Source organism: Artemia sp. Qi Xiang Cuo, chromosome 10 (genome assembly GCF_049724085.1).
Source record: "Artemia sp. Qi Xiang Cuo chromosome 10, ASM4972408v1, whole genome shotgun sequence".
NCBI lineage: Eukaryota > Metazoa > Arthropoda > Branchiopoda > Anostraca > Artemiidae > Artemia > Artemia sp. Qi Xiang Cuo.
The window spans coordinates 68,469,485-68,596,094 of NC_142803.1; the positions used below are offsets into that span (position 1 = coordinate 68,469,485).

The 126,610-nt window shown below is 34.5% G+C and overlaps 1 protein-coding gene across 2 annotated transcripts; it reads left to right on the forward strand.

The window, feature by feature from the left end:
- Window positions 1–8,044: 8,044 nt before the first annotated feature.
- On the forward strand, window positions 8,045–121,375 carry LOC148948091 (alpha-2-macroglobulin-like protein 1). 2 transcript variants are annotated; one of them, XM_089095693.1, is made up of 21 exons: window positions 8,045–8,185; window positions 11,534–11,757; window positions 17,938–18,120; window positions 23,145–23,321; window positions 30,906–31,010; window positions 35,195–35,356; window positions 40,580–40,835; window positions 46,579–46,661; window positions 52,533–52,792; window positions 60,945–61,173; window positions 66,186–66,391; window positions 71,131–71,213; window positions 73,404–73,519; window positions 79,381–79,531; window positions 86,795–87,033; window positions 97,014–97,133; window positions 108,397–108,541; window positions 112,023–112,186; window positions 113,134–113,346; window positions 117,876–118,095; window positions 121,071–121,375. In XM_089095693.1, exons 2-21 carry the CDS (start codon window positions 11,608–11,610, stop codon window positions 121,262–121,264), a joined length of 3,456 nt encoding a protein of 1,151 aa, XP_088951819.1. In that variant the 5' UTR covers window positions 8,045–8,185; window positions 11,534–11,607; the 3' UTR covers window positions 121,265–121,375. The 2 variants fall into 2 exon arrangements, with proteins under 2 accessions (XP_088951819.1, XP_088951820.1); XM_089095694.1 differs by lacking the exon at window positions 52,533–52,792 and adding an exon at window positions 55,262–55,497.
- Window positions 121,376–126,610: the final 5,235 nt, after the last annotated feature.

A 126,610-nucleotide genomic window follows, 5' to 3' on the forward strand; every position in this document is an offset into this window, starting at 1 on the left:
GTGATCGAAATATCCAGTATATTTTTCTATTATTTTTTTTTGTCTGTCTAATAAAATAATTATCTCTATTCGAACTGTTATTTATCGTCATGGAAAGGGAGTGTAGTCTTCGATATTACCTAAATCGAATGATAATAAAATGATAATAAAATTGGGGTGTTATGTTGAAATTTAAAACCGTACAGCTGCAGAAAAGTAACATGCCACAAAATTGCTCAGGGGACAAAAAACCTTAGCGGGGTTTCAACCATATGGTGATACATGACTCCTTGTGTTTTTTCTGTCATACATATACAAAAGGTGAAATAAACAGTTAAATTTCAAATAAATACTCTGTTGCCATTTGATAGTCATCTATTTCAAAGGTGTGTATTTTTTAAAATCGTTTTTGTGTTCTGACTAGAAAAATAACGTGTGCCTGCACCCAAAGGGAGATTACCCAACTCTCCTTTTGTGTGCAGGGTGCAACATTTTGGGTGCAGGGTGCAACACTGTTTCCAAGGAGATATCTTTTTAATATTTATTGCTGTCATCGTCAATATTTAAAAGGTTCCAAACAGAATTAAACTTCTTAATTTTCTAAGAATATTACAATCTTGTACAGAAATCAATACTCTTTTGATATTTGACAATCATATATTCCAAAAGTGTATTTTATTTGTTTGATTGTCCCACGTCAACATTGATTGGTGAAGGAAGGAGGTTGACCTCTTTTTGGTATATATGTTTGTTAATTAGTTCCTCTTAGGCTTAATATATGTCCGCCTGGTTGGATATGACACTTTGGTCAGTATATTGAGTTATATTTTACGCTCCCTGTTGGTTATTCCCCAACAGCGTTATTGCGCTGTGGTTACTCCCCTTACCAGGTTTGGTTTTGGGAAGAGAGTATTTAGTTTTAACTTTATCATTTAATATATATTGGAGGACCTATCCCCCTCCAAAGGTATATAAGAATTTTATTTTAATTTTTCAGGGTAATTGGCAAATAAAAGTGGAACAAGGCTCGGTACAAACGTACAAGATGTTCTCTGTAAAGGAATTCGTATTACCCAGATTTGAAGTTCAGATTAAAGCACCTGCTAAAATTGGCAAAAATGATTCGGACTTTGAAGTGGAAGTTTGTGCCACGTAAGTTAGTTGTGTTGTTGGAACTTTGGTTTTGTCCCGTTTTTTCCCATTTCATCGATTTTGATGTTTATTGCAAAAATTAATAAGGTAGTAAGGTCTTACTTCTATTCTAAATGGTGATGGTCTAAGCTATCTTTGGAGTGGTAAGAGGTAAAGTTCTAACCTCTATAGTATTTACGGAAAGAGTGGGCATCTGGCTGGATTGATGATTTTACAATAGGTTCTGAAAATGGTTCGTTAAACAGTTAAATTTTGAATATTAAATGGTCTTAATTATTCTCAGTTTGGATGATTAAATTTAGGTCTAGCTGGAAATTTTAAAAACTAGTTTTAAAAACTACTGCTACTAACAACTCACCGGTGCAACAAGTCCTCTGAGGCCAATACAGCTGCGCCTGCACCACCTCCATCCCATTCTATTCAAAGCCTCCCTCTTTATACCCTCCCAGGAAATTCCCATTTCTCTTAAATCTTTCAGTACGACTTCCTCCCACCCCAACCGAGGACGACCTGCTTTCCATTTAGGCCTAGATGGTTGGCCAAAAAGAACAATCTTTTGTAATCTATTATCCTTCATCCACAGAACGTGTTCTAGCCATCTCAACCTTTCTCTAATTACAGCCCTGGAAAGCGGGACTGAAGCATACCATATTTTTTCACAAACCAGAGTCAATGAAATTGAGAAAGAAAACACAAAATTAAGGTACAATGTCTTTTGTCAAAATTTAAATAGGGATAAAACGGTCATCGATGTTGTCTTCTAACCTCCAAAAATAGGGAAATTATAGAGATTTTAAGTGGCGTTCATATGCGTGTTTAGCTAGAATCTTATGTCTAGACACGTGTCTAGCCAGACTTCAATGTCTAGGCAACGACCGTTTACAAGTAAAATCGGTGCTTAGCTAAAACTACAAATTTAGTTTCAAATTAGTTTCAAACTACAAATTTAGATTACAATTGTCATTCTAGCCAATCAAGAGAGCTTATGCGGGCAAAACTTTCAAAATTATAATCTTTATTTTTACTGTCACAAGACAATGGATGAGATATGCAAAACAATTGCCTTAGCGTGCTTCACTATTATGTCTGGTGTTGCATATTTGCCTGAAATGAAAAAAAACAACAATTAATTAGAAAACAAAAATTAAATTTCAGTTTCAAAATGTAAACATAGGTGATGAAAATAGTGGAACTTGACAAATTCTGATTGGCTGTAATCGAAAATCCTAGACATTGAGTCTAGAACTCAAAGTCTAGCCAAGCACCTTATCTAGCATGTACCGAATTTTACTTATGAACGGTCGTTGCCTAGACATTGAAGTCTGAACGCCGCTTTAGCTTAACAACATTTTCTCAGGCTGTATTTTAGGCCATGGATTCATTCATGAAAGTTTAATTTACCCATTTCAGCCACTTTCCAAGATATCAAGAAGCTAGAAGTTAGCTACAGTCAGTGTTAATATATTAATTAGGTAGTAAATAAAAAGACCATTTGATTTTATCTTCAAACATAAAAAACTGGAGACCTATAAACCAGATTTTTTAATTTTTGAGCATAAACAAGGATTAATATAAAATTTATAAATATATAGTTTCTGGCTCTTATTATATAAATGATGAAAATGTTTTTTTGTGCCCGCAAGACATTCTAATTTGATGCTGAAATTTCAACTGCTAAATTTGAGTACAGATTTGCATACCATTTTGTCAAAGTTATGACAGTCGTTGCAATTTTGCGTCCAATCCTAAAAAAAAACTATGAAAATCTTGGATTTTTAAAACTATGTTTTCGTAAAACATTGGTAAGAACAACCTTTTTTGCTGAAAATCTGGGATAGTAGAAGCAATAAATGAACTAAACACAGAGAGAGATACGGCACGTGTCATTCATCCTAGAGATGAATCATCTTCTGTGAATCAAATGTACAATCTAGACATTTATCAAACAGTTCGTGGTAACGAACTGTCATCTTCTGTTAATCATCTTCTGTGGATCAAATGTACAATCTAGACATTTATCAAACAGTTCGTGGTAACGAACTGTATGTAAGGAGCGTCCCGGCTCAATAGTAACCGAAACTCTAAAAAACGGAATTTTGAGACCAATAGATACATCAAAAGATTCGAATTTTAATGTTGATTTCAAATATATTAAATAAAAAAAACAACTTTTTTTAACTGAAAGTAAGGAACGACGTTAAAACTTAAAACGAACAGAAATTATTCCGTATATGAAGGGGCTGTCCCCTCCTCAACGCCTCGCTCTTTACGCTAAAGTTTTTTTATTGTTTAAAAAAATAGAGTTGTGAGAAAGTCAAACTTTAGCGTAAAGAGCGAGGCGTTGAGGAGGGGACAGCCCCCTTCATATACGGAATAATTTCTGTTCGTTTTAAGTTTTAACGTCGTTCCTTACTTTCAGTTAAAAAAACTTGTTTTTTTTATTTAATTTTTGAACGTTTTTGAATTAATGCAGGTTTTGATTTTGGCTCACCGTACATGAATAATTAAAACAAAATTTGCATATTATATTTGGTTAAATGGCTTTCTCGAAACTTGTTTAATTTTATTTACGAACGTTTTTATTAGTAATAAATATACGTAACTTAGAATTAACTTACGTAACGAACTTCTATATTCATAAATTTTTAACACGTATATTAGGGGGTTCGCCCCCTAGTCAATACCCTGCTATTTAAACTATAGTTATAATTTGTTTTCCAGTTATTTAAAAATTACCTCTTAAACAAAATAAGTTTATCAGTTTAAAAACTTTTTTTTTTTTTTATTTAATTCCTGATTTTTTTATTTTATAATGATTGGACATCCGGGGCCCCCGGCATTGCACTGTCCCTTCCCCCATGACGACTTCCTTCCTGGACAGATCGTTCCATATAGCCCCCGTCGCTCGTCGTACCCCCCCTCCCCGCCCACTTCGCCTCGGTAAAAGTCTGTAGACTTAAAAATAACCAAAACAATATGTTAACATTGAGTAAAGTTCATAACTTTCAGCCCTCCCCCTGGGGACTTTGGGGGATCAAGTCATCCTAAAAGACATTTTTATCATATTTTCGACCATGCTGAACAAAATGGCTATCTCAAAATTTTGATCGGGTGACTTTGGGGAAAAAATGAGCGGGGGAGGGGGCCTAGTTGCCCTCCATTTTTTTTGGTCACTTAAAAAGGGAACTAGAACTTTTAATTTCCATTCCAATGAGCCCTCCCACGATATTCTAGGACCACTGGGTCGATACGATCACCCCTGGGAAAAAAAAACAAAAAAACAAAGAAAAAACAAATAAACACGCATCCGTGTCTTTCTGCTGGCAAAAAATGGAAAATTCCAAATTTTTGCAGATAGGAGCTTGAAACCTCTACAGTAGGGTTTTCTGATACGCTTAATATGATGGTGTTATTTTCATTAAGGTTCTATAACTTTTTTAAGGGGTCTTTCCCCCTTTTTTCGAAAATCAGCCAAATTTTCTCAGGCACGTAACTTTTGATGGGTAAGCTTAAACTTAATGAAACTTATATATTTGAAATCAGAATCAAAATTTGATTCTTTTGATGTATCTATTGGTATCAAAATCCCGTTTTTTAGAGTTTCGGTTACCATTGAGCCGGGTCGCTCCTTACTTACAGTTCGTTACCACGAATTGTTTGATAAGTTTTATAAAGTTTTGTCTTACCCATCAAATGTTAGGAGCCTGAAAAAATTTGCCTTATTTTTGAAAAAGAGGGAAACACTTCTTAAAATTTATAGAATCTTAATGAAAATTACACCGTCAGATTCAGCGTATCAGAAAACCCTACTGTAGAGGTTTCAAGCTGCTATCTGCAAAAATGTGGAATTTTGTATGTTTCGCCAGAAGAAAGATCATGGATGTGTGTTTATTGTTTTTTTTTCCCAGGGGTGATCGTATCGATCCAGTAGTGCTAGAATATCGCGATAGGGCTCATTCGAACGTAAACTAGAAGTTCTAGTGCCCTTTTAAGTGACAAAAAACATTGGAAGGCAACTAGGTCCCACGTTCAATTTTTTTTTCAAAGTCACCCAAGCAAAATTTTGAGATAGCCATTTTGTTCAGCATAGTCAAAAATCTAATAACTATGTCTTTGAAGGTGACTTAATCCCCCACTGCCCCCGGGGGAAGGGCTGCAAGTTATGAACTTTGCCCATTGTTTACATATAGTATTGGTTGTTGGGAAGTATACAGACGTTTTCAGGAGTGATTTTTTCTAGTAGGGAGGGGTCGGGGGAGGGGATTACGTGGGAGTATCTTTCCATGGAGGATTTTTTCATGGGGGAAGGGACATATCTATAAAGGGGGTGCCAGATGTCTAAGGATTATTTTAAAAACGATCAGAAATTAAATAAATAAAAACAAGTTTTTTAAACTGAAAGTAAGGAGCAGCATTAAAACTTGAAACGAACAGAAATTATTAAGTATATAAAGGGGTTTGCCCCCTAATCAATACCTCGCTCTTGATGCTAAAGTTTTTTTTTTAGTACTTTTAAAAGAGCTATCTATTCTAATTAAACTGCCTTTGTGATTCAAGGGCCATTCTTAAGGAATTGGAACAAAATTCGAACTTTAGCGTAAAGAATGAGGTATTGACTAGGGGGCAGATCTCCTCATATACGTGATAATTTTTGTTCGTTTTAAGTTTTATATTTGCTCCTTACTTTCAGTTGAAAAACTTGTTTTTTTATATTTAATTTAAGAAAGGAACGAAAGATAAGAAGCAAAAAACCACAAAATACCTTTTCTGGTTATCCGTAGTATCCTTTCAGTTAAATGTCCTTTCGAATAAGATAGTACAAACACACATCAGGGTATACCCCTGATATTTTTTGCAGTAAGTATAAAGGCTAATTAATTGGTGGTGTTTGATGCGTAGATGGACGTTTTACTCCTCTAATTTTTTTCTTCCTTCAATTGCTTAATCTGGAATGGGAGTCTGAATCTCCTTAACAAATTGTTTGTAGCATAATCAAGGCGTAAGCCTTGGCCAACAGTGGCCTATGACCAGGATATTATATGGCCTGGACTAGGGTATTATATGGTCTACGGCTAGGGTCTATGGCCGTTAGGAAACTCGGCCTTTTTGTTAAAATTGTTATGGTTTAGATTCTTTCTTTCTCAACACTAAGTGTTGAGAAACACTTAGTATGCAACACTAAGTAGATAGGCTAAATATTTGTTTGATTGTTCTGTTTTGATTTTCCTAAAGGCTTTAGGTCCGTTGTTTTTCAAGACTTTCTTCTTTGTTTCGTCACAATAGACCAGTCTCGCTTTAGATACTTTATTGTTTTTAACATAGTCAAATGGGTAGTCAAAAGAACTCCTAAAGCTGTGGGTAGTCAGGGTAGTTAAATGGATTATCAGAAGCTAACATCTTCTCCAATTCTGGCTTTACGTGGTGTTAGTGTTGTTGCAGGCATGATTGTTGCGTATATTATTGGTTTTGTGTGTTCTCAATCATCAAATAATAAAACAAATGTAAATAAGTTTTAGATTAATCGTACTAACAAAAAGTTATGCCAGTTCAAGGCCTCTGTGAATAAAGTCAGCGAAAAAATGGGCAAACAGCAAGTCAGAAAAGATACAACACGACAAAAACTACCTTGACAAAAAAGAATTGAGCCAACAATAAAATAGAAGGAAAGGAAGCTGTAAATTTATCAAATTGATTACTAGTTCGTTATTAATTAAAAGCCTTTGTGACTAAAAATTATCAAGTAATTTGGCAAACAATAAATCTGCAGATAATACATTAGACAAAATAACAAAATGTAAGTTGTGAATTAATTAAGTTAATGAACAAGCTATATGATAAATCAAAAGCCTCTGTGACTAAAATTTACAAAATCTGCAAACAATAAAGTCTGCAAAAAAAAAAAAAAAAAAAAAAAAAAAAAAAAAAAAAATGGAAATAAGTAAAGAAAAACTGACAACAGTAACCTGCCCTGTCTTATTTCTATAGGTAAAGGTAAATTTCGTAAAGAGAATTTATAAAATAAATTTGCAGTTTTTACAAATCTGAAATTCCTATGAAATTTTAAGTTGGACAAATTCAATTCTGCAAAAAAATGGAAATTCGGTTCTTGAAGACAGAATGCTAAATAATTGTACAAGAATTCTACAGGATGCTATTCTGAAAATAGAAAATTCTCCACCAAAAATTTCCCAATAAAATGAAATTTCAACAGCTCAGATGGTTAGGACGCACACAGTGTTTAGAAAGCACTCATCTCCCGGATTTGGTTTTTGGTAATTCTCACCCTAGTTGTTGCCCCCAAAGAGGTGAAAAAATCAATTATACATAAATCAACGTACCGCACCTTCTCCACGTCTTAACGTAGGAATTACATCAATATTCTGCAAGGTTCGCAAAATATCAACATTTCAAAATACTGATATATCGGAATATCGGTAAAAAATGTCAGTATATCACCTACCAGAATATCAAAACATCATAAATATCAAAAATAATAAGTAAAAATAAACTACTAAAAATACTAAAGATTACAGTGAGATAAGATAAAATATAGTGTATACTTAATTCAATAAAACAAAAGGATGAACAACAGACAATAGTAACCTGAACCAAAAAAGGAATGTTTAGTTGCTTTGATGAATTCAAATAACCTAAAACGACGAGACGAACAGCGTGAATGTATTTAATAAAAATAATATTACATGTGTCAGAATTAGGAAGCTTTCACAATTCTTTCAAAGCGCTTCAATTCTTGATGTTTCATAAAAATGATCCCCAAGTTTTTTTTTTATTATAGATTTTATTTTTTTTTAAATCTTTTTGCTTCATTTATAATTAGAAAAGATTAGATTTAACTTTTTTAACTTTAGCTTTGTTTGATAATGTTTTTAACAGATATTCGTATGGACAACCCTGTCAAATGGGATACAAGCTTTCTGCAGTCATTGACAAGTCTTGGAGTAGGTTCTGGCAGAGGGACTGGACGCGTCTTGTCAGTGAGCCACTTCACAGCGAGGACTCAACGACTAGAAGTATTCTGCACATTTCTGGAAAAGTGAGGACTCTCATTTCAATTAGTAGTTTAAAATAGCATACAGTATATTATTGTAATATAAAATTTGTTATATATTTGCTTATTGTATTTATTGTACATTGTTTGTTTTATATTTATATTTTATATAGGTAGAACGCAGCAGAATACAACATGTACGAAAAACTTTAATAAATAAATAATATTAACATTTTGATTACTAAATATCAGTATATGTACATTAAACTGACAATGCACATTCATTTGTATTTTTTTCAGTAAAGTGCAAATTATGTTCTGGCCTTGGGAAGGCATAGGATTTTGAGCCCTGCTCATGTTAAATTCTGCTCTTTTTGAGTTTGACTTGGTTGTTTATTGTAATTTCTGTTTGTTTTGGGTTTCATTTATTTATCAATGCTGATTTGTGGTAGTTTCAAGCTTGGTAGATTATTCGATTTTATTATCGCTTTACTTTTCTTTGAAAAACTTATTTTGTGGAAAAAGTTTATTTTATTTAATTTCTGTTCGTTTTGTATTTACATAGTGCTTTTCAGAGAAAAAGAAAATAATGCTTTAAATCTTTTCGTTTTTTTAAGATTATAGTTTGGCCTGCTATTTGTATGCTGGAGAAAAAATTTTCAGCAATTTTTAACAACATACACCCTTTTAAAATCTGGATACAAATGGTAGTGTTTAATTTAGTTTCATACCTATTCTAATTGACCTGAAATAGAAAACTTGATACCATTCGCAAGAAATTCTGTTTACTTTCTTTGATAGCTTGGATACACTTACGCTATTTTGATTTGGTTAAATTTTAAGAGCAGAAGCAGTCCCGAAAGTTTGAACATAATACCCTCAGTCATTCTTGGGATACTGCTGAGATGCCTTATTGTGAATTAGCATTAACCCAGTGCATTTTGATTTAATCTTAAGGCGACACTTAGTTCTTAAACATAATGGGCAAATAGGAGGGTGGGCGTGGGAGGGGGATTAGTTGCCCTCCAATAACTTTTACTATTAAAAAGGGCATCAGCCCTTTCTATTTTCAATCGAATGAGCCCTTTTCAAAGTTCCTACGACAACTCCTTCGGTACGAAGTGCCCTGGTCTAAAAAAAAGAATATAATAATACATTGTACCCACATCGATCTTTACTATAAAAATGTCAAGCCTTCCAATCACTTTCGACTATTAAAAAGGGCAGTGGCTATTTCAATTTCCAATGGAATGAGCCCTTTTTGAGTTTCTACGACAACGCTTTCTATAAAAACCTTATGTGCCCCCAGGGCATAAATTGCAGCCCTTGCCATGAGGGCTGTGAGGGGGTTGTCATCCTCAAAGAGCTAATTTCCTGAACTTTCAACTACGTTAAACAAATCGGATGTCTTAAAATTTTGATTGGATGTGTTTGGGGAAAATGGTGGGCGTGAGAGGCGGGTCAGTTGCCTCCAATCACTTCCGACTTTTAAAAAGAGCACTAGCCCTTTCAATTTCCAATTGAATGAGCCCTTAAATATTTTTTAAGTTTCTACGACAACGCTTTGTATGAAAAAAACTTATATGCCCCAGGGCATAACTTAAAACCCTTGCCCTGGGGGGTGTAAGGGGGTTGTCATCCTCAAAGACATAATTTCCGGTCTTTTCAACTACGTTGAACAAAATGGCTATCTCAAAATTTTGATTGGATGTGTTTGGGGAAATGGTGGGCGTGAGAGCCGGGTTACTTGCCGTCCAATCATTTTCGACTATTAAAAAGGGCACTAGCCGTCACAATTTCCAATGGAATGATTCCTTTTTGTATTTTCTACGACAACTCTTTCTATAGAAAAAACCTTATACGCCTCCAGGGCATAACTTACAACCCATGCCCTGAGGGCTCTGGGGGGAGTGTTATCCTTAAAAACATAATTTCCGGACCTTTTACCTACGTCAAACAAAATGGCTATCTCAAAATTTTTATTGGATGTGTTTGGGAAAATGGTGGGTGTGAGAGGGGTGTTAGTTACCCTCCAATCACTTTTTTTTAATTTCCAATCGAATGAACCCTTTTTGAAGTTTCTACAACATCACTATCTATAAAAACCTTATATGCCCCCAGAGCATAACTTACAACCCTTGCCCCGACGGCTCTGAGGGGGTTATCATCCTCAAAGATCTAATTTCTATAACTTTTGACTAAGTTGAACAAAATGGCTAACTAAAAATTTTGATTGGATGTGTTTGGGGAAAAGGTGGGTGTGATAGGGGGGATAGTTGCCCACAAATCACTTTCGAATATTAAAAATGGCACTAGCCCTTTGAATTTCCAATCGAATGAGCTCTTTTTCAATGTTCTATGACAAAGATTTCAATAAAAACCTCATATGCCCTCAGGGCATAACTTAAAACCCTTACTCTGAGGACTGTGGGGGGAGTGTCATCCTCAAAGATATAATTTCCGGATTTTTCAACTACTTAGAACAAAATGGCTGTCTCAAAATTTTGATTGAATGTGTTTGGATAAATAGTGGGTGTAGAAGGGGTGTTAGTTGCCTTCCAATCACTTTCGACTATTAAAAAGGGCACTAGTCATTTCAATTTCCATTCGAATGATCCTTTTTTGAAGTTTCTACGACAAAGTTTTCTATAAAATCCTTATATGCCCCCAAGGGATAACCTACAACCCTTGCCCTGAGGGATCTGGGGGGGGGGGGGGGTTGCCAACCTCAACGAGCTAGTTACCAGAAATTTCAATTCCGCTGAACAAAATTACTATCTAAAAATTTTTATTGGATGTTTTTTAGGGCAAGATGGTCGTAAGCGGCGGGTTATTTGCCCTCCAATCACTTTCGACTGTTAATTTTCAATCGAATGAACCTTTTTTTAAGTTTCTACGACAACGCTTTCTATAAAAACCTTTGTGCCCCCAGGGCATAACTTACAACATTTGCCCTGAAGGCTGTGGGGGAGTGTCCTCCTCAAAAACATAATTTCTATCTGGAAATCAACTATGCTGAACAAAATGGCTATCTCAAAATTTTCATGGGATGTGTTTTTTGGAAATGGTGGGCGTGGAAAGGGTGTTAGTTGCCTTCCAATAACTTTCGACTATCAAAAAGGGCACAAGCCACTCCAATTTCCAATCGAATGAGCCCTTTTCGAAGTTTTTACGACAACTCCTTCGATACGAAGTGCCCTGGTCTAAAGCAAAAAAAAATAAACAAATAATACATTGTGCCAACATCGTTCTTTACTTAGGCAGTGCGATCGCGCTGCCTATGATTTACAAGTTAATTTGAATCGACCGATTTCTAACTTCTAATTAAAATAACAATTTGACTAATTGTAAATTTGTCTAATCAAATTATTTTAATGTGTCAATATATTTTAGGGACTTGGATGCCATAAGACTACTATCAAGATGTCTGAATTCACTCCCCCTATGTCACTAATGAGTGGTATAGCATGAAAATTGGGCTTTTCGTCGTTGTAACTGAAGATGGGACTGGAATTTCTTTCAATAAAACAGCAACAGTTGATCTCAAAGATTCATCGTATACAATAGTGATGGGTGGCACTGATGTTTTCAAGCTTGGTATACCAGTAATTGGCCCGGTAAACAAGTCTATAATATCCATTTCCAGTTTAATCTTTGTCGCATATTTTTTATTTAGTACCGTCGATTCAATTTAATTTATTAATTAGCTTAAAAAACTTTAAACATATGCAAAGTGTCTACCTTTTTGTCTCTCCTTTTTACAATGTAAGGAAGACTGTGCTGGCAAACGATATTTAAACTCTTAAATCCATTTTACATTTGAGCACATGTTTTCCAGCTATTCAATCCGCTGTAACTTCCCCTAGATAAACTGGTGACTGCTGAAAACGCTTCTCGCTTCATCGTTGCTTCGAAAGACATAGCAGTTAGCCTAGTTCTTAGTTTTTAGTAGACATAGCGGTTTACCCCTGTTTTAGCCCAGACATCGCGGTTAGCCCAGTTTTCATTATTGGTGTTTGTTTGAGTAAAACAGGACTGCGCTTGTCATTGATAGATGCCGAAGAAGTTGGAATCCGTATCCTCATCCGTCTCTGTCCCCACACCTGGTCTTCATGTACCAACAGATTCAGCGTCTAAGTGTGTTTCACTGTCAGCTGTGGGGATGGGCTTTGATGTGTCAACTTTCTCAGAAACAACTGCTCTTTCTGCTTCAGACTCACAGTCGTTGCGAACAGACTCACACCAAGAAAAAGTCATGTCCACTTAGCTTCGTTTAGCAACTAAACCAAGCTGATTAGGTGGAAAGCATAAGTAATTTTTTTTCCCCAATGCGTTTCTAGCTTCGCCAAGAGTTTTCTCACTGGGCTTGCATCCAATGTATCAACAGTCAAAATCTCACTCTTCTCGTCCGAATGATAACATTTGTCACCATTTGACATCTAAAAACATACTTGCAGTACACTGGACTGAAAGAATACTGAATATGTAGATTGGAGCCTAGACCAAGCAGCTTTTAATCACTAAAGAAATTCGAAAGAGACGTTTGAGGTACTGGAGATATATGACAAGAATGAAAGAGGGCAAACTCCCATAGGACGTTTGGTACTGGAAACCGCAAGGTCTGCGCAGAAGTGGAAGGCAGTGCTTAACCATTAGTCGATTACTGGAGAAAGAGGTTGCACAGTTAAGCAAGTCAATGGAGGAGCTCTGGTCGAAAAAGATTTGAGGTCATTAAGTACGTAAATGAAGAAGCCTGAAATCAAACAGTTTGTTTTAACAAATTTTATGTAAGGAGCGACTCTGACCAATGGTAACCGAAACTCTAAAAAAGAGGATTTTTTATGACAATTGATATATAAAAATATTGGCTTTTTATGTTGACTCCAAATATATGAAATTCATTAAGTTTAATGATTACCCATTAAAAGCTACGATCCTGAAAAATTTACCTAATTTTCGAAAAAATAGGGAAACACCCCTCAAATTTGAGTGATCTTAATAAAAATCACGCCATTAAATTTAGCATATTAGAGAACCCTCCTGTCTTATTTACAAAAATATTGAATTTTTCATTTTGTCCCAGAAGAAAAAATCACGGATACGTTTTCATTTTATTTTTCCCCAGCGGTGAACGTGTCAACCTAACAATTTTGAAAATTTGGAAGAGGGCTGTTTCGAACGCAAATTAAAAGCTCTAACTCTTTTTAAAAGGCCAAAAGTGATTCGATTGAATTGAAATGGATGGTTCCTCCTCTCTTCCTGCAAGGATTCAGGAGGCTGATAAAGTGATTCGATTGGATTGAAATGGATGGTTCCTCCTCTCTTCCTGCAAGGATTCAGGAGGCTGATAAAGTGATTCGATTGGATTGAAATGGATGGTTCCTCCTCTCTTCCTGCAAGGATTAAGGAGGCTGAGAAAGTGATTCGATTGGATTGAAATGGAGGTGTCCTCCTATCTTCCTTAAAGGATTAAGGAGTCTGATCCAGTGATTCGAGTGGATTTACAGGGAGGGTGCCTCCTCTATACCTGCAAGGATTAAGGAGGCTGATAAAGAGATGCTATAGAATTGAAATGGATGGTTCCTCCTCTCTTCCTGCAAGGATTAAGGAGGCGGATTCAGTGATTCGAGTGAATTGATAGGGAGGGTTCCTCCTTACGTCCTTCCCTGATTACGGAGGCTGATAAAGTGATTCGAGTGGATTTAAAGGGAGGGGTAATAATCTCTAAAGGCAAGTATTAAGGAGGCTGATCTAGTGATTCGATTGAATTGAAATGCGGTTTTTCAAAAAAAAACTACATCTATTTGGCATCTATTACGTATCACTATATGACGTCATGGCATCATGCAAAATTCCCATTAACAAAAGTGGTTCATTATTTAGGGGGTTTTGGAGTTACGTCACAAAGAATCCGAAATAATATAGAAGTAATAATGAAATAGTCTGAAATGATTCATGATCTGAAATGAATATTTACCTACAATCTGAAGTGAATCTGAAATAATAACGCATAATTACCTATATTTTTCAAGGAAAAGCAGATAATAGTTAATATGGTACCAAACCTCTATCAAAGCCTGTAGAAACTAAGAAAAGACTAACTATGAAAAAAAGAACACAGGATCAAACAAAGGAATAAAAATAATTTCAAAACTCTGGTGCAAATAGTGTCTTTTGACTGTCTCTGGTACTCGTTCCGTTTGTACCTACTTGCTCAGGTTCCCCAGCTGTTCCGACTAAGTATTTTTACTTACTCAGTTACTCGTGCCGGTTCGAGCTACTTGCTCAGGTACCCGTGCCCATCTGAGTAAGTCTTTTGACCGACTCAGGTACTCTTGCCGTTTGTACCTACTTACTCAGGTACCCGTGCTGTTCCGACTAAGTCTTTTTAACTTCTCAGGTACTCGTGCCGTTTCTACCTACTTACTCAGGTACCCGAGCTGTTCTGAGTAAGTCTTTTGACTTGCTCAGGTACCCGTGCCGTTTCTACCTAAGTACTCCCTTACCCGTGCTGTTCTGAGTAAGTCTTTTGACTTTATCAGGTACCCGTGCCGTTTCTACCTACTTGCTCAGGTTCCCGAGCCGTTCTGAGTAAGTCTTTTGACTTACTCAGGTACCCTTGCCGTTTCTAGATTATACCCTTGTTAAACTTTGGTAACCTAGGCCGATCAAACGGTATTTAAGAGCTTTCCCGCCAAAAATCGATGTTTGATCAATAGCTAGTTTACATAATTCAGGATCGTGCTGGACGTATGCTGACCCTGAAGGCAGACTACCTCGTTTTTAACGACTACCCCGAAATATCGGTCTAATATCATTGGGCTTGCGGGGATTAAGGGGTAGCAGTTGAGGGTATGTAGGAGATTCTCAATTGCGGCTGAGATTAGTAGGGAGGGAGTCACGAAATAATTTTTTTTTTCTTTGACTACATTAAAATGAACAAATGATCTTAAGAAATTAAGAGAGGGGTTATTTGGTCGCACATTCTGGGATGATTCTTCATGTAAAGAGCAACAGCTTAAAAAAATAGCCTTTGGGTGAAAAATACATCATACATTTTGGTATCACAAGATGGAAAAAAGAAAGAGAGATAGAAAGATATGAGAGTCGAGCTAAACAAGTACCTGACAAAAAAGTGATCACCATGAGAAAAATAAGGAAACTATCAACTCGGAAAAGATCGACCATCCTTTACGGCTGCTTTTAGTGGCATCAAGTCACAAAATTTAGGAAGGGGGGGGAATGTATTTTTAAAATTTTTGAGGGAACGGCCAATGGTGAGTTGTTGTCTACCACTCTTTCGGAAGCTCGGAGGACTCCCGCACTAAATGTCATAGGGATATCGCCCTTGCCTCATTCCGAGTCATGTGCCCTCAGTATGGCCACCTTCTCTGTCGAACATCATCGGTTATTCGGGGCTGCTTGGTGAAAAACCTGATCCTGGTGTTGGGTACTCTATCAGCCCATTGAATCACAAGTATTCTTCGCTTGCAATTATTCTCAAATCCAAGTAACCTTTTCTCTACAGCTCTAGACAGGCTTCAGCAATCGCATCGATAGGTCGAAATGAAGATTACAATGCTGTTAAACAGACTCAGTTTCTACCTAAAAGAATACTTGCTAGATCTAAGGAAAGAGATACTACAGAGACTTGTGCTACAGACTCTGCTAGAGAGACCAAATGGCAAAAGCTAAGAAAATGGAAAAAAGAAACTTTCCCCAGTTTTTTTTAAGGATTGTTGTTTCTGTTTCATTGTTTTTAACTTTTTTCTTTGTTCTCCTTGAAAATGTTCTTTATTCTAGCTTTGTTTAAGGCGTTATTCTTGTTTTTCTCTATTATTCATTTTACTTCCGCCTGAAACACTTTATTCTATGGCTTTTTTCATTCTACTGTTGGTACTCTCAATTAATTATGGTGTTGGCCTACAAAGGACAAGGTGTTTTTGTTTTACATGCAACTGTCACGTGACTTGTGGGGGATATATTCATTTTTATCAGACTAATACTAAAGGATGAAAGTTGGGATGGATGGATAATAGACGAACATTAGCAACTACACCATTAGATAACTTTTTCGTTTTGTTTTTGATGGATTTTTTTTAACCCTTTTAAAAAACTTAAACTGACAATATCAATTTTCTGTCTTTATTTTATTATAATTTTGAGCTATTTATTGCTATTAAAACACATTGAAATGAAATTTTGCTTACAGTTGGAGTTGAACATAAGAAGCAGTGACGAAGAAGTGATTGAAATGATGATGAAGTGAAGATTTTTCAATAATGATGAATAAATAATAGATAATATTGATGAAATAATGAAAAATTAATTAGCATCATAAATAATGCCGCTCCACTAACCGTAAGCCTAGTCAATTAATTATTTATTTGGTAGTTATCTGTATTTATTTATATATTAATTAACTCTTTACTTTTCCGTGTTTATTATAATTTTTTGCTATTTATTGCTATTGTAACACACTGGAATAAAACTTAGTTTATAGACAGAGTAAAAAATAATGATAACAGTGGTGATGAAATAAGGGTGATTATTAAATAGTAAAGATGAAAATAATACATGATAGAGATGAAATAATGAAAAATTAGTTAACTTCATAAATAAGGCCTGTCTACTCAAAGGTGGCCTAGTGAATAATTTTGATAAACATTTATGAATACCTTAGACCTTAGTTCCTCCTGTGCCTCCAGAGGCACCTAGGGCATCCACGAAAAGTCTCAAGTCATCTCGGAGGTGTGCTGCAGCTAGTACGTCTTCCCATTCGGGCTTGGGGGACGCATGTATATTTGACAAGTTTCTTCTGTGTGAACGTCTGTGGGTGTTTCTAGGATGGCCTCGTCTTCTTGATCCTTCTGGTTGCCAGAAGAGGATAGAGTTTGGCAAGCGATTTCTTCACATCCTGATGACATGCCCAAGATAACGCCATCTACGTTGACGGATAACGTCTGTTATTAAAGGCAGTTGGACCTGTTTCCTGATGGTGTCATTTCTTATCCTCTGTATCCAGTTTATATTTAGGATTCTTCTGAGGCAAGTGTTTTCAAATGATTGTATTTTTTCTCTTTTTGTTGGTTGAGGTGCCAGGTCTCAGATCCGTAAAGCAGTACTGACTGAACATTGCCTTGGAACAGTCATATCTTTAGCCTCAAGGAGTATTTTTGAGATTCCCAAACTCGCCTCGTGTGCTTGTCCCAACCTAAGTTGGACTTCTCTTGCGTTTGAGCCAGTGTTTTCGACTGTACTGCCCAGGTATCTGAACTCAACCACCTGCTCTATTCGGTCAGCTCCACACTTAATATCAAGAGGAGATCCACTGGTAGTCATGCTTTTTGTTTTATTTGTGTTAATTTTCAGTCCAAATTGTTCTGCTGCATCTTTAACACTATTTATAAGGGTCTGCAGTCTCAGTTTGCAAGTTTCAAGAAGGCTTATGTCGTCAGCAAAATCGAGATCTCCAAGTCTGGCCAGCTCACCAATATCAATCCCATATCTCTGGCAATTACTTAAGATGTAGTCAAACACAAGGATGAACTGTAAAGGGGGGGAGAGGAAATATCCCTGCTTAAACATCACAATCAGTATACGGCACTATTCCCACAAATATTTCAAAGCCTATAAAGGGGGCCATTTAGTTCTCTTAAAAAAAAAAAAAAATAGTAAGTATTCATTAATATAAAATTTTTCTAGGTCGAGCTTCTGGTAACTCTGGTCTTCTGCCCTTCAGTTTTCTTTGATTTTCTATTATTATTAGACAAATTAAAATAAAATGTATTTTATAGGTGACACTGAAGACGGAGGATAAGACATCTCTGGCTAACCAAGTAATCAAGCTTTGCTTATCTGCTCGATGTACTAATTTTACAATGGCTGAACAATGCAAAAACTCCACCACTGACAAAAATGGATATATTGAGTATTCCTTTGTTCCGACAATAGCCAATTGCACTTCATACACGGTAACGGTAAGTTTTTTTGCCTCTAAGCTGAAAATTAGCCGAATTTAACAGTTGCCCCTGGAAATTAGCTCAATTAATGACCTGTGACTCATCATTTCCTGTGAAGGTTGGTTTTAAATCCTTTGTTTTCTCAGTGGAACGAAAGTTAGCTCACTTTGTCATTTTAGTCCAGGAAGTTAGTTCTTTTAGTAGCTAATTGCCCTTTATGTATGACGGCTAGTTTTAAATCCTTCTTATACCAGTTGCCTGAAAATGAGCCCAGTTTGACTTTTTCTCCCAGGAAATTTATTTGAGAAAATTAGTTCCGTGCATACACAATTATATACTGTGAAGATATATTTAAATATTTGTTTTTGCCAGTGGACTGAAAATTAGCCCAATCTGGCATTGTATCACTTGGGCCTTTTAGTTATGAGAAAATTCCAACTAACCCATGCATTTAATTTCATTCAAAGATGAAATGTCAATAGAAGGTAAATATGGGCAAAAAAAAGTCCCTCATGAGAACTAAATTGGCATAATAACATGTATAATAGAAAATAAAATCATAATATATTAAGTAAAGTTAAATATGTTAAAAACGTATTTTATCCAAAATAGACTTCCAAATACTTGTGATGAAACTTTGTAGTCCATTTTGACGTCACTGTTGCCAGATACTAGTTCCAGGTATCGAAGTTTAGAAATAAAAACTTCCATGCATGGCCAATAATATACTGTGAAGATAGATTTTAGATATTTTTTGGGATCAGTGGACTGAAAATTAGCCCAATCTGGCATTTGTATCACTTGGGTATCTTAGTTATGAGAAAATGCCAACTAACCCATGGATTTAATTTTATTCAAAGAAGAAATCTCAATAGAAGGTAAATGTGGGCAAAAAAGAAAAAAAATGTCCCTCATGAGAACTAAATTGGCATAATAACATGTATAATAGAAAATAAAATCAAAATATGTTAAGTAGAGTAAAATATTTTAAAACGTATTTTATCCAAAAAAGACTCTTCCAAATACTTGTGATGAAATTTTGTAGTCCATTTTGAATTAACAGTTGCCAGATACTAATTCCAGGCATCGAGTTTTAGAAATAAAAACTTCCAGCCAAATTGATTATTCTCAAATATTAGATTTGTTATATGATTTTAATTTTACATTTTTCATAGTGAAGTAATTTTAATTTGTGAAATATTTGTGTGTCACAACGTTGGCTTAGTATTTATAAGAAGTGCCATTGGCTCTTATGATTTTTTTGTATCGATACATAGACACTTTGATATCTTATTGAATGTAATTTTTTATTGAAATAGTATGCAAAGAATTTATCTTTTTTTAAACCATTGTGCTGGCAAAAGACGACTGCACTTTATTGAGCAATTGGTCATTCTTTGAAATTCCGATTTTGAGGTTAAATTTTTCAAAAATTTGGCACTAGGAAACATTGGAAGAAGTTGGCTGTTCAGAAATTAATCACAAAGAAATGGTTGGAATCAGCAATATCTTCGCTATTCTTTCTAGCAATATTTTCCATTCCAGTGGTTTGATCTTGGAGTAGTAATTTTTAGACTGGTTTGATCGTTTTATTTTTATTCTTCTTTGACTTTAGGTTTCGTATTTGTTTTTTTATGTTATTATGCAGCAATAAGGGTACCTTTTTGGTGACAGGTGAGATATTCGTGTCATTTCTCTTCTTCTTCTTCCTACTGACCAGAGTCGTTGTTTTTCAAGATTTGATTCTTTGTTTAAACCCATCTTTTACAATCGAACGAGCGTTTGCTACGGTTTTTGGTTGGCAGTGCGGGTAAATACGTACAACATTCATTTTTTGCCGTAATTTTACGGGCATGATCAAAATAGACAGTCAATTAATCAATTTAAGGTTGTTCTGAATTATCTTTGACTCAAGATTGGATGTTCGACCCGTCAAAATCATCATAGGTGATGCGGTGAATGACCTTTAAAGTGAACGAGGAATGGTATTGGTAGACGGTAGATGGTAGATGGCATTGGTAGATTGGTAGAAGGTGAACGAGGAATGGTATGTAATACTACAGCTGGTTACTGTGTAAGAACTGTATTATGATTACAGTAGATAATTACCATAAATTTTTGTATTTCAATCTTTTTTTTCACGAACTGTCATTTTAACAAGGGGTTGCATTTATCAGATTATCCAAGAGTTTTTTAAATGCTTTCATTAATTTTAACTTATAATTAATGAATTTATAACTGTCACACGCCTAGGAATTATGATAATTCTGGCGGCTAAAAATTCAGAGCCATCTACCAATAAATGCTCAAAAATTGGTAACGAATTGTAAGTAAGGAGTGACTCGGTTCAATAGCAACTGAAACACTAAAAAACGGAATTTTGATACCAATAATATATCAAAAGAATTTGATTTTTATGCTGATTTTAAATATATAAGTTTCATTAAGTTTAGTCTTACCCATAAAAGGTTACGAGCCTGAGAAAATTTGCCTCATTTAAAAAAAGGGGGGAAAATTCTTTTAAAGATATAGAATCTTAACGAAAATCACACCATCAGATTCAGCGTATTAGAGAACCCTATCGTAGAGGTTTCAAGCTTCTATGTGCAAAAATGTGGATTTTTGTATTTTTTGCCAGAAGAAAGATCACGGATGCGTGTTTAATTGTTTTTTTTTTCCCAGTAGTGATTGTATCGACCCAATTGTCCTAGAATATTGTGAGAGGGCTCATTCGATCAGAAATTAAAAGTTCTAGCGCTCTTTCTGAGTGACCAAAAAAATTGGAGGGCAACAAAGCTTAAAACGAACAGGAATTATTAAGTATATGAATACGGTTGCCTCCTCCTCAACACCTCGTTCTTTACGCTAAAGTTTGAATTTTGTCCCAATTCTTTAAGAACGACTCCTGAAACACAAGAGTAGTTTAATTAGAACAATAAGAATTTTTTTTCCAAAGCACTAAACAGCACTAAAGCGTAAACAGCGAGGTGTTGAGGAGGATGCAATCCCCTTCATATACGTAATAATCTCTGTTCGTTTTAAGTTTTAATATTGCAAAATATTTTCAGTTGAAAGAATATGCTTTTTTTTGTTTAATTTCTGTCAAGAATAAAAAATAATAGGTTAAAATCCAAATGTTTTTCTCCACGTTTAAAGAAAAGATAAAACCCACTGGAAAAAGAAGAACAGGGATCGAATTTATATTTATTTTGTTCCAAAAATAAAAAGATGAAAGATTGAATCCCCAAGATAAAAAAAGGATAGGGATAAATACCATGGGATCTGTTCTAACAAAGGTTACAATTCTGAAAGATAATAAAACAATAGGGATAAAATCCTTACGTTCTTTAGCCCAAATAACAAATTACATAAATAAAATCCTCAAAAATATAGGGATAAATTGGGATACGGTTCAAAAAAATGTTGCCTGAAACAACTTTTTCTTTTCTCGCAGAGTACTTTTGGTCAATGAAGAAAAGAAGCTAAGCAGTATTTTTTAAATAAGTAAATCGTGTCGGTTTGAGCTGCATGCCTCCTAGGGGCTTGAATATGCCACGTATCCTGTATATTTTTCTTCTTTTCCTCTATACACAGCGTCATATCCCGTCGTACTCCAAATCATTAGTGCTCTTCAAAAGTTATCGTTCAGTCATAATTTGTATTCCCAGAGTACAAAAGGACAATTACAAAGTCCTAGCGTTTTGCTCCATAAATTATAAAAGGGCAGATAAAATCCTGGAAATAGAGAATGGGGATACAATCCCCTTTTCCTGCTTTATAATTAAAAAAGGGACGATTAGATCACAGGATTATAATTTGTTTTCAGTAAAAGGCCAACGATGAAGTAGGTTTTTAAGAAAAGAAGCAGTAGCCAAACTCTTGTTTGTAGTGATTTTTGTTCGTTTTAAGCTTCATTTGTATATTCAGTGTAAATTTTACTCGTTTTAAAATTTATTTATTGATCTATATTAGTACCTTTTGTATGTTTATTTCTTATGATTATTTATGTAATTTATGTTTGTTTTGGGTTTATTTACTCTTTAATAATAATAGATTGTTTGTTCCTTTTAAGTTTCATTTATATGTCCAATTTATGTTTTTCTCGTTTTAAGATCTATTTAAAAATTTACATTAGCACATGTATGTTTGTTTCCTATGATTGTTTATTTATTTTTGTTTGGGTTTCATCTATTCTTTAATAGCAATTTCTGGTCGTTTTGAGTTATTATAGGATTTTATTTCTGCTAACTTTAAGTTTAATATTTCCTTTACTTTTCTTTGAAAAACTTTTTTTTTTGATTTTTTTTTATGAGAGAAAAGGAAGAAAAATGTTGATGCAAAATTATTCAAATTTCATTCACACTTTATGGTGATGAGCTACATATCCCGTTGATGAATTTGCGTCTAAATATAGCACAAATCGTACAATGTTCCATATCAGTAGTGCTTAGTGTTTCAAACAAAGTTATCTTAGTTTGAAGCTAGGATTATCCCGCCCCCCCCCCCTTAAAAAATTGTAATTTATGTGCTTTGATTAAACTTCATTTTTAAAAAGTATTTGCGTGATGGTAATAATATGAACAATTCAAAGCTTCGCTGTTTCTATGCCTTACTCAATTTGCATTAGTTTAGATGACATTAATGCATGGAGTATAATATCGTTTTCGGAAATCGTTTTTCCTGTTCGAGATTTTCTTTTTTTTATGGAGAATAATATATTATGAGATAGAGGTCTACTATTTGGGGAACTATGAGAGAAACAGAAAGTTTGTGTAACCTATGACAGGTTTTAACGACCGTTTTTGTTGCAGTTGAAGATAATTTCGTTGAAGTTGGAGATGCAGAACTCTAGCTGCAACTGCAGAGCTTCAACTGCGGGCAAAGATTCAAGACCTTTTTTTTTTTACTGGAGATAAGATGCTATGACATAATTGTTGGCTTATGGATTTTTAGGGGACTATGGGTAAAGGAGAACGCAGGTGGCTATTTTTGTTGTTGAAAACAATATGCTATTACATAAAGATTGGCTATTTGTTTTTTAGGGAACTATGGGTAAAGCAGAGAGTAGGCATCGACTAAAACAGGTTTATTCACCATCCGAAACTGGAATGGAATTCTTCAATATCACCAAAGTTCAGAGATGTGACACTGCTAAGCCAATGGAAATATCACTTATGGTTACTGGAGATTCAGACGATGTGTTTGACGTTCACTTTCAGGTAAGTTCTTATGCAAAGAGAGTGTACAGAAAATTCCTAAGATTATTCTGAAGTTCCTCTTTTTATCGAAAAGTCTAAAATAAAAATCATGAAAATCTAAACATTTACCAGTTTTTAACTGAGCAATAGTAATTTATCCTAGATAATTGAATCAATTAAAAGACATTCTTTTTTCTGTACATGGAATCGCAGCCACTGGAAAAGGAATCTCTAGTTTGTTTCTCTTTAAACTTTTTCTTTATTCATATTTTGAAAATGACATTTTTATTCAGTGACATTTTTATTATACATACAAATGAAATTTGTATTCAGTTTGAAAAATAGGTGTATGTACAATAGATGTGTATGTACAATAGGCAAGGTGTATGCACAATAGATTGTATGTACAATAGGCAAGGTGTATGTACAATAGATTTGTATGTACAATAGGAAAGGTGTATGCACAATAGATTGTATGTACAATATGCAAGGTGTATGTTCAATAGATTTGTATGTACAATAGGCAAGGTGTATGCACAATAGATTGTATGTACAGTAGGCAAGGTGTATTTACAATAGATTTGTATGTACAATAGGCAAGGTGTATGCACAATAGATTGTATGTACAATAGGCAAGGTGTATGTTCAATAGATGTGTATGTACAATAGGCAAGGTGTATTAACAATAGATTGTATGTACAATAGGCAAGGTGTATGTTCAATATATTTGTATGTACAATAGGAAAGGTGTATGAACAATAGATTTTATGTAAAATAGGCAAGGTGTATGTACAATATATTTGTATGTACAATAGGCAAGGTGTATGCACAATAGATTTGGACCTTCTTGTCTATCCTCTTTTCCCTCCCTAAAATCTCATAATTTGCGAAAGTTTTGCACGATGTTTTATGTTGTTCACAGTATTCATGTTTGTATTTTCGAGTCTCCCCCCCCAGACATGATGGCATGGTTTGGAACATATGCCGCAAATTATTTTTCAAGGATAGGCAATAGCCGACAACGCTTTAAAAATTAGCAGAAATGTTCTCATGACTCCATCAATTATTACTGGTGATGCTCTGTCTAGTACAAGAGCGTAGTATACTTACATAAGTTTTTTGTTGCGAAAATTCATGAAAACGTGGTGGCACCACACCAAACTGAAAGATCAATTCAAATATATATATTTTTTATTGTATATTTTAATATATTAGTATATATTTTTTAATATATTTATGTATATTAAAATTTCCTTATGATGACTACAGAGTCAAAGTAATGTCAAACTATTTCAAAGTGATGTTGGATGCTGTCCGAAATCAAAATACATTCACAGCATAAAAGGATTGCCTAGTAGTTTCCATCAATTACTGCTGATTGCTCCCTTCAATAATTGTTGGGTGAAAGTCCGCTGTTGGTCATTAATAGAAGTTGCCAGCAGCATTAGATAGTAAAGGTTGGGGAATGGAGTAATACTTAGACTCCCTTTTTACACCCTCTGTAAAACAACCTAAACGTCTAGTCAGAGAGACCAGACAGGTCTCTCTGGAAGAAGAAAACTCTCTCGGAAAATCTCCTCTCTATTTACATGTCACTTCAGATTCCCGCGCTTAGTGCTAGTTTAGGGGGAGGGGGTAACCTTCTGGTATTACCGAACGGTAATCTTATCTATGCTCGGCAAAGGTGTCTCGATCTTTAGAGCCGTATCACCAGATATCTTCTTTTGTATAATATATCTCAATAGCATGGGAGTGCCCTCCTATAACAAGTTCGTATCAAACTTCCCATAACCTAAAACGGGAAGGCGTCATAACATCTAACCGTCAGGAGCAATAACGTCATTTTGTCTTCCAAATCCGTTATAACATCGACAAAAAAATTCGTCAGAACCACTAACCGTCATAACATCTAAATTTTAAGATTTTACTTTTTGGGGTTTAGAGGGGGAAAAGTACCTAGGTTAGGTTACGTATTTAATACATGCTATGCTTTATCCCCACCCCCCTGATGTGCAAATAGATAGTCGAAATTTGTTTCTAAACTATTATATACTAATTACTATTATATAAACTTATAAATTTTTTTAGATGTTAAGACGGTTAGTGGTTCTGACGGATTTTCCTTTTAGATGTTATGACGTTTAGTCCTTGTGACGGTTAGTCGAAATGGTAGCAACCCCACCTAAAACCTGGATGAGAAGCTAAAATATAGGCATTTCTAAAAAGAAGTCAGAAACTTACTATTACTTTATTACTATTAAATTACTATTTTACTACTTTATTACTATTAAATTACTACTTTATTACTACTGGTATTATTATTATTATTATTTCTTCTCTCAATAAAACACAACTGGCTAAAAACGGACAAAATATATAAGTACAGGACGAACCGCTCAAGGGGCTCTGAACCAATTAGTGACACCCGCCACCCAAATGAAAAACTAGCCTCCCCGTGACAACGCTGTCTGGACAGTTTAAAATTTCCTGGGTGGCCAGCGTGATGACTCATCAGCCTAGATTTTCGGACAAGCTGATTAGCGAATTCTTTCCAGGCGTCTATTAATTCTCAACAAAAAGAAAAATATTAAGGGAAGCTAAGAGAAAGGACAAAAAGATTTTTAGCTAAGTAGCTAAGGCCATGAGTGAAGCAATGAATTTAGGGAATGGATAATATCATCAGACAGAAAACAATCCGGCCCATAACAATCAGGCAGAAAAAAAGAGAAACTTATTGCCCATTCAATGTTCTTTCGAAAAATAACAATTAAACTGAAAACAGGTCATCTCTTTATTTCATTTTTACGAACAGAATAGAAAAAGTACTCCTGGAAGCAGAACAGAAAACAGAAACGGTGCCAGCGCTTAATTCTAAGACTTTTCTAATTACTCGGACAACTATTTACATTTCTACTTAATAAAGGAATATATTATTATGGGCTGTATTCCCAGTCGTATTAGTTTATCAAAAAGCTGTAAGTAACCTCTCTTCTTCTTAAAAAAAAACACCTAAATGGGCTCCTTTTGGCTTCCAACTGCACTCAAATTTCACTCAAATTTCACAAAATCCCAGCCATAAAAAAAAAACAAAAAAAAAAAAAAAAAACATAATATATCCTCAATTAAGGGTCAAATACATAGTACATTTTTTTTTCTTTTCTTGACTTGTGTAAAGATCCTGAACTGAAGCTGCCTTTTCCCAGCAGTTTAAAACCTACAGGCCGGCTAGTACCGATACGGCTCTTCTTGCTTGCTCCAGCTCTCTTTTGCACAAGTTTACAAAACAAGTTCTCCCATTTCTACCGATTTTGAATTTTAAAAATTTGGAAAAGTACTTTTAATATGATGTTTGGAATTCTTTCGTTTTGTCAATTCATGAAAAAATATTTCACGCAATACAAAAAAAGGGTTTCATTTCTAAAACTATAAAAAGGACTTTTAACTGATAATTAGAGCCAGGGACCAAACCGTCATCAGAAACCATGTGTTGTTCATTAATTTTCCCCGAGAAAGAATTGTTGATTAAAACATCACCACAGTAGACAGAATATACAGTATCGACAAAGGATATACTCTCCATTAAAAATAAGTGACAAAGATTTAAAACCGCACAATATTCATACTCCGCCTTCGCGCACGCGCTATGCCGATGTACACATCACGAGAAGCCTATGGAAAAGCCTATTTTTTTCTCCGACCACTAGCAACTAAACTAAGGTTCTGACGTATATTCTCAGGGTCAGTACGTGCGGTATCAAATGTGCGTTATGTTTGGAAAAAGAAGACGCTACAGTCTACAGTGAACATCACGAAATAACGCGTATAGGTCAAGTGTAGAGAACTTACTGTCTTCTACGTCCTACAGACCCATTAATTTATCTGATGGCAACGAAGAGATTTATAACATAAAAAGATCAGATTGACACTCCCGTATTTATGGCAAGTGATAAGACAAAGAATTTAGGCAAATTCTAATCAAGGAAATGCCTTTTTCATTTAACGTCTCATGGACAGGGTTACCACCCAGTGAAAAAATCATTAAAATTTAGTGATTTATTGGTTGATTTAGTGATCCCTTCAATAATCTTGTGAATTATGTGCTGATTAAGTGATTTCTTTTTTTAGACAATATGAAAAGTCACTAGAAATAGTGATAAATAACTAGCGATGACAACCCTGTACATAGGGAATTAAAGTAGTTAAAGAAATTTAAAGTAAAGTTGTTAGATCAAAAAATGAATTTATTCAACAATTAATTTAACAATAAGGGACAAATACTTGATTACGCTACCCATACGATACTCTTATGACTATAAAGATGGGACGGAAAATAGGCCAACAGCCTCCAACCATCGATTATCCACCAAAAACAAAGCCAGATTAATGTGTCACGTGTAATTATCAATACCAGTATAGATATCCATCTTGGCCCAGAACAATGCGCCATATTGAAAAGTTCTAGGGTCTAGGATTCTTGAATAGTATACTAAATAAGCAAGAGGAAGGACTTTGGACTGTGTCCGAAAATAATTTTTCTAAGGTAGGAAGCAAGGCTGGCAGTTGATTGGGTGGAGGATTAAACAGGTTATCCACGTTTATTTTATTAGTTTTGATAGATTTTGTTCTAAGTAACACAGCAAAATCTGAAATAAAACGTTGGGTTAAATGGCCAGATAACATTCTTATACAGGGTTGCCACATGGTGAGAAAATCACTTGATTTTAGTATTTTTTGGCTGATTTTGTGATTTCTTCAATAATCTAGTGATTTATGTGCTGATTTAGTGATTTTTCTAGACAATATAAAAAGTCACTATAAATAGTGATAAATTACTAGGGGTGCCAACCCTGTTTTATACCAAGTGTCTACGATTACCCAAAACACAGGAAGTCTCATTACAGTTGAAAAATGTTTGGAAGAAAGGATGACGCTAGTAGCCATAGTTTTCAAACATGACCGCGAAAAATGGATGCTTCAAAAATCCAAAGAAAATATGCTAGATGGTTTCCCAGGGAACTTTGTAAGATAGATTTCTCACTCGTTTGAACGATTTTATGCATAGCATAAATCTAATCTACATACGGTTAGACATATTAATGTACTTATATATTATATTATACGTACAATTTTATATAAGACATATTACATAAAACACATGTAAAATACGGTAAATATGGAGCAGTTCATATAATTGACCTACAAATAAAGTGAACATACCAGTCGATGCTATTTGTTGTGCTCTTTCTGAATATTATAATCGATTTTCTTGCAAATTCTATTTTAAGCCTCTTTGGGGCCCTTGAAAATGATTTTTTTTTCTATGGATTTTGGGTATAAAAGGGTTAAAACTTTGGTTTCAAACCTATTTTGTTAAATTTATATAATCCATAAGCATTGATTTTTCATACTTAAGTCGGATAAAAAATTCAAAATAATTTCTCCATTTTTCTATCTGCCATATTTCTTCTGTCGGCTTTGATATTTTTCAATATAGACGTGAAACGGCAGTTTTAAAGTGGCATAACAGAATAAGAAGAAAACATGGCGGAATTGTTTTAATTTTTTTTCAACTTAATCTTGACGAATCAATGTTTGTGAATTATACCACTTTACAAAATGGACTTATAATGAAATTATAACTTTGTAAGAAATATTTTAACCCATTTTTATATCCAAAACTATAGAAAGAAATTATTATTTTCAATATAAAACTAAGAGAGGAAAAAAAAATAATAAATGTAAAATTAAATCAAAAAAGGTTTATTATTTTCAATGGTCCTAAAAGAGCTTAAAATTGAATCTGTAAGAAAGAACATAAAAATGACCTTGAGTGGTATGTTCACTTTGTTCGTAGGTTAATTATATGAACTGCTCCATGTTTACCTAAAATACATTTACATAAAAATACATCATATTATACATAAAATTTTATACATATTATATAGTGTAAATAAAAATAAGCTCCGAAAAATGTGGCTCCATCCCACTGTTTGCGGCTATAATGAAATAAATATTGAGATTTGTAGGACTCGTTTGGCAGATTAGAGATGATGGCTTGCAAAATTAGTGCTTTCAGGAATGTAAGTGGGGCAAAACGATAAAGAATGAGGTCTGAAGAGGTCGTAACCAAATATTTAGAGGGAGTCAAAAATTGATTGCTGGGGAGGGGGATAAAGAGTGAAGCTGGGAGCAGGGTGAGGGGCAGAGACTTTTGGTCTTTGGTCTCTGATGAAATGTTAGAAATGCAGTTAAAGTGTTAAGCTCTTAGAGCAAGGTTAAAAATGTTAAGCACAGGTGTTTTCAATGTGTAATACTTTTTGAATAAAACTGTTGGTCTTTTGTATAATCGCATTGATCTTATCGTGTACAAGTCATCAGCTGTTTCAGTGTTTCCAGTGCAAAGTAAAAAGTTCCCCACCCTCTCTACCTCTGCTCTTATCTAGATTTTCTACTATAGCGATAAGATAAGGAAATATATGTGATAAGATATGTGTTTTAACCTGAAAAAAGTCTGATAAAAAAAGTAAACGATTTGTAAAGGAATTTTCACGTTATTTGTATAGGGGTTTCTCAGATTTGAACAAAAGTCAGGTCCTTTCTTTTGGCAATATTTTTATAACTAAATTTCAAAAGTCATTTTGCCTGGAACTATTATATTCAGCTTCAAAATTTTGGTTTGAAAATTGGTCTTAGCTAAATTTCGCCCAAACTTTCACAGACAAGGTGTGGACGTGGGGTTCTTGATATCGGAAATTGGGATGATTGTATTCCTATGTTACTGGCAGTGTGACCTTTCACAATCACTTCTAGGCTAAATTGAATAAACTTTTGTAACATCATACGCCGGAGGCCTGAAGCTACAGCAATGCATTTCTTTGTTTATCTCATTTTGCAGTAAGACACGGTTGTAGCAGCAGCCGTGACCTACTGGGTGACCTACCGTGACTTAGTAAAGGATTCCACAAAGCAGGTGACGAATTCAATACATTTCTTCGGTGAGCTTACTGCATGATCTATTCTCTGCCGGTGACGAATTCAATACATGTCTTCTGTGAGCTTACTGCATGATCTATTCTCTGCCGGTGACGAATTCAATACATGTCTTCTGTGAGCTTACTGCATGATCTAGTCTCTGCCGGTGACGAATTCAATACATGTCTTTGGTGAGCTTACTGCATGATCTATTCTCTGCCGGTGACGAATTCAATACATGTCTTTGGTGAGCTTACTGCATGATCTATTCTCTGCCGGTGACGAATTTAATACATGGCTTCGGTGAGCATACCTTTTTTCTCTAAAGCATAAGGGATCGAATGGAATTTCTTTTGGATCAAGACAAATGAACTTCAAATTTTTGAGGGGAAGGTGGGGTTTTTTCCCCAGTCGTCATTCAGAATATAAGCTATAGTTTTTCTTTTGTATATCCATCGTCGCCAAATTTTACCCCTGACTGGGTGTGGACTGGGACAGCTAAACTCCGAATTTTTGGGGGGAATGTTTTTTTTTCGAGCGTCGTAAATGAAATACGGTATCCTATGTTCTTTTTTTTTATTTGTCGTCGTCCAAAATTTGCTGCTAGTCAGGTTTGATTTGTCTTATTTACAGGTAGTTTCACGTGGTGACTTGGTTCATAAGAAAGTGAAGACAATTTCTTTCAGTTCGCTCCCGACGCTCCGCCTAACTCAATATCAAACTTTTTCTCCGAACAACGTAAGTGATACTTTTCCTTAATGATTTTGAATTGCTGCGCTTCGTACTTTTTTTACGTGTCCTAATTTGACCTACATCAAATAATTTATTCTTCTCATCACTTTCTCTTTTATTTGGAATAAATATTGCTAATTTTCTACATATTCTGTTTTTAATTTATATATTTATATTATATATTATTAATACCAGCATATTGTCATATATGCATTGACATTTGCATATATATTTAAACGTATTCATTCACTTGGTAAGAAAAAGGACAAGTTCCAAATTTTGCATATCGTGCCTTTAGGTCTCTCATACATGCTGAATCTCATTGCATAATTTCCGTCAAGACAACACTCCTTTTTGGGGAAGTTTAATTTTCGTTTTTAGAAATACGCTAATAGTTTTAACGCGTAGCTATAAAATTAAAATACATTTTGAATATTTAAAATTAGCATGAATATATATTCTGTTGTTGCATGTGTTTTAAGAGAAACCTATAGGGCTTTGGTTTCTAGTGACAAGGGTTGCTCTTTGCTTACATTTTGTTATTACCAACTGTTTGACCCAAGGCTCTATTAGATGTAAGAGAATTTGCTTTAAAAGAAGCTCCAATAGATGTAGAAGTTTAATATTCGCAAAATGATGCTTCAAGAATGATATTTAATCCTGAAAAAATATGCACCCCTCGAATATTTATCACAAGGATTGGGGTTGGAATATAATTTCTTTTTAATAAGACTATCTTATCTACTGTTTTAAAAGAAATTTCTTCGAGAAAACCTGTTTTATTGGAATATTTTCCATGGACGCTAGTAGGGGGGGTGATGCCCCCCCAGGAAAGAAGAAGACATTCATCATTAAACAGACATTAAACCTCGACCCCCCTCTTGCCCTCAAGGAATGTCCTGGTGAGGCTTAATATACACCATCCCCATTGTTTCACCTGTTTTCTGATCGATGTGTGAATGCAATATTTTATGCTACGTCGAAAAAATGGTTGAAATAGGAGAGACACTCAACCCCTCTCCCCAACCCCCAAACCTCAACCCCAGCACCAATAATACAGGTGTAAGCGAAAATATTCCCAGGAATCAAGAGGTATTAGATATTGATTTCTAAGGCATGGTTTATCATGTCCCCTCCCCCTTTTCACCTCTTTGCCAGTAACCCTGTGAATACTTTTATTCTACGTAAAAAAAAGACTGTCGCAATGAGAGGGGCACAATCACCCCCAGCAGCCATAATAAAGGCGTAGACCAAAGTTTTTTCGGGAATAAAGAAGGATTAGGTATCATTTTCTACTGCAACCCCTGCCCCCTTTCTCCAAACTCATTTTAAATTTATCTGAAAGCTTAATTAGAGTTAGGAAATTTGGGAATAAAATGCACCCTTTGAGGCATCTGGTAAACCCTCCCACTTACACAATAACCCACCACCTCTCCTTCATATTAGCTAATGCGCACTTATACATCCTCTATATAATTTTTGTGTATAATTTGAAACATCAAGAGAATAAATTTAGTTAAGTGAAGCTTTAGAATAAAGGCCAACATTTTTTGAAACATTTTTTGCAAAAACAAGGGAGCTATCTCCCCTCTGAACCGTTATTTAGGGTTATTCTAATTGAAAAGATGAAAGATTAATCCCTACCCTCCTTTCCCACGCCCCTTTCTATATTAACCTGAAGGCATAGGGAGATTTATACTTTCGTTTGATTAGGAGATTATTCGTTTGATTTTGTTCTCTTCGATTCCTTCTTGGCCTTAGACCCGTTTGTCATTTTCAGATTCATTTCTTTGTTTTGAGATTTAGGCATGTTAGGCATTGAAATACACTCATTGAGGCATCTGAGGCACCCGTCCCTTGCCTACAATGACCCACTGCCCCTCTATGATAATAGTTGATGCGAAGTTATACATTACCAAATCAAATGAACCATCATAGTTAAATGAAGCATTAAAATAAATGTATATATTAAACATTTACCTTGTATAGAACACCTGACTTTGCGGAGCAGATGGCCATAGTGCGAAATTACTTCCTCTGCAACTGGGAAGCTCAATGTATAGTTTTTCGAAGCTTTTAAATCCATTGGTTATTTCATAATTTTCAGTCCATAGCAACATTGGACAAAACTGTAGTTTTGTGCCCAAAATAGCAGAGAAGGCCGCTTCCTGTGGCACAATTGTTTTAGAGACTTAATAGAGTATCTAAGCTTTTAATTTCCGTGCAAATAAGCCCGCCTCCAATCTTCTAGGGCCATAGGTTCTATACAATAAAAACAAACAAACGCGCATCCTTCACCTTTTTTTTGGGAAAAGAAAAAGAAAATTCCATATTTTTGTGGATATGAGGTTGAACCTCTAAGACAGGGCCCTCTATGTATTGACTTTAATGATTTGATTTTTATAAAGATATTTTTCATCCTATTAGAAAATCAAGCAAATTTTCTCAGCTTCCCAGCTTTTTTAAACTTAATAAATTTTGTATATTCAGAATCAGTCGTCAAAGCAAATTATTTTGGTATATCATTTTTTATCAAAATTCCCCCTTTTTAGGGTTTAGATTACACCTAGGGTCGCTTCTGATATACAGCTCGTTACCACGAACTATTTAACAAGCTACATTTAGGTAATATATTAAACATCGAGCTCTTATAACTTTCAGATTTGTTGACAGGTTTTACTGAATTTTTCCTGTCTAGTTTCTTAGTTGTAATAAGCAATTTAAGTGGCAAAACTGATTGGAACTGAAAACAAAGCAACTGGAAACTGGAAACAAAACAACTCTTTTACAATCCTGTCTTATTTTATAATGTGTGCTTTTGTATTGAATTACTGCATCTCTGTGTATTGAATACACAACTGCTTTTTGGAATCACCCAAGTGCCTGTTTTTTGTTACTGTCGAAAATTATGTTTTTTTTTGCATAGAAGCTTTATCCAAAATTTATTTGAAATCATTGATTATCAGTCTGCATTAATTTGAATCTAACTTAGTACGTTTTTACTAAACTTTCCTGCCAGAATGTTTGATATGTCACTCCTGATGTTTATTAAGTCTTGTGTATAGAAACTTCTACTTTTGTGGTTAATTCTAATGCATTTCCGAAATAATGGGCTTTTAGCCTAAATAAAATAGTTTAGATATCCTCCAATCATGTTTTTGTCAAGTTTTTCAATTATCATGAGATGTGTCACAAATACAATTATGGCTACCCCCAAATGGCAAAGAACGAACTCTAGTGCAGTCACTGAAAATTTCTAAATGTGTTTGTAACAAAAAGCCAATTGAGTTAGAATCGCCATCTGAACGTGATTTTGGAATGTTAACTATGATTTAGTTTACTCTTCATGATAAAAGTTAATTGCGAAAAGAAATTCTGAACAATACCTTGAAACCTATATTGAATTTTGTTGAATCGAAATGAAAACTGCACCATTGGAGTTGCCGTTACCAAAAACCCGATTAAGTTTTTTTAAAGCAATTTTTATGTACCTTAAAAGACAAATATACAGCAGTTTACCATTGGAATCACCGTTGCCAAAAACCCGATTCAATTTTTTTTTTAGCAATTTTAAAATACCTTAAAAGACAAGCATACAACAGTTTACCATTGGAATCACCGTTGCCAAAAACCTGATTCAATTTTTTTTTTTAGTAATTTTAAAGTACCTTAAAAGACAAGCATACAACAGTAAACCATTGGAATCACCGTTGCCAAAAACCCGATTAAATTTTTTTTAGCAGTTTTAAAGTACCTTAAAAGACAAGCACACAACACTTTACCATTGGAATCACTGTTGCCAAAAACCTGATTAAATTTTTTTTTTTAGCAATTTTAAAGTATCTTAAAAGACAAGTATACAGCAGTTTAGGGTGGCCCTGAGATGGAAAATGGTGAAACGTTAGATGGTCCTGATAATTTTTCTTAGCACCAGTATAAGCACCATAATAAGCACCAGTTTCACTCTTGTAAGTTTCCCCACTGTTTGGATTTACTTACATTATATCTGATTATAATTCAAAAGACCCCCCCCTTGATCCCCGAAAAAAAATAAAAATAAAATACTTATATTGACAGAAATACGAGAAAAGCACTTAAACTGATACAGAAATGTAGAATGACTGTTTGTGATACAACATTATAAACTCTGTTCAGATTAGGTAGTTATTTCAAGATAATTTTAATTTCAGGGAACTGAGTCGACCAAAGAACTGAAAAGACTTTCATTTTCGTACAAACCGAGTTGTTTAGATGCTCCAAAAGCTATGATTATGGCCTACACCCTGCGAGGGAACGGTGAACTTCAAACAGCGGTAGCAGAATTAGAAATCAAACCCAGATTTTTGAATGATGTAAGTAACATTAGATGAATTTTCAGAAACTGCGAGGAAAGAAAGTCAAAATTAAAAGTGTGATTAATTGGTAAGAAGTGAAAAATGATATACTGATACGTGGGAGTTTAAGCTGGTCTCCAAGAGAAAAATTGCTCTTAGTTATATTTTGGCATTTATACTCATCTAGTAGTAAAATCACTTTGTGGGCCGCTATTAATATTTATTTATATATTTCTAACCCGTCATACAAAACATTCTGTTTATTTGTTTGTGAAAAGATCTTCCAAAATGATGCTGTGTATATGTGTTTCTGCTTTTTAATCTTATTGTTTATCAGTTGGGGATCTGCTGTAGAGCTACTGCTTTTTTCTTCTTCTTTTTACTCTTTCTTTTAAGTCCCGTGTTTCTACTTTTTAATCTTATTGTTTATCAGCTGTAGAGCTACTGCTTTTTTCTTCTTCTTTTTACTCTTTCTTTTAAGTCCCGTGTTTCTACTTTTTAATCTTATTGTTTATCAGCTGTAGAGCTACTGCTTTTTTCTTCTTCTTTTTACTCTTTCTTTTAAGTCCCGTGTTTCTACTTTTTAATCTTATTGTTTATCAGCTGTAGAGCTACTGCTTTTTTCTTCTTCTTTTTACTCTTTCTTTTAAGTCCCGTGTTTCTACTTTTTAATCGTATTGTTTATCAGCTGGAGAGCTACTGCTTTTTTATTCTTCTTTTTACTCTTTCTTTTAAGTCCAGTGTTTCTACTTTTTAATCTTATTGTTTATCAGCTGTAGAGCTACTGCTTTTTTCTTCTTCTTTTTACTCTTTCTTTTAAGTCCCGTGTTTCTACTTTTTATTTAATTCTTTGAAAGATCTAAAGCCAAACAGGCCAGCCTTGACAAAAACAAAGAGAGAAAAATTTCAAGATGAAGAAAACATACGGGACTAGTAGAAGGAAGGAACAAATAACTAGAGAAGGAGAAGGAACAAATATAACAAAGAGAAGGAAGGAACAAATAACTAGTAGAAGGAAGGAACAAGAAGGAAGAAAGCCAGTAGAAGGAACAGACAAGACTAAAGTGACGCAGATACTTCTCCTGTACAAAACAAGGCGTTTTCAAAAATAAGAAACAAAGATAAAAACTAAAATAACCTAAAACAAAATGGTTTTGGATTTTATTGATTTTAGGTTATTTTTGTTTTTATCTTTGTTTCTTAGCACGTGAAATATCCGCGTCGTTTTAGTTTTATCTTTTCCTACTGGTCCTATTCCCGTTTGTTTTCTTCATCTTGAGATTTCTCCCTCTCTGTCTCTGTTTTTGTTCGATTTTTTATTTTTGTTTACTTTTACATTTTTATAGGAGTCTCTTAAGCTCACTTCGTTTTAGACATCTGCAGAAATTATAATATTTCCAGGTTTTTCCAGTATTTCCAGGAATTCTATCATTGTAGTTTACCATTAAAGCTTAAAGCATGTTTCAATTTGGCAAAGTCGGCAATTTTGGAACGCGAATCTGCAAATTTCATTTCAATGGAGGCTTGTTTACTGGTTCCGTGTTCGCAATTTGGAGAGTGCAAGCGCTGAAGAATTGATATTCTCGTAGCTTGGTTGACTCTATCAAATCAAGATGCGGTTTTTAAGCAATTTTTAAAGTCCATCTTTGGATTTTTATCTATCTTTTCTTTCTTCGTTTTTTGGGATATAATCTTCTAAGCCAAGGTTTATCAAAGCAAATAATCTATAACTATAAATATAACTATCTATAACTATAACTTAATGCATAGAATGCTATAACTTAATGCATAGAATGGGTATTCTCAAATACTGCTTTTTCATATAATGGTGTGTACCAGAACAAGTTGTCCATAGGCAATTTTAAACTGGCAAATATTCATGGAAAGAAAACTATCATGTTTTGAAGAAATGACAGATTTTTCAAATCCTGTTGCAACGGTCGGCTTATAACAGCAATTTTGTGACAGTGCAGTGGATGAGACAGTGGCTTCTAATTGCGGCTCTCGTGGTTCAATCCCGTTTGTCACAAGAAATAAAACAATTCCTGTTATTGCCATAATTTTGTCCTGTGACGGCGTAGTGGGTTTGATCCCAGTAATTTGGGGCCAGACTTCAAATCAGGCTGTAACAACACTCTTTAGAGCTGACGCAAAGACCTTAGTAGTGAAGAACCATCGTTAATCCGATGCGTACGTATATTATAAGAGTAAATGAAATCGTTGCGAGAAAAGGTAAAACAAAGTTTGCAAGAAATAATCTTTACACCTTGACCCGATTTTCCGTGCCTTATTACTTAGTTATTCATTAATTTTGTTTTATGCTGGATTTTAATTTTGCTTAGATTTTTTTGCCGTCTAGTTGAATATCTATAGTCGATTTTGTCATCAGTATCTAGACATCATCATTTTGAACTAATTAGAACTAATTAATTTTGCTTTGATTTTTTCGTCGTCTAGTTGACAACCTTTAGTCGACTTTGTTGTCAGTATTTAGACATTATCATTTTGAACTAGTTAGAACTAATTAATTTTGCTTAGATTTTTTCGTCGTCTAGTTGACCACCTTTAGTCGACTTTGTTGTCAGTATCTAGACATCATCGTTTTGAACTAATTAGAACTAATTAATTTTGCTTAGATTTTTTCGACGTCTAGGTGACTACCTATAGTCACCTAGACTTTGTCGTCAGTATCTATATATCATTATTTTGAACTAATTAGAGCTAATTAATTTTGCTTAGATTTTTTTACCGTCTAGTTGACTACCTTTAGTCGACTTAGTCGTCGGTATCTAGACATTATCATTTTGAACTAATTAGAACTAATTAATTTTGCTTAGAATTCTTCGCCGTCTAGTTGACTACCTTTTGTCAACTTTTTCGTCAGCATCTAGACATCATCATTTTGAAGTAATTACAATAATTAATTTTGCTTAGATTTTTTTTTCGTCTAGTTGACTACCTTTAATCGACTTTGTTGTCAGTATCTAGACATGAACTAATTAGAACTTCTTATAAAAGATGAAACTTGTTTTGGTTGATTGAAAATAATTGTTTTGACACTCAAATCCAACTTGCAGCAGGTGCAGACCTGACTGTAATCACTTCTGCGAATATTTAGCTCGTGATTTGTTGACAAAAAAGATACAAAGATACCATTATGGCACTGGTATTTGAGCCATCTTCTATAGTACGAATAATGACTAAAAAACGCAACAAACCAGAAAACTCTGTGGCCAACGAACCCAGGACAATAGAAAACGACAGCTAACTAAGATATTTTGTTATGGTTAAACTTATTAAAAAACCACTAATTTACTGCAAAAAATGACTGTTTTCCATATAGTCAAATATATTAAAAGCTATAGTCATTTTTTTTATTTATAAATTCGCTTGTTGACAATTTTTATAGCATACTGCGAACCAGCCAGGATGAATCCAAACTCTACAACTAGAAGGACTTAAGTGATTTTGATCAAAATATAGATTGATTATAGATTGATTAGATCAAATAATAGATCAAAATATAGATTTATCTTATATTTTTGCTAAATTGCAAAATAAATTCAGGATAACGCTTCTTCAACTGTAAAAAATATGAAATGGGTATTTTAATTCTATCAAAGGGCTAAAATTATTTGACTGATTTAAACAAAAAGTGTTGTTTTGCTTGTTTTTTCAAGTTATTTCTTTTTTAGTCTTGTGAAATTTTAGGCCAGGTGCAACCCTGGCTTAGAACACTAGCGAAGAGATCGAAAGGTCTTTCCAGACAAGCGAATGATTTGACAATAGTCTGATGTAGACCTAAGTACCCATGCCTGTGTTAAATACTTAATTTGCATGCGTGCTAGTGTTATGTTTTGTATAAAATGTAAGGAATTTTTCATTTAAATCAAATATTGCAAGTCCAGATGGAACGAACTCGTTTTTAGAGTAAAAAAAGAAACAGGTCAATATCTTTTTAAAGAAAAGAACAGCAAAACTAATTGGACATAAGACCATAAAATCGTTTAAAGACAGAAAAACAATCGAAACTTGGTATAGAATACATTAGAGACAAAATGAATAAATTATTCGTTGAATATTGGGCTGAAACCGTCTTATGCAAATTAAAAAAAATTATAGTAATAAAACGGCCATAAGAATAAAATATTATATGAATAGTAATATTTATAAAGAAATTAAAAAGGTAAATAAAGACGCAGAACGAGAGATAAAACGAAGGGGCTGGTACAAATATAAAGAAAACAAAACTGTTGGGATGTTTTAGTGATTTTCCCAATGATATAACAAAAGTTTTTTACATCTTGAAGTAAAACAGCAAGTAGGATATGAAATAGATGCGAGCTGAGAAAGGGTATGGTAAGGGCGGAAATATGAATTCCATGTGTTTGGGGAAAATATTTTCAAGCAAGGTGTTAGCACTGCATTTTCTTAAAAGTGGAAGCATAGCGTTCTACACTCGAGTGCTTCTAGCCTATAATCATTTTTTTTGCCCCTCTAATCATTTTTTTTAGAAGCAGAGAGAATGAAATTTAAAATTTTTGAAATTGTTCACAAGGCTCCTTTTTTATGTATTTAATTTCGCTCCATTCTTCGTGGGATAAGAGGGCATAGAGGGCATAAAATTTTAAGGGCAATTACCTTAAGGGCATAAAACCTTAAAGGCATAATTTGACTAGAGGGCATAAAACCTTAAGCAATAAGAAAGGGGACGCTGAATTTATTAAGGAGATTCAACTTATTCAAAACTTATTCAGCTTAAATATTATCTTAAGTAGCCTACTAAATATTATAAAGAAGCTTAAATATTAGCCTTTCGATGATTCTTTTTATCATGAACATCTCTTTTAAGTTGGGGAAGTCTCATTTACTCTCTTCTTTTGTGCCAAATTACTTAGCACATATTCAAACTTACGTTTTTAGGTAAAAAATGTCTTTATTGGTCTTTGTGCATTTTTACATGTGTTATTTCCAAATTAGGGAAACCCTATTTCTATTTGTAGATACCCTCTAGCTTTTTTGAAAGTTAATTCATTTTGAAGGTTAAAAGCGACCTGTTTTTAGGACTAAACATCCGAACTCACGTACATTTTAGTGAATTCTATTAACCTCTAGCTCCATTTTAATCGATTTTCGTCCGATTTTGAAGGCAACCTAAAAGCGGTAGCCTCATAACCGTAACTGTTTACCTCGTACCATACATCTTATTTGCGTGTCTGATCTAACTTATTTTCTTTTTAGGTACAAATGAAATGGTCATCTAGTAAGAAAAAGCCTGGTAAGAAAGTAAAGCTATCAGTTCATGGACAAAAGAACTCAATTTGCGGCAGCGTTGTCGTTGATAAGTCTGTAACGTTTCTTGAGCCAGAAAATCAGCTTGATGAAAACACTGTTTTTGACCGTTTGGCTGACTTCAGCATAAAACGATATGATGGAACATCTGAGGTCACTCCTGATTATCAGTATTGCAAGAAGGATCAGGATGAAATTGAGGATGGTGAGAAATTATATTTATAAAATTTAACGTCTAAAATAAATACTTGTTCTTCGCGAAACGAGATTATTCAAAGCATCTTCTACAAAATCTTTTATTCCTTTGGTGAATTTTTTTTTGTTTTTGTTAATCTTTATGTATATTTTTAATCTTCTGAAATTGAAATAATATGGGAACATATTATATGTGTTGGGAATATTCAGATTATTTGATACGACAGAAGATCCTCGTTATAATATAGGGAACTGCAGTATACATCAAAAAGTGAAAATTTCAAAGATAATTTGATTATTTATACAATTAAGCTGGAGTGTTTTTGAAGCAGTTTAGGGCACGATAAAAGAGAGATGAAAGTGCTGAAAGTTGGATAGTGTTGGTCTGAAGGAAAGTTGGAAGTCAAGTCAATGGCACTCCTACTCGTCAATGGCACTCCAGCTCTAAGTCAATGGGACTCCTACTCGTCAATGGAACTCCTGCTCTAAGTCAATGGCACTCCTACTCGTCAATGGCGCTCCCGCTCTAAGTCAATGGCAATCCTACTCGTCAGTGGCACTCCTGCTCTAAGTCAATGGCACTACTACTCGTCAGTGGCACTCCTGCTCTAAGTTAATAGCACTCTTACTCGTCAATGCCACTCCTTCTCTAAGTCAATGGCACTCCTACTCTTCACTGTCACTCCTGCTCAAAGTCACTGGCTCACCTACTCGTCAATGTCACTCCTGCTCTACGTCACTGGCACTCCTCCTCTAAATCAATGGCGCTCCTACTCGTCAGTGGTACTACTGCTCTAAGTCAATAGCAATCCTACTCGTCAATGGCACTCCAGCTCTAAGTCAATGGCACTCCTACTCGACAATGGCTCTCCCGCTCTAAGTCAATGGCACTCCTACTCGTCAATGGCACTCCTGCTCTAAGTCAATGGCACTCCTACTCGTCAATGGAACTCCAGCTCTAAGTCAATGGCACTCCTACTCGTCAATGGCACTCCTGCTCTAAGTCAATGGCACTCCTACTCGTCAATGGCACTCCAGCTCTAAGTCAATTGCTCTCCTCCTCGTCAATGGAACTCCTGCTCTAAGTCACTGGCACTCCTACTCGTCAATGTAACTACTGCTCTAACTCTATTGCTCTCCTTCTCGTCATTGGCACTCCTGCTCTACGTCTATCGCACTCCTACTCGTCAATGGCACTCCTGCTCTAAGTCAATGGCAATCTTACTCGTCAGTGGTACTCCTGCTCTAAGTCAATGGCACTCCTACTCGTCAATGGCACTCCTGCTCTAAGTCAATGGAACTCCTACTCGTCAATGGCACTCCTGCTCTAAGTCAATGGCAATCCTACTCGTCAGTGGCACTCCTGCTCTAAGTCAATGGCAATCCTACTCGTCAGTGGCACTCCTGCTCTAAGTTAATGGCACTCGTACTCGTCAATGCCACTCCTGCTCTAAGTCAATGGCACTCCTACTCGTCAATGGCACTCCTGCTCTAAGTCAATGGCACTCCTACTCGTCAATGGCACTCCTGCTCTAAGTCAATGGCAATCCTACTCGTCAGTGGCACTCCTGCTCTAAGTCAATGGCAATCCTACTCGTCAGTGGCACTCCTGCTCTAAGTTAATAGCACTCTTACTCGTCAATGCCACTCCTGCTCTAAGTCAATGGCACTCCTACTCGTCAATGGCACTCCTGCTCTAAGTCAATGGCACTCCTACTCGTCAATGGCACTCCCGCTCTAAGTCAATGGCACTCCTCCTCTAAATCAATGGCGATCCTACTCGTCAGTGGCACTCCTGCTCTAAGTTAATAGCACTCCTACTCGTCAATGGCACTCCTGCTCTAAGTCAATGGCACTCCTACTCGTCTCTCTATCTGAAATTCTGCTGAACGTAGAAAGTCTCAAAGGTGATTCGGCTTCTGGTTTCGACCGAATACACAATAAAGTATTAAGAGCAGTTGCCCTGTCAATCATAAAACCCTAAAGCTTACATTCCCAAAAATGCTAAAGAATTTTGAGAGAAAAAGAGAGAAAATTCATTTTATTAAAGACCAATATTCACAAAAAAATCATATCAAACAGACCTACCACGTCTTAATCTATACAGATTTGTTTGTGGCAGGACTCATGATTTTATTCACTACATATATATTGAAAAAAAAAAATTGTAATCATATAAATAAATAAGAAATAAACCTCATGGGAACCGAAAACCAATCCTTATACAAGACAAAAGACAGACTACAGCCCCCCCCCCCTCAGCCATCCCTGGTCAGTAAGAAATTCTTTAAACTATTTTTAAAAGAGGACACACTTTCAGCCATCCTAGTGCTTTCCGGAAGACTGTTCCATACCGAAACACCCACATGCCTAGATACAAAACTAGACCAAGCAGTGTGTCGTCTGTCATGTACTAGGTCCGCAGAATTCCTTGTATCATAAGAATGGTACGCAGAACTCGATGATAAAACATCACAAAAATAATTAGGTGCTAATTTATTTAAACACTGATACACAAAAATACCTGTCTGATATTCCCTCAACTGCCCAACATTTAAAATCTTAAAATGGTGATAACATTCCATTGTACTTTCACAATTTTCAAAATCACCGAGCAGGCGCAGTGCTTTATCCTGCACAATTTGTATCCGTCTAAAATTTACAACAAAATTACTAGCCCACACAGAACAACCGTATACAATGTAAGGATGAATAAGTGAATTATATAAAATTTTCAAAACTGAAACAGGAAAAACATGTTTAAATCTACGAATCAGCCCTAAGCCCCGCACAACTTTCACCGATACAATTTAACTATGTTTTCTCCAATTTAAATTACAATCAATCTGAAAACCAAGATCCCTTGTATCAAATATCTGCTCACTCTCTGTACCATTAAAATTAACTAAACCGAAAACATTATCAATAACTCCAGTACGACTAAAGATCATGTAATTAGTTCTACTTGCATTCATTGCTAAGCAACTAAGACTAGTAAAAACATGCAGGTTAAGTAGCACTTTATTTGCTTTTGAAACAAGCTCACTCAAAGCCTTTCCAGCAATCGTTATAGCTGTGTCATCCGCAAAGGATGTTATGGCGGCATCAGGAATGTAGAACCTAATAGCTAGAATAATTCCACTGCGCAAAGAAGGCTCTCAAATTGATGCACCTGGTTACAGACCTGATTCCATCCTCAAGTTTTTCAACAACTTTTGTAACCTGCGTAGCAGCAGCCACCCCAGTATCTGAAGGGTAAGAGATTTTCATTTGTCACCTGTTGGGGTTGAGACCAAGGCACTCCAACCGAGATGCAGTGACGGCGTTGAGCGTATGGATAAACAAACCTCTGCATTCTGGCCTACATGATTTATTTGTGTCTTCCAGGACTGAACCACTGCTGCTTCTGATCCAGGTTAATGATCTGTGTCGAGTGTCATACACTCTGTGTCGAGTGTATGTCATACGCACACATCTTTGTTGTTATAGCCTATACTTACAAGGGTTAAAAGAAAGGAAAGAATTACAAGGATTGTAGTGGAGATTAAGCTGCACGGTTTTATTTAGAACTCGATAATGAGCATAGCTACATAGCTAAGGTACGTGGTACATCACGTTTTGCTGCCTTTGACATAGGATAGAGCGTTTTTATTTTTTAGATCGATAATAAGAAAACCTATTGAAATAGAGCCAAATACGCTGGCTACCGCTTTTTGGCTGCGTTTCGTATAGGATAGAACGCTTTTATTGGCATATCAGTAATGATAAAATCGGTTCAATAGAGCTACATAGCTATAGTTACGCATATTAGTTACGCATATTAGTTTTGGTCTAATTAATAGACAAAAACTAATATGGTATTTACTTTTTTCTCTGTTTGTCTTTATTCAAAGGTATTTGTGTTTGATGTGTACTTTCTCTGAACGTTTCTTTGGAAAATGAAACTTTTTTCTGTTATTTTTCCTCAAATAATGTATTAATATGACAGACAAGTATTTCCTAAGGTGTGAGAGGAATCTACATTTGTCCTACTCCCTACCTCTGAGCGGGTAGGGAGGTAGAGGAAATTTCTGCGGTCTGAGGACAAAAAATCTCATCTTTTTTAGTCCTGTCGGTCCTAAGACTACTTACTACTACTACTACTAACAACTCACCGCAGCACTAAGCCGCCTGAGGCCAACACAGCTACGCACGCTCTTTCTCCATCCCAATCTATTCAAATCCTCCCTTTTTACACCCGCCCACGAAGTTCCCATTTCCTTTAAATCTTTCTTTATGACGTCGTCCCACCCCAGACGGGGACGACCCCCTTTATATGGATTATTTTGATGGACTTCGTTTTAAGGAGCACAGGAAAGGCAATGGGAGACCACGGAATCAAATGGGTGGGGGGGGGTGGAAGAAGGAATGTAATTATTCCGATTTGTTTGATTAATAGAAACAGAATTATGAGATGAACGTTGTTTTGAACGTAACAAAGACTAGTTAGGAATGTAATTATTCCACATTACTGATGGAAAAATTACTTTAGTCGAAAAAACTTTAAAAAAAAGTAATTTCTGACTATTTTTCAAAACATGCCAGGAAATCCTCCCCCCCCCCTCCGCTTAACATTTATAATGGAAAATTCCCTACTTTTCTTTCCAAGGAAAATTCTCCCAGTGGTTAGTGGTTAGGAAAATTCTCCCAGTGAGCGCGGTTATTTTTTTTTTAATTTTTACTCTTCGTATTCGGAGGAAATAAAAAGTTTGAATTGAATTTAAGCGATACGTGAACAGTATGGGCAAATAGTGTAGCTTACAACCCTTTACCCAGGGACTATGGATGGTCATGTCATCCCCAAAAGTATAATTATTGGACCTTTTAACTATGCTGAACTAAAGGGCTATCTTAAAAATTTGATCGGCTGTCTTTGGGGAAAAAATTGGCGTGGGAGGGGGTCCAGGTGCCCTCCAATTTTATTGTTCGCTTAAAATGGGCACTAGAATTTTTGATTTCCATTCGAATAAGCTTTCTTCCGATCTTCTAAGACCATTGGTTCATTACCATCATCGCTGGGTAAAATAAAAGCAAAACACAAAACAAACAAATAAACACGCATCCGTGATCTTTCTTCTGCAAAAAATACATAATGTGAGAGATAGGAGCTTGAAACCTCTACTAGGGTTTTCCCCTTTTTTTTTGAAAATCAAGTACATTTTTTTAGGCTCGTAGCTTTGGATGAGTAACATTAAACTTATTGAACTTTATATATTTGGAGTCAGCATAAAAAACCAATGCTTTTGATGTATCTGTTGTTATTAAAATACTATTTTTTAGAGTTTCGGTTACTATTGGACCGAGTCGCTCCTTACTTGCAATTTATTACCACGAAGTGTTTGAAACTTTATGTAGAGAGGTATGCCCTATAAAATTTGAAAGCTAATTCAAAACACAAGTGCCTGCATTTTTAATAAGACTTTGTGCTGAAAGGCATTCACTTTAAATTTAAAAAGCCACAATTCACCAGTTCAAGAATCAGCACTACCCTAATTAATTAATACCACTCGTTAAAATAGAGTTGAACCATTAATTATAAATAAACACATCAAAATATGAAATGCAATATAGTTGAAATATATTTTATTACTAAAAATATGCAAATACAAGTTATAATTAAAAGTTATTTTTAAATTTAATAAAATATAAATCAATCAAAGCATAAAAATATAGTAAAATATAAATAATTCTAAAAGACAATTACAATTTTTTAGATGACACAGACTTACGCAGGAGGCGCTCATTCAGATGGTATGGTAGCACTACCCTTCATCAGGAGGCTGTTGCTGCTTTTGATGTAAGTTTTAGTTTGCCTAATTATATATTTAAAATAAATAGATTTCATAAAAGTATCAAAAATTTGTTAATTTTATCTCATTAAAATTTTATATTTTTATTGTATTAATATAAGCACATGATTTATATATTTCCAATGTTAAAATAAAAATTTAATATGTGATTTGTCCATTCTTTACATAAAGAATTTGTCATTAGTAAAGCGAGAATGTTTGATCCTGGATGTGTCCACAAGGGCTAAGGGCATTGAGAAAAAATTTCCATAAATGTTGAAGCTTATGTTGAGCGAATTAAAATAAAACTATATGTAGCCAAGTTATCAAAAATTTATATCTGCAAAATCTTAGGAACTGACAAGGTTATTAAGTTGAAACTTTCAGGGCAGCTACTTCTACTACTACTACTACTATTGCGTAAATACAAACAACAAATAGAAACAACAGGTAATTGTTTCATAAGACAGTGGAACTTTACCCTAAATGAATATTTCGACCCTATATCCAAAGTACGTCCTCTCCAAAACAACTGAAAAAATATAAAAGAAATGCACATTAAAATACGACCATTAAAACTAAAATCTTTTAGTCCTAGCATCTTTACTTATGAAATTTAATATATGATTTTAACGGATAGAGTAATCGACAGAGAAAACACCTGAGATTTATAATGTCTTCTATCCCAATGGGAGTTTTTTCCAACAGTTCATTAATTTTAAATTTCGAGGCAGGTTGTCACAAAAATGTCACAAAAATGTCACAAAAATAAATAAAAAAAACTAAATACAAATTTTCAGTAATAAAAATGACCCACATGAATCGATGGAGAATCGCCAATTTAAAGAATTTCGGAACAGAAGGGAAGAAGAAAGATCATAGGGACAAAATACGCCTATAGCCCCAAAATACCCCAAAATACCGTGATAGATATCATGGAGCTGGATTCTTGATCTAAAAGGCTTTCGGATCTTTTTTGAATAGTTTAAATTACTTGACTCCTTAACTATGCCTCTTAAGTATGTATATTTATAGGTACAAATCCCCTAAGGTTAAGAGCTAAATCCCTAACGGTAAATCTCTTCTGATTGTACCTAGAGTAATCGACTAATGGCAAAAACTAAAAAAAAGTAAAAAAAATAAAATTTAATCTCAAAAATAAAAAAAAATAAACAAATAAAATCTAATCTCAAGAAATTTTAAATCCGAAGTGCTCCTGCTCTGAAGTCCAACAAATGAACTCCCCAGAGCAGAAAAAGAACTCCCCAGAGTTGTTTTTTTCTGCTATTTGTTTTATCCGTTAATTGGTATAAAAAAGTCATAACTAGCATTTTGTCATATTTATGTTGGTTTTCTTGCTTATGTTCTATTCTTATGTTTATATTTATGTTCTTCGCTATTATATGTTCTTCCTTTCTTGTTTATGTTCTTGCTTTATGTTCTATGCTTATGTTAATATTTATGTTTTCTATTATTTGTTTTACGAAAATAATCTTTCATTTTGAAAGATTCATTGAATGAAAAAAGTATATGCTTGCAGGACACCGTACAGATAATATCATAATTTTTGTAGTTTTTCAAAGGAATTTTGCACATTTCCTATTTGATAAATATTTCACCTTTTCAGTGAAATAATTTTTTTAAAGATTTTTCTATACTTCCCTTGTCATCCACCTGTTTTGTCGTCTTTTGGCGAACACCCCCCCCCCCCCGCCTTCCTGAAGTCATTACAACTGCATTTATTACATAATTCACATGCCTGAATTTGTAAGTGCTCATTTAAGTAAATGTGGTTTGATTTAATTGAGGGGAATTAAGGCACTATAACAAGGGTTTTTTTTTCCCGTTAGAGAGGGACTAGATTGGAGGGCAATGTGCTTTTTGGAAAATTCTAGTATGTTTATAAACGGTATAGCAAAACTAATAGAATGTGCAATTGGTACTGTTTAAGATAAAATACAGAACGAACAAACTTTAAATTTAGTTTTAGATAGCTTGATATTCTGGAAACTTTTGAAATTTGGAAAATAAGTTGGAAATCTTAAGTGTTGTGAAATTTTTGGGATGGGGGTATTTTAAAAATTATTCCTATTATTTGTTATGTTTTCTATTTAATTTGCCAGTTTAAATAGGAATTTTAACAATATAAATATTTAATTTAAACAGGAAGATCTTTTTGATTTTAAACACACAACTGGGAGACCCAAAGACGAATTTCAAGCCTGATCTGAAACAAAATCTAGCCGAATATTCGACTGTTTCTAATCAAACGACATAAAATTTGGCTACCAAAGTGAAATTTACTCTCGTTAGAAAACAGCCTATAGTCTATAGGAATAAATCGTCTGAAGGCTTTAGACTTCTGGGCACGTCCAACAAAATTCGTAATAAAAAAACAAAAAGAAATTGAATTCACTTTTCTTTTGTATTTCTAGTTGCTTAAATTCTTTGAAAGATTGAATGATTTTGAATTATTTCTATATTTATAATGGGTGAAATATTCTAAACTTTACAACGATGAGATTAGGTTTTTAGTTTGAACGCCAGTTTTTACCAAAGCATCAAGAAATATCTGACGGAGAGTTGGATCCAATATTATTTACTCCATTTGTATGTCCATTATTAATTGTCAAGTCACTGACGTCAAGGGTAGTATCTGAGATGTTATGTCTGGAAGCAAGGGTACTGTGCTTGTCTACTCTTTAGGTTTTTATCAGAAGTGCCAAGGGCATCAAAATAAAAAAATTTCTTGCTCCCGTGGACTCATTTTAGGTCTATTTGTTCCTAAAAACTGCCAATATCTTTTTTTTTTGAAATCGTGAATTTTTTGGGCATTACCACATTTTTGTCAATGTTGCCATGTTATACCGTTAAAATAATTTAGAAAACCTAGTTAGTTAAATTTTGCAACGTTTTTCGCTCATAAAAATTCAAACATTAACAACCTGCTGATTCCCAAAGACAACTACACCTTTTAAAAAATCTACAATTTCTTTTGATGTTCGGCCCCATATGTTTTTGTCTTATTTTTACTTGTTTATCGCCGACGTTATTTTTTCGTTTGAGTTCCGCTACTATTAAAATCTTCATAATTGCCTATCGTGGAAGTGAACTCCCTATTCTCATGATTTTGTTTTAAGATATATACAGTATCGTATGTTTCTACTTAATCTATTCAAACAATCACATTGTGTTTTTACTTTCTTTTGTATTTCCAAAAAGAAATTGGATAACTTAGTCTTTAATAGCAAGTTATCTACTTTAATTTTTTTAAATTAAGTTTTTAATTTTTTTTTGTTAAGGAGGGGAAGAGGGAGCAAGGAGGGAGTGAGTTTGTTGATGTTTTATCGTTTCTGCCCCTTTTTGTTTTCAAAGTACAACAGAAATGAAATAAAGATATTATAACGACTAGATTTATAATTAGGCCTCAGGATGTCGGAAAAAAATAGTAAGTGTAAAACCTTCGAATATTTTGACTTCTCCTTTGGAACCTTTTATTAACGGAGAAAGGAAAAAAGGGGGTTAAAGTAGATTAAGCAGTTACAGTTAGCAGTTAAATATATTAAATACGTAACCTAACCCAACCTAGGTACCTTTTAGTCCCCCTAAACCGCAAAAAACTAAAGTTTAAATATAGTTCCCGGCAGGGGGGGATCCATGGGAGCGAGGGGGTTCCCCCCTAACATGTTCTAAAGTAGTGTAATTTATTTAATTAACGCTAGATTTCATCAATTAAACTTGCTCCTAACGCAAGTTTATTCGATCAACCTATTTTGCCCCCCCCCCTAAAAAATCCTGGATCCGCTCCTGGTTCCCGAAGTGAGAAAACCTTTTGTTTATACCTCACAAGTCAGCGGAAACCTATTTATCAATAGCATGTTTGACATTTCGATGCTGTCTTTTGTTGTGCACTTACCTGCTTCTAGACAAGTACCGTTTTTAGTCTCTGTGGTTCTATAATAATTTTCTCTTGCATAGATACTTACCAAGGCCGTATCCAGGTGGGGGGGGGGTTACCCGGTTTGAACCCCCCCCCCCCCCCCCCCGAAATGTTTGTCTGACTCGTAAAAATGTAACAAAAATGGACATAAACAAATTTTGTATGCGTTTTTTGAGGTTTTTTGTGTAACTACCCCTTCCTAAAAAAAATTAGTAACCCCCCCCCCCGGTCAAAAATCCTGGATGCGCTTCTGAGACTTACTCCAAGTCTAGCAAATACTTTGGAAGTCTTGGTCTTCCCCATTTCACGTATATTTGTTTTCACGTATAAAATACTAAAGAATCACAGAAAAAGATGGTGAGAAGCACAAAAAGTAAACAAAAAAGCAGAAAACTCATTTCTGAAAAATTACAGTTATTGTTTGACAAGTCCGATATGAGGAATCAAACACAAACCAAGTTTGAAAATCGATTTAACCGATGTAACCGATGTAATCGATGAAAATCGATGAAAATCGATGAAAATCCCTATACTTATGAAGTATAGGGGTTAACCGAGGAAGTTTTTTGTGTGGTCAAAATACAAGGAATAATTTAAAGAAGTTTCCAAAATACTTAGAAAGAGTTCTGGACAACAAAAACATATAAAAGTTTACAGTCTTATGGAGGGGTGGACGGGGTTGTATATGCTTGCATATTAATAATTAAATTAAAAAAAAACTTCCAACAGTTATTCACGCTATTTAAATTATTTAAAATCATTGACTCTAAATTTTATACGACTAAACTGACTAAATATTTATATATATATTTAAATATCTAAATTATTAGAAACTCGGCTGTAAGGAATGAATGAGTTTACTGACTCAGCTCAATGCAACATAGTAACTGAATACTAGGGTACATACCCCAACAGAGAGCTGAGCTTGTTTTCATTGAGTGTTATAAAAATGATATTTAAGAAAAAGGAAACCAAATGAATAATTAAATAACCAAGCCACAAAGCCAGAAAAGGAAAAACTGAACAAAAGAAAGAACGTGAAAGAGAAAAAGGAAGTAGAGACTGGACAAATTCCTTCAACTTTGGAAATTAAGCTCCATTATTATCTTTATGCGTTGCCAAATGTTACAGCCACACAAGGACAAACTACTTTGCCCCCAAAATCCACCTAACCCAGCAAACAAACCGAAAATATTGAAGGGCTAACCGTCTTCAAGTGTGTGAATGCCAGAAGAAGTGCCCTAATACAAAACAGAGCAAAAAAATATAAGAATAATAAAAACAGAGTTAAATTGGTTCCCGCTTTACATGCTGGCCCCACTCTCTACTTGCCCGCAGAGCACCGAGTGGTTTATTAAAAATAAAGTCTTTTTCTCTATTGAATGCACAGACAGAGTCTGCATAGGCTTGATCTGCAACAATTTTGAATGAATCAACAATCGTAAAGCGACTAAACTTTAGTGGTCTCAGAACAAGAACTTTCAATTAGGATCAGAAACTAGAATCAGAGCTGCTAAGGTCGTTCTTTTAAATCGAAACCATAATGTTCAATCAGAAATTAGCGGAGGAATGTTGGAAGGAATGTTAAGAACCCTAAAGATTGTAAATCAGAGCCGTTAACCTCTAGCGTTGGAGTCTTAACCAAGGTTTTAATTCAGGATATTAGGAAGATCCTAAAAAACAGCCCTTTTAACAGGACCAGAGATCAGAATTGAAGGCTTCTGAGCAGAGATCAGAATCTTCGAACGACGAAGTTGGACCTAAATTTGAAACGACAATTTGAGAAAGAGCTTTAAAAGTAGTATTTTAACAGGATGAGAAGAAAAATCAGAGTGAACGATCCTAAAAATAGTCTTTTTAACAGTCTAGACTCGTTCTTTCAAATTCCTCGAATTTCTAAAATCATCGCAAGGATTCTAAATTTTTTTGTACGTTTTAGAAAGCCGGATTATTTGTTATTACGAACAAGAAAACTGAGATTCGGCCATGTTTTCCTACACAACTTGATGGTTATGCTAAGATGAGAAAGTCTTATTATCGTGGCAAGATACATGATTTCGATCGCAGAACATATTTCAAATTGGATCGGTCATCCACTACAAATTTGGATCAACCCGAAATTGTTGAACCACTAACTTCGAGTGTTGAAACTAGAACTTTTTTCCCAGAAACATGGCTATGGCAATTGTTTAACCTTAAGTAAGAAATTGACCTCGTTTCACTTGTTCTCTTTTTGCACAAGTGTGTGATTTTTTTGTATCAGCATTGTGTGTTGTATTGCACCATTTTTTTCGGGGAAAATTTTGAGGTGCCGTGTTTTTTTGGTTTGTTGCTTTCTATTTTCTTAGCTCTGTCGTAGGGTTACCATAAATAAGTTTTTGAAGGATCTATTCCCCTCTAGGAATGGACTCAAAGTGTCCTAAATTGACAAGTAAGTAACACAGATTCGAAGCTTATATATCATTTTTCAAGTTTCTTAGACATTTGGACTGACAGAACTCTGGAGTGCTCATAAAACTTATTCCCAGGAGTGGATTAGTTGGCTTGAACATTTCCTCCTGACCTAATAAAAATATATGCACAAATAATTCTAATAAGTAGTTTATCAGGTGGTGAGAAAGTGGTTCGCTCCCAAGAGGGGGTTGAGCGGGTTTAACATGTTGTCCCAGAGGAAAAAATACCGTACGCCCAAAATGATCCTAATAATGAACTCTCAGAAGAAGATTGGGCGGCTTGATTGTGTCCTCCAGATGAACGAAGGCTGTATGTCCAAAATAATGTGAACAACTTTTCCGTTAAGGGGATAAGAAATTGGTCTGCTCCTGAGGGAGTAAAAAGGCATAAGTCTTTAATGCATTACTTATTATTTTTTATTCCTCAGAGTCAAGTCAATAGAAGGGGTGGTCGTAGAAACTATAGGTGAAGCTCATTCGAGTGCCTTTTTTAAGAGTCAAAAGTGAACGGAGAATGACCCCCCCCCCACCGTCCACGTCCTTTTCATCCCTCTTTCCTCCAAATACATTCGTTTTAATATTCGAGATAGCCATTTAGTTCAAAATAATCTAAAGATCAAATAACTATATCTCCAGAGAAAACATGACCCCTCCCGCCACAGACTTCGGGGCAAGGAAAGGGGCATGTTTGATCCCCAGTCTCCAAAAGGTTTTGGGTATTAAGATGAAACATTTGAAATACATTTGAGTGTGAAAAAACAAACAAAACACACTATCTGTATGTTGGTTGTCATAAAGGCGTATCATCAATGTTTCAGCAAACGCTTAGGGTATTAAGTTGAAACTCTGAGCATGTTGAGGGGAACACTGAAAAATGATCTCTTCACCAATTCTTGATGCCCCCTCAACACTGACACAAGCTTATAGATGAGCATATTAATCGAATTTGTCAAAAGGTTCAAAAACTACACAATCCAGGAGCGACATGTTCTAAATTATGCAATTTACCAATATTTAAATATAGGATTTTTTATTTGGAAAGGGGGAATGTTTTATTCTGGGTGTGCTCGAAAGGGCGAAGGGTATTAAGGTGAAACTTTAGGGTATATTGACGGGGATATTGCACTAAATCTAATGACAATGTCATCCAGGTTATCAAAAGAGCGTATCTGCAATATCTTAGGAACAACTAGAGTTTTAACTTGAAACTTCCAGGGTTACTACCACTACTTCTACTACTATAACTGCGACTGCAACTGGGGCAACTTGTGATTGTAACCACTTGTTCAATTTGAAATCAAACTATGGAACGCTTTTCGAACTAATATTTTGGTTCAACAGCAATTTCTAGATGATATGCTCGAAAGAATTTTACTGGGAGAATGTTAAAAGGTTTGGTTTAACTCGTCTTTTAGATGAACAAATAGTGTATTCTTGACAATTCTATTAAAATATCCCATAAGGGTTTCAGAGAGTGGTCTGCTTTTTGGAGTCAGTTGAATCTTTTGAATTTTATGCCCTAGATGAACCAAAACTGTATCTTCAAAAGTATTTTGACAGTCTTTAAGGTCATAAAACACTGAATATTGAAAATTTAATATCTTAAAAGAACTGAAAATCTAAGGAATTCAGTTCCTAAGGAATTCCTAAGATTTCCAGTTATACAGTTTTGGGTAGCAGCTTGCTCCACATAAAATGAAAAGAAACATGGGCAAAAAATCCACCAAAAATAAGCTAAAAACATATAGTGCCAAACACCTTAAGAAGGTGTTGCTGTCTCTGGGAATGAAGAGACTGTTAATGTCTGAACTCTTACAGACGTAAAGCGTTATCGAAATTAACAAATTAGTTTTGTAAATTTATTTTTACAGTTCAACGTAGCAACACTGGTGAAAATGTGCTATTGCCCGAAAACCTTCATAAAAATGAAACAACCAAAAGAGAAATCTTTTAAAATCGTTTTTTACATGATTAGATCTAAATTTGGTCGAGGGGGCACCCTTTGATTTGGTTGGTGCTTTAAGTTATTTAAATCCTTCCATATGATCCCTTCCTACTTCAATCAAGGACGCCCTGCTTCTCCAAAATTACAGAATAACGTATAGATACAGATATAAAGGTAACGTAATAGATGATAACAAAATTTTGATAATACAATTAGGTTATAGATTGTTATAATCCTAACAACTGGTAAAAGTAAATTTGTTTTTGTTAGGAGACTGGACTTTTTGTCTTATCTGACGTAGAATTACAAAACAGGCCCTGCCTCAAAATTGAACATTCACTTGACATTTATCCTGTGGCTGATGAATATTCGCTTATCTTTCCTTTGAGCGCAAACAGGGATATTCCCAACCCACAAGCTCTCTACTCCAGTGATGACAGTGAAACTAGCGTTGAAGTTAGGAGCTACTTTCCCGAGACCTGGCTTTGGGATAGCTTTAGTCTTGAGTAAGCGTGTTTTACTTTATGCTTTAGGCTACTATCTTTTTCGCTTTCTTCTTATCTTTTTCTTGTGATGCAAAGGACTGTTATGCTTTTTAAACGTGCTTTAAGTAAAAGAATGGATAAAATTGTTGCTTGTGCAACGAATCACGATATGTAACATTAAACGCCTATCAATTAACGTACAAAAAACAAACAAAAAAAAACACTAGCGATTCAGAGGAATTTTCTAGAGCTATATTGCTGATATTGTCACACAAAAATATTCGACCAACAACATAGACTTGTTGTTTTTTAAACGTGCTTATAATAACAAAAATGGATAAGTCATTTGAGCCTGTGGGGCGATTAGGACGTGCAACATTAAGTGCCTGTCAGTTAACGTGCAAAATAAGAAAAATCGTTACTGATCCAGGTGATGTTTCTAGAACTCCAGGTGATAGCTGATTTAGTCGAAGAAAAATATTCGACTAACGACATAGACTTTGCTATAAGACACCTACGAATAGGAAGCGTCAAAGTTTATTGAATAAGTTATTATAGATAATTAATTACTATTTTCAAATGCAATAAATTCAATAGAAACTTGTATTTATTTCCCTGAAATTGCGTCTTAAATAGTGACGAAAACTTGATCTTGACTCGAACTTGATGTCTTAACTGTAATCTGACGTTTGATGCCCGGCCTATGAAATTTGCATGTGGTACCAACGACACAAAACAGGGGTCCAGGCTGCAAGGTTTGATTGGAATTATCTCTGGAATGTTTTTCTTGATCATAGGCATCGCTATTTAGCGATGCCTAAGTAAAGAGCGATGTGGGCACAATGTATTGTTTATTTTTTTAGACCATTGCACTTCGTATTGAAGGACATGGTGTAGAAACTTCGAAAAGGGCTCATTCGATTTGAAATTGAAAGGGCTATTGCCCTTTTCAATGGTCGAAAGTGATTGGAGGGCAACTAATCCCTCCTCCCACGTCCACCATTTCCCCAAACACATCCAATAAAAAAGTTGAGGATGACAATCCTCCACAGCCCTCAGGGCAAGGGTTGTAATTTATGCCCTGGGACATATAAGGTTTATGTAGAAAGGGTGATCGCATAAACTTTGGAGGGAGCTCATTGGATTGGTAATAAAAAGTTTTAGTCTCCTTTTTAAGATCGAGAGTGATCAAAGGGTGGATAATCCCCCCCCCAGGCCTCGTATTATCCCGAAATGTATTTGATAAAAATTTTTAGATTGCCATTTGTTTTCGTAAAAACTTCAAATTCGATAGGCTCATTCGATTGGAACTTGAAAGCGCTAGTGCCCTTTTTATTAATCAAAAGTAATTGGAGGGCAGAAAGCCCCCCTCCCCCCCCCCTCACCACACCCTCCAATTCCCAAAACACGTCTAATCAAAATTTTGAGATAGCCATTTTGTTCAGCGTAATTGATAGGTTTCGAAATTATGTCTTTGACAACCCCCATAATTTCTCAAAACCAGAACATAATTTACACTTTACTAAAAAAAAAAATGGCTGTAGCTTGTCAGTTTAGTATACATATTAAATTTAAAAAAAGTTTTTTTTTAGCTGAAAGTAAACGAACAGAAATCATTCCGTATATGAAAGGGGCTGTCCCCTCCTCAATGCCTCACTTTTTACGCTAAAGTTTGACTCTATCTCACAACTTTATTTTGAAAAAAAATTAGCGTAAAGAGCGAGGCGTTAAGCAGAGGACAGCCCCTTTCATATACGGAATAATATCTGTTCGTTTTAAGTTTTAATGTCACTCCTTACTTTCAGTTAAAAAAACTTGTTTTATTTATTTAATTTCTGAACATTTTTGAATTAATGAAGGCTCACCGTACATGAATAATTAAAACGAAATTTGCATATTAATTTTACTTTTTTTTTTTGGTTAAATGGCTTTCTCGAAAGTTGTTTAATTTTATTTACGAACGTTTTTATCAGTAATAAATATATGTAACTTACGATTTAACTTACATAACGGACTTCTATATTCATATATTTTTAATACGTATATTAAGGGGTTCGCCCCCTAGTCAATATCTCGATGTTTACGCTAAAGTTCGAATTTTGTTCCAATTCTTTAAAAATGACCCCTTAATCACAAAGGCCGTTAATTAGAATAAATAGCTCTTATGAATGTACTAAAAAAACTTTAGCGTAAAGAGCGAGGTATTGACTTGGGGGCGAACCCAATCATATACGTAATGATTTCTGTTCGTTTTAATTTTTGATGTTGCTCCTTACTTTCAGTTGAAAAACTTGTTTCTTTTCAATTTAATTTCGGATCGTGTTTATAAATAATGCTGGGTTATCCGGCGCCCCCTTCATAGCAACGTTACTTCCCCCATGAAAACTTCCTCCATGGAAAGATCCTCCCAGGTACCCACCCACCCCCCACTACCAGAAAAAATTCCCCCCTGAAAACGTCTGTATAATTCCCAATAACCATTACTATACGTGAACATTGGGCAAAGTTCATAAATTGCAATCCTTCCCCCGGGGACTGTGTAGGATTAAACCATCCTCAAAGACATAGTTATTATATTTTTTGACCATGCTGAACAAAATGACTATCTAAAAATTTTGATCGGGTGACTTTGGGAAAAAATGAGCGTGGGAGGGGGCCTAGTTGCCCTCCATGTTTCTTGGTTACTGAAAAAGAGCAATAGAACTTTTAATTTCCGTTTGAATCAGCCCTCCCGTGATATTCTAGTACCACTGGGTCAATACGATCACCCCTTGAAAAAAAAAAAAATCCGAATAAACATCTTTCTTCTGGCAAAAAATACAAAATTCCAAAATTCCAGATAGGAGCTTTAAACCCCTACAGTAGGGTTCTCTGATACGCTGAATCTGATGGTGTGATTTTCATTAAGGTTATATGACTTTTGGGGGGTATTTCTCCCTTTTTTAGAAAATCAGGCAAATATTCTCAGGCACGTAACTTTTGATGGGTAGAACTAAACTTGACGAAACTTATATATTTGAAATCAGCACAAAAATTTTATTCTTTTGATGTATCTATTGGTATCAAAATTCCGTTTTTTAGAGTTTCGGTTATTATTGTGCCGGGTAGCTCCTTACTTACAGTTCGCTACCACGAACTGTTTGATACTGATATATATCTCTTAAAGTTGTAATAATTTTTATTTATTAAAGTTAAAAAATTTAAAACATTTAAAACGTATTTTGTCGTTTAGTGTCGTAGGATGAAAGGATTAGAACGGCTTTTGAGTCTTCAACGGGAAGGTGAACGGAAAACAGATGTTTTGGTTTAAAAAAACACAAGACAAGTTAAGTTTGTTCTATAATAAAATTAATGGCTGATAATTATAGCCTATATTATAGCTATTAAGCTATTATATTAAGCAATTTATATTTTTGTTGCCCAAATATATATATTTTTGCCCAACAATTAAAAATTGTTGAAAAAGTTTCCTCAACATACAAATAGCAACCCATACTATGGATTCTTATAGAAAAAAAAACCTGAAAACATAAAATATTATTTTTTCCATGAAAAAGACTATGTTAATAAGAAACGAACGGAATTTAATTAAAACAATCTTTTCCCACAAAACAATTTTTTCAAAGAAAAGTAAAGAGCTCCATTAAGCCGAGAATTAGCAAAAATTAAATCAAACAATCTTCCAAGCGTAAAAATACTAAAAAACTATGAATAAATCAATGAAACTCCCATGCCTTATAAACACCAGAACACAATTTGTGCTTTACTGAAAAAAAAAAAAACAAGAACAAAAACACAAATGAACAAAAAGAACAAAAAAACATTTCAAACGTATTTTGTTTTCAGTAAATCCTAAATTATGTTCTGATCTTGAGAAGGCATGGGGATTATCAGCCCTACTCGTGTTAATTTTTGCTCGTTTTGAGTTTGACGGCTATTTATTGTAATTTTTGTTTGTTTTGAGTTTCATTTGATAGTGATTTGTGGTAGTTTTACGCTTGGAAGATTATTTGACTTTATTTCTGCTCATTTTTGGCTAAATGGAGCTCTTTACTTTTCTTTGAAAAGTTTGTTTTGTAGAAAAAAGTTTTTTATTAATTACATTACATAATTAATTACATAAGAATAAACTTTGGTTAGATATTATTAGATTTTAGCCAGTATTTTTGCTTTACTCCTTAGGCTTAACCTTTCGATTAGGCATAGAAGAGTTTTGGTTCCTAGATTTTTGCTTTTTCCAAATATGTATATATATATATATATATATATATATATATATATATATATATATATATATATATATATATATATATATATATATATATATATATATATATATATATATATATATATATATATATATATATATATATATATATATATATATATATATATATATATATATATATATATATATATATATATATATATATATATATATATATATATATATATATATATATATATATATATATATATATATATATATATATATATATATATATATATATATATATATATATATATATATATATATATGTAAACTAGAAAAATATCTATTAAGTGGTGTATTTGAAACCGTGTTTATTTGGTTTTTTTTTCTTAATTCAGAGGGGATTAAGCTAACAAGCTAAGTCTGGAACTATTTTTTTTTTAAATTGCGACCAGAAAAAGGTCTATCAAAAGTCATTTTGTGAACTCAAGGCACAGTAAGCGCACAATTTCAGAAGACATTCGAAAGAGTTCAAAAGACATTAAAGATACAATTGAAGTTCCAATTGAACTCGAAGAAAAAGTATATAAAAAGTGTTTCTTACATTCGCTTTAAGAATTTAGAGGACATTAATTGCAGAATTCAGGTTTTGAACAATTCAATTTAAGTTTCAAACAAATATAGTTTGAAACTACAGTAAGTACAATCTGAAAAATGTTTTGTTTATACCTCAAAACACATTTGCACATTTTAGGTGCAAATGTGGTGCAAATTAGGTGCAATTAGGTGCAGCTAATTTGGTGCACCTAAATTAGGTGCAAATTAGGTGCTTTTAGGTGCAAATTACACAAATGCACGTTTTAGTGCCTCCTAAAAAATTTAGTGCATAAAAAATTCCTCCTGAAAAAAATTCAGGTGTAAACGACTAAGATTCGATATTACGACAACATTCTTATCAAAGTTGTGTTTAGAATTTGAAATTTTAGCGCACACGGAATTGCAAATTTTAGTGCACACAAATTTTAGCGCACACAAATTTTAGCAAATTTAAGTGCACGCCACATTTAGTGCACATTATTAGTGCAAATTACTATAATTCGGTATTAAGACAATTTAATTTTGAACAGCTGTAGCTCGAAGATAGGTCATGAAGGAACCTCCTTTATAATTATTCGGTTTTAAATTTCTGTGTCTTTACTTATTTAACCTTATTCTTTATTTTCTTTGACCAATTTAATCCTAATTGTAATCATAGTGATAATGGCAATCATGTGCAGTATGTCGAAACTCCACATACAATCACAACCTGGACCGGTCGAACCCTTTGTGTATCTCGAGATGCAGGATTTGGTATGTCTGAAAAAGCAGATTTGGAAGTGTTCCAACTCTTCTTTGTCGAACTCAACCTGCCATATTCAGTCAAAAGAGGGGAAATCCTTACACTGAAAGTTTCTGCGTTTAATTATGCACAGTATCCATTGCCTGTAAGTTTTTTTTTTAATTTTTTAGTTGTTTAAAGTTTTTATGATTTCGATAAATATATTTTTTTTTTAATATTAAACTGTTTTAATTGCTCATAAATTCTTTTTTATCCTTTAATTTTTTTTTTAAATTTTAGTATCTGAATAATATCATTATAAATGTAAATAATTATTTGATAAAAAAAGAAACTTTTATTGCTGTAATTCAATGGGTATTTGAACTTTAAGTTCCGAAATAGATTATTTGAACTAACAATATTGACGATTTGTGTCGCCCCATTTAGTCATAAGAAATTTGCTACTTAGTATGTTAAGATAACAAACCGCTTATGTTAAGAGGCAGTTTTTTTTTCTATCAGGTCTTGATGGCAATTATAAAATAATCTGGTGTTTATAAATAATCTGGTGTAATCTAGGTCTTTTAAGATCGAAATCTTAAAAGACCTATCGCACTTGAGTAAGATGTAAAGTTTCGGAAAAAATCATAAATACTTAAGAGTTCTTGCCTTCCGGTTAAAGATCCCCCCCCACCAGTTCCTGCCTAGTTTTGACCCGATTAGTTTTTGAAATATTTTTTTCATAGTGATCCATTTTTGGCATACATCTTGATGGTCAAAATCCGTAATTGGGTTGTTCGGGTGTGAATAGACCCAAAATTAGTTCAGGGGAAAAAAATTATTTTTAATTCTGATGTTCTTGGTTCCTTAGCCAGTCATTCTAAGAATTATGCTACCGAAAAGTAAAGTTTACTGTCATGAACTTCCGTGTTAAGAAAGAGTGCTTTACTTCATATGTTTATTTTTCTGACGTATTTGTGAGCCAATTATTTTATTTCTTATTTCTGTAAAGACGAATAATCATACCTTCTTAAAACCGGATCGGTTTTAAAACCGGTGAGACCGGTTCTTAAAACCGGTCTCAAAACCTGATTGGTTCTTTTCTGTGAAATTAAATAAAAAAAAACAACAAGTTTTTTTAACAGAAATTATTACGTATATGAGGGGGCTCGCCCTCTAGTTAATACCTCGCTCTTTGCGATAAAGTTCAAATTTTGTACCGATTCCTTAAGAATGACCCCTGAATCACAAAGGTCGTTTAATTAAAATAGATTAACTTTTTGAAAGTACTAAAAAAACTTTTAGCATAAAGAGGGAAGCATCTATTAGAGAGCGAACCCCCTCATATACGTAATCATTTCTGTACGTTTTAAATTTTAATGTTGCTCCTTACTTTCAGTTGAAAAAACTTGTTTTTTTAATTTAGTTTCTGATCGTTTTTTAAATAATGTTGGGAAATCTGGCGCCCCCTTCATAGAAATTCCCTTCCCTCATGAAAACCTCCTCCATGGAGATATCCTCCCACGTAACCCCCTACTCCGACCCCCCCCGACCAGAAAAAAATCCTCCTGAAAACGTCTGTAACCTTCCCAATAACCAATACTATATACAAACAATGGACAAAGTTCATAACTTGCAGCCCTTCCCCCGGAGACTGTGGAGGATTAAGTCATCCTCGAAGACAAAGCTATAAGATTTTCGACTATGCTGAACAAAATGGCTGTCAAAACTTTGATCGGGTGACGGGGAAAAAATGAGCATGTGAGAGGGCCTAGTTGTCCTCTAGGACCCTAGAGGACAACTTAAAAGGGCACTAGAATTTTTTGGTCACTCAAAAGGGCACTAGAATTTTTAATTTCCGTTCGAATGAGCCCTCTCGCGACATCCTAGGACCACTGGATCGCTACGATCACCCCTGAAAAAAAAAAACGCAGTCGTAATCTTTCTTCTGGCAAAAAATACAAAATTCCACGTTTTTGGAGATAGGAGATTGAAACCCATAGAATAGGGTTTTCTGATACGCTGAATCTGATGATTAAATTTTCATTAAGATTCTATAGGGTTTTCTGATAGAATAGATGGTTTCTGAATAGGGGTTTCAGATAGAATAGGGTTTTCTGATACGCTGAATCTGATGATTAAATTTTCATTAAGATTCTATCACTTATGGGTGGTTTTTACACCTTTTTCCGGAAATAAGGCAGATTTTTTCTGGCTCGTGACTTTTGATGGATATGAGTAAACTTGATGAAACTTATATATTTGAAATCAGCTTAAAAATCCAATTCTTTTGATTTATCTACTGGTATAAAATTTTCTTTTTTTAGAGTTTCGGTTACTATTGAGCCGGGTTGCTCCTTACTTACAGTTCGTTAACACGAACTGTTTGATTTAAGCTATTAAAAATAAACGAAATTTTTCATTTTGTGTAAAAGTTTTTTTGTTGTTGACAAGTTAACTCTCCATTTCCCTGTGGGTACTACCTTCCAACAGTCCCACATATAGTAATGTTCTGCAATTGTCTAGCATTCTATTGTATCGACAAATGTTTATTTTCTAATCGAAATCAAATTCATAACTTTGAATACAGCCACGTTTAACAAATTGGGGCAAACTTTGAGAAAATGCTCCAAAAAAATTTAGAGAATGGAGTGTAAGCTTTCCTGTTGCAAGGCCTTCTGAGTCGAGAAGTTCTGACCATAGAAGTAGATGCAGCTAAAAAAGAAACTGGCATGTTTCTGAATTGGCCTCAAATGATTTTGTGCAGCTTTCCGTTGTTACTACTACGAGCAGCAGTCATTTCATTTATTAAGAGGATTCGGTACCTTAAAATCACTTTGCAAATCTTGTGCAGCCTTCCGTTGTTACTACTACGATCAGCAGTCATTTCATGTATTAAGAGGATTCGGTACCTTAAAATCACTTTGCAAATCTTGTGCAGCCTTCCGTTGTTACTACTACGAGCAGCAGTCATTTCATTTATTAAGAGGATTCGGTACCTTAAAATCACTTTGCAAATCTTGTGCAGCCTTCCGTTGTTACTACTACGAGCAGCAGTCATTTCATTTATTAAGAGGATTCGGTACCTTAAAACCACTTTGCGAGCCTCAGCGTCGGCTGACTTTCTCAAAGACAAAAGGCCCCTTAAGATGATCCTTAAAGGTATCAAATTCACTTGATTCATTTTAAGAAATTTCTTACAATCTATCAGTCAATGTCATAAACCAGGCTCATACTAATAACATAAAAATTATGGAATAGATAAATATTATATTTTTATACGATATATATGTATATTTACTGACGCACAAAAAAAATTTGTTCTTATGGAATAATGGATTGAATTTGTAACTTTTACAAATTACAATTTACAAATTTTAAACAGTTGAACTAATCCAGCTCATCGGAGGCAGCACAACCTAAGTAAAAAGTAATAAGCCTGCAATGTTTTATATATTTTATTGTTCTCTTTTTGGCTCCTTAGTATATAAGGAGTGATCGTAGGAACCCCGTAGGGGGAGGGGATGTCACATTGATTGGTGAACAACTAGGCCCCCTTCCGAACCCCTTTTAGTCGTCCCCTTTATAGCCCGTTAAGGCCTTTGAGATAGCCGTTTTGTTATGTCCCCAGGGATGGAATAAGCTCCACAACCCCTGGGGCAAGGACCTTAAGAATTGAAAATTACTAATTTACATTAAAGCATTGATTTTATCATGGCAAAGGGGGTGTTAATTGATGTCGGGTGGAAACCTCCAGGGATTACTCTTTGGGTTACAAGGATAAAACAGTTTCTTTTTAGGGAGGAGATGGGTAGGTGGCCTGGAGATGGGGGTGGATGGGTAGGTGGCCTGGAAATCAGGTAATAGGCCCAACTTTGTTTTGTCTTTTAGCAGTTTGGAACTTAATCCTTTGATCGTGAGTCAAATTTTAAGTGACCAAAAAGATTGTAAGGCAACTAGTCCCCCTCCCACGACCCTTTCCCCTCCAATTAAATCCGATCAAAATATTGAGATTTTGGTCGTTTGATTCTAGTAATCCATTTAGAAATGACTTGACCCCCTAACCTAGAGTCTTTGGGGAAAGGGCTGTAAGCTAGGCAATTTGCCCATTGTTCAGATGTAGCATTTGTTATTGGTAAATATAATGTTTGTTTTTTTTTGTTTTTGTTGTTATTTTTTTTTTTTTGTGGGGGGGAGGGAAATCTGTGAGGGGTGTATTTTTCACGGATAGAATTTTCTTAGGCGAGGAAACTTTCCAGGAGACATTTTAAATGGGAGGTAGAGGAAAGGGATTTCCCTGCATGATCTGAAACACACTCAGAAATTAAATAGAAAACATTTTTCAGCTGAAAGTAAGAAACAACATTAAAACTTGAAACGAACAAAAAATTTTCCGAACAGGATGGGGGTTTTCCCTTCCCCAACCTTCGTGCTTTGCACTAAAGTTTGACTTTTTGTCAAAATTCTTTAACAAAGACGGCTCAAACACAAGGGCTGTCTAATTCGAATGAAAAGTATTTGTAAAGAGCTTTAAGACTTCAGCGTAAAGAGGGAGGTTTCAGGAGAAAACAGTCCTCCTCATATATTGAACAATTTCTGTTCCTTTTAATTTATAATGATGCTCCTTACTTGCAGTTTAAAGAACTTTTGTTTTTTTTTTTGTTTTTTTTTTTTTTTTAATTGCCCAAAAGAAAGGTTTATTGATATGCATAGTAATGACTGGCATGTTACAGAATGTACATAATGCACATAATGACATATTGACATGTACATAATGGCATTTACACGTACAGTAATAACTGGGCAGTACAGGAATAGCTTTCATATCATAGGTATATAAACATTCGGCCCTTAGGCTATTGGTTGGACGTTTTTTTTGGAAAAGGGGATTAGAAATGTGAAATAGGTAGGCTTGTTAGTCTACTATTTCTCAGCTTCTCCCAGGGGAAAGGTCAGAGCATGCATTTCAGCATACGAGTTTTTCAGGAAGAGGGGGGGGGGGTTGAAATACGAAATAGGTACATTTTAGCTTTTGAGTTTTTAGGTTTTCGTAGGAAGAGTGGATCTTCAGATTAATTTAAGCCAAATATTAATTCAATTCCCTCTCATCTGCACGTTTAATCGGAAAAATTAATTGACAGTAAATTTAAACAATCTAATAAAATGATTTTTTTGCAGATAGCATTAAAAATAAGAGAAAGTGATGAATACAATGTTCTGTCAGGCAATGAAATGCCATCAAGATGTGTTTCAGGCCAGTCCAAATCAACATTCACATTCAAAATTGAGCCAAAAGTTCTAGGCAGTGTCAACATAACTGTCGATGGCTTCCTTGACGAACTGTTTGATGCTGAGTGTGGCCCTGAAACGATTCCATCTACACGGTAAGTTAAAGAGTAAAACCATAGGGTGAAATAGAAGAAATGCTTTTTATTTATTGGATGTTCTATTGAACATATATTAATTATAGCAATCTTGGAGTCCTATCTTAAATAGTATTTTGCTTTATATTTGAAAAAACAAATAACGCAAAATTTGAGCACTCTTCTAGATTTCTTATTAATCTTAAAGTTCATAAAATAGTTCAAAAATGAGGGATAACTTCGAATTAAAGTTGTAATGAAAAAAAAATCTTTATTTACAGCTATGTTGTTTTTAGCATTAATGGGCACCAAATTAAAAATAAAAGAAAAAAAGTTGGGAAAAAAAATGTAAAAAAAAGGAACCAAAAAACCTAATAGAATGCACCTTTCTTTTTAAGGTGTAGTTGTCTTAGGGAATTAAAACATTCTTAATATTTGAATTTTTACAAATGAAAAGCATTATTGAATTTATCGAGTTAGTTGTGATTATTTATATTTGCAGTTCAACGTAGAAACGCTGACGGAATATGACAGTACCCTAAAAACTACATAATTTTGAAATCATACAAAGCAAAAATCCGAAAATGACGTCAAACCGAAAATGACGACAACCGAAAAAGACGTCATGCGTGAATTCATACGTTTTCACGTATGAATAGATCTAAAATGGGTCTTGAGGCAAAAAAAAGTTATTGGTATTTTAATACCCAGTTACACGTTTAGAATGCCTATTGGTTTGGAAAGAGATGAAGGCTTCCTATTATATTTGCTAATACGTAGACTAAAACAGAAGACGAAGCCTTGGTTTCTTCTAATAATCTTCTGATACAATTGCTTCTAATACATGAACTAGTCTTATGACATCTAATATGTCTAATGATGTAATACGTGATATATCTAGTAGCCTACTTGTAATGACAAGGTGAAATCTATTCTCTATAGTTTTTGTAGAAACTTCTTACGGTGTGGAATTCTTGTGACCCTTATTACCTATTCATCTTTGGATAAATAAAGTTACTGTGATTCCTTAATAAAACTAGAAAGTGAGGAATGCATTTAAATGACGCTTTAAGTAAGGAGTGAAACAAACTTGAATTAGAACAACCGTTTTCCCCTTCAGTAGTTTTTCAAAGAAAAGTATGTAAAGTATTAATTTATTTGTTAAATTATATTATTTATTAATTTATTATATTATTATATTATATTATTATATAATTCAATATTATTTTATTACTATTTAATATTATATTATTATTATGTAATATTATATATATATATATATATATATATATATATATATATATATATATATATATATATATATATATATATATATATATATATATATATATATATATATATATATATATATATATATATATATATATATATATATATATATATATATATATATATATATATATATATATATATATATATATATATATATATATATATATATATATATATATATATATATATATATATATATATATATATATATATATATATATATATATATATATATATATATATATATATATATATATATATATATATATATATATATATATATATACACACACACACACACATATATATATATATATATATATATATATATATATATATATATATATATATATACACATTTAAGCTCTCTCGACACGGATACGACGGGCAAGTAAAATATTTTTTGGCATGATGGTGACCCTCTTTGCGTGAATGGCACACAAGTTGGTATCCTCAAAAAGTCGAACTAGATACACCTCACAACCAACATGCCTTAGTGTTTTGACTTAGCTCCTATGTGTAAACACTCGGCAATTTGACATGGGGTGGTCAAATCATCCTCGGAGGCTCAGCTATTAATACTTTCTGACTGTTTTGAACAAAATGGCTATCTGAAAATTTTGATGGGATTTTTTAAGGGGGGTAGCTAAAAGCGCGTGGGAGGGGGCTGGAATCCTTCCAATCACTTTTGACTCTCAAAAATGGCAGTAGAAGTTTTAATCGAATGAGTCCCCTCCGAAGTTCCTGCGACTACTCGTTCCATACGAAGTGGCCTGGGAAGAAAAAGTAATACATTGAAGCTAAATTGCTCTATTACGCTGCCTATTAGAATAGGCCTTAAGTTTGCCTGTTTGAAGTTAAATATCAAAATTCGATGATCACACCTTGGAGTTGATATTTGTACCTAGATACGTCGTATTTGTTCATTAGTGAAATTGTTAATATTCCAGTTAAACTGGAAAGATGCTGTAAAAAAAAAAAAAAAAAAAAAAAAAAAAAAAAAAACGCTTATTCAACCTTTCACTTGTTTTTAAATGAAAACAACTGAAACGAGCCTATTTTCTGTAGACAAAATGATGCTAGCATATTGTACATCCTAAGTAACATTTTCAGTATTCATGCAACTGAACAACTGAAAAGGAGTTGTTGAACAACTGAACAACTGAAGTAACTGAAAATAACTGGAAAGGAACCCTCTTTGAAAAAATAAACCTGCAAGTCTCTTGAGCATTTTAAGTAGGATAGTATTTTCAATCTTAGTTGCCTAAGGGATTTTTTTTCATCATGTAAACGTAATCTCAACTTCTATAATAGGTTTCAAATAAATATTCACTTTACATTAAATTTTCTTTTTTTTTAAAATGAGTATTCAGGTCGCTAAGGCCAGAAATAATAACGAGCGCGTCAATATTAAAAAAAAAAGTTAAAAAGATATTTACTATACATACTAAACATACCAACATACAGCTATTACTGCTACTGCTAGAAATTCACTGCAGTGTCATGCCGTCTTGCACAGCTGCGCATATTCCTTCTCCCCCCTTGTCCATTTAAAGTTTCAATATTTGCCCCCTCCTATAAAATTTTGATTTAATTTAATTGATTTATTTGATAATTTTGGTAAATAAAATATATTAAAATTTTCGGAGGGGACATGAGAAATAAGATAAAATTTGGGAGTAAAAAAAATCATAATTTATTTTATTAGTTATATTTAACTTAGTGATTTTCAACTTAACATGGGTTTTATTTACATTGAATGAACAAATACATTGACCGCCAGAAGCGATTTATTTAAAAAAAAGCAAAAACAAAAATGCCAAAAAAGAAAGAATTTTTAGCCCTATCCTATCAGATCCCTCCCCACTTCTTTTAAAGTACATGCATCTAATTGTTATTAGCTCTGTTCGTCTAAATATGTTGAGGGGGGGGGGCAGGTTTAAACTAATTTTTTTTTACCCAAATACTGGCCTTCTCTTCCCTTCCTCCCGCCTCACCTTTTGAATTTATTTTATTTAATTGATTTAATACTATGGTAAATATTTCGCTGGTCATTTTACTGAGTTACGAATAAAGTGAACATACCACTAAATGCTATTGTTTATGCTCTTTCTGAATATAATAATTGCTTCTCTCGCAAATTCAAATTTAAACCTTTTTTGAACCCTTGAAAATGACCAAAACATGTCTGGTTTTTGGTATAATAAAAAAGGATTAAAACGTCGGTTTCAAACTTACCATTTGATCATAAATCCATTTTTTAAATTTAAAAAGCATAGATTTATCACGGTTAAGCTGGATAAAAAATTCCAAAACAATTTCTCCGTTTTTCTATCCGCCATGTTTTTTCTGTCGGCTTTGATATTTTTCGACATATAGGTGAAACGGCAGTTTTTAAGCGGCCTAACAGAATAAGAAGAAAATATGGCGGAATTGTTTTGAACGTTTTTTTTATTCAACTTTAACTTGACAAATCAATGTTAGTGAATTATACAACTTTTACAAAATGAATATACAATGAAATAGTTTTAAACAAATAATATAACCCATTTTTAGGTCTATATCCAAAAAATTAGAATGATATTTTTATTTTCAAGGGTCCTAAAAGAGATTAAATTTGAATTTGCGAGAGAACCGTATATCATATTCAGAAAGAGCATAAAAAATGACATCTAGTGATATGTTCACGTTATTCGTAAGTCAATAATATGAACAACGAAATATTTACAAATTCTATTTCCTTATTACATCTTACCACCCTATTAAGGGTAAATATACTTTTCATTTTGCCCTAGATGAGTGGCCTAAAAGCACAATTCTTTTAGCCTGTGTGGCGTACCCCTAAAAAGTGGCCTATCCTTTTTAATACTAGCCCTTATTCCTAATTGGCGGAGAGTATTCTTGCATTTTTAGTGAAATTCTGAAACAAGTAATGGGAAGAAGAAACATACAATGACTGTGGGAGGATTTTGGAAGGAAATAGAGGGATTTGTAAATAGAGGGAATAGAGGGATTTGTAAATAGAGGAAATAGAGGGATTTGTAAATAGAGGAAATAGAGGGATTTGTAAATAGAGGAAATAGAGGATTTGTGGGAGGAAATAGAAATTTATCGGTAACATTTACTGATGAATATTGCCTAGAAGGAGCTAGAAGGAATATTACCTAGAAGGAATATTGCCTAGAAGGAACTAGCTTCTTCCTAAAAGGAACAAGCTCTGTTAATTAAAATTTCTGTTTGATTCTGATTGTGGTATTTTGAATAATTCTAGCATGAAAATTCATCGAACGTACTTCTTCATTTTAAGCGTTATATCTTGAGCTCCATAATAATAATCATTATTTAATTCCACATTTCATTTTACACTATATTAGGAAGGTGTAAAACTCGAAAAGAACACATTAAAATATTCCGAATATAGGGAATATGAAAAAAGCTTATATATTTTGAATTCTATTTCTTTTTAGAGACACTGTTGTCAAACCTCTGTTGGTTATCCCAGAAGGTCTTCCAGTTGAGAAAACATTTGCTGGAATGCTCTGTCCAAAAAGTTAGTATGACCTTTTTTTTATAAAGGTTTTGACTAGCGAAATTGGAAAAAAAGTACCAGGAAGAGCGTATGAAATGAAGATTGATTGTAGTTCTGCAGAAAGTATACAACACCTGGCAACCTTGACTATTCAGAAAAACAGGTTTGCAGATATCATCAAAATCAAATATCTGTATTCACAGGAAAAAAAAATCCAGAATAAACGTGAAACTTTCCATTAAGATACTGAAAGAAAAAGTTGCAATTTACAATTAAGTATACCTGAAATGTATTTATTTTACTGTTTCTTTTTTTGTCAGATGTAGAAAGCAGTCTCTTCTTCCTCACTATTGTGGTGAATAAGATAAACACAATGATAATAATTATGAATTTATAGATTTAAAAGATTGACTCGTGTTGTAATTTACCTGCTTACTGAGGTTCGGTAGGATGCTGATTAATTGTTATCTTAGGAATTGGCTTATGTTTTGACTGGCCAGTAACTAGGGCTTAGACGGATTTTAATTGACAAACAAAAAAATATAAATTAGCAAACCAAGGGATTAGAGGCTGATTATTTATTATGCCTCTGCCATAGGACAGAAACATAATGTGCTTTATTTAATTTTTTATTGCTTTAACTTTGTTAATGTCATTTGGAAATCCAAAAACCGCCTGAAGCTGACCACGTCAAGAACAGGTGGCAAGACATCAGTGCCTGAATAGACATAAGAGCAAAAAAAAACAGAATATACTCTTCAATTATAATAGAATTTAGGAAAATTATAAGAGAAAATGTTGTTTTTTTTAAATAAGATAATATTGTCATGTGTTGCAACTTATTAGCTTATTGAGGTTTGGTTTGACGTTCTTAGGAACTGGCTTATGTTTTAATTGTCCGATAATTAAGGCCAATTTGATTGGCCTTACTGATCCCAGGAGATTTATATTAATTTATGTTTTATTAATATATTTAAATATATTGATTATAGAGAAGAATAGGAAATTTCATCCAAGGCACTACCCTAGGAGCAGCCTAGTGTGTAATCCAAAATATAGATATTAAGTCTATTTATTTCTATACCCCTTTTTATTTTTATTTGTATCTGGCTAAAAATAAATCTTTTACCAAGTGTGTTTTAGTGTGCATATGTTTCTTAAGGTTTATGCTTCCTCTGTAAACTGTTGATAGATCTTCGTGGTCCTACTGTCTGAATGTACCATATGCACTGAAAAAGAAATTTGATTATTAAATAGATTGAGTTGAAACATACACAACCATGAACGTCTTAAAAAATATTCAAAATTAAGAATTTAATTTTTATGTAGTATATGTAGTAGTGGGCACCAGTTTAAGAAGAAGAAACATGCTTTAAAAACTGACAAAAAAAGCTAAAAATATAAGAAGAAAAACACACGATTTTGATCGGCCGAAATTGGTAAGCCAAGGCATTAGAGGATGATTTTTTCTTTTTTCTATCATGAGACTGGTGCTTTAACTTTATTAAATGTTAGTTGAAAATGAATACAAAACACTGATCTTGATGACGTCAAAAATAACTTCTAAGACTGCCCTGGTTGAAGTTGACGTAAGAAAATAAAAAAAGATAAATAAAAAAGCAACTTCAGCAAGTAAAAGCTCAAAAACAACAACAACAAAAAGGCTGAATCCTCCTTTCTGCCGTCTTCAGGGCAAAAAGTATAAAAATCCAAAATTTATAAAATAGATGAAACAGAAAGTGACTGGTTGTAACTGGTCGTATGTTTCTAATCCTCTTATGAAAGTATGTTATTTTGCAACCAATTAAAGAATTGATTGCAACCAATTGAAGAATTGGTTGAAGAATTTAGATACTTTAAAACAAGATAGGAAATTTCCTGATGACCTTAAATATAATAAGCTTTTCAACGAATTTATCATTCTGTATCTAGGTTTTTTTTGTCCAATTGCTTTTTTTGTGTTGTTATCAGAAATGGTAGATGGGGTGCATTTGTACCATTTGGTAGATGGCAGATGGCAGATGGGGTGCATTTGTTCCATTTGTAAGGCTGTTTCGCATTGAATTAGTCAAATTAGCGTGGTTTTTTGAAGTGATTTTCATTAAAAAATTATACCTTTGATACATTTTTTTCTCGCTTAAATGGGTTTGCAACTATCTGGTAACATATATGTGTCATTCTTATCTAAATGGGTAAAATAATTTATTTCAGCTTTTGAGGATGACAATGTGACAATTTGGAATTTAGAACTACCTGAAAATGTTATTGAAGGTTCTGCCAGAGCATGGATGAACATTGTTGGAGATATTATGGGACCATCTATTGATGTAAGTAGTTATTGAGGCATTTGGCTTTTTTTTAATATATTTGAAACCCCTAAGATACTGCTCTAAACCCCTAAGAAACCCGCTGCAACCCCTAAGATACTGCTCTAAACCCCTAAGAAACCCGCTGCAACCCCTAAGATACTGCTCTAAACCCCTAAGAAACCCGCTGCAACCCCTAAGATACTGCTCTAAACCCCTAAGAAACCAGCTGCAACCCCTAAGATACTGCTCTAAACCCCTAAAAAACCCGCTGCAACCCCTAAGATACTGCTCTAAACCCCTAATAAACCCGCTGCAACCCCTAAGATACTGCTCTACTTCTCTACTACTACTACTACTACTAACAACTTATTGCAGCACCAAGCTGCTTGAGGCCAACACAACTACTATTACTCTTCCTTGATCTCAATCAATTCAAAACCTCACTCATTACACCCTCCCAAGAAGTTTCCGTTTCCCTTAGATCTTTCCTTACGACATTTTTCCGTCCCAATCTGGGACGACCTGCTTTTTGTTTGGGCTTAGACGGTAGGCCGACTAGGAAAATATTTGACAATCTTTAATCCTTCCTCCGTAGGACGGTTACTCCTCTGTAAGGAATAATTTGAATAATGATCAGTATATCAAACTTATTGCTGTTATTATTGACCTGTGAGCTCCTTGCCACTTTTTTGGGCCGTCTTATATCCTCTTGGGTAGCTTGGCTGAACCCCAAGTGGTAGCGGGGGATAGCGGGGACGTCTTACACTATTGCTTAACTTTTAAAGTAGGACATAAACCCTGAGACTGAATAGTAGATAAGAAAAGAAGAAGCACCTCCAACATAGAAGTTAATTTCACTTAGAAACTTACACTTTTAATATGGTACTCCAGAAGGAGAGCTTATAATCAAATAATACCTATAATAGTAATAACAATTTATTGTAAAAAAAAAACAGAAACAAAATCAATCGGTAGCACACCAAAAGCTTCGCTTGCAAGGGTGTGCTACTAGCAAAAAATAAAAAAATATAAGAAAAAAAACAAAACAAAAAAAACAAAAAAAAACAAGTATATTCAATAATAAGCAGAACGGTGAAACCGTGTACCGAAGAAAAAAAAACTTACATAAATAATTCATACACAATAAAACAACATATTATCATATATGTAGGATGAATATATTTGCGATAACAATAGGCCTGAACTAAGGGAAGTTTCGACTTCAATTTGGAGGAATTTCAAGGGTTTTCCTAAGATTTGGGCACCTGGCTTTGTTCATCGGTTTTTTTTTTGCACCCAGCTGTAGCCGGAAGTAGCTTCGCCGAGTTTAGATCCCAAGACAGTAAATATGTCCTACATATTTTCCAAGGCTTGACAATGAGTGACAAGATCTATTTGGCGTGTAACCTTTCAAAGGTATATACTTTTACACAATGGATTTCTTTTAACTAATGAGCAGCGGCGTAATTTCGTCAAAATCCTGGGGGCGGGGAGCAATGTTGACGCCAATTTTCCCATATAAAGTGAAAATGAACGTAAAAACTGAAAAACCATGAAAGTACTATAGAGTACTATAAAATTACTGTGAAGATACTTCAAAGTACTATAAAAGTAAATATGTTTTAAAGAAAACTGACCTGTTTCTGTTGATCCTTGAGTTATGCAGGCTTATGTTAGTTTTGACAATATTTTTGAAGAAATTAAATTTCACCTGGGGGGGACTCAGGTTTTGGGGTGGGGGTAGGGCAAACCGAGGTCTGGGAGGGGCAGTTGCCCCCCTGCCCCACAGCAAACTACGCCCCTGCTAATGAGAAACATTCAAGCTTCGTCATGCTTCGTCATTTGGAATAGTCATAAGTAGAATTTTCAAATAAGTGGTTTTCTCTATGGTTTTCAAATAAGAATGGTAAAATCTTAGCTTAAGCCACTATTCTTTATTACAGATCCTCTAAATTTTTTAAACATATTTCTTCATATATTTAGAAGGGATACGCGCCCAACGACGCTCTGCAGAGCCCTCCAATAGTACGTTCAAATTTTCTATATAATTCTAATTTCAGCAAGGTTTGAAATGCCCTTTATTTGTGAAAACTGTAGGATGTGTGTGATTTTTAACCTCTAAATTGCACAATTTGTCTTATAGCTATAAAAGATAACCACAAAATCATTAAATGCCACTTCTGATCAAAATAATTCAACAAAGGGGGTATTGTGCTTTGATCAGGCGTGGAAGGAGCTAGATGTAGTGTGGGCACACTCACACACACCTGTCTGCACAGTCACAAATCACAGGTTTCAATCATACAGATTGAAAACCTGTGTATGACTCTGGTGTCAACAAGATACAATGCTTATGCCCTTCTGTTAATATATTTATGGGGCCGTATTTTTTACGGGCTGTTTATAGAATTTGGGAGTCTTGGTCTGCACTCTTTATCCAGCCTCCAGAGATGTATTTGGACGTTTTAATTGTGTCAATTCAGATAATTATCTTTAAATTTATATCTGTAGCCAAATGAGGCTATGGTAGCCCAGTAGGCTGTCGAAGGACTGACATATGACCCTGAGGTCTGATTTTCCCCATCAATTTTGGTGTAAGAATTTACAATTTGGGGTCGAATAAACATTCAGCCTACTTCTTGCTACCATTCTATTGATATGTGCTGAGGTACCGCTTTTGCGTCAAACGGAACATATAATGATATAATGCTACACAATAAGAACATATAAAAACATATAAAAACATATAAGAACATATAAAAACATATAAGAACATATAAACATATAAGAACATATAAGAACATATAATGCTGCTTTCTGCTGGTGTTCTTGGAACACCGAGTAATGCATTTTTAAAAATACTTTTTTTATCCCATTCTACTAATTTGCTCTGTTTTGGGGCACCATTTGCCTTAAACCCAATCTAGAAACGACCTTAATGCTTTACGGGGCTCTAGTGTATTCTGGGTAGCTAAACCTGTGCACGAAATAAGATTCGTTCACAGGTATACCCATTTGTGCACAAGATACGCATTTAGAATATACCCATTCTAGAACCTATAAAGACTAAAACGAAAAGATATTTAGATAACTTTATACCAACCTTCACTCAAATCCTTAACACCTCCAATACCTCTTATTGATTTTTTTTATTATATATATATGACTTATTTTATTATAGGCCGTTTTATGACTAAATTTTTACCTTTAATGTATGACCTGTTTGATGTGACATTATTTTAGCTACTTTAATGTTTTTCTTAAATGTTTAATTTCTATTTGTCTTTAGTTTGTCTTTGTTTATTTCTTAATGTTTTGGTGTCCCTGATCCTCATTTCATTGAAGTGCTTGTGATGGTTGTTTTTTACTTTTTTTCTTTTTTTTTTTATGACATGTACTTATATTCGGCGATTTATCGCTTGTTAAAAGTTTTAAGAATAAAGCCTTATTCTATTCTATTCTAAGACTTCGCGTCTTTCCCTGAAAAAAACGTAACAAAATGTCTCATCAATTACAATATTCCATGTGTGCTCCATCTCATAAGCTATGTCCTTAGTTCTGGAACTATTCCATACCCAGTTTCTTTACACTTTATAGCATTTTCCAGCCTAAAACTGTATTATTCCGCAAATTTCATGCAAATTTTTCTATTATTCATTTTGCAACACTGCAAAATACCTCTTTAACCTAAGACTTTTTGTTTGTTATCACTTGGCAGTAATTTCTCTCAGTTGTTTTTACTTCTCTTTGTATTTCTTTATGTTTCTGCTTCAACCTTTTTCTTCTTCACCCTCACGCCTGGTCTGTGAATTCGTCTTTATTCGCCTGTCATAGGCCGTCTCTTCATAAAGTGTTATCTCACTCTTTCTTATGTTCTATCTTATATGTTACCTATCTTACAAGCTATCTTTTCTCACTATCAATCATCCTCCTTTTGCTGACTCCTAAACTGTATGTTGAGTAGAGCAGGATGAATAGAGCAGGAGCGGATGGAGAGTGGGCTACAGCCCCTTCCCGTCTTTTTCATAATGGGCAAATGTACATATAATATCTAGAAATCTGCATCGTTATCTAAGCATATATCAAATATGTCTAAAATATAAGAAATATTCTATATTCTCATTTGTCAAGTAGTAAAAGTGGGAAATAGTGGGACTAGCAATAGCGGGAAATAAAATGTAATCTCTCTTTATTTTGTTTTACTTTCATTCTCCTAACCCTTGGTTTTCACAGAAAAAAAAACACTGCGACAGACGATATTTTGTTCACACAGGATTATCAAGTCGCCCAACATTTATTGGCAAAACATTCAATTCTGCAAGTACGTGTTTGAAATGGTTCACGGATGATCTTTAACAGCCATGCTTTCAGGATCAAAATTGCATTTTGTGTCCGTTTTCCCTTTTTCAATCAATAGTTTTGATGAGCTGGACAGCTATAATTGGCTTCTCAGTCAAACCATCTTCAATAATAACTTCGTCTTCAATCGTTGCTGTTGTGTTTTAAAAATTGGTGGAAAAGTAGCTCGATTGCCTGATATAGGTTGAATTTTTCTATCTTGATAAATTGATTGACGAAGCAACTAAAATTCTTATATTTGGTAATTAAATTGTGACAATAGTGTATTTTGCTTGTTTGTGAACCTAGGGTTAATGTTACTGGCAGTACTGTCTAAATTATTCTGCTTGAATATCAGACTTGAATTTGTACAGTATGACAATATTTTATGTAGCCATTGACCAGACTTTTACAAATAGAACGAATAGTTTGGCAGAAAATTTGAAGTTGCAATAACGTGAGCCGTACAAGAAATTAGGAACAGACCCCCAGGTTCAAGAAGGTGAGGCCTAAAACAGTCAAAACAACAAAGAAGGACGATATCAATTCTAACAAGAACCCAAGTTGCGTTCGATTTATCGAAAGTTAGTTAACTAACAAGTCTAATTTCTTCGCTTTTATGTTTTATTTGCCAGAAAGTGAACTAGAAAAGTTCACCAGGTTTTTGCAAATGAACGGGAAGTTTGGCAGAAAATTCAAAGTTGCAACAACCTGAGCCGTACAAGAAATTAGGAACATACCCCCAGGTTCAAGAAGGTGAGGCCTGAAACAGTCAAAACGATGAAGTAGATCGAAATCATCTAGGCTAATAAGAAATCCACTGTTTTGTGAACATTTTACACCTCTTGTTTCGTTTTACAAGAAGAAAATTAAACTTCAGCATTAATATTGCAGCCTCTGAGTGAGCAATTTTAATAAAAAGCTGCATCATTCAATTTGGGAAATAATAAATGAATCATCATATTTTGCAAGAGTCTAATTTTACCATGCAAGCCCTTTACCCTGGAGACAAGCATGGGGTGTTGAGTTTGAATTTCTTGCCATAAATTCTTTGTAGATTTTTAAGAGTGAAGAATTTTTAATAGTAGTTTTGTAGTCAACTTTTTAGTTAATCACGAATCTTTTTTTAAAAAAAAACGTCCGAAGTTAACTAAGAATTAAAAAACCGGTAAAATCTTCTTACTAGTTAAATAATAAATAAATTGAACAAGACTCACGTAAAGAACAAACCACCTTTCAATAATGGCTATACTACCAAGGAAATGCACTTTTTGTCAAAAATTGTGACCAGTTTTAGTGCTATCACTTGAAAATTATCAATCCTAAATCAGCTTCAAATAGCGATTCTTACTCACTTGACAGTTTTTTTTCGAAAATATTTTTCAATTTTTGGTTACTATGGACTAGGACTATTTCTTTACTAGGTTACGCGTGAGGAGCCTACTACGATTTAGAGAAAATAGAAATTCTGCCATGTGAGCTTGTGAATAGTTATTTTGGAGTAAAGTATTCACTCATTCTAATGTTTTTGCATTCAACAGGGATTGTCCAGTTTGGTAAGGCTTCCAACCGGCTGTGGCGAGCAAAACATGATAATTTTTACGCCGATTGTGTACTTATTACAGTACTTGGATTCCACTAAGCAAGCAGATCCAGAGCTGTTCCAAAAAGCCATTGGCTACTTAAAGACGGGTTGGTCAAATTTCTTTGTTTTTATATTTTACTTCCGTTGTCATATAGTATGGATAGTATAGTATCATATGGTTGTATCAAAGTTTTGAGAATTTAGGATTTTTTTTTTTGGGGGGGGGGGGGTGAGGGGGGATGTTCCGCCGCTCCCAGGTATTTTGGAGGCTTCTTCCTTAAATATAATTCCTGCTGTTGAAAGTTGTATAGAGAAAGGTTTTAAGGTACAGAAGACATAATTTGAATCTGTTGAGTGCTATTGTTTGTTCCTTGTTGTTTCTTTTTTGTATAATAATAATAATAATCTTTATTTGTTCCCTTTATCACATTGCAATAACATGGGTATCGTCAATTTAAGCACAAAAAAAAGAAAAGTACAAAAAGACACAACACCAAGAAAAACACAAATGATGAAGCATCACCTATACTTCAGGGCACTATTGTTGTAACATCTGAAGTAGTTGGGCACAAATGATTTTAGATGTCTTGTCGTCGAATGTGTAGGCGGGCATTCCAACAGTTTTTTTTCCCTTTTTCAGAGCTGCCAACCTTGTTTTGTGTGTGTGGGTCTTTGAAGTAAACGGAGGAAGGATATCTCGGTGTGTTTAGGACTTCAGGATGTCAGCTCCAAAGTTTATCAGCATTTCATGCCTCCTTTCCTCCAGGGTTGGGAGCTTGAGTTGGCTCAAGCTTTTTTCATAGTTTTTATAATTCGGCCTAAGAATTATTTTGCAGGCTCTCTTGTTAATTTTTTCCAATTCATTTCTGTGTTTCTCTGTAAGTGATGGGTGCCAGACAGGACAGCCATGCATCATTACGGGCATTACCTAGGTTTTATAGCACGAAAGAAGCAGTTGCTCTGTCATTCCTAACCATGTTAGATTTGCAAAGGATCTTAGAAAACCAGCTGCCTTTGCTGTGATCTGGCTGATGTGATCTCCAAACGAGAGATCATCACTTAATGTGATACCAAGTATTTTTACTGATTTCTTTGTTTAGAGAGGTGCAGATTCATTTATGTTCTTCTTTTTCTTCTTCTTCAGGAAGTTGGCATGCATTACACAGCTTTTCTTGACGCTTATCTGGAGCTTCACTTGATCAGCTTGATGTTGAAGCTCTGCAATAAGGGGTATGAGCTGATTGGGTGGTTGTGACAGGAAGTGCAGCAGGCTTAGCGAAAGATCACCTGCAAATTTATACCTCTGTTTCTGTTGCCTCATCAATAGGTTGATGACTATAACAAGTAAGATGGGACCTAACTTGCTCCCTTGGGCAGCTCTACACGTTATGTCTTGGAAGTTGGATGTTTTACCTTTTTCGAGTTGTACGCACTGTTGACGACCAGAAAGGAAACTTGCAATGGTACATAAGAGAAACTGCGAAACTTCCAGAGCACGGGCTTCATTGATCACAGTCTCATGACCGAGCAGATCGAAATCTTTCACGAAATCAGAAATAATTATTTCAGCAAGGGCCTCAGGATTTTCTAGGTTCTCTAGTAGATCATGAAGTAATCTGACCAGATAGTGAGTTGTACTGTGTCTTCGAAGAAAACCGAACTGTATAGGATCGATTTTGTGTTCTACTTCTGCTAGTAGCCACTGTAAAATAAAATCTTCGAATACTTTTGAAATGATGGGCGTCTTTGAAATTGGCCTGAGATCGGATGGTGAGGTTGGTGATGTTTTCCTTGGAATTGGTGTGATAAATGCCTTTTTGAATTTATCTGGGAAAATGCCTTCCAGTAGGCACTGGTTTTACACCATAGCCATTGGTGTATCCAGTAAGGGGGAGCATGCATGTATCAGCCTTATAGGATTTTCACCAGGGTACGAGGCTTACCTAATGTCTTGGTTTTCGAGTTTTTCTTGTACCTGGGAAACTGTAATAATGGGGATGGTTTTGATTGGACATTCTGTGACATAGTCTTGAGGGGAGGCTATTGGCAGCAAATATTTGAAAAGTGTGCATTAATTGCTTCTGCTGTTACATTCTCTTCTTGCTGGTCCCTCAGGATGGATTTAGACTTCTGCTGTCCCATTAGTTTCCGTATAGTTGTGTGGAACTTTCTTGGGTCACTAGCTGACAACTTAGCAAAAATTTGGTGTCCATACAGACATCTAGCTTGTTTTAGTAGTCTAACTACTATGTTTCTCTTCCGTTTATATTCGTCAGAGTGTGGCTTTGTCTCATAAAGCATGTCTTGGTCTGCCATTACTGCTTTAATTGTCGGAGTAACCCTTGGTTTATTCTGTGCCCTAATTGTAACTCGCTTTTCAGGGAAGAGTCGTTCGTACTCTCGAATTGTTTGTTCATAGAGGAGTTCGGTCCTGCTGTTTGCGTCTTTGTTTTTGAAAAGGCGGAACCAGCGTACTGAGTTGAGCCTTTCTCTGTAGCCAATTATACCTTCTTCTGTAAGTGGATGGTAGGTTGTAACTGGTTGTTCTGTAACTGGGTTGGTTTAGTAGGTTTCATTGTTGACTTTGGCCGTAATATAACTGTTGCATGGTCACTTGTTGAGAGTGGTGCTTCCGCCGAAGGATCTAAGCAGAAATCACCAAGTGTAGCAAAGATGAAGTCAAGGGTGTTTTCTCCCCGTGTTTTCACTTTAACTATTTGATGCAGGGCTGTAGAGCTTTTGATCCAGTTTGGCTTGAGGTCGTTGAAGTCCCCACAAAGAAAGATTCAGCAACCCTAAACAATAAAAGGATGAAAAACAGTATGATATATATTTCTTAAAACAGTTTCTTAAGGGTAACACATGTTTCAAACGCCGCATCACTCCAAGACCTCGTGCAAGTTTAGAAGAAATCATATTTATGTGTTTCTTCCTACTAAAATTATTATCGACATAAAATTCCAAATATTTATTTTCGAAAACCTGTGAAAGCGACAAATTTTCAAATACAATAGAAGCACTATTTACAATTTTTCCTATCCTACTAAAAATCATATAATTGTCTTAGAAGTATTAACAGCAAGGTAACTCAAGGAGGTAAACACCAAAAGGTTTTCCAGCGTTCGGTTTGCTTTATCCACTAGTTCCTCCAGTGACCGTGCAAGTATCGACGTATCGATACTTGTATCGAGTATCGACGTATACGAGAAAGAGGAACGGACCCAGGACTGAGTCCTGTGGAACTCCATATTTTACAGGATAGACTCCACTAACGATGTCAACTAACATTACTTTAGTTGACCTTCCATACAAGTATGATTTATAAACCAATCCAAGCAAACATATTTTATCCCCAGACCAGACAGGCGACACAGCAACAACTCAAAATCCACAGTGTCGAAGGCTTTTTTCAAGTCGACAAAGATAGTTAAAGGAATGAGACCTTTTTCTAGAGCTCCATTAACTATATCCAGAGGATGGTGAACAGCATGGCTAGTAGAATGTTTACTGCGGAATCTGAATTGGCTGTCACACAATATTCCTAGTTTATCCAAATATTCATAAAGTCTTCTGTGAATTATCTTTTCATAGATTTTAGACAAAATAGGCAATAATGAAATAGGTCGCCAGTTCGATAGTTCTTTTTTGTTGCCTCCTTTATACAATGGTATTACCTTTGCCAGTTTAAGACCACTAGGGAATTCACCGGTCTGGAGTGATAGATTTATCAAATGAAGTAGACAAGGTAATATATAAACTAGGATGGCATTTACAGACCTAAGATTAAGCCCATCTATTCCAGTCGAGTTGAACCTCAGTCCTTTAACTGTGCTCTCGATCTTCTTTGCTGTGCAATTCTCGAACGAAAAACTGCGCCCTTCACCTCGATTATCAATAAAGGACTTTTCCCGATGTCTTTCAGACTTTTTAGCTATTTCTTCCTTAATACTTGTGCCAATGTTCGTGAAATATTTTCCAAATTCATCTCTACTCCATCATTATCATTAGTCATCCCTTTTAAAACCTCATTTATTTGTCGCCAGTTTACTTTTGCATCACCACTTTTACCATCAAAAGCAGAAGCATAATATGCTTTTTTCTCGCTGCGACGCGTATGGTTAACTTTGTTTCTCCCTCGCTTAAATTCTTCAAACAAACTCACATTTTCTGGGCTCTGTAAATGTTCTTCAAAAAGCTGGTTCCGCGTTTCCATCATTTCCAGCAATTCTGTTGTCGCCCATGGCTTTCTCGGATCATTTTCCTTTCTTATCATTTTCTTCAGAAGACAAGACGCCTCATATACCGGTAAGAGAATATTCATAAACCTGTCGAACCCTGTGGTTGCATTTTGCTCTTCGCTAACCTCATCCCATGTTATAGTACTAACTTCTTCTTTCCGCCTTCTCAAGTTATTGTCTCTCATATCTCTATAAGCTCTCTTACTTTAGTTTTTAGCCGAAGTTTTAATACTATTTATCATACAGACAACCGGGAGCTGGTCAGAAGCAGGTTGAAGGAGATCATCACAGAATACTTGTCTCAATAGATTCGAAGAAACAAATATGTTATCAATTAGTGTTGTCGACTGAGCAGTGTTACGGGAAGGAATCAGATTCACTGGGTACGAATTAAAAGATAACGCAAGATTCAAAAATTATAAATTAAAACCATTTAAATTCAATAAATCAAAGTTAAAATCACCCAAAATAACGCACTCCGATCGACTAGACTGGACCCTACTTAAAAACTGATTAAACTCCTGAAAAAATTCCTCCGGATGAGTACTAAGGGTCTATAAACGAGGCAAACAATTACATTTTTACCTTTTTCTATTTCAATCTCAATAGAAATAAATTCTATCTTACCTTTATTCCATAAATAAAGGTCCTCCCTTTCCTTAAAATTCAATCCCTCTCTCACTAAAAATGCAAGTCGCCCGCGCCCCATTGACTGCCACGACTTTGATATCAGTTGGTAACCTGGAAAAGAGTAGGGAGAGAGAGGAATATTCATGCTCAAGAATGGTCCACAAATTCCAAAAACATCAATCACACTATCAATATTACTTAAAAACCGAACTATTTCTTCAAAAGCCGACGTTATATGGCAATTCCATTGAGCAACACACAAACTATTCATCTCTTTTAATTTGACCAAACTCTTCAAAACGAACGCAGTGCCTAGGACGGAGTGGCTTTGGGCATTCATCAACTCGATCTTGAAAATGGAGACCTCTCTGATGTGATAAAATACCATCAACTGACAGCTAATTTTTTTCAAGCAACCCTAACCGAGGTATTGGGAGTAGGATAACCATAATAAATAAAAAAGCCACGATCTTATTCCTTCAATAGGGATAGAACCCATTCATAAACTGGGAAAAAAGGAAATAGGAATAATTGAATAATAATAATAAGAATAAATAAACACATAAAAAGACTCAAAACTAAAATACAAAAAACGGGACACTCAATCACGGTCGAATATGTCATTCACAGACGAAAGTCTATGAGCAGAAGTTGCATTCTCCGGACGGACATAAATCCGACCTTGGTTTGACCAAACGAACTTGTTGCCGTATTTTTCCCTTGCAGCATTCAACAATTCTCTTTCTTTCTTTGTTAGCTTCTCTGCCACACAAATCTTTGATAAAAGATGACTTGCATCGATAGACGGCTCAATGACAAAGGGTAGTATTCTACGTGTGGCAGAACGGATTGCATTGTTGAAAATTAAAGGAATGAGAAAGGGTGGTATTCTACGTGTGGCAGAACGGATTGCACTGTTGAATATTACAGGAATGAGAAAGGGTGGTATTCTACGTGTGGCAGAACAGATTGCATTGTTGAAGATTAAAGGAATGAGAAAGGGTGGTATTCTACGTGTGGCAGAACAGATTGCATTGTTGAACATTACAGGACTTAAGACCGAGCCCTGTTTAATTCCACGACGTACAGGCATCCGGCCACTATAAAGACTTTCACCTCACACGCGAATAGACGCCCTCTGGTACCACTGCCATATAGAGGCGCAGATGAATGGACCCGCTCCTAATTTTAGGAGAGAAAATATAGCTTGCGATTGAAGGACCGATTCAAAATCATTATATGTATGTATATATATGTATATATATATATATATATATATATATATATATATATATATATATATATATATATATATATATATATATATATATATATATATATATATATATATATATATATATATATATATATATATATATATATCCAAAATTTTCTTTTATATTATTACTTTTTTTATCCTTTAATAAGTTAGCCATAAAAAAAAGGGAAGAAAATCGTCATCTAGACACAATAATAACTTAATTTTCCCTTCAAATGAATTATTTCCAATGATTTTCTTTATGCTATTTTTAATCTACTGTTCAAAAAAATCTCTTTTCGTGCTCATTACCTTTAGAATGTATATTGTTAAAATTTAAGTCTTCACTCCTTATTGTTAAGTGCCAGGACTTATTAAAAAAGAATCCGAGTCAAGTAGAGTTAGATCTTAAAATAATTGAACGGTTCGTTAGAAAAAAATAACTTTTGACGTTTGAAACCTTTCAGTAGCCTGAGCAAATACTTAATACTTCTATTTAGATATTAACGTTTTTAAGCTTTTCATATTAAATTTAATCTAATCATTTAAGGTCCATTTTTTAGTAGATTGTTTAAAACTACTTTCATGTATAATTCATTGGTCGGAATCATGGTAACTAGGGTTGAAAAAATGTTGGGACTCGGACACACCATCTACCACAATCCATTTGAAGGGCTGTGGTTAGTATTTAGCATGCTATATGTATTGAGGAACATCTTGAAATAATTAATTGCAAGTTAAAATAGGTTTTGATGCCTAATTGTTGTGAAATGGTGAAGATTTTTTCGTATTGATAGTTTTTTGCCTACAAGTTGTTCTTTTCTTGTATATCATGGCAAGAATTATTTATTTGTCTTTATAAATAGAATTTTTTTTACATTTTTTTTTCTATTTTTAGTGCTTCACCCATCCACAGTAAAAAAAAAAAAAAAAAAAAAAAAAAAAAAAAAAAATCCTGCAACCATGCCTTGAGTTAGGTATTAGTGGCAAATTCAGTAAGTACCAATTTTTCTATGGGGAGTCGGAAGCTGTAAATAAAAGAAAAGGGCAGTACAATTTGTACCGGGAAAATGCATCTAAGGAAAATATCACTTGGGAAATTAAGTAAAATTAAAAGAAATGTTCTTTCCCAGCAATTAAATCAACAATAAATTTATAGATTATCATAAATGTCGCCTTGGAAATCAGGTAAATTTAAAGAAAATTTTTATTTCCAAGCGTTTAAGACAAATTCAAATTTTTAGGTTATCAACGTGAGTTGACATATCGCCATGAGGATGGCTCATTCTCAGCATTTGGCAAATCAGACAAGAGTGGCTCCATGTGGCTCACTGCATTTGTTGTTCGTTCTTTTTCTGGGGCCAAAGATTTTATTAACATAGATGAAAAGGATCTTACTAGAAGTCGAAATTGGATTTTACGGAATCAAATGGAGAATGGTTGTTTTCCTTCAATTGGGAAAGTATTGCACTCTGACTTAAAGGTCTGCCATCTTTCTTTTTGTACAGTTGAATTGTAGATACTTGACCTATTACTGCTCATGAGACTTCTTCAGAAAAATTTTCAAGTAAAGATGTTGAATTTTGCCTTAGAATGACTATACTACTTTTATATCCTCTTTTTATTAACCTTTGCCCCTCTCTGAAACTTTTTTCACCAAATATTTGTTCTAAGTGAAGCCTCTCCTCCAATGGAAAATGGCCTTTCTACCTCGTCTATAAGTTTCATCTTAACGTGATATACCCTAGTTAAACGTCTTCCCTAATTTAACGTAACTCCGCCTAACGTCTATCCTAACTCAATTCCTGCTGTGGTATGTGGTACCAAATATTTGTAACAATAATTCAAATTTTGAGCGAACAAAGTTTTTAGGGAAAAATCTTCTTCTCTAAATAGTTCCTTCTAACATTTGTGCTATTTATTGTCAGGTGTTCCATAGAATATTGTCCCTCTACCTTGTGATTGAGTTCTACCTGAACTTACTTTTTGCCTTAGTACATGCTATAAAATCGTCTATTGAAAGTAACACACGCTCCTATATATCTATCTTAAACGTGGTATGTTTTAGTCAAAAAGAAAATAACACAGTAATCAAAATATGGTTAAAAAATTTGTCAACGAGTACAAAAATTGAACAGCTACAAACTATTAAATGCACAACCAAAACTCGGCAAACCGTTTCATGAATAACGCTCCAGCCTGAGTAAACCGGCGTCAGTTTTGGAGCTTTTATTGTCTCTTCTCTGGAAAGCCAGGATCTAACAGGGACTAAAGGAAGTGGGAGGAAGTTCTTGTTGATGGGAAGGAGGAAAAGGGCTCATTCTTTAACTTGCATTCAAAGTGTCAACATCAAAATTGGATATTATATGGATGTTAATAATTCAGTAAGTTGTAGTGAACAAAATAAAAATTTCGCAATAGGGATTAGTGAGATATAATCCTGACATATTTGTAACCTTCATTTGTGTCTATTGATCTACTGACCTAATTTCTGAACATTTATATATATATATATATATATATATATATATATATATATATATATATATATATATATATATATATATATATATATATATATATATATATATATATATATATATATATATATATATATGTATATAGTGTGCCAGGCTCTTTTTATGTAACCCCAATTGACAAGCAGAAGAGGGGCAGTAAACCCGTGGCAAGTGCCGTTGTACCTGCCTGGAGAGCCTCTCTTAAATTGCGGGGATCAGGTTGAACGGGGGTTGAATCTTCCCTTGTTTATTGGGGTTAAACCGGTTTCAAGTATGGGAGAGAGTATAATGCTAAATGCCGTGTTGAACTATATATCTCGATCAATGGCTGTCGGAATAAAGAAGGAAGTGTTTTCAAAACGAGATGTGGAATTTTTTTATAGAGACTCGATCTTAAAGGCAAAAGAACTGTTAACCCAGGATGCCAAAACTGGTGATCGATTTACGAAATGCGTGCCAGATGTGGATAATTTAGTGGATATTGCTAAGCTGTTTGCACGATGCGCTAAAGAAAGAATAAAACTCCCCAAGCTCGTTCTATTTGATCCCCAAGAAGTACCGGCCAGTGGAGCAGAAGTAGGTACATGTGTTAAATCGTCGGTGAATGAAATGTGACGGCAGTTCTCGGGTTTTCTCGAGCGTTATAACCAAGTTTATCTCCCATGACCGCCCAGAAATTCTGTAAGTAACGGAAGCCAACCTAATCCCATCCCAGATAGACATTCTCCACCACCTTATTCCGTAGTTCTGAAGAACCAGCCCCCCTTCCCCACTAACACGCCAGAAGAACGAAAAACAATTTCTTACGAGTATGTGCGGAGAAGATTTAAAGGTCGATGATGTTGAATTGAAAAAAAACCGATCTGAATGGCGGCTTGTTGTTAAAAAGAAGGACAAGGCAGACAGCATTGCTTATTCTATCAACCAGAAATCACAAAGTGTAGAAGCTAAGGTGAAATACCCAGTTTTTATTGCCAAAAACATCCCAACCATATATGATGCTGACATGGTGAACGCCTTCGTTTCAGGTTGCGAAAGGGCAGAGCGGTTTGTTGCTAGTCGAACCTTTAAGTTGTACTTTTCCTCCCGTTATCAGCTAGATCTGGCTATGAAAAGCCCACCAAAACTAGATTTTGAATGTTTTCCGATTGAAGAATTTGTGTATCTCCCAAAACGGTGCTTTAATTGCCAAAATTTGGTCACGTTTCAGCGGCGTGCTCTGCTCCCCAGATTTTTCCACGTTGCGGTGTCCAAGACCATACGTCAAATGCTAGTAACCCATGCACGGACCCAATTGGATGTGCGACATATACGTCGACAAAACATACATATCACTCATTCCAAAGCCCTGAGATGAAAAAACAAATTGGAAAACAAAAACGCTCCGATGATTGAACTGAATACTAGGATTGTTAGTATGAGGTGCTTAACTCTAAATATTATTGGTGGGTTCATTCAAAAGTCTTCAGTTCTTGATGAGCTCGTGTCAAAACATGACGTGATTTGCCTACAAGAGCATCTTTTAAGTGAGTTAAGCCTTAGTCTTTTGGATACTAAAGAAGGGTTTACCTGCTATGCAACTCCAGCTAAGCAAAATAGTGCTGGCGGTAGATCGTCGGTAGGTCTTGCGACTTACGTGAATTCCGCTCTACGTTCAGTGTTTGTACTTTCTTGCTGGTAAAGTTGATAATGTGTTTATTTATAAAATTTATTTGCCCTCTGACTATCATAATGATGCGTCCGAGCGCCTTTTTGCTCTTGCCTCTGAAAAGTTATGTGGAAGTATTTCGAGTATTATTTCCAGTAATTCTGCATGTCTAATAGTTGGAGATTTTAACTGTAACCTAATTGCTCAATCTGCCCGTTCTTCTCAGGTTGGTGAAATATTTGATAATTATTTGAATGTTGTTGAGAAAGACAAAAATTTCAAATACATTCACAATTCCTCGTTGACGTCCAACATAGACCATGTTGTCGCTTCTCCATTTTTAGATGTCTCACAACCGAAGGCTCTTTGTGATTATTTAATATCTGATCACCTGCCCGTATCGTTTTCTCTTTCACCAAATAAAACTTCTCATATATCTACCAAGCACCCCAAAACACCAAATCCGTCGTATGTACGTAATTGGGCGTCAACCAACACTGAATTGTATTGGGATAGTGTTTCTATAATACTTTCCAAGATTAAGGTACCCTTTGTTCTGCTGATCAAGCACTCACTGCTGCCCGCTGAGGAAAAACGTATCCTCCTTGATATTTATTTTGCAATGTCACGCTTTACAATATGCAGAATCTCGTGTTTTTCCATTGAAGCGTCGGCATAGAGGAACTGTTTCTAAGTGGCAGGAAAATCAAAGTCTCTCTTAAGCACGTGATTCAGCAAAGTTTTGGCTACATTTATGGATTGAGTTTGACCGACCACGGTCCGGTCTTGTTCATTCCATCCTCATTGCAACAAAGAAGAAGCTTGCTAAGGAGCTTCAGAATCACCGAAAGCAAATCACAGAACAGACAGCACAAAAAATCAAAGATAATCCTCATTTCCTTTGGTCGTCTATCCGGCCCAGGATCCCAAAACTTCCCTGTCCGCTGCCGATATTCCTTTATCTGATTGGTATTCTTTTTACGAGGCTGAAGTTTCTCCACCAGACCCCCAACTTAAACACAAATATGTTGAAGAGCTTCACCAATTTTTGTATGCTTTCCCTAATTCTGATTACATAGTTTCTGTAATGTCTGTTGCTGATGCTATTATGCGCCTTAAACCAAAGCAGTCACGAGGCATAGGTGGAATTCACGCTGTACATATCAAATGTGGTGGTCCTGCGCGTTTAGAAAATCTTACTTTATTACTGCAAATGATTTTTATTCAAGGTTTGGTTCCGTCAACATTCTGTGTGGTAGATCTTTCTCCTATTCCGAAAAAAGGAAAAACCTCCAGTCAATGCACATCTTTCAGACCCATAGCTGTTTCAACCAGCGTTTGCAAGTTTTATGAGCTACTGCTCATAAAAGAGCTAGAAGAAAAATTTGATAATCCTTCCCATCAATTTGGCTTTCAACATGGTATTGGATGTGCGGACGCCCGTGCGGTTGTTGCTAATGCACTGCTTGATGCTTATATATCATGTATTTCACGCGCCTTGGCTAGTCACAATGTTCGCCGTGCTTTTGACTTCCTGATCCACCCTCTTATGCTCTTAATGGCTGCTGAAAAAGGATTAAGTCCGGATATCATCAGATCTCAAAGGGATATGTATATCATGCTAAGAGTCCGACTTGAAATACCCCCTGAAAAAGATGAAATAGCAAAGCCACAGGATAGAACTGTGCTAGTTAAGAATGATGCAAGCCAAGGTGCCATTGCCTCACCTTGTTATTTCAATAATTACGTGCTCGAGGCTTAAGATCAGTGTCAGATATCCTGCGTTCTTTCTGGTCATAATATCTCCTTAGTCACTTATGCTGATGATATTTTTAACCTTAGCCGAACTCTAGACACAATTCCTGAAATATTTCAAAAGCTGCAAAACGAGTATTCAAAATCTGGCCTTGAATTCAACGCTGAAACAACTGACATATTCCTTTTTAACCGGAAAGGCCCGCTTCCTGATGAAATTGTTCTTGAAAATTCAAAGATATGCCAGTCCGACCCAACCGTTAGTTTTATCATCCCCAATAGATATACAATTTATCAAACTCATTATCTTCTAAAAGAAAACTTCAAATGCCGTATGTCAGGTTTGTACGCTTCAATAATCTCTAATAAGCTTTGTTTTAATCGCCATTATCTGTCAACCTTGTGCAACTCTGTTGTTCTCCCCCACATCCTTTACGTTGCGTTCTTCTGGAAGGTTCTTACACACGTTAATAAACTGAGAATCCGTTCGAACTTCTTCGGTTTCGCAAAATATTTACAGAGATTTCCAGTCTGGACACGCAATTCAAAGCTCATCAATAGACTTCAAATAGCAGATCCTACTATAGCTGCTGTTAAGCTTATAGAAAAACACAACCAAAAGATTTCAAATCACGCTTGGAAACAACTCCTTTTACATACATTTACCCCTTTTACTCCTTTTATATACATTGTCATACCTCCTCTTCTTCATTTTTGTTTTAAGTCCCTTATTTACTTCATTATTTCTGTGTTTTCTAATTGTCTTTCGCTTGGAAACAACTCCTTTTACATACATTTACTCCTTTTATATACCTCCTCTTCCTATGTTATACCTCCTCTTCCTCATTTTTGTTACAAGTGCCTCTGTTCTTCATTATTTATGTGTTTTCTAATTGTATTTTCTCCTGGAAAGTATAGTGCACTTCTGTTGTGCTCTCTCATTTTTGTTGTTAAAACATAGTTGGAGCCAACTCCTTCTACGCTAGTTACATTGTAATAGTTGCATAGTGATCATTTGCTTTCTTTTGTACTCTGTCATTTCCTTTTTTTAATAAGACAGGTTTTCAATAAATAATAATAATAATAAGCCAAACTTTATGCACATTTTCTCACGTCACCAAAAAAAATTAGGTCAAATGGTTTTTGGTTTTAGGTCAAAGGTTCAAATGTTTTTAGATAAAAAGAGTAAGGCATCAGAAAACTTATGTATATTATTTATTGTGATCGCTTCTGAACCGGTTCAATTTCATGATTTTTTTTATTTATTTATTATTTTTTTTTATTTGACTGAACTGCTAAACAGAGAATGTATATTCTAATAATGGTTGCATAAACATGCAGAAAATTGATTACAATGTGTCCTTCAGAACCCGAAACTTCAATAGAGTTTTCAGCTTTTGGGTAGGACAGTTTGCCTTTTTTAGAATCAATCTTATATTTTCATGCCATGCAAGATCAAAAGAGATCATGGCCCTTAGAAGGGTCATGAGGAGGGTAGGGTCCCGTTGCTGAGGAGGTTTTGGACTATGTGTGGTGCAAATACAGGTTTGCATTTCGTAAGACAAGCCAATGCTTTGAGATTGTGTGAGATGGCTATTAGCTGTGTCATGGCTGAATATTTGCTTTGCACTCATTTCATAGGTAAGCGTGTTAATGTTTTCATTTACCGGGTAGTGCAAATAATCCTGTTTGCCCTGGTAGTGCAAATAATCAAAGAATTGATGCTTTTGAGTTTAATTGGTTATGACAATTATGCAAATTAATTGGTTATGCAAATTATGCAAATTAGTTTGTAGGAGTTATCCCAGTCGTAGGTGGAAAATCATCTTTTTATGAGCTGTTCTGTCATCTGTTTTCGTCATGCCATCTAGATGTGAACTATCAAGATCAGGTGTTAGTGTCATATTGAGGTTTGGGCAATTTGTCATTGTACAGCTCTGACATCATGTGCCCCGCAGAACTAGCTTGTTTAAGAATTCATTCGTGCCATTTTTTATTATTGCCTTTTATAAAGCACTCTAGGGCTGAGATTTAAAAGACAGTGCAATTTAGTTAATCATTTCGATTTTATTTGTTTGTGCAAACTAATTAGAAATAAATAATTCTGATTTTTAAATGTTCTTATAAATCTGATAGTACTGTTTCTTACAGAATATAAATGTTGCAATAAAAAAAAATTGTAGAGGCTTAACCAAGGTGTGTGCCAAACTTGGCAGATCTAATCCTCCAGAACTACTGAGGTGCCGCTATACTGAAAATTATCAGCTTTATTAAATATCGGCACAGACCGCCCTCCTGGTGAGCCCTTTCGAGGAATGGAAAGTCAAACGATGTTGTCTATGTTGGTTTGTTATATGGGAAACAGAAACCTCAAGCCATCTGAGGACTCGTTGGGTATTGCAGGAAATAATAGCTCTTGCAAAGAATCTGATCCAAGATGGTGTAAATTGAAGAGTCTGTCTTCCCTGACAAAAAGAATAAAGGAAGTGCATATCCTAGCTTGAGTAAATAATAAAATTTCGCGGGCGCATTTGTGTTGACCTCAGGCGGCTTGGTGCTGCGGTGAGTTGTTAGTAGTAGTAGTAGTAGTAGTATGTGTATTGCACTTACAGTCCTAATGTGCAGTGCTGATCTATTTTTCGTGGCTCGTCAGCCAGGAAGTGGGATGAGGGGGGGGGGGAGGACCAGCTATTCTCTGCTTTCGCACAACCTTCCTGTCTATCTTTCCAAGACTTTTCCACGTACCCATTTAGCCTGGGTTCTCTGATTGAGCTTACAGAGTGACACCATTGACTCCAGTTCTAAACGAAATAACCAGCGGCATTAGGATTCAAACCCTTGTCCTCACGAACTAAGGATTCAAGTCAAGGGTGATAACCACTCGGCTACTACGCTAGACTCTGCTAAAAATGATTAAATGCAAAGGGCTTGAGAATGTTTTTATTCTTTGATAGAAAGTTTTTTTTTACTTTGTTGGGGAATCATTTTCCTTTTTATCTATATTGCAATTTTTCTTTACCATTTTTGTTATTCTTTTTTCTTGGGAATTTGTAATCTTCCTTTAATCTTTTGAAAATATCGAAAACGTTATGCTAGTATGCATGTCTTTTTTACAGTGCTACCTGGAATACCCACAATATCTTTTTCTTCATAATAGACTATTAACCAATTGTAACAATACTAACGACTCCCCCTATCTAGCTTGTGCGGAATGATGCAAAATAAAAATTTTAACGTGAGTTAAAGGTAATGAGAGACTAAGCAGAATTAATAGCAAGTTAAAGAAGAAAAAAACTAGGAGAAAAAAGAACAAAAACAATTATACGCAGTAAATTAATTAGAATTGTCTCGAAAACTTATACAAATATTCAAAATTGAACTATGAATTGCCAATACCTATATAATTGGCAAGATTGGTAAATCTAACCAACGCTTTTTATAAGAAATGTGTTTATTTTTATGTGTTAATAAATAATAAAACATTGGAGCCTTATGGCTTTTACTATAGGCAACGGTATAGCGTTGATTCTTACATACACTGGAGGTATTAAATAAAATCACGCACCAGGATAGCTCAATTAGTAGCATATTCGACTCTCAATCATGGGTACGACCTGGGTGTTGGGTATTCTATGAAAAGAAGATCTTTTTTTATACTTTTTTGGCTTTATTCCAAGGATTTTAAACTTAACGACTAAACGTCAACAATTAAAGTCATCTTTAGTCAACATCTTTAGTCAACAATTAAAGTCATCTTTAGTCAACAATTTTAGTCAACAATTAAAGTCATCTTTAGTCAACGATTTTAGTCAACAATTAAAGTCATCTTTAGTCAAAAGATAAAATCATATTTGATAAACAATTAAAGTCATATTTGGTCAAAAGTTAAAGTCCTCTTTAGTAAACAGTTAAAGTCGTATGTGGTCAAAAATTAAAGTCCACTTTGTTCAAAAGTTAAAGTCATCTTTATTCAACAATTAAATTCATCTTTATTCAAAAGTTAAAGTCCTATTTAGTCAAAAATTAAAGTCATATTTAGTCAACAATTAAAGTCATATTTAGTCAACAATTAAAGTCATCTTTAGTCAACAATTAAAGTCATATTTAGTCAACAATTAAAGTCATCTTTAGTCAACAATTAAAATTTGCAAAGCTATAGCTTTGGCAAGTATACCTGTTTTCATCTTGGCTGGCTGATTCATTTGAAATTTTTGGAAATGGTTGTGTAGAAAGAGAAGAAGCTCAAGGGGACATCAAATTTAGTTCCGAGGAAAATGGAAATTATTGATCCCAATCCTCACAAAACAGTGTGAAGTCTTGTTATATTCCCCCCCCCTGTTCTGCCCTTGTCAATGGTTATCTAACAAGCAATATTTCGTGTAGATGGGAATATATTGATGAATTGAACGCGTTAAAGATTTTCAAAACGAATACCAAGGAACACTTGGTAATAACACTATAATGAAATGTATTGAAAAGCTTTGATTAAGCTACTTCAGTCTGTACGAAAGTCAACAGCAATAAATTTAAGATACTTGCTCCTACGAGTAATTTGCTTAGCAGTAGTCCCTTTAAACTTTAAATTTTATTTAAACTACATAAAAATACAAAAAGGGGTCTTTAAACTTTAAATTTTATTTAAACTACATAAAAATACATACAAGGGGTCTTCAGCGTAGAGAAAAAAATAAACTAAAACTAAAAAATATACATAAAACTAAAATAGACCCACCTAAAAATATAATATATAATTGCTTAAAATTTACAATTTGGAGCTATCTTCGTGAAAACACCTCACAAAAATAACTCTAAATTTCGACAAAAAATATTAACTCCCGACAGAGAGCAGAGCTCGTAAGATTGGGTATGTAAATAATGGGACATACGCAAAACAAAACAACTCGTCATAATAATAATAATAGCAAAATTAACTTAATTAACAAAAAAAACAATAACAACAAAAACTTAGGAAACTAGGAATAAAAGAAAAGAAGAGAGAAAAGAAATGCTGGGCAGGAAAGAAATGCTAAAAATATCATAATTTTTTAAAATTCCATCATTAAAGGTAAATAAACCAACATTAAAAAACAATCTTTAATAATTGCCTCTTTAAATATAGCTGATATTTTTGGGATTGATCAATCTGAGTTTTATCATTTAGCTTATATTTATTCGCAATGAATGGCATTAGATACCTAAGAGAAAGATGACTTTAATTGTTGATTTTAATCGACTTTAATTGACTTTAATCGTTAAGTCTAAAATCCTTGGAAAAAAGCCAAGTGTTAACTGATTTACAAGCTTTTGTGCTCGCTCTGTCGTTGTCTTATACGCTTCGTCACTAGTTATGTTATGGAATTTTAATATTTTGGTACATCATATCTATATTATGTCCTTTTATTAATTTATAATATTATGCAACTTTTATATATATATATATATATATATATATATATATATATATATATATATATATATATATATATATATATATATATTTATAATATTAATATTATATAATATATATTAAATTTTTTCTAGGGAGGAATAAAAGGTGACGACTCTTCCATTGGCCTGTCCGCCTTCGTTCTTGCATCTTTGACTGAGGACGGCTTAAATAGTTCAGATTTTGCTATTCAGAACGGAATAAATTGTCTTAAGGTAATTGCTCAGAGTGTTGAAGGTTCTTATATGAGAGGGTAGAGATAATGAAAAAGGGGTAGCTTAAGTTTCCCAAAAGACGATTAAATGATATAAATGTTCATAAGTCCTTAAGTCATTTTCCTTAAAGAAAAAAAATCGTTTCGAACTTAACTTCTACTGTTAAGATAATAATCATGATTGCAGCAGTAGCTGTAACCTAGTAAAGAGCGAACCACAGCCCATAGTAGTTAAAAGTTAAAAAATTTCTTTTTTTTTTTAAACTGCCACCTGACACTGGTTCTGGAGTGGTAACTATTATTTCGGTTAATCTGAAAAGTAAAAGTTTATTACGAAAACAAATTTGTGGTGATTTTGAAAAAAGAGCCTGAAACCCCCTCGAAACTTGTATCACTTCAAAATAGAAATTGCCCATCGGAATCAACATGGTCAAAAACCCTAGTAAGGCATATTAAAGTCGCCCACCTGGAACAACAAGGAAAATCACTTCGCAGGAGCAGTACTGGTATGTCTCCTTTTTCTTTTTTTTACACCGGGGGGCTAGAGGGTTAGCAGAACATCATAGAGGGATTTTTAATGGCTCATTCGAAGGGAAATTGAAATTGCTAGTGCCCTTTTTAAGTGACCAAAAAGATTGTAGGGTACTTATCGGTTATATAGTAAACACTCGAAAAGTGAAGATTGGTTAATGCTAATGAATAAAAACAAAATATGATGAAAATATAATATTTTAATAACAAAATTATGAAAAATACCACAAAGAACTATGGAAAGGGGGGCCGCCCAGAGCACAGTATATTAAATACGTAACCTAACATAGGTACCTTTTTTGCCCCTCAACACCAACAAACCTATTCAGAAATATTGTTCATGAAGTGAGAAACCCCTGTTTGCCTATCGAGCCAAGGCAATTGTCCTGTTAAAGAAGTTGCTTAACTAGTTTTTGTCTTATGAGCGCGTCACAAATTCTCAAGTGTTTGTTTTATAACTCATAAGTACCGATTGGAGGGTAACTACCCCCTCTCCCTCTAAAAGGCCCCCTTCCCCTAAGTCGTCCAATCAAATTTTCAAATAGCAATTTTTTCAGCGCAGTTTGAAAAATACAATATTCTATGCTTTTGGTGATGACATGACCCCCCATAGTCCTGGGAAAAGGGCTGTAAGCTATGCAATAATGAATCTACAAAAGTCAATAAGTTTACGTTCGATTACCGGAATATCGTAGTTTAGTGGGTAGAGCGATGGACTCTAAACCAGGATGTCATGGGTTCATTTCCATATCAGGGCCTTTTTTTTCAATCGTGGTTTTGTGCATTCTATATCATTATGTGAATTACCTGTATTTGTTAGGCTGACTACGGTAATTTTTAAGCATTCCTGTTATTCCTTCTACGTAAAAAAATTACGATTAATTATGATTGCCATAATTTACGAACAAAATTACGAAAAATTGCCATTTATTGAGGAATTTGGAGCCGAATGTTTTTTTTCTGATAGTTCCTGGATAAAAAAGAATATTTTCACTATTGTTTTACATTTTCTTTTAGTATTTAGAAAAAATAATTAAATCAAGTCATTTGAATTGGTCGATTCATTGTTTCTTTAGGATCCCATGGTCTCAAAAGAAAGGGTTGTAAGCTCTTCAGTTTGCCCATTATTCACATATAGCGTTGTATATTTTTTTGGAAAATATTAGGACATTTTTAGGATGGGATTTTTGTAGGGGGTGAGGGTATTTCGCAAGTGAAGAGTTTTCCATGGCAAGGAAAGTTTCTGGGGGACTTTCCAGGAGAAATTTTACAAGGGGGGTGGGGAGGAGGATTTCCTGGTTTAATATCAAAACCGTCACAAATTAAATAAAAAACAATCAACTGGAAGTAAGGAGTAAAATTAAAACGTAAAATGATCAGAAATTATTCCGAGTATGAGGAGGGGGGGGGCAACAAAATCATTGCTTCTCAGTCTATCTAATATATATGTATAAAACTAGTAGAAATAAGCCAACTAATAGCTTTTCCCTATGTTTGTAGGATTACAGAAAACTAGCGCTTTACTGAAAACATCCAAAGGACAGTTTAAAAAGTAAGAATATTGACCTAGGAGTCAAAAGTAAGTGCATAGCTTGACAACAACAAACTAATCTATTAAACTTTTCATAGTCTTACACCAGCTGTAATATCAGTAACTTTAAGTATATATTAAATTAATTTAAAACTTACGCATGAAAATAAATATTATTTTAATAGCCATAAAGTCATTGAACAGAACACAAAAATAATGGATTGATTTATCAGGTAAAATCTTGGACTCACTGGATGTAACACCAATAGTGAGTAATATACAATTTTAAATTAAAAAAAACATGCTTTACTATTACTCGATATGAAGAACAAATAAACCATAATATGAACTCGGGAAATTCAGTTATTTCTCTCTTTACAACGGGAAATTTCAACTTATAATACAAACCCTAAAGTTCTGATACTGTCAGAGTTCTGAGTCTAGAGTTCTGATACTGTCAAGATGGCTTCATTTCGGACTTGTCTACAAACTAATCGTGAAATGTTCTTTTCAGAACCAAAACTAAATTCATTCATTGAACAAAGTTCAAGATACTAAATTACCCGAAAAAAAATAATCCAGTAATAATTCTAAAATTTTTCTTTTTCGGTTTACTGTCACTGTAGCCAAAACCACTAAATTGTTTATGTTTTCAGTAAAGCGCTAGTTTTCTGTCGTCATAAAGGGAAATATTATCAGTCAGTATGTTTGCACTTTTTTTTATTGATATATGTTATATAGACTGCGAAGCAATTATTTTCGTTCGTTTTGAGTTTCAACTTCGTTCTTTACTTCCCTCAGAAAAGCTTAATTTTATATTAATTATAAATTAAAGACCTAATTCCAAAACCAAAGTTTAAAAGAATTGTTTACGCTTAGGTTTTTTGTCAAAATGTGTTTAGTTCGTGATTGCAGTGAAAGCTGCCACTTATTAAAGAGCGAACCACGGTCCATAGTAGACAACCACCTATTAAAGAGCTAGCCACGTCCCAAAGTTGAATACCCCCTATTAAAGAGCGAGATCAACCCCAACTTAGAAAACCAAAAATTAAAAGTGAGTCACGGCCCAACTAAGACAAACCCCGAGCAAAAGCGAGTCAAGGTCCATAGTAGACAAAAGATAAAATTTGCCTTTTCTTTAAACTGTCTAAAGGGAAAGAATATCCAAGTTTAGATAAAGTTTAACTATTATTTTGACTAATCTTAATACTAAAAGGTTTTTTCAAAAAAAAAAAAAAAAACTTACAAGAACTTTTAAAAAGAGGCTGAAACCCCTTGAAAATGCTGTCGGAGAAAAACGAAACTAAACTCCATCACTAAGTGCCATAGGGCACCCTTAAAGTGAAATTGGGGTGTCGAATCTAGATAAGAAAGGCAGGGCGCCAGAGCATCTTAAAGAGTTGTATCTGAAAGATTCAACTGAAAAAGCTAAAAGGTACCTGCCATTTAGCCGTGCCCCAGCCATTTAAACATTTGCCTCTCAAATCCTTGGACTATCTGTCTTGGCTTTTCTCTGTCTACAATTAGCCATGTCTTGATGCAACCTATTCAACCTACTGCAAAATACTTGATAACTTTAATTCAACTACCCGTGTCCCAGCCATTTAAACATTTGCCTCTCAAATACTTGGACTATCTGTCTTGGCTTTTCTCTGTCTACAATTAGCCATGTCTTTATGCAACCTATTCAGCCTACTACAAAATACTTGATAACTTTTATGTAAGAAGGTTTTTTTTAATGAGATAAAAGACTCTAAGAATCGCATATAGATGTAGGGTTGAAAACTATCTTTGGTGAATAAATGTTTTGTAAATAAAGTTTGACTGGATAACGCCATCATAAAGTGTTATTTGGTACCTAAAATGTGTACTTTGAGTTGCTTTCCGTTTTATTCTATTATTATTAAAATAAAAAAAGGGTTCCAAAAATGAAAAAGAAGGATTTTCTAATCAAATGATTACAAAAACTAAAATTTTCAAAATCTAGGCCGGAATAAAACTAGGGACGAGTCCATGCTATTCGTCATTCCAGCGTGCTTTTTATTGATTTATAGTGGAATAAAGTATAAAAAAGGCACATTGAGTGGTAATAAGGCTTTGAATTCTAAATCGCCTTTGGTCAATGGTGTTTTAGCTTGAAAATTATAATAGTGGGTTTTTCATACCTCTACCCTACACACTTCAGAAACAGCACCAAATAGTGCCATCTTGGGTCCCACAGGATACTTTCTAGAGGTGTTATCCAGCCAAGTTTACTAAGAAAGCTTGCATTAAAAAGCTTTCGTAAAGAAAGCTTTTATTGAAATGAGACATTAAACATCTCTCTATGATGTTGCAGTAACCTTTGCTATCCAGGAGACGATTTATGAAACTTTCTCTGGGATCTGGAAGGGGGAGTTTACATAGGGAGTTTATAAGAGGAAAAGCTATGAGTTGTCGACCATGGAGACTGTAATCGACCCTTTTTTCTGCACTAGGAGTGGCACCTAAATACCATGCTGATACTTGTATCGCATGGTACAAGTATCGTACAAGTATCGATACAAGTATCGTATGATACTTGTAGATAAAATCACAAGAGCAAAGTTCCAAAAAGCGTACAGATATGAATATTAGGTGTAAAATTAGACATCAAACATCTTTACACGATGTTGTGTGTCACGGACAATTAGGAAGAATGTCTGGGGTATCTATTTTGTCTGCAAAATAGATACCCCATTTTGGTGCCATCTATGTAAAAAAAAATCCTTTTTGTTCAGAATAGGGGTTGCAATTTCTTGTACTGTGTTTTTGACTTTTGTGATTCTAGTGATGCACTTTTTGTTTCGTGCTGTTTCCATTTTCGAGGGGTCTGAAGCTTTTTATCAAAATTAATTAAAAAAAACTTTTTCCACAAAATAAGTTTTTCAAAGAAAAGTAAAGAACTCCATTTAACAAAAAATGAGTAAAAATAAAATAAAATAGTCTACCAAGCGTGAAACTACCAAAAATCAGCATCGATAAATAAATGAAACCCAAAACGAACAGAAATTACAATAATTAACCGAGTCAATCTCAAAAGGAGCAGAAATTAACATAAGTTGGCAGCATAAACCCCTATATAACTGTTTTTACTTTTATAACTTTAATAAATCAAATAATATTAACATTTTGATTACTAAATTTCAGTATATGTATATTAAACTGACAATGCACATTCCTTTGTACTTTTTTAGTAAAGTGCAAATTTTGTTCTGGCCTTCGAAAGGTATAGGGGTTTTGCGCCCAACTTATGTTAATTTCTGCTCGTTTTGAGTTTGACTTGGTTAATTATTGTAATTTCTGTTCGTTTTGGGTTTCATTTATTTATCGATGCTGATTTTTGGTAGTTTCGCGCTTGGTAGATTATTTGATATTATTTTTGCTCATTTTTTGTTAAATGGAGTTTTTTAATTTTCTTTGAAAAACGTATTTTGTGGAAAAAGTTTTTTTAATTAATTTCTGTTCGTTTTATATTGACATAGTCTTTTCAGGGAAAAAGAAAATAATACTTTAAATCTTTTCGTTTTTTAAGACTTTATAGTTTGGCCTAGAAGAATTTTGAGCAATTTTTAACAACTTACACCCTTTTAAAAATCTGGACACATAGTACTGTTTAATTTAGTACCATACCTCCTCTAGTTGACCTGAAAGGGAAAACTTGATACCATTCGCAAAAAAATTTGTTTACTTTCTTTGATAGCTTGGATATACTTACGCTATTTTGATTTGGTTAAATTTTAAGAGCAGAAGTAGCCCCAAAAGTTTGAACATAATACCCTCAGTCGTTCTTGGGATACTGCTGAGATGCCATATTGGGAATTAGCATTAACACAGTGCATTTTGATTTAATCTTAAGGCAACATTTAGTTTTTAAACATAATGGGCAAATGGGAGGGTGGGCGTGGGAGGGTGGGAGTGGAAGGGGGATTAGTTGCCCCCCAATCACTTTCGACTATTAAAAAGGGCATCAGCCCTTTATGTTTTCAATTGAATAAGCCCTTTTCGAAGTTCCCACGACAACTCCTTCGATACGAAATGCCCTGGTCTAAACAACAACCACAACAAAAAATAATACATTATACCCACGTCGATCTTTACTATAAAAATGCCAAGCCTTCCAATCACTTTCGACTATTAAAAAGGGGACTAGGCCTTTCAATTTCCAATCGAATGAATCCTTTTTGAAATAATGACGCTTTCTATACACACCTTCTATGCCTCTGGGGCATACATAATAACCCTTCACTGGAGATCTGTGAGGGTGGTTTTGATCCTCTAAGACTTAATCTTCGGAACGTCCAACTACGTTAAACAAAAATGGCTATCTAAAAATTTTGATTGGATGTGTTTGTGGAAATACTGGGCGTGAGAGGGGTGGTAGTCGCTCTCCAATTACTTTCAACTATTAAAAATGGCCCTAGATCTTTCAATTTCAAATTAAATGAGCCCTTTTGAAGTTTCTACGACAACGCTTTCAATAAAAACTTTATATGCGCCCCAGGGCATAACTTACAACCCTTGCCCTGAGGGATGTGGGGGGAGGGGTTGTCATCCTTAAAGACCTAATTTCCAAAACTTTCAACTATGCTGAACAAAATGGCTATCTGAAAATGTTGATTGGAAGTGTTTGGGGGAATGGTTGGCTTGAGATGGGGGTTAGCTACCCTCCAATCACTTTCGACTATTACAAAGGGCACTAGCCCTCTCAATTTCGATTTGAATGAGCCAATTTTGAAGCTTTACGACAACTCTATCTATAAAAATCTTATATGCCCCCAGGGCAGAACTTACAACCTTTGCCGTTACAACCTTTGGGGGGTTTGTCATCCTTAAATACACAATTTCCTGAACTTTCAACTGCGTTGAACAAAATGGCTATCTCCAAACTTTGATAGAATGTTTTTGGGAAAATAGTGGGGGTAAGAGGGGGGTTAATTACTATCCACTCACCTTCGACTATTAAAAAGGGCAAATTCAATTTCCAGTCAAATGAGCCCTTTTTGAAAATTCTATAAAAACTTTCTATATAAACCTAATATGCCCCCAGGGCATAAGTTATAACCCCTGGCCTGAGGGCTCTGAGGGGGGGGGGGTTTAATCCTAAAAGACCTAATTTCAAAAACTTTCAACTACGTTGAACAAAATGGATATCTCAAAATTTTAATTGGATGTGTTTGGGAAAATGGTGGGGTGAGAGGGGCGTTAGTCGCTCTCCAATCACTTTCAACTATTATAAAAGGCACTAGCCCTTTCAATTTCCAATTGAATGAGCCCTTTGGAAGTTTCTACGCTTTCAATAAAAACCTTATATGCCCCCTGGACATAACTTACAACCCTTGCCCAGAGGGCTGTGGGGGGGATGGGTTGTCATCCTTAAAGACATAATTTCAAAAACTTTCAACTACGTTGAATAAAATGGCTATCTAAAATATTGATTGGATGTGTTTGGAGAAAAGATGGGCGTGAGAGGGGGGTTAGTTGCCCTCAAATCACTTCTGACTATTATAAAGGTTACTAGCCCTTTGAATTTCAAATCGAATGAGCCCTTTTTCAAGTTTCTACGACAAAGATTTCAATAAAAACCTTATTTGCCCCCACTGCATAAATTATAACCCTTGCCCTGAAGACTTTGAGGGGAGTGTCATGCTTAAAGGTATAATTTCCTGAGCTTTGAAATTCGTGGAACAAAATCGCAATCTCAAAATCTTTATTGGCTATGTTTGGGGAAATGGTGGGCGTGGAAGGTGGGTTAGTTGCTTTCCAATCACTTTCGACTGTTACAAAGGGCACTAGCCATTTCAATTTCCAATCGAATGAGCCCTTTTTGAAGTTTCTACGAAAACGCGTTATATAAAAACCTTATATGCCCCCTGGGCATAATTTACATCCCTTGCCCTGAGGGCTGTGGGGGGGGGTTGTCATCCTCAAAGACCTAATGTCCAGAACTTAAACTACGTTGAATAAAATGGCTATCTTAAAGTTTTGATTTGATGTGTTTGGGAAAAGGGGGGGCGTGAGAGGCGGGTTAGTTGCCCTCTAATCACTTTTGACTTTTAAAAAGGGCCCTAGCCTTTGAATTTCCAATCGAATGAGTCTTTTTTGAAGTTTCTACGACAACGCCTTCTATAAAAAACCGTATATGCCCCCAGGGCATAACTTACAACCCTTGCCCTAAGGGCTGTTGGGGACTGTCCTCAAAAACATAATTTCTATCTGGAAATCAACTACGCTGAACAAAATGGTTATCTAAAAATTTTGATTGGATGTGTTTCGAGAAATGGTGAGCGTGGATAATTTTCGTCAATAACTTTCGACTAATAAAAAGGGCACAAGCCACTCCAATTTCTATTGAATGAGCCCTTTTTGAAGTTTCTATGACAACTTCTTCGATATGAAGTGCCCTGCTTTAAATGTTAAAATTAATAAATAATACATTGTGAAAAAAATAAATAGTACATTGTGCCTATATCGTTCTTATATGCCCCCAGGGCATATCTTAAAACCCTTGCCCTGAGGGTTCTGGGGGAGTCTCCTCCTCTTTACTTAGTCCCCGTTTATTGACTCGTTCTCGAGTGTCCCCGTTCTTTACTTAGGCAGCGCGATCGCGCTGCCTAGGATTTATTCAACAACTTTCTATATAAACCTTATATGCCCCCAGGGTGTAACTTGCAACCCTTGCTCTGAGGGCTCTGAGGGGGTTATAATGCTAAAAGACCTAATTTTCAGAAAGTTCAACTACGTTCAACAAAATGGATATCTAAAAATTTTGATTTGATGTGTTTTGGAAAATGGTGTGTGTGAGAGGGGTGTTCTTCGCTATTCAATTACTTTCAACTATGAAAAAAGGCACTAGTCTTTTCAATTTCCAATTTATTAATTCCTTTCGAAGTTTCTACGACAACGCTTTCAATAAAAACTTTATTTGCCCCCATGGTATAACTTACAACCCTTGCCATGAGGGCTGTCGGGAGAGGGTTTGTCATCCTTAAAGATATAATTTCCAAAACTTTCAACTACGTTGTAAAAATGGCTATCTAAAAATTTTGATTGGAGGTGTTTGGGGAAAAGGTGGGCGTGAGAGGGGGGTTAGTTGCCCTCAAATCACTTTCGAATATTAAAAAGGGTGCTAGCTCTTTGAATTTCAAATCGAATGAGCCCTTTTTCAAGTTTCTATGCCCCCAGGGCATAACTTACAATCCTTGCCCTGAGGGTTGTGGGGGAGTGTCCTCAAAAATATATTTTCTATCTGAAAATCAACTACGCTGAACAAAATGGCTATCTCAAAATGTTTATTGGATGTGTTTGGGGGAATGATTGGCGTGGGGGGGGGGCTAGTTGCCCTCCAATCACTTTCGACTATTAGAAAGGGCACTAGCCCTTTGAATTTCCAATCGAATGAGCTTTTTTTGAAGTCTCTACGACAACGCCTTCTTTAAAAACCTTATATGCCCCCAGGGTATAACTTAAAACCCTTACCCTGACAGCTGTGGGGGAGTGTCCTCCTCAAAAACATATTTTCCATCTGAAAATCAACTACGCTGAACAAAATGGCTGTCTCAAAATTTTGATTGGATGTGTTTGGGGGAAGGATGGGCGTGGTAGGGGGGCTAGTTGCCCTCCAATCACTTTCGAATATTGAATTTCCAATCGAATGAGCCTTTTTTGGAGTTTCTACGACAACGCCTTCTATAAAAACCTTGTATGCCCCCAGGGCATAACTTAAAACCCTTGCCCTGAGGGTTTTCGGGGAGTGTTCTCCTCAAAAACATATTGTCTATCTGAAAATCAACTACGCTGAACAAAATGGATATCTCAAAATTTTGATCGGATGTGTCGGGGGGAATGATGGACGTCGGGGGGGGGGGGGCTAGTTGCCCTCAAATCACTTTCGACTATTAAAAAGGGCACTAGCCACTCCAATTTCCAATCGAATAAGTCCTTTTCGAAGTTTCTACGACAACTCCTTCGATACGAAGTGCACGGGTATGAAAAAAAACACATTGTGCCCACATCGTTCTTTACTTAGGCAGCGCTAGCGCGCTGCCTATGATTCCCATAAATCTGTTTTCGCAATATACTTTTACTGCTACAATTAGCCGTTTATTAACTTTTCTTTGATATTAACATTAATGGTTTCCATTCGTGAATCAGCATTAAATGGCAATTGTATCTAGACAGTTTTTGTAGTTAGTTTTTTACCATGATATTCTGAATGACAAGCATGCAATCCACAGTATAAATATATATACACGGACAATAGAGAGTAGTTTGTTCAAAAATGAGACACATCATAGCGCGCTGACTGAGAAGTTCCTCCTTGGTATTCAGTCAGATCGTATGTAATGCGCTAAACATTTGTCATTGTGCGTGCGCGAAGAGGTGGAGTCATAAAGAGAGCTGTAGATCGATTTGTTTCAAAATTTTTTAATGAAGAGTATAAGACTTTTTGCAACTGTTCGTATATATATTTATGCTGTGACCTAATCTGAAGCCTAAGATTATGGTCTAATCTTAAGCGTAGTTAGAAGTTTAATGAAATATCTTTTATTCAAGATAGAATCTTTGACAATGCCATCAATCTGAAACCTAAAATCTAAATTACATTCATCCTTAGTTGCTCTTATAGCTTTTTAGTATCTTTGATCTAATGTGGATGCAGTTTGACGACATGTTGTTTTTGACAATACATACTTAATGACATGTTTATAATTTACAGTAAACCCAATCACAAATTTAATGAAATGTCTTTTTTCTAGAGTAAATCTTTGACATTGCACATGCAGTGACATACAGACAATTCGAAGACTAAAATCTAATCTAACTTCAAGCGTAAACAGAAATCTACTGACATATTGTTTTTCGAAATTGAATGTTTGACAGTGTGTAAAATCTGAAACCTTAAGTCTAATCTGAAGCTTAGTCAGAAATCTTATAAATATATTTTCTAAAGTGAATATAATTTGACAAAGTCAGTATTGTTTTAATAATACATACTAAATATTGGTGAGAGTTACTTGCAATTTGCAGGAAGAAATCTGATATAATCTGAAACGCACAACTTAATGCATAAATACTAATCTATAATTATCTAGTAATTAGTAAATATAGTAAAATATATTAGTAATTAGTAAATTAGTAATTATCTAGTAATTCAGTAATTTAATGAAGAACTTTTCTGTAGAGTGAATCAAATTTGACGACATATGTATCGTCTTTGACAGCTTACGCGTTATTAAAAGCTGGAGATACTGAAGCCGCACATATGAGAATGAATGAGCTGATCAACATAGCAAAAAGTGAAAACTCTTTGATATGGTGGGAACAAGGTTAGTCAATATTTACTATAATTATATTGATATTATATTTGTATTTAAAGTAACAAGGACAGGGAAATGGAATTTTGATTTTTTAACTTAGTTAAATGAAGCTTACATTACTCAACCGCAGGTATCTTAAAAATCATGAAAAAATGGGAATTCAATTTTTAATTAAAGAATATGTAAGAAAGTTTTAAAAAGGTATGTTTTCAGAGATAAATACACCTAAAACTTTTTTTTTCATGTCTTTGGTCCTTCAATATCCGAGACTTTTCGTAGAGATCAAACACCATTTGTGAAAAAGATAGTTTGTGTGGGTACTTAATAAGCTATTAAATATGGGAAACACGTTTTTTTCAACTGAAAGTGAAAAAGTGACTCTAAATTTGAAACAAAAATTCGAACATCTCAATGTAATGAACTGATCAAACAGTTTGTAGAAACTAACAGTCAGTAAAGGGTAACCCCCAGTAACAGTAACTGTAACTTCAGAAAAAAAGATTGTAGAAACAATAAACAGGTCAAATGGAACTCCATTTTATAATGGCTCCAAATTTGTAAGATATATTAAGTTTAAACCCACTTATTTCCGCTTAAATTTCCGCTTGAAAAAAAAGTTGCTTCAAAATTGCCGTAGCCAAACTGCTACTATTGTATCTTGCTTCATATTATTTGTAAGTGTTAGTTACGATAAAACCTGTCATCAGAGGCTCTTTTGTTAGTTAAATTTATTTTTAATATTTAAACTCATTATGTTTACATGGAATATTATATTTACATTATAATTATATCTATAATGCGACTATAGTGAAATAATGTCAATTAGAGTCATATCTATTGGAAAATTGACTTTGGTTTGGTTCTTGTTAGTCTTCTTGTTTTGCTAATTGGCTATACATGGTAGTGAAAAGTTTGACCTTGAGTCATCATTTCCTTAAAAATACTTTGTTTATCCAAACCACACCAAGTGACAATAGCCGAGTCGATTGGTGCGCTGGATTTGGGGTACCTTATCTGAGAGGGCGAGATTTTGAATCCTAGTGTACCCAATTATTTGGTTTGGGAGGGGGGTCAGTGGCTTGACTCTTTAAGCTCAGCTAGAGTCGACCCAGCTCTAAATGGGTACCTGGAGAAATCCGGGGAAGGTAAAAAGGATTGGTTTGTTAAAGCACAGGATGGCTGGCCCTCATTCCCCCATTGCACTTCCATTGCAAGAAGGGTCTTGAGAAGGAGATATGTACCGCCGGTTCGGACCTTAAGGGTCTAGTGCCGCGTCCATTAACTTATTTTTTACCATCAAGTGATAATATGTGCAAATTTTATGCATTAGGTTAATGTCTTTATGGTTTATGTTTGGGGGGGGGGGGGTCATCTGCTCCAGTTGACTGTTGTGGGTGGCTGAGGCTCTATTCTCTAGGGACATCAACTTTAGCCTGTAGCTCCTGTATAACCTCATTATTAGTCGGCTTAAAGGGATGTTTTTTCAAGAAAAGTTTTTTTTTATCTTATTGACACGATAGTCATTAAAGAGAAACAAGGTTGGGTTCAAATGCTCCGATGATTATATTGATTAATTGGGTAGTTAGGCCTTTTTTATGCTATATGAAGCTAAGAGAGGAAAGGAAATAATAAAGGAAAAATAAAATAAAAAAAGGATGAGAAAACGAGGATTTTGTCAGCCAGTGGCAAAACATGAAAACGAAGAACAGGAACATATTTCGACAAGGACCTCCACAAAGTCGTCTTCTGTGCTAAACAAAAAAAAAAAAAAAAAAAAAAAAAAAAAAAAAAAAAAATAAAACCTTTTGGAGTTTACTCGACAAGATGCGAACAGACACTGAATGAAACACCAAGCTGAAATCAATGAAAAAAGGATTTACCAAAGAGATTGAGCAAGAATGTTTTGCCTTGCAATACTTTTTGCTTGTCTGCAATTTTAGTTTTTATTAGATATGCAGATGTCATGTGTAGCCAGTCGGCTGTGCTCTGACAAAACCTAGTATCTACAAAAAATTAGAATTTTAGTTAAGAGTGTATCCCGCCTAATTAGACCACGAGGAATCCAATGGTGCAAACGAAATTATTCTCCGATGTTAGTTTCGTGTATATTACCTAGTATCTACACAGGAGCTCACCATTATTTTCGTGTCATACCTAGCATGTACATACTGGAAATCGACATTTACGCCAAAATGTAGTATCTGACAAATTAAACTTTATCAGTGAAAGCAATCAGTGAGCAGCACCATACAATGAGCATCATCACTTTATTTTTTAAATAAAGACGATAAAAATGCATAGAGCAAAACAACGTTTTTGCGTTTTTCTCGGAACTTACTCAGATGTAGATACTAGGTTTTGTGGGAGGACAGCCGCAGTGTGGTCTTAGAATGTATTTTTTGTTTATGCTTTATCCATTGGATAAAGTACTATAGGTAATAATTTATATATTGCTTTGTAATTAACACAGTATAAAAATAAATAATGGCAGAGTAAAAATAGACGCAAAAATAAACAAAAGAAAAATTTATAGTCAAAGGAAAAATTTGGAGAAGACGGCTATGAGGATATACATGTTAGTAAATCTTATTTGAGAATTTTTCATGCTTTAAATCTAAAATTGTATCAAAAGCTCTGAAATCTGTTACAAGCAACCAATTTTCTTATGCATATTTGAATATAAAATTTATCTGGATTTTATGCTATCAAAATTCTATACTATACTATTTATACTGTATACCATCTTTACTATACTTTTTGTGCTATCTTTAATATGCTATACTATATATACTATCGAAAACACTAAAATTTCTTATAGGCAACAAGTTTCTATGTAAATTTGAAGATAAAATTTGTCTGGATTTTATACTAGTCCCCTCAACCTTGTTGCTGGGTAACTCATTTGCTTAAAAAAGCTCTTTGCTTTGGAAAACGGGTTTTTGGTGTTTATTCCAACCCGTTTAAATGTTCAAAAAAGATCTCTAGGTCCACCTTTGACTAGGCAACCTAAAGCTCTTTGACTAGGCACCGCAATACCAGGTATACACAAAAAAAGCAAAAAAAACGCATTGACATTTAGAAATGTAGAAATTGGTTAAAAAATAGATATAAAAATCAAAAATAAATATACTAAAAACAAAAAATACATTTGAGAAAGTTTCATAAGGTGAAGTATTCCGCATTCTTATACCACTCATATAGTAGTATTTTTGACACCTTGTTTTTTCTATTAATTTTTTTTTCTTGCCATTATAGCTTATGACCCTTTGAAGATCATGGTCAAGACTGCAGTTTCGCTCTCCTGGAATAGTGTTTTTTGCAACTATCCCATTGTCGCAGAAAAAGAACAGAGTGCGGATTCTATTTTCTTGCTTATCTTACTAATGGTTATTTGTAGGAAGGTAACTACTAACAAGTCTTAAATACCCTTCTAACTTAATATGCATGCTTTTTTTTTATTAAAGATGTTAAAAATGTATATTTGTTTTAGGTGATAGTAAGGCCCTTGCTGTTGAAATGACCTCGTACAATCTAATGACTCTTACAATGCTAAGCCAGTTGAAAGATGATAATGAAATGAAGGCTATAGCTTATTCCTGTGTCCGCTGGATTTCGCAACAGAGGAATGGAAATGGAGGATTCTATTCCACGCAGGTATAGAATATAGTTTTATAGATTATAGTTATTCTTATCTGATGAGGATATATATAGTTATCTCTATTACGTTATCCAGTTTTATCAATCCCATATATTTTGATAAGTATGTTGGTGCTAATGATATATATTTCATAAACGGGTCCAATTCCTTGACAATGCTCTTGGGACTTCAAATTCTAATTTTAAAAAATGTAAATTCCAAGCCTATGTTTGTAGAACGTTGAGGATATGTTGTTGACTGATCCCATTAATTTCACTACGTTAAGGATATGTTGTTGACTGATTCCATTAATTTCACTACGTTAAGGATATGTTGTTGGCTGATTCCATTAATGTCACTACGTTAAGGATATGTTGTTGACTGATCCCATTAATGTCACTACGTTAAGGATATGTTGTTGGCTGATCCCATTAATGTCACTACGTTAAGGATATGTTGTTGACTGATCCCATTAATATCACTACGTTGAGGATATGTTGTTCCCATTAGTTGTTCCCTACGTGACTGATCCCATTAGTGTTTAAGAATTTATTTACTCTACGTTTTTCCCTTGTTCCTCATTCTTTAATGATTTACCAGGGCAATGATAGATAACGGATGATGGTTGAGCTTTTTGCTGACAAAATTAAAAAAAAAAAAAAAAAAAAAAAAAAAATCGTCTAGCATAAAGCGATATGTAACAAAAAATATATTCCCTTAAATGGTTATAATAATCCAAATGAATTAGCATTCTATTCCTGAATAATTTATGTTAAAAATTTATTGTAGAGTATTGAATTTAAATATAACGTTTATTTTATTTCATTTTTTTGTAATTTGTTGTCTTTGATCCGAAATAATGAAAAAATGAATAATAATATTGATGAAGTTAACGATAATTCAGCTCTGGAACATAGTATTAGTTTTATCTAATTATTTAAGCTTAACATTTAAATTTTTCTAGGATACAGTTGTTGCATTGCAAGCGCTTGCATTTTATACTATGACTTACCCTACAAAAGATCTAGACATGCTTTTGCGAATTGACGCAGAAGATATGGAAGAAGTAGTAAATCTTACTGAAGAAAAGAAGATTGTTCAGAAAAGACTGAAACTGCCAACTGTACCTACACAAATAGAAATATTTGCCGCTGGCCAAGGATGCGCAATTGTACAGGTAACTTCATCTAATTCCATACAATTCTGGTAATTGGTCTCAGATTACTTAGGTAATTAAGGTAAGAATGTAACTAGTAATTAGGATGCTTTATTTACAGGTGTGGTTAGTTGAAGTCCTGTCAAGCAGCCTTAAATTACCAATATAGTTGGTAATTAGGATGCGTTATTAATGATAGGTAATCACGCGATGTTCTGGTAATTAGTGTTCGATTACCAAGGTAATCAAAGTTACTTATAATAAGGATGAATTATTGTACAGTAGATTTTTGGCTAATTTTATAAATTTCTGGTAAATAGTCCTGGATTACCAAGATAGTTGAGGTAACTAGTTTGTTTATCCCAATATACCTTTGATACTGGTCATTCCACTATAATGGATGTATACTTTTGATAGAATTCTATCAAAGACGGTGACCTTAGACAATGTTTGGATAAATTTCATCAGTCCGTTGATTCAAATGGTTGGAAATCATCCTCAGTTTTTCTGACCTAGGTAGTATTGAAAACCTGATGTAGAAGTTCGCCACCTCCCCTGCTCAATGTGGGTACACTTGGGTTAATACTATAAGCGGACTTTGGACTAATAAACCCTAAGTCTTTGGTGTCTATTTAAAAGTATGCGTTTCGATGGTCTTTTGGGGGGGCTTATTGTGAGAGTAAAATTTTCCTTTGGGCACTGCTTAGGTGGACTCAGTTGCCCTTTATAGATCCTTTAGTAGCTTCATCTGACTTTCATGTTCTTGCAGACATTCCTGTATGAGATTCTTTTAATCTCCTTATTTTAGACTTTTCCCAATGTGTGTTCCAGTCTCGAGAGTCATTCTTTTGTATTGCAATTTTCTATTGTCATTTTTTCCTTTGATTCAATTTGGAAGTCCACTCACTGTCTAGTATCTCCCCTTCCTCCATCGATGTTAGGATGCTGCTTAATTAAAAGAATTTTTCAACCCTATCTCTAACTCCCTCTGCCTTTCTACCTAGTCCACCTTATTGTCACCTGAATTAGAAGTTGTCACCTTATGTTGTTTGGCTTGCACTTCATTGTAAGTGAGCCAGTTTGTTTTTTTTTAACTGTTTTGGTTTTGAGACACACCGCCAATAGAGCTAATAATTATGTGATTTGAATTTTACAAGAGAAGGTTATCAAGTGATCCCCATACCGAACTATAATGTTGGGAAGAAATTAATGCTAAATCTAACACTTCGTTACTTATTATTGTTATAAAAATGGGCATCAAGCTCCGGTTACTCCAGGAAAAGTTTTCTTCGGACAGGTAATCCAGAAGCTTATGTCTCCTGTCAGTTTGATCCGAGATTCGCCAGTGCGTGTGACACCCATTTATGTCCCCTGATAATATTGTAGGGATTTTTTTCAGTTCCACAAAACTCCTAACTTCTTTTGCCTTTGCTATGGCGCCCTATGATTGTGAGGCAAATAGACCGAGCAAAATTCCACATGTTTGAAGGTGACTGTATTTATAGCCGTTGTTGCACCATCCTTAGAATGGCAACTGGATGATATCCGAGTGTCTCAAGTTTTTTGAATTGTAAATGCTTGCTTTGGGACCTATGCTTGCCACATTATGTTAATCGTATTGGGTGTCCTTGACCTTTTCAATGCAACGCTGTAGGGCTACTACATCATCGCTATGAATATTTATCTCCTTAGAAGAAGCCCCACAAGATTATACTAAGCATATTTGCAATGGTTCAAATTAATCTACTAGTATCGTGACCTTTTTGCTTTATATGCCGGCATTGAACAAACTTATGTTGGTGATGAAGGTATAGCTTCGCCCCCACAACCAGTGGAGAGGGGGGAGTGTATCTTCATTTGTGCATGGTGGTTCGTGCTGTCTTCTTGTAAAGGGGTTCGAGAAGCAAATTTCTTCTAAATGACATTTGGTTTTCAGAAACTACGTTTCCTAGTTTCTTCAACCAGGTCCATGCCAATCATGTCAGTAAGTATATATTACATTTATTTGACATAAGACCCGGTTATAATTATTGTCTCACCCAGGAAACCTGTTGCAAACCGCTATATGCCAACTCCCTTTTCTGATAGCCCACACAGGGGATCCTCCACGCTGAAATTTTCACTGTGATATGTTTCTCGTCCTGCTAGGGCCAGGTATGCCAGCTCACCACCATGCATCAGCTCTTTAGCCCATGTGACCCTTTTCTCGTCCCTATGTTGAACCCTAGTTAGATCATCCTCCAATCTTGTGAACGAATTGTCGGGGCAAAAATCAATCACGCTTAAAATTTTATTGTCTATTACGCCTACAATGTAACGTACATCTTCTTCTTTCAAACTTTCTCCCGAGGACTGCTTATTAACCTTACAGAAGTGAGTTTTGCAGCCTATGTCTTTATTTCTTTCTTAGGCGAGCACTTCTCGGTGATGTCTACGGTTTTATCTCTGGTCCACTTTGTTCCATCCACAAGCTTCAAAGCAACTTGGGCAGGTAACCCTTTATCCTTAGAAAAAAAGGAAGTGTCAGCCATTAGTCAATGGTCGTAGGCTGAAAACGGCACTATCCTCAAAAGCAGTATTGACAAGAAAACTTCCCCTTTTCACTTCGAATTGCTCCTGAGGGTTTTTTTCTGCGCCTTCACCTGCGCTTGATGCGTCGATGAGGATTCCGCCCTTGGGCATGGCTTTAAAGTCCATGAACAATGAATCAGACAAATTACTATCAATTAAATCGTCCCAGTCCAGGCTTACTCTTTGCGGGGATGAAGGTTCGGTGATTTTAACAAACTTATCCTAAATAATTTACATTTCAATATAAACAAAAATATTCTTTCCTGATAGACATCGAGTCAAAGAAACCCATTCCGACTATCTTTGAGTGGAACCTCCTGCACATTACCTTGGCTTCCCCTCTTATTTGCCATCCGGTGCTCGTTGATAACTTCCGTGAACAGGTTCGAACAGGTTTGAGCCGCTGTACTCTTTTGCGTTTTTAGGCATAGACTCAGCCAAGTTTTATTCCCTGTTCCATTTCCTTCAGCAATGATCAAGAATCATGCCACTTCATAAAGTGCCCTGAACTATCAGTCCTTTCAAACTTGGTGGTATATGCCAAAAAACACCCCAACTCATGGTCATACGTTAGGTAGGGTGACCAGTGGCTCGGTGGTGACTTTGATTTCTGTTAATAGACCCCTTATTTGGGTAGAATGTGGCTTTGACACTGCTCTTATCACAGGAAGGTAACCACTACTCGCAAAGGTTTTGGCTTTATCAGTTTGCTGAATTGCTTCTAGAAAGGCATAATACACAGGATTTGAGGCAATACTAAGGATTTGTAAAGACTAGCAGAGTAACAGCAGTCAAAGAGAATGTTTCTCAGTAACATTGAAGCACAGGAGGCGGATATTCTACGAGACATAAAATTTCTATGTAGTGAATGTACTAATGATTTAAATAACGTTTTCATGTCTTGCTGGCCTTGCATACTGTGGAATAGATCTTTCTGAGCTTTTCCATCTCGAAGATCTCTTGGCATCCCAAATAGTTTTTGGGGAAAAAAGCAGTTCCGGGGATAAGACACTTTCAAATAAATATATCTACATGCAGACCTAACACATGCCAGAATTATATCGTCTTTAGATAACATATTTGAATAGACCGGATAAATAATTATTGAACATTCATGTATTGAACTTTGGAAGTGCTTTAGCGATGTGCTTGGATAGAACAGCATCTAAAAATACTAGATAATTATGAATTAGTGAATTAAGTATTTTTTAGGCTTCTCTATCTTTTTTTAATGTTGTTTCTTTGGAACGTTTTTGGGTAATTTCTTGTTTGTTTTGGGTTTCATTTAATTGTTGCTAGTACCTTCTGTTCTTTTTTTTTTTAACTTTGAAGTTTTATACGACTTAATTTTCTCATCTTTGATTTCACTAACTTTTTCGTTTTGATAATCTTCATTTAAAGAACAATTTTTTTACTGAGTCAAATAAAAAAAAATGTATTTGCATGTGAAAATTTTAAATAAATATATAATAGGGAATGGGGTGTTTGAAAACTCAAAACAACAATTTTCGATTGATTGATTTTATTTTATTTTTTTTCGTTTCTAATTAATAATCCAACTAGAAAAATTAATTTATCCCAAAAGCCTTTTCATTTTGTTAAAACTAATATTTGCCAATCATTAACACATGGAATTTACACAGGTTTTGAGCCACGTATTGACAAGTTATCATAGAAATATGGTCAGTACTGATACGCATATTCGAATTTCACCCAAATTGCCTCCTATAAATTTATATATATATATATATATATATATATATATATATATATATATATATATATATATATATATATATATATATATATATATATTAATATATATATAATTGTAGATTGTTAACTTTAATTTCTCAAAACTAAATTTTGTGTTCATGAAGTCTTTTGATTTTGTTCTATCTGAGTTTCGAATGGTAACTATTTGATTAATAACTTAATATTTAAAATCGCGGCTAAGATGTAGTCTTCTATACTTACAGGCAGTGCTGAGATACAATATCGCAATTGAATCGGAGAATGCAGCTTTTAATATTGATGCTGACATTTCAAATGACCTGGGGGTCTTGGCAGTTGCTGGCTGCGTTAAGTACGCTCATGAAAATGGCACATCGAATATGGCGGTTGTTGATATAGAAATTCCATCTGGCAAGGTCCCTAATGAAGATAGTTTAATGTTAATGAAGAATAATGTAGACAAAAGTAAGTTATTTTTTTTACTTAGTTGTCCCCTAATGAAAGATACCCTTTAAAAATATTCCTACGCAAGAGACTTTGACCCCGTCAAGAAAAAGCAACATTGAAGAAGTGTATTCCCTCAAATATTTCAAGAGAAGGGTTGGGAGGAATACAACTGAATTTTTAGCCCAAAGTTTCTGAGTTTTTGAATGGGTAATGCTTGAGGGTAGCATATACTTCTGAAAAATCTGACTCTAGAGAGTTACCTGCTCCCTATACCCTTTACCCTCTTTTTACCCTCCTCGGGGTATCTAAATTTTAATATTCAAAATTTTACGTTTTTTAGCCAGAAGGAAGCTTAAATGGCCATTAACTTCGTTGTTTTTTGTGGGTAGTCTTCTAGACACATTCTATTCTAATGAAAGCTTTTTTCTGAATACAATACTTTTTACACAGTGTACAATCGTCATTGAACTACTATCATGTTCATGTACCTTTTTTGCTCTTTAAATACATTTGAATGTGATGTCATTTGCATGAATAATGGTTTTTTTTTAAGTTAAAGCTCTAAAGTATAGTCAGCCGAAGGTTGTACGTCCTGCCCATGACCCACCAAAATAATACCATGCCCAACCGTGGGGAAGGTGCCCCATATTGGGAATCACGGCTCTATATAGTGCACTCCACTCTATGATGAATGATACTAGGGTCTAAAAATATTGTTGAGGATTTATGCATCAAATTGAGATCAAAACCCCTTCGCTCGTTAACTCATTAATTGCTATGTCTAACTCGTTAATAAGTTAATTTAACTATGCAATCGTCGAGTGAATGCGACTTCTGTTAATTCTTGGATCAAATGCAAAGATATTGAGTCGATCCAGTGATTATCTATCTGGTTAAAACGGATTGCGAATTGGAGAACTGGAATGTGACAAGTTTAGACCTCCCACGAAGTTCCCATTTCCTTTAAATCTTTCTTTATGATGTCCTCCCATCCCAGACGATGACGACCAGCTTTCCGTTTAGCCCTAGACGGTTGGCCGAAAAGAACAATCTTTGGCAATCTGTCATCCTTCATCCGCACAACGTGCCTTAGCCACCTCAACCGTTCTTTCAGTATAGCCCTAGAGAGCAGTATTGAACCACAATTTTCGCACAGCCTATTGAGTGTAGATCAAGTTGATAAAATTTTGTTTATTGAAAATTAAATATTTTCCTTAATTCTTGTTGAGATAGTGATTAACGGATAGATGCTACATCCCGCTAGACTGTGAACACAAGGAAGTGTTCTGCACTATTTATAAGGACATGGGCCAGGTTCATATCAAAATTGCCCATAATGACCACATCATGATTCTGTTTTTACAGCATCTTAACTGTTTCGAATAATATATCCATAAAAGAAGAAACGGAGCTTGACGAGGATTGGTAACTTTTTTCCAGTTATCACTTTTTTTGTAAATAAAGTGACATTTCAAGGAAAAGTTATTCAATACAGCCTTTATATTCCGAGTCAGTCGACTATTTATATAAATTGGATATTCAAACTGTTTAAATTGTCAGTCCTCCACGGCTCGTAATTTTAATGTGTTTAAAATTGAAGAGCACCTGGGAATATCTAGTAGGCTATCATTCTGCATCCTTGGAAATTTTAAGAAATTCCAAGAAAATCTGGCTGCTCTGGCGATAATTAGGGGGGGGGGTCCTCACTGTCCCTCTATTTTCGCTCGTCCCCAATTAGATTTTGAACAATAAAATTTTGTATTGTATTTTCAGTCAAAAATATGCTTTTTTGGTATTATCATTGAAATGTCTCCACTGCCAGTATTTTCACGGATTTGCACCAGTATTAAGCTATACTTACCAACACGTAGTCATTACATCTGATAGTGACAAATGTCACCTTTGACAGCTCAGTTGAATTACACTGAACTGAGATTTGGAGGCTCTTTGGGCCCAATTTTCGATTTTCTTTTTCTACTTGTCATTTTTTACTTAAATTTTCTGGTGGCACCCATGATGTTACCAAAACCCACCCTCCCTTTTCACTATTTGTGCCGGTAGGTATATGAACTTAATCTTTTATAACATAGTTTATATCTGTAATTTTTAAGTGAGGCTTTATCCATTATCTTAGAACTGTTGGTTGGATACAATTACTGTCAGGAAAAAAAAAAAAAAAAACAAAACACACCAAAAACATAAAAACGCCTCCGTGATTTTTCTTCTCAGAAAAAATACAAAATTTCACTTCTTCGTTTAAACTTTAGAAACGATCACTTGCTGTTTTGATGGTGTTTTGCAAATAATTTTACGGTTAGAATAAAAAAAAATTTAATAAAAAAATAATTTTACGGTTAGAATAACCGTAAAAAGCCAAATCTTTTAATGTGTTCATTATTATCAAAAATATTTTTTTAGGTTTCGGTTGCTGTTGTTGAGTAGTTAATAGTTCTCAGTCACTAACCATTGGATTTTCCTTTTTTCGTATTGTGTTTGTTGCTGTTTATTATGTATTTTTTTTGTGTTATTATTTTTTATTATTATTTATAGTAGTATTATTTATATTGTTATTATTGTGTTATATTTTTTGTTATTGTCGGCAATGCACAGGAGGAAAACTGTTTTCCACTTACTGCTTCTTATAACTGTGGTCGGTTGAGCTATTGTAGACCAAATAAAATAGTTAAAAGTATGAAAGCAATGTTGGCAAGGAGGCTGGGGCTGTTTAAAGCAAATAAAATGAGGATATTGACGCACTATTTTTTGGACTCCTCGAAGTTTACAGATAAACCATTCTTCCCCTATGTCAGTTTTTTGCTCAGTACTTCTTATTGTCAATTTGTCGGAATATGGCGTTATTATGATGTTGCCTGTGTGAACTTTTTCTAAATTGTACTTTCTGTATGCCAAGGAAAAAAAATTATAGTAGTTTGCTAAAAATACGTTATTTTGGGTATTAATAATTACTTTAATCTGTTTTATTGTTATTTTAGAAATCAAGAGAATTGACGTTAATGAAGGTCATATGTTTCTCTACTATGACTCATTGGATTCGACTCAACGGTGTTTTGATTTTAAACTTGACTCGGAGTTTGAAGTATCGAACTTGAAGGATTCTGCCATCGTCGTTTATGATTATTATGCTCCCCAGAAAAGGGCGAAGACTGTTTTGAAACCTCATTTATAATCTTTTTTTTTATTTATACAAGTTTTATGTTGTTTTTTAACTCACTTTTGATAAGTGAAAACTATATTGACTGATTTCTTTTTCTATTAATAAAGATTATTTTACATCTGAGATGAACCTCAAGAAGTACATTATTTATGAAGAACTGATTGATCAAATTAATTGATTTTACTAATTTAACAGCTTCCTCTTTCCCCCATTCAAACTTTATCTCTGTCTTTCACTTTCTCTGTCCCTTTCTCTTTCACACTCTAACTGTATCCCTCTTTCCTTAGTCCATCCCCTCTCTCCTCCATTTGCTTCCTTCTATGATTCTCTTTCTCTCTCCTTCCCTTCTTCTATTCCTTTTCTCTATCCCTCCTCTTATCTCTCTTTCTTTCTCAGTCTCTCTCCCTTTATCCTCCTTTTCTCTGTCACTATTACTCTCTTTCTCTCTCTATCTGCCCGTCAGTCTCTTTATCTCTATCTCTCTCTCTCTCTCTCTCTCTCTCTCTCTCTTTCTCTCTCTCTCTCTCTCTCTCTCTCTCTCTCTCTCACTCTCTCTCTTTCTTTCTCATTTCTTTTATAACGTGCAAAATACTGTGTGTTTGATTTAATTCTACTTCCCCCTAAGAAGTATCTTAGGAACGACTTGGAGTATAAAGTCACAGCAAAACTAAACTTTATCAGAGACATACTTTTTGGAAACGGTTATCCCATTCTTTTTATTAATAATACAATTAGCCGTGGGCTAAAATTAAATTTTCACAAAATAAAAGGTCTTTTGCGATGTGAGGCTCCTGATAAGCCCTCAATATTATCTGTCTTCCATATATTCCAAAAATCAGTTCAAGTTTAAAAAAGTTTGGACACTAAATAATCAGTATGTGGTATTTACCAATGATTTCAAAATTATGAACTGGTTAAGAAGGGCTTGTCTAATATCATCTGACTGCAACAATTACTATGTTGGTAGGACCCACCAGAATTTAGAGAAACATCTACAAATATGACATAACCAAAGCTTTTGAATTTTAATAGTGCTAATAATTCTTTTGATTCTTCTTTAAGCTACCGTGTTTTTGATAACCCCAACCAAACAATACTTTTATAAAAATCCTCCGTCCTTAGCAGTAGTCGTTAAGCAATTGAAACTAAACTCAAATTCTTTAAATGGGGATTTGGAAGCGTATTCACTAAATACTTTATACACAAATTTAATTAAAAGCGATTTAACAAATTATATTACAAAACCAATAGTCCATACCAGTAAACATGTTACTAAAACATTTTTGAGGATAGCTGCCAAAAAGTCAAGAATAACATTTAAAATATGTTCTGGATTATTTGTCTTTCACTTGAATGAATTATCTCGTTTCACCTCATTTTGTCCATCATTCCTGGTTGAACTTTGTTGAAGTGAGGATTCTGGGACTGTTAAAAAAAGTTTTAAAGGTCGTATTTATATATATATATATATATATATATATATATATATATATATATATATATATATATATATATATATATATATATATATATATATATATATATATATATATATATATATATATATATATATATATATATATATATATATATATATATATATATATATATATATATATATATATATATATATATTTCTTTGTGTTTTGCTAAAAAGTGCAAGGTACAGGTCATAGTAGTATATGGCCCTGCTGACTGATAGAGTTAGTTGGGACTACGATAAATTGTACTTACAGCTACGGGAATAGACAGGGTCCCAGGTAAAAATATGGTATTTGTATTAAGAGATTCTAATGCCCAAGCTTGTAGAAATAGGGATAGGTGATATCCAGGGTTACATCAAGGAGTCTTTTTTTTGGGGGGGGGGATTTACAAAAGAATTTTTTTCGGGGGATATTACAAAAAACTTTAAAAACCGGATAAAATTTTTTTATATTTGTTTTTGTTACGTTTTTATGAGTTGCACATTTTTTTGGGGGGGGGGGGTAATAAGAAACGAGTTAAAAAGAGAGGGTCAAAATATTTTGAGAATGTGCTAAAGCGTGATAGAGTTACGGGAAAAGATAGAAAAGAATGAAAAAGTTTGTGACTCCTCGGATGTGAATGAATATTTAATTTGTGAGAAAAAATTGGTGACAGTACTAAGATAAATAAAGAATATAATGGCCTGAGGTGCTTATTTTGTGATAAATCAGTTTTTTAAACATAATACTTGTGAGGTGAGAGATAAGTTACTGAAAATTTCAAATGGGATTTTTGAAAAAGGGGAAGGACGTAGCGATTTTAAGGAAATGGATTAAAACCCCTTTATAAGAAAGGTGATAAGAGTGAACGTGGTAAACATAGAGGCATTAGCCTGGTTTCTGTAAGCAGCAAATTACTTAGTATGATGATTCTTTATAGACTTAAAGATACTGTAGATAAAGTTTTAAGAGAAGAACAGTGTGGTTATTAGGAAGATTAGAAGATGTGTCAACCATATTTTCGCTCATAGTTTAATAATTGAGAAGTGCTTGAATAATCAAACCCATTTAGTCCTTAGTTTCATAGATTATGAGCAAGAATTTGATTTGTCTGAATAAAGATCCTTAGTGAAGGTCCTATCCTTTTAAGGTATACCAGAAAAATACATTTAAAGTGATTAATGCTTAGAACATTAATTTAAAGTGATTAAATTAATTAATTAAACTTATTAATATAAAATTAACATTAAATTAAAGTGATCAGAACAACATTGTTGCGGTCAAAGTAGGAAATTAAGTTTTATAGGCGGATTAGCATTAAATCATTAGTTAAGCAGGGTTGCGTTCTATCCCGGTGTATACAGTTAATTTTGATGGACTTTGCCCTAGGCAGCGCTGCAAAGGCAATGGGATAACATGAGATCAAAGAGGGAAGTAAAACTCCTAGACCTAAATTATGCTGATGACTCAAGCATCTTTGATGAAAATGTTAGCAAAATGAATGAACTTTTAGAGGTTTTGCAAATTCACGGGGCTTGAATAGTTTTAAAAATTATTTTTAAGAAGACTAAGCTGTTAAGACTAAGAATATGTGAAGCTGAAGAGGTGATGTTCGGTACAGAGAAGATTGATCAAGTGGATATTTTCATTACCTAGGTAGTATTATTAGTAAAGATAGTGGTGCGGAGAAGAAGTTAAAAGTAGAATAGTCAAGGGCCAGGGTGTTTTTTTTTCGCGAAGATAAGTTTTCGACCTAGGATTAGAATATTGGAAGCCCCGTTCATGGCAGTGGTCAAGTATATTTCTGAAGTGTGGGCGCTCTGAAAAACCGAGGAGGATTTGCAAGATGTTTTCCAGAGAAATTGCCAACGGACTGTTTATGGCACCCGACCTAATAATCGTATCTCAAACCGGAGGTTGTACCAAAAATGTGATTCAATGTCGCTTTCTAGAGCTATAATGAGAAAAACGATGAGGTGACTGGGGCACGTTCTGCGAGTTAAAAATGAAAGATTGCCAAATACTGTGCTTTTTGGCCATCCGTCAAGGGCCAAAACAACAGGCAGGTCGTTCCCGAATGGGGCGGGAGGATTTTGCCAGGAAAGATTTAAGGAAAAAGAGTTGCTTTCTGGGATGGTTTAAAGAGGATTTGAATGAATTTTGATAGAGGAGGAAAGTGCGTAGCAGTGTGGGCCTCAAGTGGCCTATTGCTGTAGTGAGCCAGTAAAAGTAGTAGTAATAGTAATTTTATATGATAGGAAATAGCTCTAACAAATATCAAAATAATCGAAAGGAGTCTAATTTATGATCAAGACTGTCAACGGTTAACAAAAACAAAGATATAAATTTCATCGAACAGTATAGTATGCAAAATGAAGGTTATATATCAGAAAGCTAAAAATAATGACAGAACAAGTTTTATTTTAAATATTACTAAGAGAAGCATTGAATAGACCCCTAATTGTTTTACCTAGATCATATAATTTATATTGTCAAGTAATGTACCAGCACATTTCACTGACCACAACATTATTTAAGAGAGGAAAGGGTTTTCGTAGAAGTTTCGTTTGAATTTTTTTTTTTTTTTTTTTTTAACGACCTTAGATCCTGATAAGACAAATACAGTATCCTTTAGTTGCTTTATATTGGACCTATAATTATTTTTGGGATTTTAGAATAATAATAAACACTTGAAATATATTAAAAATATCAGAAGCTGGGAAAAGAAAATCAGATAAGTCGTGAAATGTATGGCTTGAACTCGGAAATCCACACGATATATGAAAGATTCAACCCAATAAATGCAAATATTGATTGATCAAATACTTTTAACGTGTCTTTTTTTAGTAGTCAAGTATTGCTTCACTACTCAAAGCAGTGTTTCAAGGTTTTCTCTTCCTCTCCTTCTTTCCTTAATTCTTCCAATTTCTTTTGGGTGTTTTGAGGGCATTCTTAGAGCATTATTCAGGTAAGTTTTGAAATAATGTATCCATTTTGGTATCTGCCGTTTTACTTCTGTCTAACGCCCACGCCGAAATCTAGAGATTTTTAAACAGTCTTTTATAAAAAAAAAAGTTTCACCCAATTCACCTTGTTCTTATGTCGCTATTCACTAGCTGTTTGTCGCTAACCGTTAAATTTTACCCAGTGACTTATTTAGTTTGGACAAAACACATTCTTTCACTAACACATTTTTCTGGAAGCGTTTCTAATATAGATTTTGTATTGACCTTGAATATACCTGAGTTACGGTCTCCGGTCTCAGTCGGTGGTCGTCTCCGATGAACTTGTTTTAAGTGACCATTCTAATCTAGAGCTACTAGTCTCTATCGACCCTTCATCCTTGCCTACTAAGGCAAGGATGAGACCGTGAAACATAACTTGACCTAACTATTGGACAGGCTGTTGTTAACTTTTTAAATGGGTACCTCTATCATACTGCCTCCTATATTTTGTCAGTCCCTAATAGGGTTGCCACCCTGGCCTGGAAGAATTTACTAACTATGAGATGAAAAATTTACTAAATCGCATCTGTTTTTACTAAATGCTCAAAAAATTTGGTGCGCGTGCGGCTACCACCGCACGCACACCATCAAGCACCGTTTTTTTCTATTGGAGGATAATCGATAGGACTTACACAATCTTTTTTCCTTTTTTTTCTCTCTTTTCCTTTTTTCTTTCGTTTTCGTAGTATGACGGCAAATTCCGGAAACCTATAAGTTCAAAAATCCTTTTTGGGGATTATTTGGATGTACGACTGGATAGGTGTCATATTCCAGATGCGATGTATCCAAGACGTCAAACAATAGTCTGGAATCTTGGATTCTGGAAATCCTGCTGATGAAGCCCGGCTTTAAATTTATCAATGGTCTTCAGGTCATAAAATTCAGATACA

Excerpts from the sequence above, each read along its gene's own strand:
- LOC148948091 (XM_089095693.1), top strand. The coding sequence starts at position 11,608 with ATGAAAATTGGGCTTTTCGTCGTTGTAACTGAAGATGGGACTGGAATT. Across the intron at positions 40,836-46,578 it reads TCAGGATGAAATTGAGGATG|ATGACACAGACTTACGCAGG; the intron begins GTGAGAAATTAT and ends ACAATTTTTTAG. Across the intron at positions 46,662-52,532 it reads AGGCTGTTGCTGCTTTTGAT|AAAGCCGGATTATTTGTTAT; the intron begins GTAAGTTTTAGT and ends TGTACGTTTTAG.